The sequence below is a fragment of the Chenopodium quinoa genome, unplaced genomic scaffold (genome assembly GCF_001683475.1).
Source record: "Chenopodium quinoa cultivar QQ74 unplaced genomic scaffold, ASM168347v1, whole genome shotgun sequence".
In the NCBI taxonomy this organism is placed as follows: domain Eukaryota; kingdom Viridiplantae; phylum Streptophyta; class Magnoliopsida; order Caryophyllales; family Amaranthaceae; genus Chenopodium; species Chenopodium quinoa.
In genome coordinates, this window is record NW_018743122.1 from 1559997 (window position 1) to 1704175 (window position 144179).

Here is a 144179-nt window from a genome sequence, read left to right on the forward strand (position 1 = left end):
AAAGCACCTGAAAAGGAACAAGGATAAATTCCTGGTGTATGGTGGTGCAGAGGATTTAGTTGTTGAAGGTTATACCGACGCAAGCTTCAAGACAGACAGAGACAATTTCAAATCGCAATCTGGATATGTGTTCTGTCTAAATGGAGGGGTGTTTAGTTGGAAGAGCACAAAGCAGAGTACAACTGCAGATTCTACAACTGAAGCCGAATACTTAGCAACTGCTGAAGCAGCTAAGGAGGCTGTTTGGATTCGTAAGTTCATTGTACCCTCTATAAAGGGTCCAATAGCCCTCTATTGTGACAACAATGGAGCTATTGCTCAGGCTAAAGAGCCTAGGGAACATCAGAAGGTCAAAAATGTCAAGCAGCGATTTAACATGATTCGAGAATGGAATTCAGAGGGTGAAATCAGAATTTGCAAAGTTGGAACGGATGACAATGTAGCCGATCCACTTACTAAACCTTTGCCTCAAGTGAAGCACAACAAGCACGTTGAGGCAATGGGAATAAAGCATATAGGAGACTGGCTTTGATTTCCTTGTTTAGTGTTTTAGTTAATTTTGAGAAAAATTAATATAAGACGCTAAGGAAAAACATTCAAGTTTTGGAGTAATATAAAATTTCATGCAATATTTTATTACTCCGTTATGCTTAATTGTGGTTTAGGATTAAATAATGAGTCCATTCGATTTTGAGAATATTCAAAATAGGGTATCAAGACCAGTCCTGGTAAGGAAACACCTATTTAGTGAACATTGAATATTATAATCGAAAATTATCCCTAATCAAGGTCATTTAAACGATGGACGATTAATGACCAATTGAGATTAGTGTGTAGTCTGATTTATAGCACCGTTTCATGTGATACAAGGACATGATTGTCATAAATCATTTGCACAGGTATTGGTTTAGAACCATACTGGATCGATCTATAGGAATACTTTAATATTACTGATCGGAAGCGGCCTCCACCCAGGCATTCTGATCACTTGACCTCACTGAATATATTAGCTTTCTAATAATTCTGAACCCACTAACGAAATAGTACACTTGTTCGAAGGACACCATTCCTTACAATCTCCCACTTCTCCTTCCGGACAAGTGCGCATTTTGTGTACAGCCTTTTTCCTATGTCGCTTAATGTCTCTTCATGAACTATAAGGTAAGATTTATTTTGTCATCCTTATTACGTCCAGAAGTGTTTCCCGATTCCGAGTCCGACTATCAATAAACAGATGATTTCTAAAATCCATCCGAGCACGGCCATGCATTTTACAGTATCGCTTTACGAGAGGCCTTGTATACAACAAAGACATCTTCCCTATTTTAGTAGGGGGACATTCCTAGTCTTGTAATGTAGCTCCTCTTACTAAGAGGACCTAGTAGCCCGAGTGTTGCCGTTATAATCCCCTATTACGGCAGACGTTTGATAACATCAAAGCAAACTAGTACTCAAACAAGAGAACTCACAATACTCATGGTCGAGGAAATAGGTTCCGATAGCCATAATGAGAAGTATACTTATGACAAAAAAAAATTTAATTTCTTATAGTATTCTCATAGGTTGATCCAGTATGGTTCTAAACCAATACCTATGCAAATGATTTATGACAATCATGTCCTTGTAGCACATGAAACGGCGCTATAAATCAAACTACACAATAATCTCAATCGGTCATTAATCGTCCATTGTTTAAATGACCTTGATTAGGGTTAATTTTCGATTATAATATTCAATGTTCACTTAATAGGTGTTTCCTTACCAAGACTGGTCTTGATACCCTATTTTGAATATTCTCATAATCGAATGGACTCATTATTTAATCCTAAACCACAATTAAATAGCATAACGGAGTAATAAAATATTGCATGAAATTTTATATTACTCCAAAACTTGAATGGTTTTCCTTAGCGTCTTACATTAATTTTTCTCAAAATTAACTAAAACACTAAACAAGGAAATGAAAGCCAGTCTCCTACATGCTTGATTCCATTGCCTCAACGTGCTTGTTGTGCTTCACTTGAGGAAAAGGTTTAGTAAGTGGATCGGCTACATTGTCATCCGTTCCAACTTTGCAAATTCTAATTTCACCCTCTGATTTCCATTCTCGAATCATGTGAAATCGCCGCTTAACATGTTTGACCTTCTGATGTTCCCTAGGCTCTCTGGCTTGCACAATAGTTCCATTGTTTTCACAATAGAGGGCTATTGGCCCCTTTATAGAGGGTACAACATCAAGTTCACCAACGAACTTACGAATCCAAACAGCCTCCTTAGCTGCTTCAGCGGCTGCTAAGTATTCGGCTTCAGTTGTAGAATCTGCAGTTGTACTCTGCTTTGCGCTCTTCCAACTAAACGCCCCTCCATTTAGACGGAACACATATCCTGATTGCGATTTGAAATCGACTCTGTCTGTCTGGAAGCTTGCGTCGGTATAACTTTCCACAACTAAATCCTCTGCATCACCATACACCAGGAATTTATCCTTATTCCTTTTCAGGTACATTAGGATATTTTTGGCCGCAGTCCAATGCGCCTCTCCTAGGTCTGATTGGTAATGGCTCGTAGCACTCAAGGCATACGGTACATCTGGCCTAGTAAAATATCATGGCATACATGATCGATCCAATAAGCGAAGCATATGGAATCTGATTCATTCTTACCCGCTCATCAGTGGACACTGCTTCTTGCTTAGGGTTATGCCATGTGACATTGGCAGGTGACCTCTCTTGGCCTCCTCCATGCCAAATCGAGCAAGTACCTTATCAATATAAGTACTCTGACTCAATCTAATCATCCTTTTCGATCTATCCCTATAGATCTTGATGCCGAGTATGTACTGAGCCTCTCCCAAGTCTTTCATTCAGAAGCACTTTCCAAGCCAAGCCTTTACAGACTCTAACAACGGAATGATGTTTCCTATGAGCAATATGTCATCAACATATAAGACTAGGAAGGCGATGTCACTCCCACTAACCTTCTTGTAAACACAAGATTCATCTGGATTCTTGATAAAAACCAAACTTACTGATGCCTTCATTGAATCGCAGATTCCAACTTCTGCTTGCTTGCTTTAGTCAATAAATGGATTTCTTAAGCTTACAAACTTTCCTAGCATTGTTTTGGTCGACAAAACCTTCAGGCTGTGTCATATACACAGTTTCTTCTAAATAACCATTAAGGAAGGCGGTTTTGACGTCCATCTACCATATTTCATAATTGTAATATGCAGCAATCGCTAGGAGGATCCGAACGGATTTAAGCATTGCGACTGGTGAAAAGGTTTCATCGTAATCAATACCATGAACTTGTCTGTAACCTTTTGCCACCAATCTGGCTTTGTAAATGAATACATTTCCATCTTTGTCGGTTTTCAACTTGAAAATCCACTTACATCCAATAGGTTTATAACCTTCGGGTGAGTCAACCAAGTCCCAGACTTGATTTTCAAACATGGAATCCATTTCAGATTTCATGGCCTCTTGCCATTTAGAAGAGTTGGTGCTTGCCATCGTTTGCTTGTAGGTTGCCAGTTCATCTCCATCCATAATCAGGATGTCTTGATTCTCGGTTAATACTAAACCAAGATATCTATCAGGTTGAGATCTCGGCCTCTGAGACCTACGTAGGGTAATGGATTGAGCATTTGCATTGTCGGTTCGACTTTGCACATTTTGATCATTTTGACCTGCGTCAACAGATGCTATTTGAGCACTTTGACTGTCATCATAATTTTGTTGCTCATCCTCACGAACTTCGTCGAGTTCGATTTTCCTCCCACTTGTCATTTCGGAAAGGCACTCCTTCTCCAAAAAGACACCATCGCGAGCAACAAACACTTTGTTCTCCGATTTGTTGTAGAAGTAATACCCTTTGGTTTCTTTTGCGTAGCCCACAAAATAAACCTTGTCAGATTTGGGATGAAGTTTGTCAGAAATCAATTTCTTGACATATGCTTCACATCCCTATATCTTTAGAAAAGATAACCTAGGAGGTTTCTTCGTCCATAATTCATTAGGAGTCTTTTCTACAGCTTTTAATGGAGCACGGTTCAGTGTTAGTGTCGTAGTTAGAAGTGTGTGTCCCAGAAAGAGATAGGAAGATCACTAAGACCCATTGTTGATCGTACCATGTCTAACAAGGTTCGATTTCTCCTTTCGGATACTCCGTTCCATTGTGGAGTTCCTGGAGGTGTCAATTCTGAAAGTATACCCTTTTCTTTCAGATGGTCATCGAATTCTTGGCTCAAGTATTCACCACCTCGATCCGATCGAAGGGCTTTGATTTTCTTGCCAAGCTGATTTTCAACTTCACTTTAAAATTCGTTGAACTTTTCAAATGATTCAGATTTATGCGACATGAGGTAGACATAGTCATATCTACTATAGTCATCTGTGAAAGTGATGAAATATCGATGTCCATTTCTTGAGGTTGAGCTCATTGGTCCACATACATCGGTATGTATAAGACCTAATAAGTCACTTGCCCTTTCTCCCAACTTGGAGAATGGCTGTTTAATCATCTTGCCTAATAGACATCCCTCGCAATTTTCAAACGATTCTAAATCGAAAGAGTCAAGAACACCTTCTTGTAGAAGTTTCTTGATGCGTTTGATGTTGATGTGGCCAAGACGATAATGCCACAAGTAAGTTTGATTTGACTCTATGGTCTTAGCTCTTTTGGTATCATTATAAACAATTTGTCCAAAGACACAAACGTGTCAATCCATAAATATAAACAAGATGATATGTCTTGTGATCAAGTTCAAAATGACGTCCAACGCCACAAGATCAAAATATGGTACATAAAACTAAACAAGTTTTAAATCTAGACAAATTATGAGATTACAAGCTTTCTTTGAAATATTATCTTCTTCTTCCACTTGTGTACTCATATCCACTTGAAAAGCACCGCTCACTTTGTTCCTGAAACAGGAGCATATAGTGAGCCAATTTTCCGGTATCTAATACCTTATAAATGGCTTATGTTCAAGTGTAAAGATGATACCTGAGATTGAGGTTACTTTTCTTTTCGCCTCATCTTCTAGATACATGCTACATTCTCTTTTTTAGTGTCCGGGTCTACTACAATAGAAGCAGTGCATCTTAGCTTTGTTCTTGAACTCCTTCTTCTTTGGTCTCAGAGCAACCTTAGCCTTCTTGCAAGAATAGGTTTTCTGGAGCTCTTGAACAACTTCCATCAAGGACAGTTTGTTCCTCTTAGCCGTAAGTCGCATCTTTAATGCAACATACCCCGAATGGAGTGAGCTTAGTAGCATGAGAGCCGCTTGCTCATCGTCCACTGGTTTGCCAATTAGCTCCAGATGGGTGAATAGCCTTGTCATGTTGAGCACATGAGCTTAAAGTGGCATCCCGGGTCTAAGTCTTGCATTATAGACCTTAGCCCATACTTCTTGTCTCTCTTTCGTGAGACACCCATCTTGCGGTGGCTTGATCCTCATGTTCGAGAGTGACCTAGTCACATCTTCCACAAGTCCATCATAGTTGCCTCTGGTACTTTTGGTGACTCTCAAATTGACTACATCTTCTAGAGCTTTGAGCATCATGTCCGGAAAATAGTTGGAGAACTTCCCTTTCTATTGTACCGGGATGGAGTTTGCCATGAGTCTGGAAACTCTTTTACAATCCACACTCCATACCTCATGTGCCTTATCACTCATAATCCCCTTTGAGTAGAAACTCGGGATTTGAGTGTCCAGAATGTGCTCTAGGTAGCAATTTTGGAGGGTCTTTCGGAGTTCCTCTTCCCATTCCTTAAAGTTTACTAAGTTCAGAGAAATTGGGAACTTTTCAGGCAATTTCGGGAGCATAAGGTCGTTGACATTAGTTGAAGACATGATTCTACAATTGAAAGAATTTGAAATAAAAAAACCATTCATTATACTTAAATAAGATTGAATTCATGCATTTTAATCAAACTTATTTAAAACGTCTTATTCACACATTAAAGATTGTCCCCATTTTAGGTGAGAATAAGTCGATTCCAAGATCCAAAAAAAACAAAGAGTGGTTAAGCATGCTTTGGCTTGTCTTAACACTCAATCTCCTAAGGTAAGCAACGCTTTGCTAATGGCTCCAAGCCACTCTTGGTTGAACAAATCGTCGCATCCAATGCTCTCTAAACAATTTATTCACTTTGCCACGACATGTTAGGACTCCATCACTCATATCGTTGAGTATAACCAAAACCACCTTGCATACCCGGAATGCCTTACGTTCCTTGGAGAAGTAATGATGCCTCGCTTAGGCGTAGCCCACCACTACTCTCGTTCGGTTGGTAAGTGTGTTTTTGAATGGCAAGTTTTACTCAATATTTTAGGAGGATAGCTGTTCGGGCACACATTGCAGAGAATCAGTGAGGGGTACCAAGGATCTCTTAGGTACTTCTCTTTGACACTCTTGCAGGAAAAAAAGGATAGATTTGAATGGCACTAAGGCACTCTTGGTTTTAATCCACTTGATTCCTCAGCATGCCAGCCAAAAGAAGCTGAAGGATGACCATTGCATAAGCCTTTACATTGCATAAGGAGCACAAGCAAAAGGGCACAACCAAAACAAGCTGAAAGAAGACCATTGCATAAGCCCTTACATAAATTAAGTAAGGAGCATAAGCAATAAGTCACAACCAAAACAAAACTCCTCATAACGTTTTTCAACATGAAGCGGGGAGGGATCAAAATTCCTCGCTCAAGCTCAGCTCGTAATTTTTTAGCATGCAGCAGGGAGTGATCAAAATTCCTCGCCTAAGCTCAGCTCGTAATTTTTTCAGCATTCAGCGGGGAGTGATCAAAATTCCTCGCCTAATCTTAGCTCGTAATTTTTTCAACATTCAGCGGAGAATGATCAAAATTCCTCGCCAAAGCTCAGCTCGTAATTTTTCAGCATTCAACGGGAAGTGATCAAAATTCCTCGCCTAAGCTTAGCTTGTAATTTTTTCAGCATTCAGCGGGAATGATCAAAATTCCTCGCCTAATCTCAGCTTGTAATTTTTCAGCATTCAGTGGGGAATGATCAAAATTCCTCGCCTAAGCTCAGCTCGTAATTTTTTAGCATTCAGCGAGGAGTGATCAAAATTTCTCACTATAAATACCCCCACATATGCCACATAAAGGGGGTTGATGAATCTCTCTCTCTCTCTGTCTTTGTGTGTGTGTGTGTGTGTGTCTCTCTCTCTCTCTCTTTAAGCATATTAACCTTTATACTCTCCTAAAAGGAAAACACTTACTTAGCCATCGGAGGGGGGTTCCTCGAAACCACCCTCGAGGGAAGTTTATGTTCTCTCTCTTGTAGGTCCTCTAGTGGTGCTGACAGAGTTTCCCGAGGATCAGCCCGAGGTCCCAGCAGGGAGCCCGAGACCCCAGCAGGCAGCCCGAGAATCAAGCAGTGCAGTCAGTGGTTCAGATATTCCCATCGAAGTACACCCGAAACAACATTACTTGAGCAACACTCCACATGCAAGTGGGGCCAGCTTGTTTACTCTAACCAGCTAAACTGGCTACATAATGACTCTGGGGAAGGAGAATAAATGGAAAGACTAGAGGACTAAGTTTTATATTTTTTCCTCCCTAGACTTCCAAAGAAACAAGCGGTACAACCGCTGGACTAAGGAGCCGCCCTCCTTGCTGGGAAGAAAGCCCTAACCGCCTGTCCTAGGTAGTCGCAAGAGGAGATTTTGGATTGGGGCTTGTTTTCTATGGCCGTCTGAACCAATGAGGAGACGAGGGTTAAGGAGGTGACCCCTAGAGTTACATTCCTCGATTCGAGTGTCTCTCGGACGGAATATATTTGGCCGCCTGTGGCCATAGCTTTGAGAAGCCGAGAGGTAGTGGGCTGCATGCATTTTCATTGCTTAATCTGCTCATAGTGATTATTATCTATTTTTGAGTTTCTAACCCCTTTGCTTTATTTGTGCAGACTTAGCAATGTCGAAGCATCCTCCTCACAAGAAGCCGGCTATTAACTCTGCCGCCTTCTATCGTTCGAACCTCAAGCAAATGAACGAAGAACAGCCGCCAGGCGGCACTCCTCAGGTAAAGGTCTCTTTTGCTTGTTGAAATTTTGCATGAGATCACAACTAACATGCGAACTCTTTTGTAGGTGGGCTCAACAAGGTCTGCTCCCTCTCCACAACCGGATCCCAAACTACGAAAGCCGTCGGTTGGCAATGTCACCTTAAGCCGTAAAAAGCACATCGCCCATAAACCAAGGAAGGAAATTGGTGCCTCCACCCCCATCAAGACACAAACAAAGCCGGATACTCAGCAATGAGTTTCGAAGAGTGTCAAGCCACTCACTACTAATGTCGGCTCAATAGCAAGCGGCGACGATGTCGCCTCAAGGGAGGAGGAAGGTGATACATTCGGCTATTCTTCATATTTTAAATCACATAGCACTGATTACAAATGAAACTGCCCATTCTAAGTTCTTACTTAGCTTATTTTGTGTGTTTTGACAAAGACTCCAGCAAGGCCGACAGTGCTACAGATGGCAAAGCAGATGCTCAGTACGCTTGATCCTGAGGACAAGGAGTTTGTTGAGGGAGTCGGGACCCTTGACCTTGACGCCATACTAGCGCTTCTTTACGAGGTAAGATTTGTGTCTTTTGACTTGAGTGATGATTTTGCCGAATGTTTTCTAATTTCTTATTTTTGTTTTGGCCGACTGCATGTTATGCTGCGCCTAAGTGGTCTTAAAAAGCCACTCAACGACAAGACCAGAGAGTTTAAGGCAGCGAATGCAAGGACCGCCTCTTCCTTAGACAAGGCTTAGTTTAAGATTGCCCAAAATAAGATTCTGACATTTGATATGTTGTATTCCCAAGCGTCAGCCAATCTGCAAGTCCAGTAGAACTTGGACGCAGCAAAGAGGCAGGTCAAGGAGCTCTAAGATGAGGTCAAGGGCCTCAAGGAGAAGCTGGAGCCCCTCGAAGAGGCGCACAGCAAAGCTGTGAGCCTGAAGAGTATGGTCAAGAAACTCAAGGATTGGATGCAGAACTAGGAAACTCAGCTCAGGGCCAAGTATAGGTCCCTAATGGAGGAGGAGAAGACGGCCTTGGTGAAGAAAATGATGGATGACAATGAAGCCATCATGCGTGCGGATTAGGCATAATTGTAGCCGTCCATCGACTATCAGACTTGGAAAGACAATTTTGATAAAGCGTATGACGAGTATAATGCCCGACTCTTAAGGGAAGGAGAGGAGGCGGCTGCCAACGCTGGCAATGAGGGGTCCGACGCCTCAAATAACTCGTCCTTCGGGGACGAAGGGGATCAGGTGGAGGAGGAAGAGTAAAAGGAAGAGCTGACGCCGGAGGACAAGGCGGATGCCAATGCTGAGAACCTCCCCTAATCTTTTAAGCGTTTAGGTAATAATTCTGCTGTCAAATGGCTAAGTAGTTTGCTTTTCCGGCCTGCGTACTGAGTAATTGTGTATCTTTGCCGACCAAGGGATCGTGTAATTCAACAATTTTTGGCTTTGCCAGCTAACATTTGCAGTCGTCAATTTTGATGGTTGTTTATTTTATGAAGCATCTGGTTGTTTGACCGATTTTATTTATATTGGTGCTTATGCTTTTTTAAAGCTTTCAGTATTTTATGCATATAATTTTTGGCCAAGTATTTTTAACCTGTATACTATGCGAATGTCCTCGCCCCTGACCGGATGTCGGTTGGATTTAAAAAATGGATTGGTTGACTTAGAAATTATTGATGCTTTAAAGAGTATGCATGGTTTCTAAGTCAATCAATCACTATGGTGATTGCCCCAAACCAAGCGACAGATGGCCATGTGGAACAGGCGGTTTTAGTAACTTTAACGCATCAGGCCAAAGGCCTCATGAGATATAGATAAGCCGCTAAGTTTTTTTTTACTTAGTTTATTTTTTGAGAAAATAATTGTTCGCCTGCCTTGCCCCAAAGCAAGGACTGGCGGCTGAATAGCCTTTAAAATGAAACAATAGCCGCTTTTTTGCTTGTACTAGAACAGTCCGAAAAACTCAATGCTTTTTAGATTTCAAGTTAGATTAACAAACAACTGCGGGCGTTGGCTTAACGCATTCAGTAGGGCCACTTGTTTTTGTTCGTAGAGCAATGTGCCACCCAAATGAGAGATGCTTCTCTTCGACGAATTCGTCCGAATCGACGTCGCCGGTTGTTTGACTCATATTGGAGCAGAAAGTCGTACTCATGTTGGAGCACGAGGTTGTTTAAATAAAGTATATCCGGCCATTGGCCTCATTTGAAAAAGTAGATAGCCACTAAGTCTTTGACTTAGCTTGTAAATTTGAATAATGTAAGGGATAACTGCTTTGATGCAGTTGACACTTTTACTAAGGTTTTGGGCGTCTTCTGTTGCGGCAGACGATCCCTTTATAAAATAAATTAAAAAAAGTATAAAGCAAGTAAGGCCGTTTGCACAATGTGCAAGCGGTACTCTATAGAATCTGAACATTGTCCGCCTGCACATTGTGCTGGTGATGTTCAAACAAATAAAGAAGCTTAAGCTTTGTCCGCCTGCACATTGTGCAGTCGGCGCTATGAAATTTAAGATGATCCTTCTGCACATTGTGCAAGCGGCATCCTGCAAAATTATGAGCATGGTCTTTCCGCACATTGTGCAGTCGACACTCAAATAAAATAATTAAAAACAAGTATGGAAATGAAGGCAGATTTTCATTGACATGTAAAAAATTTACAAAATTTTAGAAGTAGTACTTTTTTTAAGTTATCTACATTCCAAATTTTAGGCAGCTTCCTACCGTCTAGTGTTTTGGGTATTTTATACCCGGCCAAGTAGCCCAACCAGAACTTGACATGTGTCACTGGAAGGGGCGCCACCTTGAACCTTCCAAATGGTGACACGTGTCAGGCAAATATAGCCCTGATCTGGGGTATTTGATGATCCCAAGTAGACCAATAAGAGAGAGACACGTGTCGCCCTGAGTGATGCCCAAATGGCCTGTTAGAATGAGTGACACGTGTCACTCAGATGTCGTCTTTGAAATGGCGGCCTTCAAGGCCCAAACTTTGAGGGCGTCGCAAAACGGCGTGCCCTTATTACTAGGTCATCAAACCCTATGGAGGGCACACTTTCAAAAAGCCCTATAAATAGGGACATTCCCCTCATTTATGGAACACATTACATTAATTATTGCAATTATTACTGAGCTATCGTTCTCAAGAAACAGGCATCACCTAAGCTTTGAATCCGAACAGACAGCACCCCGAAACATTAGGCGCCGGAGAGTACCTCTAAGATGGCTTCTCAAGTTAATTCTATGCCGCCTCCAGAGACCAACCGGCCTTTGGAAGAAGTACATGTCCAGACGGACCATGACTCCGGTGACGACGTTGATGTCGAAACCTATGTGGCCCCTAGTGGGTCACTCATCTCTAAGTGTCTCAATCAGTAAGATAGGCGGGAACGCAATGCAAACAAGGCGGTAACTAATAGGCCCCCTAGACCCAGTAAGCCCACAGGGCATGTGACTGATGCCTCCCAGGCGGCAAGATCAGCCCCAGTCACCCGTGACGAGCTCATAAAATTCATGGGTAGCCTCAGGGGTGAAATCAAAGGACTAATTAATAAGTGGACGACTGCCTCTAGAAGGGAGCAGTTGGCCACAAAGCCTGCCAAATCTAGGCAGCAGAAGTCAGTTCGAGACCGAAAGCCGACTCCTCACCTAGAGAAGGCTCGGCCTCCGTTCGACCAATCAAGGCTCCGCTTCCCTGAAACGATGAAAAAAAGCCATCCGTCATGTTCAACCGGATGGTAGAAAACAGATATTTCCTGATGCTCGTTAGTACATCGACCAGGTAAGAAATCAGCATCTGTTGAAGTCGGCTTCAACGTCGACTTATCTTGACAGTTTTCAGAACACCTCGGTGAGGAATTCTCCTTCTAGGCCGAGGACTCCCTCAAGCGGCCCCCTCATGCAGTCGGGGCCCCATCTAATCAATTTGGCGCTGTATGTGGCACCTCCACCATACAGACCGCCTGCTTTACCTTACATCCAGCCTTCCTTCTTCGGAGAACAGGAGACATATAACTATCAACCCTTGGACTGGAAGCTTCGGCTACAAAACCTTAGGGAGAAGCTCTCTGCGTTCTCCAGGGAAATAGCTGAGGCCGAACAACCGGCCAAGGTTAAAAATGTCATGATTGGAACCTATGATGGTACTTCTAACCCTAAAGACCACCTCTTAGCATACACCCACCTCATGTATTTACAGGGGTTGGATGATGTCGCTTGGTGTCGATGCTTCCCAGCCACCCTGAAGGGAATAGCCCAGCAGTGGTTTGGTAATCTTCTGGCTGGTTGCATAAAAAGCTTCAAGACGCTTGCGTTCTTGTTTTCTTCTAACACATCTACGAACATCCCTGCACACAAAACGAGCCTTGATCTAGGCCATGTACAGCAGGGAGATAGAGAAGGGTTGTGATCATACGTCAGGCGGTTTAATCTGGTGAGAATCCAGATACAAGGACTGTCTAACGAAGTGGCTTTCACATACTTCTTCAAAGGTCTGAAGGACGGGTCGACCTTCAAGTTTGAACTCGTCCGTAAGAAAATCTTTACCCTCCAAGGAGCCTTGATAGAGGCGGACGCTTATATAAAGGCGACCGAGCTCTGCTCCTCTAATAAGCAGTCAAACTCAAAGAAGTCTGGTCGGCAGAAGTAAAGTCGGGTTGCTCAGCTACCTCTAAAACCAGAAGAGAGAAATAAGAAAAAACAAATCTGGGCGGTTAATAACTCCGATCAGCCGGCCCAGAAGAAAAAGAAAGAGTGGAAATCGTACGTTCCAAGGTACGAGTTCAACAAGGATAGCTACTCCATCCTCATGAAGATTAAGTATCGGTTGACTCTTAAGAAGTCGACTCCTATGAAAGGTTCCGCTGAAAATCGGAACAAAAACAAACACTGTCACTACCATGAGGATGTCGGCCATGACACCAACGACTACTTCAGCCTCGAGCGGGAGCTTAACCGCCTGGCCGACAAAGGAGCGCTGAAACCCTATGTGAAGTCCAAAGTGGCTTCCAAATCAAATCTTGGGAAATCAAGCAAAAAGACTCCCCAACCTGCTATCAGCTCAGAAACGGATGAGGAACCGGTCTATACGATAGCAGGCGGATTCGCTTGTGGTGGTACAACCATCCGGGGAAATAAGGATCATCTGAGAAAGATGGTCCATTCTGTTGATGAAGGACAGACGGCTAGCACATCCATCTTCCCGAAGTCATCATCACGAAAAGGAAATAGGCAAAGTCTGTCGGCCGCATGATGACCCTATGGTCATAGAATGCAAAGTGGCCAACCAATTGGTTGGTCGCAACCTCCTCAGACATCATCAACTACAAATGTCTATCCAACCTGAAATACAGACCGGATAGTATGACGGATGTCTCCCATCCCTAGTGGGTTTTGGGGGAGGAGTAGTGCATCTAGTCGGACGCATTGATTTGCCCATCCGATTGGGAGAAAAAGGTTGCGGTCGGAGCTGGTGGTTAAGGAGCTGACCGCCTACATCCTCATCCTTGGTTGACCCACTCTTAATGAGTGCAAGACCGTCATCATTCCAGCTCTTATGCTTGTAGAGTATGAGAGGGATGATGGGACTGTTGTCTCCGTAAATAGGGACCAGAAGATGGCTCGAGAATGCAATCTCTCGGATGTCCTCCGTCTCCAGCCGGCTGGTGAGCACACTGATATTCCTCTGGATGACAGCCATCCAGAGCGAACTGTTAAGGTGGGGATGACTAATGTTGCTAAGTTGGGCACAAGTCTGCACCAACTCTTGAAAGAATTCAAAGACATTTTTGCCTTTGAAGTGGAAGAGATGCTAGGCATCGGCCCAGATCTTGCTGTCCAAAAACTCACTGTGGATCCCAAAAGGAAGCCCGTTCAGCAAAAGAAAAGAAACCATGGCGAGGAAAGAAGTCAGGCGGCAGCCGCCAAAGTTAAAAAGTTGTTAGAAGCTGGGTTCATTCGGCCATGTAGCTTCCCATATTGGGTTGCGAATGTTGTGCTTGTAAAGAAGCCGAATGACACCTGGAGCATGTGTGTAGATTACACTAACTTGAATAAAGCATGTCCGAAGGATAGTTATCCACTTTCAAAGATCGACAGTCTGGTCGACTCTACAGCCGGACATGCCCTGATGAGTTTTATGGACGCCTATTCAGGCTTTCATCATATTCCAATGTGGAAGAACGATCAAGAAAAGACGACATTCGTCACTGATCGGGGGTTATTCAGTTATAATGTGATGCCATTTAGTTTGAAGAATGCGCCTGCTACTTTCCAACGAATGATTAATACAGTCTTCATTAATCAAATTGGGAGGAATGTAAAAGCATACATTGATGATATGATAGTCAAATCCAAACAGCAGGCGGATCACCTGTCTGACCTCAGAGAAACATTCGCCACACTCAGGCGGCACAAGGTCATGCTTAATCCAAAAAAGTGTTTCTTTGGTGTTGAGTTCGGGAAGTTTCTCAGATTCCTGATTGACCAAAGGGGGATTAAGGCCAACCCTGAAAAAATACATGCAATAATCGACATGCAGTCGCCCCGTTCTATAAAGGAAGTTCAAAAACTAACCTGTTATCTGGCAGCTCTGGGAAGATTTCTCAGCCAGTCAGGTGACAAGTGCCTCTATTTCTTCCAGGCGATCAGGAAGAAGACTAGATTTGAATTTGGGGATGATATTGAAACCGCCTTCCAAAAGAAAAAAAACATATGCACTCTTTGCCAAGTTTGGTTAGTCCTTTTCTTAAAGAGGTGCTCTATATATATTTGGCAGTTTCAGATCATGCCCTCAGTGTTGTACTCTTAGCTGAAAGAGACGGTATCCAGCACCCGATCTACTTCATTAGCCACGTTCTTATAAACGCAGAGCTTTGGTACCCCATGGTTGAAAATTTTGGTCTCGCCCTTTTCCTGGTTGTCAAGAAGTTGAAACCGTACTTCTTGGCACATTCGGTCATGGTCTGTACTGACTAACTAAGCAAGCGGCCAATGACAACCTTGGAGTCTTTTGGTCGAATGCCAAAATGGGTTGTTGAACTTCAAGGATTGGAAATCACTTTCAAACCAAAGAAGGCAATAAAGGGACAAGCATTCGCCGACTTTATTGTTGAAATGACAAGGCCAGCTGAGCTGGATCATATTAATCAGGTTTGGAAAGTGTATATGGACGGAAGCTCCACGATGAACGACTGTGGTGCAGGCATAATTTGTCAATCTCCTGAGGGGGACAAATATGAATATGCACTACTGTTCAAGTTCCAGGCCTCAAATAATGAGGCCGAGTATGAAGCCCTGTTAGCTGGCATTCGGATGTGCAAGACGACAGGGGCAACAAGAATTGACGCCTACTTTGACTCTCAATTGGTCGTAAGCCAATACAATGGTGTTTCTGAAGCTACCCATTCGGTTATGATCAAGTACTTACACGCGGTCAAAGATGAAGCTGGGACACTTGAAGACTTCAAGTTAAGCCAATTTCCCAGATCAAAGAATAATCAGACAGATGCCCTGTCCAAACTAGCCTCATCCTCCTCATGTGAAATGCCTCGGTCAGTCTTCTGGGAAGTCATGGAAAAGAGAAGTATATATGATGAAGACCCCCATTGGAGTACTTAACTGAAGCTCCACTTGGATGGATAACATCTGGGCATATCTAACAGACGGCACCCTCCCGGATTCACCTTAGGAGGCGGCTGTGCTGAAAAAACGGGCTGCAAACTTTGAGATAAGCAAGGAGAGTTCTTCAAAGCAGGTTTCATGAAGCCTCTTTTGAAGTGTATGACCCTAAAAAAGAGGCAAGAAATCCTCAAAGAATTGCATGCCGGATACTGCGCCTCTCATGTAGGCGGCTGATCCTTAGGTGTCAGGGCCAGGCGGCATTACTTCTGGCTGACCCTAGAGTCGGATGCTATGGAGATGGTTAAAAAATATGACAAGTGTCAAAAGTTTTGAAAGCTGATCCACCGTCCGGCCACTGACCTGACGGCCATCCACAGTTCAGTGTCGTTTTCTAACTGGGGCATGGACATCCTTGGTCCATATACGAATGCTCCAGGCAGCAGGCGCTACATCTTAGTGGCTGTAGATTACTTTACCAAATGGGTAGAGGTAGAGGCGGTCAAAAACATTAAGACAAAGGACGTGATTTCCTTCATCTGGAAGAATATCATCACTCGTTTAGGGGTGCATATGTCAATGGTTTTTGACAATGGTCCTCAGTTTGAGACTCCTCACTTGAAGACATGGTTAGGAGAATAGGGGATCTCCAATTATTTTGCATCAGTCGGCCGACCCCAAGCAAATGGCCAAGTTGAAGCCTTCAACAAATTAATCTCAAACGACGTTAAAAAGAAAATTGAGTGAGTTGGCGGTCTATGGGCGGATGAATTACCACACGTCCTGTGGGCCATCAGAACAACCGCAAAAGGGGAAACTGGAGACATCCCATTCCTCATGGTGTACGGGGCAGAAGCTGTCTTGCCTATTGAACACTAAGAGCCGACTCTTCGGATTATGCTATATGATGAAGAGGGGAACTGGGAGGCTAGGCGCCTGACATTGGATTCACTCCCAGAGCGCAGAGTAAATGCTGCCTTGCGCCATGAAATCTAACGTCTGAGAATGACTTGAGCGTACAACAAAAGAGTACACAAGCGCCATTTAAAAGTGGGGGACTTTGTGTTACGAAAAATGGAGGCAGTCGGTAGGGCGAATGAACAAGGAAAGTTAACCCCAAATTGGGATGGCCCCTACCAAATCTATGAAGAAGTAAGAGGCGGAACCTACCGTCTAGAAACACCAGACGGCAGGAGGTTTCCCAGAACCTAGAATGTAGATAACCTAAAAAAGTATTACTTCTGAAATTTTGTAAAGATTTTTACTTGTTAATGAAATTTTGCTTCATTTTCATACTTGTCTTTATTTTCCTTTGTTTATTTTGAGCACCGGCTGCACACAGTGCAGAAGGACCGGCTCATGACAATAAAGGATGCCGCCTGCACTATGTGCTGGCGTATTCTACTTACCCCTTATGGTATCAACTGCACAATGTGTAGGCGGACCAAAATTTTAAATAGCGATGATGGAGTATCGCCTGCACAATGTGCAGACGGCCAACGCCGAGACTCTGCGAGCTACCGCCTGCCTAATAGGAACACGGCTAAGCACATCCTTAATCTAAATATAATTTCGGGATCGTCTGCCGCAACAGCAGATGCCCAAAAGATAACCTGACTGCACCAAAGCAATCGACCTTGAACTTATCTTTAAGCTAAGTTATTAACTTAGTAGCTATTCGAGTGACGAAGAGGCCAATGGCTAGATGAAAAACTAAATTAATAACTTGTTATCTTTTATTTTAAGCTAAGTAAATGACTTAGTGGCTATTCAATTCTTTAATCGAGGCCAATAGCCGAATGAATATTATTTAAACTACTGTCTGCTCCAACATTAGTACGACTGTCTGCTCCAACATGAGTCAGGCAATCGGCGACGTCCATTTGGGCGAATTCGTTGCGGAGAAGCATCTCCTATTTGGGTGGCTCATTGCTCTACAAAAACAACAAGCGACCCTACCGAATGCATTAAGGCAGCGCTCGCAGTCGTTTGATTTAATCTAACTTGAAATCTAAAAAGCACCAAGTCGTCTGCCTGTTCTAGTACAGACGGACGACGGCTACTATTTCAAGATTAGAGGCTATTTGACCGCTTGTCCTTGTTATAGGGAAAGGCAAGCGAAGGACAAGCGGACCAATATGTTCCTAATTAAAATGTTAAGTTAGAAGACTTAGCAGTTTTTCCATATTGCGTGAGGCCTTTGGCCGGATGCATTTATAGAACCTTTTGCTCTATATAGTCGTATGTCGCTTGGTTTGGGGCAATCATCATAGTGATTGATTGACTCAGAAACCCTTCATAGTCTTCAAAGTATAAAAATTTCTAAGTCAATTAATCCACTCAACCGAAACCAAGCGACATCCGGCCAGAGGCAAGAACATTCGCATACTATACAGCTTAATATACTTAGGAAAAATTCTATGCTAAAAAACAGGAAGCTTTGAAAAAAATTTTAAATCATGAACACCAATATAAATAAAACCTGTCGAACAACCAGATGCTTCATAAAAATACAGCCGTCAAAATTGACGACTAAAAATGTTAACTGGCAAAGCCAGAAATTGTCAAATCACTCGATCCCCTGGTCGGTAAAAAATACACTAATTACTCGACACGCATGCCTGAAAAGCAGAGTAACTGGCCATTCGGCCGCAGATTGAAATAACATAAAGCTTAAAGATCAGGGGAGCTTCTCAGCATTTGCATCCGCCTTGTCCTCCGGCACATGCTCCTTTGATTCCTCATCTCCCTCCTGATCTCCCTCCTCGTCCCCAAAAGATGAGCCTCAGACGAGCTGGACCCCTCGGAGGCATTCTGGGCAACCGCCTCTTTCTCGGTCGCCTCCTAAGCTTCCCATAGGAGTCGGGCATTGAACTCGTCATTTGCCTTATCAAACTAGACCTTCCAAGTTTGATAATCGGTAGACGGCTAAACAATTGCCCAGGCCGCACGCATTATGATTTCATTATCGTCCATCATTTGTTTGACTAAGGCTTGCCTCCTCCATCAAGGACCTATACTTGGTCCGGAGTTGGGTCTCCTAGTTGCTCAGCTGCCCTCGGAGTCTCTTGACCATCTCTCCTAGGTTAGATGCCTTGGATTTCGCCTCCTTGAGAGCCTCCAACTTCTCTTCAAGGCCCTTGACTTGGTCCAAGAGCTCCTTCACCCGCTGCTTGGCCGCGTCCAATTTCTCTTAAACTTGCAGATTTGCTTGCGCCTGGGAAAACAACATATCAAGTGTTAGAATCTAATTTTGAGCAATCTCAAACTGAGCTTTGTCCATAGTAGAGGCAGCCCGAGCATTTGCTGCCTTTACCTCCCTGGTCTTCTCATTGAGTGGCCCTTTAAGACCGCTCACGCGCAGCATAGCCTACAGTCGTCAAAAAAACGGAAATTCATCAGAAACCAGTCGACAAAAAATATCAACCAAGTTATAAGAAGAAGTTTTACTTCTCAAAGAAGCGCCAGAATGCCATCAAGGTCTAGGGTGTCAACCCCTCTAACGGCTGCCTTGTCTTAAGGATCAAGCGTCCTAAGCATCCGCCAGGCCATCTGGAGGATAGTTGGACTCACTAGGGCATCTATCAATACAAATACAGCTAAGTTAAGATTTTAAACAAGGTTGCATTTCATGAAACGCATGGTCGGATAGTCGGATGACTTACCTCCTTCTCCCCCTACGGTTTCGCTGCCGCCTGCTGTGCCGCCAGTAGTGGTGAGTGGTTGTTTGCCACTTTTCGACACTCTTTGTTGAGCGTCCGGCTTTGTTAGAGTCTGAGTAGGGGAGCAGTTGCCCGTTCCCTTCTTTGGAGGCTTGGTGGTTGATCCAAAGTGTTTTCTTAAAGAAAATCGAGTTTGAAGGCGTTTGGAGCAAAACGGCAGAATTCAATCAGTTTGGAGTTGCGGTTTGAGAAGGACATATCTCCTTCGTTTTCTGTCCAAATCGAGTTATTTCTTTTTTGAATCTGGATATTTTTTTGCGTAGATTACTCACAAAAATTTTCAGATATTTTGGAATCTTTCTGCTAATAAACTGGGCAAGTTTTTCGCAGCAGCGCAGAAAAGAGGCAAAACCGGGAAGGCAGAATTCAATTGAAGATTTCTCCCTCATCCGAAAAGCTTTTGAGGAATTTCTTTTTTGCAAATTGGTTGTTTTGATCTGAATATTCTGAATTTGTAAGCCTTTGAGAGTCTAGAGGCAATTTTCGTTTTTCATTTTGTCTCTAATTTCGGCAGTTTTCATTGTACTTGTAATATCCAAGCAAAAATAGTGGAAATCATGTCTAGTGAGGAGCTTGCTAGAATGTTGCAAGTAATCACTGCAAAATTGGAGAATTTGGAGAAAAAAACAGAAGAGAGTGAAGTCTCTAGGGCACAACAAGATACTAGGATGGATGCCATATCTGATATGCTCCTTAAAGCCACTAGGAAAATAAATGAATTAGAGGAGGAGGATGAAAATAGTGGTAACAATTTTAGACAATTTGATGAAGATAGGGGTCTAAAAATTGATATGCATGAATTTGATGGAGGGCATGATTGTGAGGCTTTCTTAGATTGGGTTAGGCAAATTGAAACCGTTTTTGATTACAAGGGGTATGATGATAGGAAACGGTTCAAGTTGGCTGTCCTTAAACTCACTAAACTAGCTGCATTGTGGTATGAAAACCTCAAGTCAAATAGAAGAAGAGAAGGGAAAGATAAGATAGACTCGTGGGAAAAATTAAAAAAGAAAATGAGGGAAAAATGGGTAAGTAAAGAGTATGAACAAGATCAATACTTAAAATTAACCCACCTATCACAAGAAAACATGAGTGTGGAGGATTACATAAAAGAATTTGAAAGGTTAGGCTTGACTTGCGACTTGCAAGAAAAGGAGGCTTACAAAATTGCTAGATTTGTCAAGGGGTTGACCAAAGAAATTAATAGGAAAGTGGAAGTTACTCATTATGCCACTTTTAGTGATGTATGCAAACTAGCTTTGAAGTATGAGTCTCAACTTAAAGAAGAAAGGGAGAAAGAGAAGCCCAAAACTTCTTCTTTCAAGAATACTTCGAAATTTACTCCTTTCAACTCTAAAGGGAGTACTTTTCAAAGTAAAACCTTTTCACCTAGCTCATCAAAAGGGAAAGAAAAACAAGTAGTTTCGCCTAGTGAGCTTTCAACTAGGAGAAAATGCTTCAAGTGTCATGGGAGAGGACATATTGCATCGGAATGTCCTAGTAAGAGTGTGTTAACAGCCTCTCAATGTGCTCTCATGGATGAGGAAGAAAAGGTCTATAACTTTGTGGCTCATGAGGAGGGTTGCGAGTTTGATGAAGAGTATGAGGAAGAGATTCAACCCGAAGATGAGTTCAACATGATGGTGGTTCGTAGAATCTTGTATAATGAACCCGAAATTGATCTTAAACAACGAAACAACTTGTTCCACACTAGATGCAAGATAGGAGAGAAGACTTGCAATGTGATTGTTGATAGTGGTGCCCAAACAGATGTTGTTTCATCCGAGGCTGTGAGTAAATTGAAGCTACCCACTAGAGACCATGGTGAACCTTACAAGCTCAATTGGTTGAATGATGGCACAAGCATTAGAGTCAAGAAGCAAGCATTGGTGTCTTATTCCATTGGAGGGTTCGAAGATGAGCGTTGGTGTGATATTCTTCCTATGGATGCGTGTCATTTGTTGCTTGGAAGACCGTGGCAGTTTGATCATGATTCGGAGCATAAAGGGAAAACTAATGTGTATATTGTAACTACCAAAAATGGTAGAAAAGTTAAGTTAGTGCCTTTACCTCCTAAAGTTTCTAAGAAAGAAAAAGAGAAAAGCAACTATCTTGTAACTTGTAATGAATATGAACGAATAATGAAAGAAATGGGGGGAGGGTATGCTTTGGTGGTAAGGACCAAAGATGATAATGGTACTACTTGTATTAACTCATCCATGCTAAATGAGTTATTAGAAGAGTACCAAGATGTGTTCCCCAATGACTTGCCCAAAGGCCTACCTCCAATTAGAGGCATTGAGCACGCCATTGACTTAATTCCAGGAGCACCTTTGCCCAACAAGGCTGCCTATAGGTGTAATCCGGAAGAGAGTAAGGAACTTGAAAAGCAAGTGAACGAATTACTTGAGAGAGGTTATGTGAAAGAAAGCCTTAGTCCTTGCGCGGTTCCAGCCCTCTTAGTACCAAAAAAAAATGGTACTTGGAGAATGTGTGTTGATAGTCGTTTCATTAACAATATAACGGTCAAATACCGTTTTCCTATGCCTCGATTGCAAGATATGTTAGATGAGTTGAGTGGTGCCTTAGTCTTTTCCAAAATAGATTTAAGGAGTGGGTACCATCAAATGAGAATTCGAGAGGGGGATGAGTGGAAGACGGCTTTCAAAACAAAACAAGGGTTGTATGAGTGGTTAGTGATGCCATTTGGGCTTTGCAACGCCCCAAGCTCCTTCATGAGATTGATGAATGAAGTTCTCCGGCCTTTTCTTAATGATTTTGTTGTTGTTTACTTAGATGACATTCTTGTGTATAGTAAAAACAATGATGATCATGTAATTCATTTGAGGAGATTGTTTGAAAAATTGAGGGAGGTGAAGTTGTATGGTAAGCTTGAAAAATGTGTATTCATGACTCCTAGTGTTGTATTCTCAGGATACATTGTAACAGGAGAGGGGGTTCATGTAGATCCGGAGAAGGTAAAAGCAGTCCAGTCTTGGTTGGCTCCAACCAATGTGCACGAAGTTAGAAGTTTTCATGGACTTGCCTCCTTCTATAGGCGGTTCATCAAAAACTTCTCTACCATCATGGCTCCAATCACCGAGTTGACCAAAAAGGGTGAGTTCGTATGGGAAGAAAATGCTCAACGAGCCTTTGAGAAGGTTAAACATATGCTTTGCAACGCTCCTATACTTGTGCTACCAGATTTCAACAAAGTGTTTGAGGTAGAGTGTGATGCAAGTGGGATTGGAATAGGTGCTGTTTTGATTCAAGAGAAGAAGCCCGTGAGTTACTTTAGTGAGAAGTTGAATGGGGCTAAGTTGAACTATTCCACTTATGACCGTGAGTTCTATGCCATAGTTAGAGCACTTGATCATTGGTCTCACTACCTTAGACCAAAACCATTTGTTCTTCATTCCGATCATGAGGCTCTGAAATTTATTCATGGGCAACAAAAACTCAACAAGAGACATGCTAAATGGGTGGAGTTTCTCCAATCATTTACCTTTAGCTCCAAGTACAAGGATGGAAAGAGTAATGTTGTGGCCGATGCATTGTCTCGTCGGAGCTACTTACTTTCCATGGTGGATGCTAAGATCTTGGGTTTTGAACAACTCAAGGAATGTTACATAAATGATCCCGACTTTGCTAGTGAGATAGAGAATCCTACCAAAGAGTTTGTGAGACAAGATGGCTACCTCTTTAAAGGTAACAAGCTATGTGTTCCGAAGAGTGGGGTTAGGGAGTTATTAGTGAGAGAAGTGCATGGTGGAGGTTTAGCCGGTCATTTTGGGATACAAAAGACTCTTGATATTCTAGGTGAACACTTCTATTGGCCTAGAATGATCAAGGATGTTACTCATGTTGTGGAGAGATGTGCTACTTGTCAAAAGGCTAAGGGACACTTCACAAAGGGTCTTTATACTTCGTTGCCAGTTCCGGATGCTCCATGGGAAAGTGTTAGCATGGATTTCATTGTTGGATTGCCTCGCACTCAAAGGGGAAGAGATAGCATCATGGTTGTTGTAGATAGATTCTCTAAAATGGCACACTTTGTAGCTTGTAATAAAACTGATGATGTCGTGAAAGTGGCCGAGTTGTACTTCAAGGAAATTTTCAAACTCCATGGCATTCCTCGAAGTATAGTATCTGATAGGGACTCCAAATTCCTTAGTCACTTTTGGAGAACCCTATGGAAACTTGTGGGTACCAAGTTACTATTTAGTACCTCGCATCATCCCCAAACCGATGGGCAAACCGAGGTCACTAATAGAACTTTGGGTACTTTGTTACGTGGTCTTGTGAGCAAAACGCAAAAAGATTGGGACATGAAATTAGCCCATGCGGAGTTTGCTTACAATAGAGCTCATTCCCTAACTACTTCCCGTTCTCCATTTGAAGTAGTTTATGGAGTGAACCCATTTGTGCCGATTGATCTTGTTCCTATGGTTAAGAGTGACATGGTAGAGAAAGATGCTAAAAAGAGGGTGGAAACCTTTCAAAAAACCTGTGAGCAAGTGAAGAAAATAATTGAGGAGATGAATAAAAAATACCAAGAGCGAGCCAATAAGAAACGCAAACAGCCTATTTTTCATCCCGGGGACTTGGTTTGGGTGCATTTGAGGAAGGAGAGGTTCCCTAAGCTTCGCAAAAACAAGCTTATGCCTCGTTCTGATGGTCCTTTTAAGGTTCTTGAGAGGGTGAACGATAGTGCTTACAAAATTGAGCTACCAGACAAATTGATGGGTGTTAGTGCGACTTTCAATGTAGGGGATTTATCCATACTTTGATGATTCAAGTTTGAGGGCAAACTCTTTTGAAGAAGGGGGAATGATCCAAAGTGGACATCTAATGAACCTGTTGCTTTAGTCTTAGAGACTCTTGGGTTTTTCCCATTCACAAAGAAGGGTGAAATTCTATGCTGCATTTCATGGGAAGATTGAAGATTGGTACACGGTTGGCTAGCATCACATTTTGGACGCATTTCATGACTATTTTGGGCGTGTGGATCCTAGGCCATTTACTATCTATTATTAACTTATGTGCTAGTTAATGTTGCTGAAATAATGCCAAGAATCTAGCTCTTGGCCGGTTGTAATGGGGGGTTATCAATAGGCTTTATTATGCTTTCATTACTTAGCTTAAATCAAGGCTTAAATCAAGGAGGAAACCATTGGCTGTTGGCCTTTCATTCTTGGACGGTTTTCCTTGGCTTTTGGTGTGCTTTTGCTGCTCCTTTCCTCTATAAAAGGGAGAGCAAAACAGAAATTAAAAGGCAGTTTTGAGATTTGATAAAAAACCTTGTGTTTATAGCATTTTAACTTAGAGTTTGTCTCAAGTTCAAGTGTTCCCTTATTGCTTTGAGTGAGTCTTGAGTGATAAGCTTAGGAGAGATTGAGTGAGTCTTATCTCTGGCCTAAAACCCCAAAACTTTGAGTGTGTCCTTGAGTTTTGGCCCTTTTATCTTGTTCCATGATATTTGAGTATTCTAACTATAAGTATTTTTAAATCCATCAACCCATATTCGGGAGGGGGTATTTAGATTTACATCAGTGGTGACGTGTTTCTTGTAATTTTGGGAAACATCGCCAGCCGACTGCTTGCACAGTTTGGGGTCCGGTTGAGAAGAGGTGGCAAACTTTGATGAGCCACCCTGAAAAAAGTTCTATGTATGAGTCTTAGAGACAAAATATATTAAGTATTTCATTGAAAGAAACTTTGCAAGAGTTGAACAGTTCGCTAACTTAAGAGTGCCGCCTGGCGGCTGCTCATCCAACTACTTGAGGTTCGAGCGGTAGAAGGCGGCTGGGATGGCTGGCTTTTTGTGAGAAGGGAGCTTAGCCACCAATTTGTGTCTCCCCAAAACCAAACCAAGTGATGAGTGCCTTTCACGTCGAATCATAATCGAATGAAACGAAAGTGTGGAAAGTTCTAGTGTTGCGGAAAGTTTTATTTCTTTTCTTTTCTTTTCTCTTCTCTCTGTTTTTGAAAACTTTATTTTAAGAAAACAACAAATCCAGTTTGATTGGTCCATGATATGGGTCCAATAGTGGTATAGTTGGATGGGGCTTGCAAAGACCTTTCCAACGATAAATTATAAGCCCAATTCTGATGAATATTGAGGAAGTTATGGCCAATTTACTAAACTGGGCCCGGTTTGAGTTTTAAGTACGGCCCAAAGATCTAGGGGAGGGCCTAATATGATTTATTATTCCTAATGTAATTAGGAATGGTTTTGGTCTTCTAGAACATTCTAGAAGGTTCTCATCATTCTTAATTCAATTAGGATTCTTTAGAGTTTTAATTAGATCAAATAGCATTTTCGACTGAAATTATAGTATTTTATCTTCCAGTACGGGAAAGTTATTAGATTTTCGAAAACGCGTTGAAATCCAATTTGGCGTCCAACCCCAGGCCTTGGCGCCTGGAATCAGGATTGGCGACTGGCGCTAGCCACTGGTCCTTGCGCCAATGAGCCAGGGCTGACGCCAAGGTGGTTTTGCGATCTTCAGACTCTGTTTTGATAAATTATCTTTTTTTGATGTTTTTCTCTATAAATATCGTATCAAAAACTCTGGTTTCATGGATCAACAATCACCAACATTCACCAATTCTCCTTATTCTTAAGTCTTCATCATTCACCAATTATCATTCATCTAATTCTTTGCAATTCATTCATTCATCGTCTTTCTTTCATCAATTCTCGATAACATTAATCTTTTAGCATTCTTTCTTTCTTGCTTTTTCATAAAAAATTCCGTATTCACAAGATCTTGATACACCTAGCCATATTCGAAGTTGCCTTCGCCCTAGACGTGAAAGGTTTTAATTTCTGAGGGTTTGGTCTCAAATCTCTATTATTTAATTTAATTGTTTTGATTTACTATTTTCCTTGAAGTTACTAACGTGTGTATTTTGTAATTAGAAAGAGGTACGAGGCATCCAAGTAAGTACTTTATTGATTAATTGATTTTATGATGTAGACATCATGTTTATATTGTTATTATGATATTCCTAGTATCATGTCTAGGGTATCTTTAATATTCAGCATGATTAAGAATATGATACTTCTTATGTTCTTTCTAATATTTCTAACATTTATGATTATGATTGATGATGATTATTCATTATGTTGCTTGATATATATATTATATATTGTTATTGCTTGATCACCTTTTATATAGGTTAAAGGGAATTTGTAGTTGCAATCACGCTTAATAAGATAATTAATAATCTTGTTAGGTTAATTGTGATTATAAATTCAAGTGATCGCCAATAATAGTTTATTTGTGCATTAATATTCAACCAACATAGATGAAACAGGTTTAGGGTTAATCCTATTGATTGCATGTTAATCAGAAAGCGCACATGAATACGAGCAGAATAAAGTAGAGGCCTATTATTAGGGCAGGTTCAATCTCTTTTAGGTTGGATTTGTACCATCATCCCCGGACCCTTATTTGGTTCATGACCTTATGGAGTTGACGATCTCTTGGATCGTTAAGGGGTGTAACCTTCACCTCGTGAACGGTTTACAAGTTCCTTACAAAATTGTTGGCGACTCTTTTGCTCTATCTTCTTCCCTTTTGGACGCCACCGTACTTTAGTGTATGATCACAGTGGGGTTCAAGCTAGTGGGATTTAAAGGCTTGAAACTATTCCCTACAATTTTTGGCGACTCCACTGGGGAGGATTTCTATTTTAATTCCTGAGTTTGTTTCGGAAATGATTTAGAATGAGTGGATGAGACTCGAAAAGTTCTAAGTATTTCATGTGCGTAATTTTGATTAACATTATTTTCATATGCATAAAAAGGTTCTCATTGGAAAGACCATCCGTAATGAGTCAAAAACATAGGATTTTACACGTAGGAAATTTGAGAAATGTCTTTCACAACTAGGATTGAAATAACACCGCGCGAAACTAGATGATTTTATTGAGCACAGAAAGCTGCTGAGGCATGTGGGAAGTAGCGTCAGGGGCCAGAGCTTGGCGCCATACTTTTAGCCGTAGCGCCAGACGCCACTATTGGCGCCAGGCGCTACGGCTAAATGTTGGCGCCAGTCTCTGTTTGCTGGCGCCAATTTCCCCAAATACCGAGCCAGAAATATGCGTTCTAATTTCGACCGGTTTTTCGTATTGTTTGCTCGATCCTACTTCCTGATTGAATTTTTTCTCATTTTTCTGAAACCCATATGTGTTCTACATATGGACATAACCCTCTGGGAATTCATACTCTATCTACCCGATTGAACGCTCCTAGCAACAAAGGGTACATCTGAGATGTTGAATTCACCAAACCATGGAAGTGAGTTTTTTCTAAAAAAAACTCGCGGTGTTCAATCCACACGCGTTAACCCTTCACGGTTAGGCTTCTACGCGGTGCATCTGAACAATTAACCATGGACCCTATTGGACAAAACCATATCCCGAACTTTAGGGAAGTAGAGCCATGGTTAGGTTGCGAACTCATTGCATCATATTGTGCTTACTTGCCTAATTGTGCATTATTTGTTGTGCATATATATTCTATGCTCCTCCTAACCGTTTGTTAATTTGTGTCGAGATTATAATTAATGACTTAAAGAACTTTGCCTAATTAATTAATTAATTAATTCGAGTCAATAAAGTTTTTCTTCTTTTAATCGAAATTGACCTAGTACGACTTTAGGCATACCCAAGTTGACTAATAATATCGAAAACAATCCCAGACCGAGGCTCCAATGTTGGTGCAAAAATCTGGGCTGTAGCGCCACCGTATGGTGTGTAGCGCCAGACATTTACTAAAAAGTCTGGCGCCGACCACCATATTGTGACGCCAGTCTTGTCGCTTGGACGACAGTTCGGATTATTGGTCGAGTCATCACTTAGGGTCTAATTAACAAGTTTGCTAATCAATTCGGTCAATTTCCGCTTTCAATAACACCGTGTCGAGTCATTAATCGAGTCTTAGTCACATAGTCTAGCCACATGGTCATGACACGAGTCTTAACATGTCACCTACACTCACTAGTCTTAGCACACACTTTGAGTACACACCACCATGGCCATGTCTTAGGTTCATGCATGAGTCGGTCTTTTCCGTCATTTGAGTTGGGGTACATTCTACTCCTAATCCTTCATATCCCTCCATCTAAATCTTTCTTCACATTCTTCCATTTTTTCTTCACTTCCTCCATCCATTGCATGTTGAATAAAGTTTGAGTCAAATAATTAACAATAAGTATCCCCAAACTCCTTTTCCACAGTACTTGGTCGAGGAGAGAAGGGCGATTAATCAAGGACAACCTCTTTATTCAAGTCTCGCTTTTTGATAAACCAATTCATCAAAAGAGGAAGGCTAAGAAGATAATGGCAACTCAAGAAGAAGTCAATGAGCTTAGGAACCAATTGGTTACCATGACTGAAACACTGAAGCTACTTACCCTTAAGGTCGATGATCCCATGAAGCAACAATGGATGGATCTCATGCAAGAGAGTCTAAGCAAGCTATCTAGTGACTATAAATTTCAGAGCATGAGTTCGCAAGGGGTCTCGCTGGACAAGGAACTTCTTCCGCATAAGTTCAATGCCACTGACATCCCTAAATTCAAGGCAACAGATAACCCTTACTTCCATCTAAGAGCTTTTGAAACTATAATGACCATTAAGGGTATCGATAAGAAGGTTTTTCCCTCTCTGTTCTCATTATCTCTTGAAACCGTTTGCCAACAATGGTTCTTCTCCCTTGACAAGGAGAAAACCTCTACCTGGGAATCGATAGCAAACGCTTTCGTTGATAGGTACAAGTGCAATATTCAAGTTGAAAGATCATAGACAACTTGAGATGCTAAGACAAAAAGAAAATGAAGGCTTTACTTCTTTCTTTAATAAGTGGAGGGAAACTTCCGCTAAGATGATTGAAGTCCCCACCGAAAAGGAATCTGTGAGGATGTTTATTGATGAGTGACATTTATGTCACTCTTAGGGGTAGCATTTAGGTCTTTTTCCTCTTATTTTTCTTAGTTTTTTCCACCTCATTTATCCTCTTATGGCTTCTTTATGTGTTGATGAAAAGTAATGCTTATTTGCGCTTATTTTGATAATCTTTATGCATTATTTTATCATCCCCATGCTCTCGTGAACTTTGGTATCTTCTGCAGGTTCCATGACGATCCTATGCACGGTGGGAGGCCCCTTGGCCAAGTATGGAAGCCATGGACAAAGGCAAGAGGAGCAAAAGGGAAGGAGAGGAAGCAAGAAAAGGGAGTGCAAGAGGAGGTGTGGCCAAACCTCTGAAAGGTCCGGTCGAACCTAGGTGTGGTCAAACTTTTGAAAAGTTTAACTGAACCTCCAGGGTGCAGTGAAGGCAGTGTCAAACCAGTTTTCAGCAATTTTGCAGGAGAGGTCGAACCTCAAAAGTTCGACCAAACAAGGATCAGGGAGGTTCGACCGAACCTACACAGAGTTCGACCGAACCTACCCTGAGTCCGACCGAACCTACCAAGATTTCGGTCGGACCTTTTCCCGATCTCAGCCAATTTTGTACGGACTATTTAAGGTCCTTTTGAGATCGTTTTTCGGGGGGAGAGAAGAAAAACAGTAGAATAGTTTTCAGTAAAAAAAATACTCTCTCTTAGTTAGCAACTTCATTAAATTAGTTGATTTAGTTTTAGAAACTCTCAAATCTAATCATTGTAGAAGCAAATTTCAAGATTTATCTCAAGAATTTCAGCAATTATCCAACATTTTTGAAGCTTCAATAGTAACTTCTTTCATTTGTCCTTCATTATTTTCTGATTTTATTTTTTTGTTTTGTAAGCCACATGATTTTCTCTCAATCTTGATATATTGTTGTTGCATGTTAGCTTTGTCCATAGATAATCACTTGTTTTTCCAAATCTTAGAATCGCTTATAATCCAAACTTGGAATTTGCATGTACTCACAATGAATTGTGAGTAGTCCTCTTGGCTAGGGGTTGGGTGAAACTCACCCTATTGGTGATTATGTGAGTTTGGGAGTGATTTTGATGATGGATTGCGACTAAACTTGATTATATGGGATTGCTTGTTAGTTCTTCATGATAGGAGTAATTAACCTAGATTATTGAACTTGATGGCATGAAATGTTTGGTTCGACATGGAAATGTGAGTTGAATGTTTCATTACCTATTGCAATATGATTATGTATCTTTTGTTGCTAAGTTAATGAGGGATCTAAGCTTAGTAATCTGAGTTGTTTTCATATCGTTTGATGTTGATCTTGCATGTGGTCTTTGCTATTCCATTACCCTCATTCCTCCCTATTTGCCTAATTGCTATTGGTTGAGTGAATCCCATTCCCCTAGTGTTTTAATCCCTTGAATTCAACCTTTAGTTGTAGTTTGTTAGTTAATCACCACTTATACCTTGATTTCGATTTAGCTTGAGCATTAAGATTATTTAGCATTTGATTCCCGTTCTCCGTGGACCGAACCCTTGCTTGCCATTGTACTTGTTTGAGTGAGGTGTTTGTTATAAATGTGTTTGAATGAGCCTAAATTGTGCGACCGATTTAGCGCTCGTCAAAAATGGCGCCGTTGCCGGGGAACGGTGTTGTTGATTGCTATTTGATTGCTTGAGTCTAATTCACCTTTAAAAAAAACACAAAAAGAGTTGTTTTCCTTTTTGGCTACGCTTGTAGCCTTGCTACTAATTGTGTTTGTTGAGTGCGTATGCGTAGGACTCAACATCGTGAGTTGGTGCCTTACGATCCCGAGATTGAGCAAACCCTTCGAAGAAGAAGGAGATCTCGTTTGCGGTCCTCCACTTCCCCAAGAAGAGAGTCCAACCCGGAACCACAAAGAAATCCAATGGGTGACAACCCACCACCACCACCTCCAAGACCTTTGAAGGAGATGGGAACTCCGGGAGCTTATAGAGCTTCAAGTGGGATTGCTCCCCCAAACACCCCGGCCAATGACTTCGAGATTAGGCCCGCAATGATAAATTTGATTGAGAGGAGACAATTTAGTAGAGCAAAACACGAGAGCCCTCTTGCACATTTGAACGAGTTTGAGAAATATTGCAACACGATCAAGGTGAATGGGGTCACTCAAGAGTTTGTGAGACTAAAACTATTTCCTTTCTCCTTAATAGGAAGGGCTCTCGAATGGCTTGAGAAGGAGGTGAGACCCAATTCTTTGAGGACTTGGGATGAGGTCACCACAGCTTTCTTAGGGAGATTCTACTCTCAAAAGAAGACGGCCAAGGCAAGAGCTCTAATTCAAGGCTTTCGGCAAAGGGGTAGTGAGACTATCTATGAAGCTTGGGAGAGGTACAAGGAGTACCAAAGAGAGTGCCCTCACCATGGAATCCCAACATACCAAGTTTTACAAATCTTCTATGGAGGCTTGAGTTCAAATTCAGGGACATCCTTGTAATTTCCCCGGAATATGAAAGGTTAAACCTAATTCACATTTAAAATGAATCTATAAGTAATAGAGTGACAAATGTCACAGATGTCACATCTGTGAGGAGCAAATGTTTTGGGTGAAAATACCCATGCCAATGCAGACAAGGGAGAATTTAGCCATTAGCGTGCTTCCGCTACTAACCCACGCACACAAACTCTCACCTGAAATCATATAACTAATATATAAAGCTAAACTTTTAGCTAGGTCACGAGGCAACGACACTTGGCGTTCTAACTTTTTGCCAAGTGTCGCGCCACGTTGGATAGATTAAATAAACTTCATAAGATAAAAATAGTCAAAGTGTTGCGCCACCTTGGATAGATTTAGATAGACTTTATAAGATAAAAACGTTAGTTAAAAATTCCATTTTCAATCAAATTAGGTTAGAATTTTAGATTAAGATTGTTGATTAGAGTTTTATTTTTGATAAAATACCAAATAATAAACTTATAATTAGGCCATTAGACAACATTATTTAGCGTTTTAATTTTTCGCCAAATGTTGTACCACGTTGGATAAATATAGATAGACTTTGTAGCAAAAAAAAGTTAATTTAGAATTCTATTTTCAATCAAAATTAAATATAAAATAATTTTATATTAAAAGTTCATAAACAAACCGGGCATAGCACTAGTACCCAAGAAGGTCCATTTATCGAGCAATTTGATGTAACACAGGCTGCCAACCATTCTCCCAAAAATGCGTTTGGCGCTCTAAACGTCTCCAAATCTCTGAAAAACCTCCTCCTTCACTTCCTACTTCCCGTTAACCAAAGTCTTTCACTTCCATCTCTAAATCTTCACTTTCTCTTCCCAAATTCCACCCCAAAATCCTCCAATGTCACAACCATCTCTTCCTCCTCCCATTCCCCCTCCTCTCCCATCTCCGCCTAATGGCGGATTACTCGGTGGAGGAGCCCCGTGTCAAGTCCGATGTGCCGGTTGCCGTTTGATCTTAACCGTTGCGGCCGGTGTTGCGGAATTTGTTTGTCCTACTTGCCGGTTACCTCAGATGCTTCCTCCTGAGCTTTTGAAGGATTTCCGGCCTCCTCCTCCGATGCTCCCTCCTCTACCACCGCCAAACCCTAACCCTAATTCGGTGGGACCATCAATTCCCACTCCTATTCAGGCTCAAGGTATCGATCCGAATAAGATGCAGCTCCCTTGTGCTAACTGTAAGGCTATACTCAATGTCCCTCATGGCCTCGCTCGGTTCAAATGTCCGCAATGCGATATCGATCTCGCCGTCGATGTCTCCAAAATTAAGCAGTTTCTTCTTCCTCCTCCTCCCGAAGAAGTCAATGAGGTTCTTTCCTTCACTTAATTGTGTGCATTTTGTTAACTTTTGATTCAGCTGATTTTTAAGTTGGCTTACCATTATTGATTTGGATAATTGCATATTTCGTTAGTCAATAATCATGGAAATTCATTATGCATGCTACAATGTTGGTGTTATTTTCTATTCAGCTGTTCAGGTCTTATGAGTGAATTTACAAAATTATAGCAGTAAGGTAAAATTATAGATGGAAGTTTTATTTTCATATCCAGAATACCTTTATTCGTGATGCGAGGTCCTGACACGATACAAAGACTATTTCTTTCCCACCAAAAACATGCTTGAAAGCTTTCGGGTATTCTGGCTTCATTTCTGTCAAAAGGATATGACATATCTTTTGAAATTCAATTTGTGTTTAGAACACTTTCGCGAGTGAATCAAGGAGCTAACACAGTACCAAGACTACTTCTTTCTCATCATATTGCAAAATTGCATATATCGTTAATTAACAATCATGGAGATATATTATGCATGCTACAATGTTGGTGGTAGTTACTGTTTAGCTGCTCAGATCTTATTAGAAGTAAATTTTAGCACTAGGGTAAAATGTATCTATGTAAGTTTTATTTCCATGTCTAGAATACCTGCATTTGTGACACAAGGTCAGACATGGTGCAAAGGGTATTTCTTTCCCACCAAAAAGCATCCTTGAAGACTTTTGGGTGTTCTGGCTGCATTTCTGTCAAAAGGATTTACATATTGTTTGAAATTCAATCCATGTTTAGAACACTTTCATGAATGAATCAATGAGCTAACTCAGTACTAAGACAACTTCTTTCTCATCATAGCAAATTACTTGAATAATTCCAGGTAAATGTAACACTCCCTCTTTTTGGAAATATATTGAATGAATGAATGAATGAGCTAACTCAATATTATTGAGGTAAAAGTAATGTTTGTATTCCTATAATTGAATCAATACACTAACACTCCCTCTTTTTGGAAATATATTTTCACATAGTATCATTAATGACGAATGTTAAAGTATTTAAATAACATCTATGTGTGAAGGCTTTCAGCCCCTAAGGCCATGTAGTGACGTCGAGGTGGCAAGGTCATGTAATTACAGGGTTATCTCAAGCTGCAACCCTATAGGCAGTGAACTTTGGCCAAGAGATCCTCTTATAAGCTTTGTCCAAGGTTGTATGGACCCGTAGCCCGTAGGGGTACTGCAGAGGTTGGGGGAAAGTGGCTTACATGCATAATTTACCAGCTACTGAAAGAATTCACCTTGTGTTCCACAGTTTTCAACTTAAGGCATCTGTGGGTACTTCTGTTTGCCATCTGGTGCCTACGGAAATAACAGCGGAGATGGTTTTGGAAGATGAGCCAGAAATAGTTCTGGAATTAAGGATATTTTGGACGTTTATTGCTATAATGGACCAACCTTCCAGTTTTAAAGTTACCTGGAAGGACCTCATTTCAGCTGCTTTATGTTTTCTTTCTTTGTACCTTAAGATTTCAGACTGGGCGAGGGGTAATGCAAAAAAAATTAACCCAGGTCCCTATCTATACATATGCTTAAAAAATATCAAGGGAAAAGAGGAGTGGGGTGGGGAGAATAATCTCTTGTGTTAGTTACAGTTGCGAATTTACGGTTTGTTTGGATAGCAAAGAAGGAAAGAAAAGAAGGGGAGGGAGAATGGAGGAAGGGAAGGGAAAAGAAAGGGAGGGGGAGGTGAGCTCCATTTTCCCTCCAAATCTCTCCAATTTTGGAGAGATTATGGTTATTATAGAGAGAGGGAAAATAGATCCCTCCCTCTCCTTCCCCTTCCTTCCTCCAATCTTTTACCCAAACAAGAGATTTTGTCCCCCTCCATTTCTCTTCTCTTCTTTTCCTTCCATTTCTTCATATCCAAACAAAGTGTTAATAAATAAGTAGTACTACTGATAGTACTGAGCAAGTTAGTCATATACTGAATGAGTAACGAATGGTGAGGAGGGGATCATTGTGAAAGTGATAACTAATTCATAGTGTGGGATAGTTCCATTCCTCTTGAATGATTGGCTAGGCTGTAATTGATGATTATCACCTGATTCATTTCTTTGACACTTGTTCTGCTAGTGTATGCTATTCCATCTATGGTGTTTTTGCGTGGGCTCCCATTCAATAATCATCTGATAGAGGCTCTGCATCTGACACCCTAATAAATGTATTTGCTGATTTTAAATTTGTGTTTTTCTAAATTATGTATTTATGAGTGGTGAGAAGGTGATTTTTGTAGTTGGTTGTTTTGGATAGCGAGTGTGCTTTTGCATGAACTTTGCAGGTTTAGTTTTGTGTGTGTGTGTGTGTGTGTGTGAGTGTGTGTGCGCGCGCGCGTGCGTGTGCGCGTGTTAGAAAAGCTTCACTGTGGAGATTAGCACTCTTGGTCAATCTTGGATTTTTTGGCTGGAAGAGTGTGTTTTCTTCCATTTATTTTTTTTAGTGATTTTACACCCTCTTTTGGTTTTTCTCCTTGTTCTAGAAGCATCATCAGTCCCAATCAATTTCTAATTTGAAATTTGCAAAATATTACCGAGTCACAAATTTCATGGTAGACATTTCAGGTCGGATAGGAGTAATATTGTATTATTTCTGATAGGGGGTAATAATATATGATATTGAGATGCCTTGTTGTTGTGCTCTTGTTCTCCTTTATTAGGTTGTAGTGAGGTGTGCTGATTGCTGTGGAAGAGGAGATTTTGAGCTTTCAAAAACCAGTAGAAAGGGGCGTGGAAAATTTATGTTATGGCTTTGGATCTATTACATTTCACTGTTTCACAAAACATAGTATTATTTTGACTTTTATTTCCCTACACATAACATTGACCACTTTATTTATTTATTTTTTAATACACCTATAAATAGAAAATTTATCTTTTTAAAATATGCATTGAAACTAATCACACAAAATTTCACATAGTAATATAAAATTTTAAAATATCAGTAAAACATAGTCAAAGCCTATGTTACTTGGACTTGGGTACCCATGTCCGACACGGATATGTGTCCAAGTGTCCAACTCATCTATTTTATGAACAAACTTCCATGATTTTGAACTAAAATGAAGTTTCTAAGTGTCCTACCCATGTTTTATTGTGTAGGTTGGATTGCGATGAACAGCTTGAATAACATAAGTCAAAGCTCATAAATGAAAAGTGTAAAAGGCCAAAATGATGAACAGCCTGAATAACATAAGTCAAAGCTCATAAATGAATAACATAAGTCAAAAAGCTCATAAATGAAAAGTGTAAAAGCTCATAAATGAAAAGTGTAACATAAGTCAAAGCTCATAAATGAACAGCCTGAATAACATAAGTCAAAGCTCATAGAGATGAACAGCCTGAATAACATAAGTCAAAGCTCATAAGTGAAAAGTGTAAAAGGCCAAAATAATGCATGCATTGTGAAACAAAGGAAGTATATTTACTTTGATCAGTTTGCTTCTTGGAGTTTATGTACACATCTTGACTGCTTATTGTTTCAGGTAGCTATTGAAGTTGAACAGGAGGAAGGTGATGGTGGAACAGTGGGAGAGACGTTTACAGACTATGTGAGTGCTTTGTGAATAATTAACCTTCATCTTTCGAGTTATATTTTCTCATTACAATTTATAGCATGCGGAATCTTCTTTGTTCAGGTGCTAAAACTTGAATAGTTCAAAAGTAATTTTCTTAACATGATCATGTTCAATCTGCAGCGACCCCCTAAATTGTCTATCGGCCCCCCTCATCCTGATCCAATCGTGGAGACATCATCCTTATCTGCTGTGCAACCACCTGAACCAACTTATGATTTGGAGATTAAGGAAGAAATTGTGCATTCGAAGGCGCTGTCTTGCTTACAGCTTGAGACATTGGTTTACGCTTCTCAGGTTGTTTTTGTTACCAATTATACATGTAATATGCTTATAACTTGCTCCTTTTCTGATCAGAAAAATTTAGTTCTTCAACAGAGACACTTGCAGCATCTTCCAAATGGTGAGAGGGCAGGATTCTTCATTGGAGATGGTGCTGGTGTGGGCAAAGGTCGTACCATTGCAGGGTTAATATGGGAAAATTGGCAACATAGAAGGAGGAAAGCATTGTAAGTTAAAGGTTGATGTGTAATGTGTGATGATTTTAGATTGGTTTTTAGGGCCGTGTATGGGGTGAGGCTTCTTTCTTTTTTATTTTTTATTTTCTTACTGTTTGGGGGAGGGGGGCTGAGCATCATACTTCTAGAAAGATGTACATTATCTACATGAAAGAAATCAAGTACTCCGGCCATATTTATAGAGTTTTTCCACTTTAACATGTTGGATTTTGTACATTACCTACCTTGACGTTTTAACTAATACATAAAAACTAATGTTATTAATTATGAAATTATGATGTTATATTTACCTGAAATTATAATATTGAAATATCATCTTTCTATAATTTTTATTAAAAGGCAGTAAAAAATATTAATGGTTAAAGTTGTCAGTGACAAATCTGCCAACTGTCTAGTCATATTGGAACAATTACTAAAATTGAAGGGAGTAGTTTTTAAGTTCACGAATTTTGTTTTGGCGACAATTGGCAAAAACTATACTCAAGCATGACATTTGAAATTCTTAATATGGGCACTTTTAATGCTCTTGCACTATTTTTAGGTATAGCATCCATGATTTGTGTTTCATTATCAATTCCTTGGAAGAATCAACATTTTTTGGTCTGACAATTATAAAAATAATGGAGCATATACTTCAGTATTGTAATCCTAACAGTAAAAGAAATTATTATTACTGGCAAGTAGAAAGCTGATGAAGAGGGGAAGTAGACTTCACACAAGGTGTGAAAACCATGTTGGATACTTCTAAAATCACATTATTAATATTATTACTTTTAAATTTTTTATTAAGTATTAAAACCCCGTGACAAGGAGCAATCTATAAGCAAAATAGTACAAGTCAATCTTAATTAAATGTTGATATTTTGGGAGAAGGGGAGAGAGAGACAGCAAGGAGGCTACAACTTCCCGTGTTTTCTGAAAAGATGTGATAGAATTGATTTATTTATTGTTTTCTGAAAATAGGGATAGATGAAAAGCAGCAAGCTCCGCAACTTTCTTTATGTGTGCTATTTGTTTTAACTTTAAGTGTTTGCTTCTTAGTTCATATATGCTTCTCAGAAGAAACAATCACATTCTGCTCATGTCCTGTATTTGTTTCCTCTGAATTTACCATACATAGGTGGATATCTGTTGGTTCTGATTTGAAGTTTGATTCGCGAAGAGACCTGGATGATGTAGGTGCAACATCTGTTGAAGGTATACCATTCATTTATTTCTGATGGAGTCTTCATTATCATAAACATTCAAAACAGAGTACACTTAATTATGATGATTAGTAGTTAGATGAAATATATGTATGTACATATAGGAGATTATAGGGTCCATTCACGGTTTTTTTTTTTAATGAAATTTGTTTCGAGATGTGGCTTGCCCACATTAAACCCTGGCATGACAGTAGTCCTGCCTTTTCATTATGCAATCTTTATTGCCTGAAAACAATACTAGTCAGTCTATACCAATTCATTATTTAAGGTCTAAGCCCAATTATAGGCCAAATGTTCTCCCTTCTATTTCAAGTTCTCATTCAGATATCCTCTGCCTCCAATAGAAATAAGGGAGTGGAAGTGATGACTGATGAATGATGATCAAAGTAAAGAGCAAATTGTGCGTCTTTCATTATCTTTACTTGTTGCTTCACCTTTTGATCCAGTAGGCATCATTCCCTACTCTCCCTATAGCTGTCTTACTATTTTTGCCCCCAGGAAGATTCAACTGTTTATGGGAAAAACCAGCAGATGTTTTCATAATTGGTAATTATTTTTTAGTTTCTAGATTTACCAATATCGATACATGAGATTTTATAAAATGCACTTGATTAGATACCCGTAATATATATTACATTTAAGCCCATTAAATAGTAATCAAGGGTAACTTTGGGAGTTAACTAAAAATAATTTTTATATTAAGAAAAGAGTAAATTATCTGATCATACCAAAACTAAAGAGGAAGGATTTTTATTAGTATGCAGAACCAGTAATATATTAGAAAAAAATGTTTTTTTTTTAAAAAAAAAGGGTATAATCGTACCAGTCAAAGGTTAAACAAAAAGTGGAAAGCTGCAACACCTCTAATTAATAAATGTGTGGTGATCTATTTATCCCTCTGTTACACCACAAATATGTAGATTGTTATATGTGGTGAGTTTTGAACAATTTCTTGATTTTTCAGGGCATTTACGTAAAATTAAATCATTGTCTGGTCTTAATATTTCGGTGTTATTTCTAATGTCTGAGAAAATTTTCGAGAACAAGTAATCTGTATTGCATCAGTATAGGGGAAGGGTACATTAGGATTTGTAATTATAATTAAGTTAGAGTTAAAAAGGGGAAAATCAATTAGTTTATAATTAGAGGAGGTTAAGGAAAGAGAGATCATAAAGAAAATTAATGAGTGTTCCTTGAGTTTTGGTTTGTATTTGAGATAGTATCAAGCCTCTTGAAACCTTGAATTTCCTTAAAATTTCTTTATCTCTCTCTCTCTTCATCCTCCTCATCCTTTAATTTCTGTTCAATATAGAAACTTAATTTTTTGTCCATATTAAAATTGTTAGATCCTTTAACATTTTCATATTTTGTCACATGTTTTTCTCCTTGTTTACCGAGACTTTTCACCTTTGCTCTTTGTTGAACCTCTCAACAACTCCACTTATATTGAACCCATAGATTCTAATAAATTATAATGTATTTTCTTAACATACCTCTTTCATTCTCTTACCACTTTCACGATTCCATACACTCTTACTTTTTTACCTTTTTGTTACACCCACCCACCTTTTTACTCTATCTCGTTTATTATATTCACCTTATTTTCTTACAACCATTTTAAAATATGGTCAAAGATAGTATATGAATAAGGTACAAGTCAAAGTGTTGCAACTAATATAAAACGGAGGACGTATCCGTTTTCATATGCTAGTAAAAAAAGGTGGTCAAGGTGTGCTATTTAAATCTTGCAAAAAGTCAGAATGGAACAAATAAAATAAATTATTGGTCTACTCGAGGAAGTAGAATGTATGTCAATTATCTAATAAAATATAGGGCATGGAATAGATGTGGTGACTCTAGTATGAATCTTACTACATGACTTCCAACATCTATACGCATGACATATTGGAAAAGCAAAGAATGAGTAGGAAGTCGTGGGTGGGTGAAATGTTTGTATGATACTACCTTCATTAACAATTATTTGCAACATTTACTAAAAATGGGTGCTAACTATTATTTGCAACATTCCCAAATCTTTCCATTTTTAGAAACTTTTTTTTTAAATGAAATGACAAAAACACCCTTACTTAAAACTTTATAACATCAGTTACCTACATAAAACAAAATTGATTAAAAACTAATCCAATCTAATTAAGCTTATTTTATCTTTCAATAATCATCAATCCATATTCATCTATTCATGTTCTCCATTATCTTTCTCTCTCCTCCTCCATCATCTTCTTCCTCTTCCTCCTCTCCATAATCTAATATCTCCATCTTTATTTTCTTCAACATTAACTTTCTCTCTCCTCCTTCAACCACTTTTCATGAATGGAAGAAGAAACACACTCAATTTGGGAAAATAGTCTTGGTTTTGCGGGTTTGTGACTGAATTTGTGGGTTAGTTCGCCTTAGTGCAAGGGTGTTGGTGATTTTGGTGGTTCGTGGGGGTGATTTTTGTGGTTGGGTTTGTTGAGTTCGTGGGGTTGGTTTTGGTGGTAGTCGAAGGGTCTCGGTGGTCCTTCGTTTATTTTGGTGGTTCGTGGGGGTGGTTTTAATTTGGTGATTCGTCAAAGGGAACCAGTGAGGGGTGGTTTTTGGTGGGTCGTTAAAGGGTTTCGATGGGGGTAGTTTTGATGGATCTTCAAAGAGTTTAAGGGGTTCGTTGGTGGTTTTTTTGGGTTTGTGGTTGGATTCCGGTGGTTTTGGTGGTGGTTTTGGGTTGTGGGTTTCGATGGCTTTGGTGGTTCCGGCGGTTGGTGGTCGGTGGTTTTGGGTAATTGTGTTTAAATTTATTTATTTATTTATTTTTTTTGGTAGTCGTAGGATTGATACTTAAGGCCTTAAGCACATACCCTTATTTTTCAATAATCATACTTAAAAACTTTTTCCTAGGAGTCCGCGCAGACCCTAGGGGTGAAAGTTCGGTATTCGGTTTGGATTTTACACCAAACCGAATTAATTCGGTTTCGGATTTTTGAAACCGAATCCAAACCGAATTTGGATTCAATTCAATCCAATCCAAACCGAAATAATTCGGTTTTGGAAATTAAATCCAAACCGAACCGAATTTTTGTTGGGCCTGTTATTTTGGGCCTAAATATTGGGCCTGATAATTGGACCTATTGTTTTGGCCTTTATGTCCTAAATTTTCTACCTTGAAATTTAAAAGAAATAGCTTAATAATTGTCATGAATTACAAACTTTTATAGTTCAGTCCATAATAAGTTTCTTTTTAAAAAAATTCAGTCCATAATAATATAATATGTCTTAGAGGCTTGATATTGGCCAAATTTAAGAAATAACATAATAAAAAAAAATTGTTCAGCCATTAAAATTAAGTTACAAACATAAGAAAGGACTTAAAATTTAATAACAGTAAACATGGAAACTTCAAGCCTTCAATCAACTTGGCAGCTCCAAGCTCCTCAACTTCCTGTACAACAACAAAAAAACCAAGAAAAATAGTGGTCGGAGTGAGTGAGGTGATGAGGGAGGATTAGGGTTTTGGTGAGGAAGGTGGTGGCCGCATTGGGAAAAGATGAGGGAGGATTAGGGTTTTGCTATATATATATGTAAGGGAATTGGGCCGAGATTCTTTGGGCTTTAAAATTTCGGTTTGGATTTCGGTTTTTGGTTTTTTTGGAACCCAAACCGAATCCAAACTGAAATATTTCGGTTTCAGTTTTTTAGAACTGATCACCGAAAACCGAAAAAAACTGAACCAAATTTCTAATTCGGTTCAATTTGGATCGGTTTTCGGTTTTTGTCCAAATTACTTTCACCCCTACCAGATCCCCTTTCTTGCAAATACTGTTAACGTAGGTAGTATTTATACATTTATGTTTGCGCATCCTTATGAGATTGATGATAAGATTCATTTCTTTGATTGTACATATAGTTGCATCTTTATGTAATTGTTATTTATTGTATCGACATACTAAATGCGATTTGATACATAAAGTTGTACATCCTCGCCAACGCACAAATTTAACATTAATATCTCTTATTATCGATAAGCAAAAATTATAAAAAGTTGATATTATGAAAATATATATCGTGACGAATCTAACAAGATCCCACATGACTATGTTTTTCAGTAAGTAAAAATCACAAAATACGGTAAAAGAGAATTGTGTGAGTAGTGCTTGAGTCAAGACGTGTTAACTAATAAACACTGGATATGCGGGTTCTATTTTCTTCTCTTTCTCTCTCTCTTATTTAATTACCAAAAATATATAATTCACTCAAATTAACCCTCTAAACATCATATTGAAGAAGAATGAGTAGGAAGACATCAAATGTGAGTAGGTAAAGGTTACAAGGAGTGCAAACCAGTGTTTGAAAAAGCGTGTTGCTGAGGCGCAAGGCAACCCGAGGCATACCAAAAGCACCCGAGGCGCACATGAGGTGCACTTGATGCAAATTTCAGCCAAAATTTTTTAACCGCCCATACAATGTGCCTCACTTCAAAGAGGCGCACTCACCTAGGCCCAGCAGAACCCCTCTCGCTTCAGTGCGCCTTAGAGCTTTTTAATACATTGAATGCAGTATGAAGCCACTTATCTCGAACTTAGCTGTTCGTACTGGAATGCGATGACTTGGATTGCTGGCTGCCGCGATCATGGTTCTTACGGGTGAGCAAACACGGTTCATGCTCTGTAACTTTAAATGGCTTGCTTCCCGACAGTTTCAATTCTTTTTTCTCCCTCTCATCTTTCACGTGCATTCATTCATTTATTATTATATATTTTTCTCTCTCTCCTCTCTTCTGTGTCTCACGTGGCAGTTCAATGATGTTAAATTGTTATTTTAATTCTTATTTATGCTACCCTATGAAGCGTGGCAAATAGGTTTTCAGCTGGTGAGTGGCTTTAAACTCTAACATCAACGTGGGGTTTTTACATACTCTATTTTCTTAAGCAACCCACTTGCATGCCCATATTGAAAATATTCTAATAAAAATATACTATTTATTTCATGGAAAATTTGTAAATTACCACCCAAATAGTAGACTTGTTTTGATATTACCACTCATTAATTATTTTATTTTATTTTACCCCCTCTTAAATTTAAAAATCACCCAGATTCCAACCTTTTTCAAAATTCTGGTGGGTAACCGTCTGCGGGACCCACCTAACTAAACTCTCTCCTTTTATTTTATTTTATTTTCTTCTCTCGACTTAATCCTCTCACTAATATATTTCACTCAATCTATCATCAATCTTCTCCCTTTTTCTCAACACTCATTTCTTCAATCTCCTTCAACACCCAATTTTCTCATCCTTTCCCCTCTAAATCATTGCCATTACATATTTCAGCAAAACTTAAAACCCTAAACCCTTTCTCTTTCCTCAAAACCCCTCTTTCAATTGTCGTTGCTGCAAAAACAATCTTTTTCTATGGGTTGGGATACAGCAGGTCCTTAACTCCAGCTGTACACCGCCCACCGCCTATGGTTGAGACGTCGGAGAAGGGAGAAGATGTAAGTTTCAGCGACGAGAGAGAAAAAAAGTTGGAGGAAGCTGTTGCGGCGAACCCGAATGATGTTGAAGCATTGAAATTGTTAATGGAAGCGAGAATCAAGAACAAGAAGCTTCCATGGAGGTATTAAACAGGTTCATTAGCAATAGGAACCCTTATTGTTGAAAACGCCCAATTGAATTGTCCTAAGAATCCTAATTCCCAAAACTACCTATTTACCCCAATTATAGTGGAATTTGGTGAAGGAAATGCGAATTGAAGTTGGGAGAGTTGCTTTAAAGAGAAAAATCGGGGAAAAATCCGTCAAAAGGGTCAAAATAGTGGTTAATAGCTGTTAGGTGGGGCCCATAGACAGAAAACCCACCAGAATTTTGAAAAAGGTAGGAATCTAAGTAATTTTTTAATTGAAGGGATGGTAAAAAATTAAAAAAAAAATAACAGTTGGTAATTTCAAAACAGGTCTATGGTGGTAATTTACAAATTTTCCTTATTTTATTTTCCAAAAAAAAAAAAATTTGTCAATGAAAAATCATCTACTTATTTTATTAATTTAATTATTTTGTGCCCAATTATACTGGATTCACCACTAGTAGCGTTCTGTGTATCCGTTTTTGTACCACGTTTCAAATCGTACCGCTTCCCATCTAATGTTGGGTGAGATGTTTGTATAGTATCTACACATTTAGGTTTGCTTATCCTTGTGAGATTGATGATAAGATTCATTTATGTAATTGTACATATAGCTGTATCTTTATATAATTGTTAGTAATATAACGATATACTACAGACAATTTGATAGTATTGTACATCTTCGTATGTGGGTTTTTCTTCTCTCTCTCTTTATTTTTTGCATTTTTTAATTTACGTTTCCCTTTATTTTGGCTAATAATGCTTTGTGAATTACCAAAGAAATATATAATTCACTCAACTTAACCCTCTAAACATCATAATTGAAGTTTTCTAAGCCTGCATTAGTCTTACTTATCTTCTAGGAAGAATGTTTATATATTCTATTTTTGTATGCTTTTGTAGTACATGCTCTGAATAAGTTGCCTTATGGAAAGCTTGATTCAAAGTCCGTGGGAATCAAAGAGGGTGTTTTGTTTTCGACATATAGTAGTCTTATTGCATCTTCTGAAAAGGGGAAGTCTCGCTTGAGCCAACTTGTTCAGTGGTGTGGTGGAAGAGATTTTGATGGTCTTGTCATATTTGACGAGGTATCAGTTGTCATCCTTGCCAATATATGGAATGCAGGAAATTGATATGTGTCTTTTTACTTATAAGTGTGTTTGCTTTCTATAACAGTGCCACAAGGCTAAAAATTTGGTTCCTGAAGCTGGAGGGCAGCCTACGCGTACAGGTGAAGCAGTTCTAGAGCTTCAGGTATGTTCTTGAATTGGCAGTCAGATCACAGTATTTAATCATCATTCACCTCTTCGCCTTGTTGGCAATTTTCTATCAATAGTATTATCTTGTTTTATTTATTCCTCATGAAGTGCTTTGAGTTCAAGGTAGGTGTTATGTGATTGTGTACTACTCGAGTTATATAGCTGTTGCATTTTGCTGTCTTTGCAATATTTTTCAGGACAGAGGATTATTTTGACTTGAATTTTTTTGGACTTGTGACATCTATTAATTTATTTTTTAAGAGCACTTTTCTTTTTCATTCAGCCGTTTTTAGCTTGTTGTTCACATTAGTATCACACTATCACTTTGAGGACAGAAAGTTGAATGGTTGGAGGCCTTGGAGCAATATTCTTCATTATGAGAGTGAAGATGCTATTTTTATTGCTATGTAGAAAAGTTTAACTTTATTATTGCTTTGTGGTCTGATTAGCTTCTCAATTTCTCATGCAGTCATACTTTTTTTTTTTTTATTTTATTTTTTATTTTTTTATTAGTTTTTATTTATTTAATTTTTTTTTTTAAAAAAGAAAAAAATTTAAGATTGGTTTACACATTTTCAGGCCTAGAGAATCCTCAATTGTGAATATATCGTATATCAATGATATTCTCTTATGTTGTAGAACTGCATAAAGTTTTCCAACGTGTTTATTGAATATGGTTTATTGGTGAGCTTTCGATTGTTTAATTCTTTTGTAATGTAGGTGGATATATAACTATGAGTTGTTATTTTTCAAACACAACAGGATAAGCTTCCTGAAGCTCGTGTAGTTTATTGTTCTGCCACTGGTGCGTCTGAACCACGCAATATGGGTTACATGGTTCGTCTTGGTCTGTGGGGTGCTGGTACATCTTTTTTAAATTTCAAGGATTTTTTAGGTTGGTATCCTCCAACTCTAAATTGATTCCTGTTTTTTCCTGATTTTTTTTTTTGTAGTTACAGTCTTTGTGCTCCATAGTATATGCTGTATGCAATTCAATGCTCTAAGGAGCTTAACAATGGTCAAAATCGTTTTTTCTGATAAGAATTACATCACTCAAATTTGTTTATTTGGTTTCTGAATTTTGTTTTGTCATTGATGATACTGTCTTTCCTTTTTTGTTGATTTTGTCTATGTGTCAATTATCACATTTGTTATTGTGGCTGAGCTTAATGGTATCATTTAACTTTTTATGTTGTACATGTGCAGGTGCTCTAGAGAAAGGTGGAGTTGGGGCTTTAGAACTGGTTGCCATGGACATGAAAGCAAGGTAGTGTATTTGCAACTTTGTAGTGTAGTTGTGATGTAAGTGATATTGACATTCCCTCTCTTTACCCATCAGGGGCATGTTTGTTTGTCGAACACTTAGCTATAAAGGGGCTGAGTTTGAAGTTATTGAGGCACCATTGGAACCTAAGATGATGGTATGCAAAGCTGTTATTTTATTTTAATTAACAATGTTGGTTCTAGACTGATTTGTCTCTAGTGTTCTTGAATAGTACATATATTTTTTCGTTCCACCCCCTCCCCTTTCTTTTCTTTAGTTTCTGGGAGTTGTATGCTAACAAATGTTTGCATGGAAAGGTGAAAATAATCATGTTCCTAGCCATTTTCTGGCTTGTTCAGTACTTTTTTAAGTTCTGTAGTGTTTATTGAGTCGCACGGATGTCTTACTGTAGCTAATACAATTTTAAATTATCCACGTTAGTGCTGTTATAACTTCTAGCAGATGCCTTTGCTATGAAGCATCTCATAACCTGGGGTTTGCTTCCCTAATCTTCTGCATCTCTGTTACTTCTGAATTATTGACCTCTGGCAATTTGTTTATCAAGTGTAAAATAATCTATAAAGGCATATCCTTGGCCACCCAAATTGATTTCTTGCTCTCTTTTTTCAAAGAGTGCAAGTCATACATATGCATTATAAATGTCAGTCCTTTGCTGCAAATAATTCTGCAAATAAGTTTAATGTACAGAACATGTGACTTAGTATATCTGATTTAACAAAGCAAATAAATAAAGATGATAGCGGGATGCTTTGATTGATAATGGCGGAAAGCTTACAAAGGTAGTAGATCTAGCCTACAAAATCTCGTGTTAGCAACTTGTGGCTACTACTCTCCATTTTCAATAATCCTGTAATAGACTAACATTAACAAGGGTAGTTTGGGAATTTTAGTACTTTTAGGTTAGTAGCCCTTATTCCTAACTAAGCCTTAGTATAAATAAGGGATAGTGTATGCATTAGCTATCATGTGAATTGTGAGGAAAAATGTTGAGAGTAGTAACCTCAAGTTACTAGGAGAGTGATAACCTAAAGTTATCAAGAGAGTGATAGCCTTAAGCTATTAATCTATCCTTTTGTATCCAAATTCTGCCATTATTAATCTAAATTATCAAGCTTTTATATCTTAATTAGTCCTTAAATTAGAAAATCCTTAGTCAGTCTATAACAAATTGGTATCAGAGCAGGCGGTCTTGTGGGCTGCCGTTGACTGGAACCACCAGTCCGTACCACCGCATTTAAAAAAAAAAAATTAAAAAAAAAATGCAGTTTGCGGGAACAGATGGCGAACGACTCATGAAGAAATGGATTCATGAGGAATTTAAATACATTTCCCTTAAAAGGGAGCAAGGAATTTCAGATCCCGAGGAGGAGAAGAGAATCCGGCAGGAGCTTCAAATTCACGAATTTAATGGAAGAAACTCAGATGACTGGATCTTCCAAATGGAGGATTACTTTCATTTTTTCCAGTTGAATGAAAAGGAGAAGCTCAAGGTTGCCATCATCGGGCTTTGCGGCGAAGCGTTACAGTGGTTCGAATGTGAACACTGGTGGCTACCATTCAATGGGTGGCAGATATTGAAGGTTCAGTTGGTCCGCCAGTTCCGTTCAAAGACGACACAATCTGATTACTGTTGTGGTCCCTGGTCCAGCTGCGAGGTAGTACACCTGAAGAGTCAAGAAGTGCAAGACCCAGTGGCGTGTAGATCTGGCAGTGGGGTGAGCACTTTACCAGAGGGTTTCACATTCAACCCAACTGGAGTTGTATGCGCGAGGCAGGCCGGGATGGGAGACATGGTTTTTCAGGAAACTTTGACGGCGAATTGGGTTGCGGATTTGAGAGCTTTGCGGGAAAACATATATCTGGTGGAAGGATTGGTGATTTCGGTGATGGGTTTTCCGGTGGAGGTACGGTTGGAGTCAACAGCGAATTTGGCGGCGAAGCTCATGCAGTTTGGGTGGATTTTAGTACCGTGCAAAGGGCTGAAGTTGAGGTGTTTGTAGGCAATGGAATAGGAGGATTTTTTGAGAAGGGTGGCGCCAATAGTAGTGGATCTGGCGGTGGTTCAGGAGCGTTAACCGGAAAAGTTGAGAGTGATGGTGAGACCGCCGCTAGTGGTGGCCTGAACAGAGACGGAGCTGACTTCGTGAAAGGCGGGTCAGCCGCAAGTGGGTCAGGTGGTGGCCCGGGATGTTTGTGTCGGGCGTGTGAACAAGGGATTGCTGGTGGCCATACGAATTTGAACAATGAGCCGCAAGGTAAAGAAAGGGTAAAGAGTGGCGATTTTTCCGATGGGTTTACTGGTGGTGGTCTCTTGGTCGGAGGTGGCTTGTTCGAAAGTGGACTGGGGTACTTTGCAGGTGGTGGGATGAATGAGTGGTGGATATTTGGAGGGTTCCGTGGTCTTGCTGGTGGTGTTTGCAACGAATTTAGGGGGGGTCACAGTGGAGGCGAAAAATCTGGTGGAGGTCTGTGTGGCTGGTGTGGTGGTGGACATGGGTGGCTCGCCGGAGAAAAAGGTGGGGAATGGCGCAGGAACTTCCATGGCAGATGCGGTGTTGGTCATGGTGGCTACACACAGCAAAAACGTGGAGATTTCGCGGGTGGTTTTACCGGCGGTGGGGGTTTGACTGGAAGTGGAGCAAGAGAAAGGATTCAAGAGGAATGGGTGATTGGTGGCTTCTTGAAGTATGCAAAAAGAGCAGCTTTTGGCAGAAATGCTTTTGGCAAGAGGGTTGACTGAAATTTTCATTGCCTTGGGGAGGAAGCCAATTATACAAGATGGGGTTAGTAAGGGCAAATTGGTCAATGGGCAGCTAGTGCTACGTGCATATATGGAAAGAAAAGAGCTACAGGCTAACCCAATTCAATTTGATGAAGCAATGCAAATTATTGGGCCCACTTACCCTTCATGTTTTGGGCTTGTTAACTCTAGGCCTATCCATCCAACATCAGCTATGAAACCCAACTCTTATAACCTTATACATTCAAGCCAAATTTCACATCCTTCATCAACCTTGACAGATCATTGCTGTCGCCGAGAATTGAGTGCCGATTATTATCCACCTTGAGGACAAGGTGGAAGTTTAGGGGGCCGGTAATGTAATAGACTAACATTAACAAGGGTAGTTTGGGAATTTTAGTACTTTTAGGTTAGTAGCCCTTATTCCTAACTAAGCCTTAGTATAAATAAGGGATAGTGTATGCATTAGCTATCATGTGAATTGTGAGGAAAAATGTTGAGAGTAGTAACCTCAAGTTACTAGGAGAGTGATAACCTAAAGTTATCAAGAGAGTGATAGCCTTAAGCTATTAATCTATCCTTTTGTATCCAAATTCTGCCATTAATCTAAATTATCAAGCTTTTATATCTTAATTAGTCCTTAAATTAGAAAATCCTAAGTCAGTCTATAACAAATCCAATTCATGCCTACCTCTTCCTTTCCCCCTCTCTATTTATACTAAGCTTAAGACTACTAACCTGATAATACTAGACAACCAATAATGCCCCTCCTTATGCTAGTCTATTACATAAGTATGCTATAAACTTTATGCTTAGCGCTTGTCTTCCAGCAAGCTTTATTAGCGAACTTTTCTCCCTGTCAAATCCCTGGACTGGTGTATCACATTGGAGCAACTGCAGAATTCTGTGCCAAATAGCAGCACTAAAAAAGCAACTGAAAAATAGGTGCTGTACAGGTTTTGCTCGCACACCACATAAGAACATACACTAAAGCACTTATCTTTTCTGCTTATGCTTTTAGTAATTACTCCCTACATACTTTTTTTTTAAATTTCTCCAGTCTGACTATTGTCCTATTCACGTACAATACTTTGACTAATGTTTATGCTATATACATAAGATCAAACATTCATATAGATACTTGTTGAATTTTCTCAATATTTTGAAATATCAACTTTATATAACTTATGCTTACTGCTAATTAAAGATATTATTGGTCAAAGTTCCGTGTAGACAAATACGGTCAGACTGGGGCATTTTGAAAAATAGAGGGGGAGTATATTGTTATTTGTTTGCTAAATAATAATGCCGACATGACACTACATATGATTAAGCTATGAATCAGAAAAAAAAAGTGCTACATTTTAATGATTTTAAGAGGAATAGACTACAAGAGATTAAATGGCCATTGAAAATACTATTGCCAGTGTCGAAATATTATCCAAGATATTTAATGGTCGTGACAGCACTAATGACTCGTTGATTGTGGATCTTGTCGCGGTTTTTGCGTAATGAATTTGATTTCAAAATATGTTTTTTTTTTTTTTAAATTTTAGTCGGATTTACTCTGTAAAGTGGTAAATTATTTTATTAGTTTAACTAAAGTATTATAGATATGGTCAACATCTAGTTAATGTTAACATGTGGGGTGATGGGTGATTTGTAGTTGGAACATGTGATTTGATGAGATCATGGGTTTTTAAAAAAAATCGTCAATTGAAAATTCTGTTTGTTATGGCCCAACCGAAACAATGCAGCCATATTGTTGTACCATGACTTTGGTAAGAGAATAGATAGTTTGGTGATCCAGGTAATTCTTGTGGATGAGAAAACAAGAAATAGAGGCAGCATTCTTTGATTGATAATAATTGGTAGGTAGTGGGGGCAGTTTGGATTTTTCTTTTATCAAGTAAATTCGTAGGATTATGTTTTCTACAATTGGAAATCTCTACCTTATGACAATTTTGAATATCTGGGTGTAAATAGGAAATAGCTTAGAAACTATCTGATCAAATTAGTATAACACTTCCGTTAATAAATGATTTAAATCCTTTTTTGTTTGTTTATTGAAGCATGTTTATGGTTTAGAGTAGATCACACTTGTATCGTCCAACATTAATTTTATTGTTGAAAATTAATAATTTATCCAAGCCTTGTAGCTTTGTTGAGCTACGGTTTCTTACTAGCAGATCAATTATTTTGATTTCCGATAGTTAAACTACAGCGATATTCTTAATATAACTGCAATCAAGTCCTTAAAAATCAACCATTGGAGATGCTCTTAGGAGTTCATGCAATCAAGAGAGGGATAAAATAGAGGAATTCATGTGATGAGGAGTGCATAAGTTATTGAATAATGGATTTATTCGTATATATCATATTAATATATTTCTAGTCTGAGTCGATGACTGTGCTTGTCTGTGTCTGTGTCTGTGTGTGTGTGTGTATTTCTTGGGTCAGTTACTCCATAACAATTGTACAGTAGCAATCATTAGCCCTATCCATAAGGCTCCGTTATTTCTTGGGATATAGATTGCCTTAATCTGCATTTGCTTTTTAATTTTGCAGGAAATGTATATGAAGGCAGCTGAATTTTGGGCTGAATTGCGTGTTGAGCTACTTACAGCTAGTGCATTTCATGCTGAAGAGAAGCCTAATTCTAGTCAACTGTGGCGATTATATTGGGCCAGCCATCAGGTCTTGGAAGCTATCTATGCTTTTGTGGTTTGATTGCTGTTCCAAAATCATCATATTTATATTGTGCTTATCTATGTATGATTGTCAACTTTAGCGATTCTTCAGACACCTGTGCATGTCAGCTAAAGTTCCTACAGTTGTAAAACTTGCTAAGAAAGCATTGAAGGAGAATAAATGCGTGGTCGTTGGCCTTCAAAGCACAGGAGAGGCACGCACTGAGGAAGCTATTTCGAAATATGTCAGTGATCGTTTATGGCATTTATTTACCTTGCTATTGATTATAATTAATCTAATTTTTCTATTTGTACTATTTCTTAAATAGGGCCTTGAACTTGATGACTTTGTTTCTGGGCCACGTGAGCTGCTACTCAAATTTGTTGAAGAAAATTATCCTTTGCCTGAAAAGCCTGAACCATTTCCAGGTCTTTTGATGTACATTGCTTTTTTTTTTTTTTTTTTTTTTTTTTTGGTCTTTCTGTGTTTAGTAATCTTTATGTGGGGCAGTAATTTGATTCGTAAATGAATCATTTTCAGTAGATGATGAAGGTGTGAAGGAACTTCCACGAAAGAGACACTCAGCAGATCCTGATGTTTCATTCAAAGGGCGAGTGAGAAAAGCTGCCAAATGGAAGGCTGAAAGTGACGAAGATAGTTTTGGTGAATCTGAATGTGAGCTTTTAAAACCTAAACCTTAAACTGTAATGTTTTATACTCCGTCCTTTTTTTTTTTTTCACTTTGTCAAGACTTGGGCCAAAAAAAAAATTAATTGAGTTGGGCTTTTATCTTTTTTCTTCAATAATTAATTTTGTATGGAGGAGAAACATGTGAGGATCACAGGCCAAAAAGGTTTGGGGCAAGCTCAAAGGGATGAATCGAAAAAGAAATTGGTCGCATACTACGAGGGATGGAGGGAAATGGAGATGGTTACCTTGTTACTCATCAGCCCTTTTTCATGCTTTGATCTGCTCATCATTATTCATTTCTTCTAAAAGGGAAATTTAAATGAATGACAGTATTATGAGAAACTGTTGAGTGATTACTTTATTACCCCGTTTGATTTTGTTGACTTTTTTATTTGGGAGGTGAGGATATTTGTCTGAGCTAGTAGATTACATGACGGTCAAGGTCTATGCGGTAGAGTGTGCATATTTTTACTTTTCTATTTGTTTACAGCAGCTAGATTTTTATTTTATTGTTTGTTGTGAGCTTGTGCCACCTGAATATTATATGGTGTTATTCAAAAGATCTCTACTAATTCACAGTGGAGAAAAAGTTGGGTTTTGGGAAGGATTGGGTGGCAGAGGTTGAAGAAAGAAGAGAATGAAAAAGGATTGGGGCATAGCAGGAGCTCATAGCCTAGCCACATGCCGTACTTTCCCCAGTATGGCGCTGCAGTGTACAACAGCCCGCAACGGAGAGAAAAGGAAAAATAGTGAGAGGAAGAGGGCAGCAGGACATTTAAGTAATTTACGTAGGTTAACCATGGTTAGCATTTTGATGAAAACAAATCAATTAGGTCTCATGAATGCCATAAACTATGGTAATCGGACATGGCTAATATCGCGAAGTGTCCGTGTCAACACGACACTTCACGGACACATGACACGTGTCCGATCCTTAACTGTGCTCTCGGACACTTCCATTTAGAGAGTAGAGGAAAAAAGAGAAGAAACATGAAAGAAAAATATATCTTGTTCGAAAATGACCATTGATATAGAGAAGATGGAGATAAGCAGATTGCCATTTATTAGGAAAATTTTCCGAGGAATGAATTAAAAAAAAATAAATAGGGGTAGACATAATGAATATTTAAAGCTTTTGTAATAAATAATATATTTATATAGATTTAATTAACGTATTGACGTGTCCCTGTATCCGTGTCCAAATATTGGACAGATTCCCCGTGTCCTAAAATTTTGAAACTTGCCGGATTGGACACTTGGACATGTGTCTGTGTCCGACACCTGTTCCCAAGTCCATGTAACATAGGCCACAAGTCAGATCAACTTTTGTTTTTGGGCTGTATTTCATAAAAAATGTGAATTAAATCAGGGTAGCAAAAATAGTAGATCATTGCTCAAAGAATTTTATTTTCATCTGTCCATACTATAATAATTACCCTACTTTGTACTAGTTCCAAGCAGATTCATCTTTACTTGTATTAATATTCTGTATGAACTGGGGTGATGGAAGGAATATCTGTTTAAATACCAGTACTATCTTATATGGTTGGCAAACAACTATTTGTATAGTCCTTTTGTTATTATTTTTGTATTTCATTCCTAGTTTAATTGAGTCTTGAGTGGACACTTTTTCAGTTAGATCTTACTCCAATTACATTTTTATCTCTTCTCTAGTATTAGTGATTCATGGGAGGAGACACTTTCAGTTAGTTCTTAATTTGTCTGCTTTGTTACATGCAGCTGATAATGATAATGAATCTACTGAATCTGATGATGAGTTTCAGATCTGTGACATTTGTAATGGTGAAGAGGTGAATCACATTAAATTCTTATATATTATGCAATTTTGTGAATATTGTTTACTCATTTGGATTATTTGAAACAGGATAGAAAGAAATTACTTAAATGTGCCTGCTGTGGCAAGTTAGTACATCCTTCTTGTTTAGACCCACCTGTACCAGATGTATCTGAGGAGTGGACATGCAATTCATGCCATCAAAAAACAGAAGAATTTTTGCAAGCAAAACGTGCTTACATAGAAGAGCTCACAAAGAGGTATTTAAATTCATCTGTCTTTCCTGCTGCTGTTTTTTTTCCTTCTGCTTCAATGGTCCTTGCATATATGTCTTCTATTTTGACAGCCCCTCCTTATTGTAGTGTAATTTCTGTACTTTGGATATGCATTTAGGTACGACGAAGCTGTTGAACGGAAGATAAAAATTATGGAAATTATTCGCTCTTTGGATCTTCCAAACAATCCACTAGATGACATTATTGATCAGGTAACCTCAACGAATTTCCCTTATTGTTCTTTGAGCATTTTCTTATCTCTGTTATTTTCATAATTTTATTTCCCCTTTTAGCTTTTTGTTAGTGCAACTTCCATTTTTTCCTTGGCCTAATGGCTCATAGCTTGCTATCTACTAATATATTTTGTTAAATTTTACTCTGTAGATGTTAATGTCTGTTGAAACTTAATGTATTACTATCATCATATTCTTGTTTGAAAATGAAAAAAAAAGTGGTGAAAGAGCTAATATGCTTGTGCAAGGGTTACCAGATTTATTTTTAACTTAATGTGAATGTGCAGCTTGGTGGACCTGATAATGTTGCAGAAATAACTGGTAGGCGGGGAATGCTTGTTCGGGCCTCATGTGGTAAAGGTGTAACCTACCAGGCACGGAATACGTAAGTTCGCATAACTCTTAGTTTCATGGTAAATGTTATCCCCTTAGACACACTTATCACAGGATATGAAATGAATTGATTAAGCACAAAATGTATCTTTGAAGGTGCCTTTGGATTCCTAGTTTTTATTATATTTAAAATAGTCAATAAAAGACAAAATCCTATCTTTGAAAGGGTGTGTTACTCCCTATATTAATTACAAGCGTGTTAACCAATACTTTTATAGTCCCTCTGTCCTAAAATAAAAGCCTTGTTTTCTTTATCAAAGTTGTTAGGGGTATTGTTGAGTAAAGTTGAGAATAAAGAAGGAAGATATTGGGAATAGTTTAGGGGGTTTTGTAAAAGTGAGAAAATGGACCCCACCAAATTGAATAATGGGCATTTTATCTACTCACAAAGGGAATATGTCTGTCTTAGTAGATCTGGCTGGGTGTTTGATACGGGTTTAGATCTTGGTTGATTAATTATTGATATATCTGTTATGCTTCCATTTTTGAGGAGTGTTTGGGTTGTTTGTCTTCCTCTTTGTATTGTCTTAAAATTCTGATTTTTTCCTAAATCTTTTCTTTTGTTTTATTTATTAATTTATTTGTTTGTTTATTTATTTATTTGTTTGTTGTTGTTGTTGTTATTATTATTATTATTATTATTATTATTATTATTATTATTATTATTATTATTATTATTATTATTATTATTATTATTATTATTGTTATTAATATTATTGTTATTATTATTATTATTATTATTATTTTTTTTTTTATTTTTTTTTTTTATTTTTTTTTAGGTATGCATTTTGGTGCTGAAATGCTGAAATCTATGTGCAAATGGAATTCTGCATAAAAAACTTCTGTTATTACTTTTAGGTTTGATTTAATTATTTATTTATTTTTTATCTAGGAAAGAGGTGACTATGGAAATGGTTAATATGCATGAAAAACAGCTTTTCATGGATGGTAAAAAGTTTATTGCTATTATATCTGAAGCTGGGTCAGCAGGAGTTTCTCTGCAAGCTGATAGAAGGGCTTTAAATCAGGTAAAATAATGCAAATACATTAACTCTTTCATAAGCATCTGGGAATGACAATAGTAGTATTGCCTTCCCTGTGAAGCTCATTTTAAAATCTGCAGGACTACATGATTAACTGTGTCATCTGATTTTGACTTTCATCATTTCAAAAGTAAATTTGTGGATATCTTTAACACATCCTATTCAATTTCTTTTTTCTATCAGAGGAGGAGGGTTCACTTAACTTTAGAACTCCCATGGAGTGCTGACCGAGCAATTCAGCAGTTCGGCAGAACTCATCGATCAAATCAAGCCTCTGCTCCTGAATACAGGTTTTTTTTTTTTTTCCTTAAATTGTCTCCTTTTGTTATGCTCCCAGTTTTTTTATAAACGTTCTATTGTTTTTGAAATGAAGAACATGATTCAATATGGCTTTGGTGTTCAAGTTGTTGCATATGCTTAGAAGAAAAGGTCAGTCGTAAAAGACAGTAAGATTTTATTAATTATCAGGAAAATAGGACATGGAAACTGACAAGTTTAAGTATTGCAATGTGCACTATTGCGGTTTTGCTTGATTAATTTATCATTTGTTTCATTATCTCCCCTAAAAAATTAAGGATTCTTTGTCATCTCTATCGCTGATTTTCCACCTGTAATTAGTGCGTAAACTGATTCTAGTATTGGGTTTTATAACCTCCCTGTGCTCTTAGACAGATTCAAATTTATCAAATGTATACAAAAAAGAGTTTGTCTATGGATAAACGCCCAAGCATGGTATAAAAATGCAGTTTCGGTCGCGATCGTAGAAATGGTTGCGGTGTCACGGTAACGATATTGATGGGTTGATAGTGGACCGGGTTGCGGTAGAATTTTATTTAAAAGTTATTAATCCAAGATTTATAATTAAAGTATTTTGAATAAATTTTTATTTGGGTTTTAAGTTGAATTATTTTCAAACCAAAACCTTACATAGTTACGTACTCTGTATTACACTATTACTCCAAAGCTTGTTTGTGTTTTATTTACCCATTGACAACAGTAAAGATAAAACCAAATAATAAAAAACAAAAAAGGCCACCTGTCATTACAAGTGACCGCTGGCCCTCTACTGTCCCACCAACTTATTACTTGAATATAATAAAATAAGATAAATTAATAAAAATTCCCTACCAAACCTATTACTTCAAATCTACTTGACTATCTCGTTTCAGCTGTCCCACAATTTACTTTCACTCTTCTTTTGGTTTAGATTTAAGAACTCATCGGTTTCAATAGAGTCTCTCCATTTCTTTTCTCTTTGTCTAAAAGTAACTCTTCTGAAAATTAAACTGAATTTTAGTCAATAGTGTTCGATGCGGATGAGATTCAGTTCATACCGGTTGTATTGGCCAGAATGTCGTCCTTTTGTAACATGTGCTAAATCGGGAAATATCGGTTTGGTAAGTTTGAAATCCATTACAAACCGGCCGGTTTGCGACGTAATGGGCGTATTTTTATACCATGCACCCAAGTGCACGCAGACCATAAGTAGCTGGTGAATGGCCAGATAGGTATCCATCTGGGTTATGTTTTGGGGAAGAGTTCTAATCATACAATGCTTTATTCTACTTATCTTCATATGGCCACACCCTTACTATCTAACATGAACTAATGCTCTCCTCACAGCCTGTCAGTACAGCAGTCTCTAAATCCCATGCACCCTGATTGTTACGTGTCGCCTTTGTTACTAGTTAACAAATGCTCTCCTCTCACCCTGTCAGTGCAGCAGTCTCTAAATCCTACGTACCCTGATTATTATGTGCCACCTTGCACCCTGTTTATAGTTTCTGGATCAAATTCAGAACCCTTTGTATCCTCTCTCTTGGCCCTGCATCTATTTTATGTCAGCCAGGAAAGTAGTACAATCAAGTGATTTAGGAAAGATCAAAACTAATCTTGAATGTACATGGTATGAGAGTGAGGGTATGTCTTTAGATTAAGAAAAATACCTAAGGATTTTAGGCTTACGGATAGGGAATTGTTTTTTTATTGTTTGATTTAAAGAATATGATTTATTCTTTTACTTTTAAATTGAATTTTGGCACTACTTTTGAAAGAGGTTTTCAGTGCATTACTCACTAGGATTGCCATAATATTATTAGAGTGATGTTCCAATGTGTCTAGAAGGTTTATGCTTCGTGTGAAGTGTGGTAGATAAGGATGTTAACTTAATATGTTGTTTGTCTATCTAATCTCTTTTATGTAATGTTAAGCAAAATAATTTTATGATTTATTTGTGCAAAATGAATTTTAATACTTGTATGGTGTGGAATTTAATATTAAGCTATGGACTCTCCATATTGTTATTGTTTGTTTTAATGTATCCTTATAATTCTTGGAGAGTTTTTTCATGATAAAGCTAAATTTTGTTGGTTTATTCTTGCAACTTGGTGTAGTCTACAAATCATGTAGTGTCGAGATTAGAATTTTGATTTACTCTTTAAATAATAAGTTTGTTATTCAACTTAATTTTCAACTTACTTTTTTGCAACTACTATTGGTTTGAAGCTGAAACTTCTATGTCCAACTATTGGTATGAGGGATGCTGTGGGGAGAAAAAGGATAACTAGTTTGTATCTTATCTATTTATTTTATGGAATTGTTTGTCAGCTGCATTGTAATTTTGTTTGGACAATTGGTTTCAAACATGTTAACTCTTGTAAGCTAAAACCATTTTTACTTCTAAGGCTATTTTCCTATTTAAGTAATTTCCTTTATTTTATGTGATGATTATAATTTTAAGCTAACTTTAACACCCCCCCCCCCCTCCCACACACACACACACTTTTTCCAAAACTTCTTTATTGTTAGCATCAATGAACTGATGTCTCTAGTGCTTTACTATTGGATTTTTTTGTACTGTTGATGGTCAACTTTTATACTTGTCACTGTGCCTTTGTATAATGGAAAATAATGATAAACATAGCCCTAAAGGCTATGTATAAGAAGCTAAGAAAGGAAATATTGATAATAAATTAACATTAATTACACCGATTTACACATGATTTTTTCATGAATTCCTAACTTAATTCCGTTTTGGGAAGTATATTTAATGCTTATATATAGCCATAAGGGCTACATATATCATTACCCTTGTATAGTATCTCTGTTATTGGCATATGATCTCTATGGGAAAATATGTTCAGCAATTGATAATTATGGAGTGTTATATTATTCATGAATTTATCTATTTTCTTTTGCTTACAGACTCCTCTTTACTAATCTTGGTGGTGAACGGCGATTTGCGTCTATTGTTGCAAAGAGGCTAGAATCTCTTGGAGCATTGACACAGGGGGACCGGAGGTATATAAAATTTCTTTTCTGCCGTCTCAATGAACCGAACATTCTCTTATACACTTGCTTTGTCTTGCAGGGCAGGGCCATCATTAAGTGAATACAACTATGACAGTGCTTATGGGAAAAGGGCTCTTATGGTGATGTATAAAGGAATTTTGGAGCAGGTTTCTGTTGTTTCAGTTATCTATGTAGCTATACTTTAGGTTGACCTTGATCCTTGTTACCTTAATACTTTGTGATGTTTTTTTTTGGAATAACAGGATTCATTGCCAGTTGTACCCCCTGGATGTTCAAGTGAAAGGTCCGAATCAATTCAAGATTTTATAACCAAGGCAAAAGCTGCTCTGGTCTCTGTTGGCATTGTTAGAGACACAGGTAACTTTTTCCTGTTTTTGGTCTTTGGTAACTGATGATTTATTCCATTTCACCTGTTGATGTATGCAGATCTAGATTAATAGGAAAAAAAGGGCTTATGGCATAGTTGTGTATGATACTTCACTCAGGAGATCTTTAATTGTTGTAGCTGCATATAATAAAGTGTTACGCTGCTGTAGTGCTGAATGGGGTTAAGGAGTTTGATCATTTGATGGAACTCAGCCTTTGCACTGAGGCAACTTTGAGACAATATAGTATGAGCCTTTAAGACTTGTTTTACTGTTGCTAAGTTGCATAGTTCTTGAATAGATTTCCTTAATATTGGCATTTCATGCGAAATGGACCTCACATTAGATGAGTTAGTATTGAAATTAGATGTCTAACTACGACTAGGTGTCTCCGGGACTCTGGGTGAGAAATAGATTCTGTTATGTGGCTAAATTTTTTTTTGTCTTGGTGGAGCAATTGGCAACCAAGTTTTCGGAGAAAAAACTGGAAAGCAGTTGTTTTTAAGTTGTAGTGATCTTTAATATTTGCTCTCCTTCATGATTAGCCTACTTCGTTCTGATATTTTATAAACAAATTTATTCGTATGTAAAAATGACAATCTCAAACATTAAGAACTGTATTTGTCTCATAAGTAGATGGTTCAAAACTGAAAGCATATAGGATAATTTAACAACTGTGATTAGTTTCCATAAGCTGTTCATTCTTTAAGTTGTGTCAAAAAAATGTGAACAAGTTTCTTTGTTTGCAATTAACCCTTTATAACTAGCACACATACTAGCTTTAATGCATGAGAAATCATATGCCAAGGCTGGTCCTTACAAATTATCGATATTGTGTACTTAGCTGAAAACGGCTAAGGAACAAATTTTGTAGCGATTTTCTATCAGCTGTACAATCATTTGAACATGTGATTGTGCTATCATTTGGAAATATTTTCATATTCTAATCTAGACTCATCTATAAAGCATTTATTGTGGTCTTAGTTATTCTCATCTGGCAATTTGTATCATATATGAGGAGTTCATGCTCACCTGATTATGTCTTATATCACACATGAGCTCTGACAACTTGCACCCATGACACTCTTGCCTAGGCAGGATCAATGTTTTGTGAGCTTATAGAAGCTAACAATTGCAGACAGTTGGACACCTTTTGCAGTGGCACCAATATTGCTAATTATTGTATATGTCCACTTTCCTGATAATTTTAATTTTACAAGATACATAGTGAATTCAGGATTGTTTTGTTTTCACTGTATTATGGACTTTATCTGTGACTCTCAATGTATCTAGGATGTTCAGGAAATGTGGATCCACTTATCTGTATTTGATGAAGCATTTAAAGGTAAATGTTGTGCTGTATGAGAGATACGGACCAAAATTTTCGCAGGAATGCATTCTTGGCTAATTTATGCAGCATGTTGGAAAGCGATTGATATTCAATAGTCTTATGGTTAGAGTTGTATGTAAATTCAGATATCTCTTGTATAAAGCCATTTGTTCTTACTTCATTAACTTGCAATTTTCCGCCGTAGATCTTTTCTTGTGCTAGTGTTTCATGACTTTCCTTGGCAATGACTTTATAACCTAACAATATACTCAATTTTTGCGAACTGAATTTGCAAGTCTATTAATGGAGCTAACTATGTCAAATAGATGAGGGGAAAAGAGAAGAGGGGATTGGTGGAATGTTGTCTTAAATTTTAAATTTTCATTGACTTTGACTATTTACTTCTGAAGTTAATGGAAAAGAATCTGGAAAGATATCCGCACGTATAGTTGACTCGGACATGCATGATGTTGGTCGTTTTCTTAATCGACTTCTTGGACTGCCTCCTGAGATCCAGAACAGGTCATATATTTATCCATAAGTACTTGTTTGAGTTGTACTTTTTATATCTGACTATATTTGTAAATGATGAGTAATTGTTTTAATTGCAGGATATTTGAGTTATTTATCAGTGTTCTTGATGTAATAATTCAAAATGCCCGAACAGAAGGGAATCTTGACTCTGGGATTGTTGACATTAAAGCTAACATTATTGAATTACTAGGAAAACCAAAGGTTTCTATCTTATACATTTGTTATGGCCACCTGTTCCTTTGATTTGTATATCTAGTTATTGACCATTATTTCTTTCAGACTGTGCATGTGGATCAAATGTCTGGCGCATCAACAGTGCTATTTACCTTCACTCTTGATCGTGGATCCACTTGGGAGGTAACCTCGAGCATTTGTATGATATGCGTTGTGTTTGTTGACAACTGTTGATGTCTCACATAACATTGTTGTGTGCAGTTTGCTTCTAATTTGCTCAATGAGAAGCAAAAGGGAAGTCTTGGCTCAACGCATGATGGATTCTATGAGTCCAAGAGGGAATGGCTTGGAAGACGTCACTTCCTTTTAGCTTTTGAAGGGTATTCATGCGAATCTGATTGAATGATTTTGAATTACGTCCTACTTTGTCCGTCTTTTTCTTACTTTTTTCTTTTTTTGTCTTTGTTTTCTAATTTGTTATTTGTCTGGCTTAATGGTTGAAGTTGAATTCCTGGTATAACTTGCACGATAAAACTCCTTAAATTAATTCTTTTTGTTTGTTATTTTGCTGTTTATTCAGCTCTACCTCTGGCTTCTTTAAGATAGTCCGTCCTGCTGTTGGGGAGGTGATAAGGTAATTATGAATCAGAACATTGCTTGTACCTCTTACTTTAAGAACTATGCATCAATGACACTTGTTTTGTTTGTCCAGAGAAATGCCTTTAAGTGAGCTTAAAAATAAGTATAGAAAGATTTCATCTCTGGAGAAGGCTCGTAGTGGTTGGGAAGACGAATATGAAGTTTCATCAAGACAGGTGAAGTGCAACTGGTCCATATTCGTTCTGACTTTTATGGCATTGATGTAGTAGAAATTGTTATGTTTTTGGTGTAGAGAGAGTCGGAAGGGTTATGATGTAGACGGGATTGACTTTAACCAACTAAGCAAGTTGGCATCCAAATATGGTAGAAATTGTAATGTCCATCTGCTTCAGATTTTTTATGGTCAAGATATTTCATTATGTTTAATTAATCTTAATAACATAAATTTCTCAATTTAATTAATCTCAATATAAGTAGTTAGGAATGGAGCACAAGTGAATCGTAAACCATTTTACCGATTTAGTCAAAGAAATTAACATGAATAGAATAATAAAACTACTCCCACTTACCCGACTAAACATGTTTGCCCATGCATAACCATTAGTACCTTTAACTCTCTATTAGTAAAAATATTGGAATTATAATATTGTGAAAGGACACATTATGGTAAACCCATCACCGTACGAACTAACATTTGTTTCATATATTAGCAATAGGGTAAAAAGTCAAAATGATGCAAGTAATCAAGGATCGAGGGAGTTTATAATATTATTATTAATTCCTGTTGGATTAGTGAAAAAAAGAACAGGAGATTTAGTCATATATTGTATAAATATTTAGCAAATTAAGAACTTGTTCTCTTTACCTAAAACAAGGAGATGTGGTCTAATTTTAATAAGGTCTGTTGTGATTTGATTTTTTATTATCCTGATATAATTTACCATAGTGGATTGTCCATGTTTCAGCTTCTAAATATTCAGGAATTGCCTTTCCATATCTAGCTAATTCAGGATTTGCTTTTCCTTAGATAAGTTAGGAATTGCTTTTTATATCTACTTATAATAGGATTTGTTCAGTGGTCAAAATTTGACTAAGTCAACTTATGACTCTAACTAATTTTAGCATTATATTATTTTCACAGTTTATGTGTGATTAGGACATTGAAATCTGATTTGTTAGGAGTTAATAACCCTAAACCTATTAGGACCTTTGTAGGGTCCTGTGTTAAGCCTATAAAAAACATGCTTAGTATTCGTTTAATGAAAGTGAGCTTTGGCATTTTTAGTTCCGTACTTGTTTCTTTGCACAACTTATGATTTGTGTGAGAACCCTCCCACATTGAGATTTGAGAGCTTCTCTCTTTTTGTTTCTTCGCTTATTTTTGTCCTAATTCTCATTCTTGTTTATGAGATTAATAAAAAAATTACAAAACTGAAACTCTTGTTTGTTTATGCAACTTCTTATGGGAGTCTGTTTACTGATAAAAATCTGATTACTGATAAAATAGTAAATAGTTTTTTATTTTTTTATTTTTTTTATTTTATTGTTAATTTTGTGTGGAATGCTACAATAATAGTAAATTAAGTACCAAATACAACTCAGTGAAGTATGAACCAAACCCTCCTCCCCTAAAAAAAAAAAAAAAAGAAAAAAAAGTGACCCCAACCCTCCTAAAAAAGCCCATTAGGTGAATTCTATCTACAAAAGAAGGGAATATAAAAGCCTTTCAAAATGGCCGCACAACTGAACCATCTTCTTCCTCTTTTAATTTTTTAATTTTTTTTTTCTTTGAAGGATTTTCCTTCGTATGTTAATTTGCCCATCTAAATTCCCAACCTCTGTACTCTATGTTAAAACTTCCTATCATTCCTATTCTTGTTTCTACAATTCATGGGTATTTCCTTTCAAATTTGATCGTTTAATTGTGGATTTTACAATGGAAACTTAACATGCAATAGAAGTAAGAGGTAAGAGAAGAAACTAACTATTTGATGATATTTTTTGTTTTTTTCAATTAACACGTGTTTAGGGTAAAAATACCCCATGTACGTGGGCCAATCCCGTAGCGACACGTGGCCTAGTTAAAGGGAGACACGTGTCACTATGGGAAGATGACGCGTGTCTAAGGCTCAAAAGAGCACCTGAAATCAGCATTAAAAAGGGACTTCTTACATCATGGCCCAAATCTCAAGAGATATTCATGAAAGACGCTGTACAAGAGATACTCATGAAAGCCGCAAAACGGCGCCCCCGTATTACACGTGGCACCTCCTGATTGCACAGCCAATCATGTCACAGAAATTTAGGGTACAAACCCTAGAGAGGCACAAACTCCCACCCCTATAAATACCCCAATCATTTATTATGGGAGGGGTGGATTACGACATTACAGAAAAAGAGCATTAAATAGCTCCAACTTCTCTCTACTTTCTCTCTCTAGCCTTTTCCGTTCAGATCTCTAACTTGATCGTCAGAGGCGAATATTTCGGTAAAGGAATATTCGTTTATTTTGCTGGTGTTCGAGTCTCATTACCTGGAGAGCGCGACTAGTATCCTAGGAAATCCAAAAAATACCCGAAATATTTGGTGTCGTATGTGGGGATACTTGTCCGTTATGGCAATAGATTGTAGGACGGTCCGGGAGAAGGCTGACTGACCTTCTTAGCCTCTTCCCTGAGGCAGACGAAGTTGAGACGCTTAGTGAAGCGCTCCTGATAATAGGCGGCCTCCCCTTCCTCCACCATGAGCTCGAACGCCTCAAAGAAGTGGCTCTTCAACCTCTCTTCGATGTTGTGCTCGATGCAGACGACCTCCTTTGGCGGCCGAGGCGCTTTTAGTTGTTTTGTTAGGTCCGCAATGGACTTCTTTAAAGTCTTCATCTCGGCCCTGGAGCATCCGCCTCATCTAAGGCCACTTTGAGGTTCTGTTGGGCAAGGGCCACGTCCCCCTTCAGCTTCACAGAGGCCTTGAACCCCTCCTTGCAGCGTTGGCCGTCCAGGATGGCCGCATCCCTCTCCTACCTCATAGTATCCCTAGCCAAAGACTCTTATTCAAGAGCCTAACCCAGTTTGACTACTTCCTCGGCCTGCCGCGCTGCCTTATCGGACAGCGCGGTGATCTGGATTTCGAAATAGGTGAGTTGGAGTGCGGCCGTCCCAATAACAACATCTTGGGCCTTCAGGACTTCATTCCAAGCCCTCTTCAGCCTCTCATTTTCTTTCTCCTTCCATTCAAGGAAAGCGTTCAGGCGAAGGAAGAGCTGCGTACAAGACAAAGTGAGTTAGCAAAACAATAAAGGAAATACTCTAAGTATGAAAGAGTAAAGGGTTGTAAAACGTTACCTCGGCGTTGCAGTTAATCATAGGGCCGAGGAAGCCCCCATGAATCCTCCGCAACTTGTCTCGTTACTCGGCGGGGACAGGTCTGGTCATGGTTTCCCGCATAGCCTTCCTGCTGTAAGGGACTGGCCGGGTAGCTTCATGTTAACCTCCTCCGCAATATCTACACACGATCGCAAAAGGGTTTTAGTTTGAGCAATAAGACTTCTATTAAAAACGAGATTGTATAAGGTTATTTTAACTAATCGTCCGAGAAGCTCGGAGGAGAAAGAGTGTTGAAGGTGAATGGAGGAGGCGGCATAGGTTCATCGCTCTCCTCACCTGTGCGGCCGGGTTGATCACTAAACGACTTGAGAATACTCAAGCCAATCAGATTTTCAAACTCTCTCGACATGCGAAGTCGAGATGAGGCCGGTCGGTTTAGCCGGCGTCGACTTACCCCCGTCGTCCGTTTTCACGGACTCATTATGGACCGGCTTAGCGGCCGAATCCACGGACTTGGAGACCTCGCTATCACACAGCCGGGGTGGCTCTCATCTAGACTGCTTAGAAGCAGTTTGCAACTTTATCTTCGCCGCCGTTGCGAAAGGGGTCTTGGATGTGACCGTCTTCCTTTGTTTGGACGCTTTTCTGCCCTTCCCCTCCTTTGCAGCCAAGGACGATTGTTTCCGCTTAGCTCTAGGGGTGGAAAAAAGCAAGTAAAAGTTGGTGAAACAAAAATAAAGAAATTTACCAGCGTCCGTGTAGACTCAGTTAGGAGGCTTTTCCCATATTGTCCGTGCGAAAAAGGGAAGGAGCCTCCTCCCAGCCTATCAACACGGACGAAAGACGAACGAAAGACCCATATAAAGAAATTTATACCTCTTTGGTCTGCTTGTACATCTTTTGACGAGCCTTGTATCTGGCAAGTCAATCTCCGCCTTGTCTATCTCCCCTTTTTGCTCATTGTTCAGCATGGCGTATGCTTTCGCTGCAAAATAGAAAAAGAAAAATAGTTAGAAAATTTTCAGAAGAAATAACAATGTGCGTACAAGAAAAATCTAAGCATCCCACCTCGGGGCAAATTCTTGTACAGGCCGTAGGCTGACATGAATGTTGGGTCCCTAAGCCAAGTGGACAAAGGAACCCAGTTCTTAGGCACGACCACCATTTTGTCGTCCCTCTCCACCCTATTGACTCTAAAGTAGTCAAGTTGGGGTGAACGGGCGGCTTGTACGGCTTGTGGTCCCCTCGTCCAAGCTGGATCGGCTTGGCTTTGAATCGGTTCATCCGCAAGTTAAATTCAACATATTTAGTTTTGATGCGGTAGAAACGATTCTTTCAATCTCGCCAGTTGGAGACGCGGTCAAGCACCACCATATAATCCTTAGTGGTGCTAAGGATGAACCAGCCGTCCATGTGCTTCTCCAGCTTGGTCATAAAGTGCATCTCACAGAAGATCGGAAAGTCCGGCTTAAAGCCCTTGTGGATGCACGTCACTAAGTACCAAAAATGTTCAAAAAGAGCAATATTGTATTCATCCAGGACGGTGCGGACGAAGGGGTGAAGGGGGAAGCGGAGTCCAACGTCTAAGGCGGCCCTATAGAAGCAGAAGGCTTTGCGGCGCGACCGCTCATCCTCCCATGCAGTCATGGAGTGAGATATCCTTGGCGCCACCGGCTTAAAACCCTTTCCTAGCTCCTTGTACTCATCGAACCCGTCATTAAGGTAGCCCAAGGCTGTGCCACCCACTTCATCTTTCCCACCTACGTAATTCAAACAGTTATAATTTGAAAATTTAACCTAGAATTCAAAACAGAGAAATAGACGGTCGAATAACGGCGCGTCTAAATAGACGGTCTAAGTAAACAAGATTAAGGTCTCCATCCTAAAATCCAGGCGTCCGATCTCTTTCCCGAAAAATCAGGCGGCATGCTTCGTCCGCCTAACTCTCAAAGAGGAGTTTCAGGCGGACAAAGACAGTTAGCCAGCCAAGACGACCAACTTAAAAGGGGGGAACAAATCTGTGCACCTCCTCAGCAGCGTGCCCAATCTCCATATACCCGTACGCCTCAAGACAAGCGAAAGTTCAGAGGACGTGGCCGTTAGCGTACGAGCCACCCCCTATGAGGGGCAAATATTTAGGGTAAAAATACCCCATGTACGTGGGCCAATCCCGTAGCGACACGTGGACCAATTAAAGGGCGACACGTGTCACTATGGGAAGAAGAGAAGGCTCAAAAGAGCACCTAAAATCAGCATTTAAAAAGTCCTTCTTACATCATGGCCCAAATCCCGAGAGATATTCATGAAAGCCGCAAAACGGCGACCCCGTATTACACATGGCACCTTCTTATTGCGCAGCAAATCATGTCACAGAAATTTAGGGTACAAACCCTAGAGAGGCACAAACTCCCACCCCTATAAATACCCCAATCATTTATGATGGGAGGGGTGGATTACGACATTATAAAAAAAGAGCATTAAATAGCTCCAACTTCTCCTTAGTTTCTCTCTCTAGCCTTTTCCGTTCAGATCTCTAACTTTTGGAGGCGAATATTCCGGTAAAAGAATATTCGTTTATTTTGCAGGTGTCCGAGTCTCATTGCCTGGAGAGCGCGACCAGTAACCGAGGAAATCAAAAAAATACCCGAAACAACATGCATATTTATAGATGGAAAAAATTCCATGAAAAAAAAAATTACTTCCTCCGTTTCTAACATATGCAACACTTTCCTAAAAAGGAAATGTCACAATATTTGCAACACACAATAAAAGGAATTTTTTTTAATTTTTTTTTAAATTATACCCCTTATTTACTTCATTAACTGCTAAACACCCACCCACTACCTAACATCAATTAGGAAGGATTACTATTACTAATCCTTTCCTCCCTTTTATTAACAAACAAACTGTATTTTCAACTAATCTTTTATTTTTGTGGATTGTTCACCTACTTTCTTCCAACTTCACATGAACATTGAAGAACCCTAGTATCATTATCACACTTTCTCTCTCATCTAAAATTTCAGATGTGGCTCGATTTTCCCTCGTCAACTCTCCCTGAATTCCCGTCATTTGGCCCTTTGGCTTCATCGCGAACCAAGGCAAGTTGTGCTTGCGAGCGTAGGAAACCGCAGGGCAAATTCTTGTCTACACGCTGACTGCAACACTCACCTTGTTTTGCACTGTAATCTTTCAATTTCTCTTTGTGTTCTTCAAAATCAGATTACCATAAGATATAGAAGGAGTTGGCGAAGAAGAACAACGGCGTGGAGACCATGCTTAAAGGTTTTCCTAATTTAAACTACTGGGCATGTTTTAGCTCAAATTAGGATGCAACAAGTTGAATTTTTTTTTTTCTTTTTACTTCGATTTGTATGCATTTGACTTGGGAATAGAAATTTCCTCAAAATTATATTATGCACTAATTTGTGGGTAATATTTTTATGCGGTTGATTTTAATCTACAATTTGAAAGAATCAAAAAATTAATTTGGGGATAATATTTTTATGCGATTGATTAACCTGACGTGGGAAGCACTCACTTATCAATTAATCTTTGATTAGACTCATTAACATTACTTGGGGGACCATGTGCATATGCTGTTAGCTTACTTTCTTAATTACCGTGCTAAAGGGTGTGTTACATGTATAAAAAAACGGAGGAAGTATGTGTTTTTGAATACTTATGGTAAATACTGATTATTTTTCTTTTTTGTTTCAAAGTTTATTATGGATTTATTAATTGTTATTCTTCATGTTTTTTTGTTTCTTCTGTAAATCATTAGTTCATCGGTTAATTAATTTGTTCAATTATACGTAGTATAAAATATGGACAAGAATGTAATTTTAGCAATTGAACAAATCCTCTCTTTTGAAAATGCTGATATGAGGAGCTTTTTTTAAATCAGCGGATTGAGTCAAATCTGCTCTTCCCAACCGCCAATCCTAACACCTCAAATTAGCGGATTGAATGGTTAAACTTTTAATTTGCCGCCAATCTGCTTAACACAGCCTGTCCGAGGTTCAAGCAGCCAATTCTCACACTCTTCTATTTTGTCTTTTCCCTTTTCTAAACCTTTTTCTTGTCAGTATAGTTGTTTTAGACTATAGATTGGAAAATTTTGTAGCTCATTTGATAAGTTTTGATTTCCTTATAAATCATAATCCTAAATTTTGTTGAGAGGTGTTTTTGGCATCACTGCTGTATTTTCATTTGAAGCGTGTCTTTGTCTAGTATTTATTCATCTTCCAGCATGATTGAGACACATTTACAATGTTTACTTGCAAATGGTTGCTACATTGTTTCTTCGCCTCACTCTCTTCCTTTTATGTTTGCTGTTTGGTTTCATTTTCTTGATCACTTCTTTATATGCTTAAGATCATAGCCTCATAACAGGGGGTCAGATGTACTCATGTACACATTCTTAGGGGAAAAAGTGTTTATGAATCATGAAGCTATTACAAGTGCCTATTTTGATTAATTAATTTGTTTTATTATATTATTTTTTGCAGTGTATGCATGGCCCCAATTGCAAGGTTGGTAGCTATTGTACTGTGGGAAGAAGACTGCAAGAAGTTAATGTTTTGGGTGGCCTGATCCTTCCAATTTGGAATGCAATTGAGAAAGCCTTATCAAAACAGGTACTGATTTTCCTGAAAGTCATAGACATATCAACAATGCAAAATAGAGAAATAACTAATGAGTTGCAATGACCTATCACACATTATTTACTTTAATACCTGTGTATGCACATACACTCTTTGAAATTTGACCTGAACATATTTGAGCTTCAACAAACTTCATGGTAGTTTGTAAATCATTCCCTTTTCTAGGTTTCACATATCCAAATTTTCTTACGCAGTGATGACTTGTTTTTGTTGTTGAATTGTCACCTACAGTGTGTTTGGATAGAGAAAGGAAAAAGAAAAGAAGGGGAGGGAGGGAGGGGAAGGGAGGGAAGAATGATGAGTTTTCCTTCTAAATCTCTTCATTGTCGGAGAGATCAATTTCTTACAATTTAATCCATCAATTTCTCTCCCCTCCTATCCCCTTCCTCATTTATTATCCAAATGAAAGATAATTCATCCCTCCATTTCCCCTTCCTTTCCTTTTCTTCCATTTTCCTTCAATCCAACAAAGTGCAACCTGAGGTCCTAGATTTAACTGCCCCTCTTGAGCAATTAAAGATAATTTTGAGAATTATAAACACTCATATGTATTGTTGATATGTTCCATGGAAGTAATAGTGGTTTGATGAGAGAAATTTTATTGATTTAATAACATATGCCCCATCGACCCTTTGAAAAGAAGAAAATACTGGGATTTTATATGGTTTTGTGTTTCTAAACCAAGTTGCACATTCCTTTTAATCATTGCTGATTGAGAATAGACTCAGTTATTGGGTGGGTCGGGTGAGGTCGGGTAAAAAAGGATCGCATTATATGGTCAATAGCGGGTCGGGGCAACGTGGGTCGCGGGTCAGTAGTGTATCAATATTAGGCAGGCCAACAAAATATCAATTAAAATAAATATTGGAGAAAGCCATTGTTAAGAACATATGAATACAAATTTATCTATGTAACTATTTTTGCATTATTTATACTCCCTACGGTTTCAATTATCTGCAACAAAGACAACTTTTACGGACTCCTAGGCAAAACTTTTAGGAAAGTTTAATGACAAGTTAGGGTGTTTAATTTAGTTGGGAAAAAGGAGGGAAATAAGAGAGAGAAAGTAGTGCATGTGACATAATTTTGCATGTGGTAGTGGGAAAAAGGAGAGAAAAGGTGGTCCCCTTTTTTTTTGTTGGAAATCTGTCACCAAAAGAAGAGGAAAAGTACTTCTCCCTCTCTTTTTTTTGTGTGAAAATTTCAAATTTTCACATTTCCACCCAAAATTTCAAATGTTTCAAAATTTGGTCCAAATTTAAATATCATTCAAATTTAAAGCTAACCATTAAACCTAGAAGTGCCTCATATAAAAAGGCAGCAAGCATTCAATGTGCATTCATTACAAACCAAGAGCCACCATGCCCTTCAAATTCTAAAATTCATTTTGTTCCCAAACTAAGGGCAGCATTAGGGTTCCGCTTCCAGCACTAAGTCCAAAATATTTACTGTCTACACTAAGATTAGTCCTAAACTAAGGGCAGCATTAGGGTTCCGTTTCCAGCAGCACTTCACAGAAACATCAGCAGCCACAAAAAAACTTAACCTTTCTTCACATCTGCAGAAACAGAAAAAAAAAAAAAAAGAAAGAAAAAGGAATCCAACCACATGGAATAGAACAACTACTAAATGAGGGACCATTTAAGTACATAAGTGAGGATGAGAACATGGAATATGATGTTGATTCTAACAGCAGTGAAGCAGAAGAAAACAACAGTGAAGGGGATGTACCACAACTACAACAACCAACAAGCAGAAAACAACTACAAAAAGGAAAATGGATGATGACATTTCACTCAACATGTAGGAGGGGGAACTCAGAAGGGGATTCTGTCAGGGTAGAAAATATGGGATTCACAGAAGTACAACACTTAGGGTCTGGAAATTTGTAAAGCAAAGTATAGCATAAGGGTATGTTATTGATGTCAGAAGCAAAAAATTTGGAAAAACAGGTCCAAAACCAAAGGACATGAGTTCTTGCAGTGTGTGCCATTATATTAAAGGCCAACAGAAAGGAGTTATGTAGCAGCTCTCAAAATTTCACATTCATTTCTCCATAAGTTGAAAAAAAGGCAGGTTAAGAACACATACAACAACAAACTATCCAACACTAACATCTAACCATAAAGTGGTAAGGCTAAAGTGGGCACTACAACATCTTCACCCAATTCCAGCAGTTAGTAACCTAACTTTCATGGATATGTAACAATACATACACATTGATGAGAAGTGGTACTATATGAACCTTGAGACAAGGAGGGGTTTTACCTGTTACCAAAGGAAAAAAATCCCTACAGATGCCAACAATCAAAGAGATACTAAGTGAAAGCCATGTTCATGGGGGTCATTTGGAAACCCTTGTATGATTGCAATGAACAGATGTTGCATGATGGGAAGTTTGATATCTTCCCATTCACTTACCAACAGAGGGCTAAAAAGAAAAGCAAAAGCAGAAATGCAGGGGTTATGGAAACTAAGGCTGTTGTGAGTATGAACAAGGATGAAAACAAGAAAATGCTACTGTACAAAATCATTCCAACAATAAAAAGACAATTGCATCCTAGTTTTCCTAAAAACATATTCATCTAGTGGGACAATGCTAGGCCACATCAAATTTCTAGGGATGAGGAATTCATTGCAGCCAGCACATCTGATGGTTCAACATTCAAATGGTGTTTGCACAATCCCCGGTCTTTTCAAGGTCATACAATCTCTACAATATCAGTTATTCCTTACTACATTAGATGAACTCATAGACAAACTGTATGAGGCTTATGAGTGGTTTGATCCTATACTAAACAAGTATACATGGATCACTTTGTAAGGGGGTCATGATGAAGATTCTTGAAAAGGAGGGGGGCAACAACTTCACCCACCACATATGGGCAAGTACAGAAATTTTGGAATGTGAAAGGGGACTCATCCAAGAAGCAGTTGACCACCTAAACACACTTTTCATTCCAGTAAACCAAGATATCCCACAAAACACTCAGTATGAGGTGGATGTAGACTAAGGACATACAAGACAATCATTCAAGGCAGGCATGACTTCCACACATAACCAAACAAGTACTCAAACCATTGTTTCCGTCAAAGTAAGCTATTGTTTTTTGTTCATGCTTATTATGGTTTGGTTATGTGTATTTTGGTAGATTACCTGTTTTTATTCTGAGGCAGTCATGTATTGAATGATTAGGATAAGGGACTTGTAGCCTTTAAATCTTTTGTGTTCAAATCAATTTAGTATGAAAATGCAGGTTTAAAATTAATTCCATCAGATAGGTAAGTTTATTTTCAGTGAGATGTATGTTGTAGGTTGTTACCTCAACAACATCCGTACAAGACAATTGTTTGAGCTAAACCACCCTAAATATCCCAATCAAACTGAGTCCCTTCATCATTTGGAATTTCGCAAATCACATAGCATTGAATGAGGGACTCAATCATACAACACTGAATGAGGGACTCAATCACACATCCAAAGGCATAGACTAACAAGAACTCTTAGGCAAATATACATGGGGACCAACACCTGCCTCATCATACATCAACAAACATACATTCCCTTGGCCAGCATGGGACTCAAACAATCATAAAGACAGAAAGATGCATACACCAATAATCAACAATGGTAAAAAAAGCCCAATCCAACATGAAAATCAACATACACAAGGTACAAGCATGTAGTATACAAGCAGGTATGCACATGTAAAACCAGCATATTAATCACCAACCAGTACCAGAGGGTACACAACCCAAGCAGAGGGAATACAAGGAGTGTATGCAGAAGCACACACAAATCATCAAGAACCATAAATTACATGCCAATAGCATTCAAAAACCATCAAACAGCAAAGTGTACACAAGGGTAATAAAACCCATTTCAACATAAACCCCCACAACATTAACCATCCAAAAAATAACCAACTGGGTAATTAAACCCATTTTAACATCAACCACCAACATCAACATAAGAAAGCAATAAGTTAGGGTTAAGGAATGGTTACGCTGTGCTCATCGGCTGTTGGGAGGGAAGTCATTAGGGTACTTGTCCCTAAGGTAAGCCATCTAGCAAGGGTCCTAGTCGTTGTAGTCCAGAGTAAAGATAAAGACACATCTGACCGTAGAGTTCCTCCCACCCCAGGCATGGGGGAGTCAGGAATCACCACCACCTCAATAGGGGGTTGAGGAACTTCAACCTCCACCACATCAGAGCCACGAGAGGACTCCACCACAGCAACAACGTTTAAAGGCCTGTCAACACCCACCGCAGTTACAACGGGACCCATTTCTTGTTTTTCGGCCATATCTGGATCTCCTTGACCCTCATTAGCACCCGTCTTCTCCTCGTCCTCATCGCTCGAAAAATATTCACTTAATTTTGCTCCGATCTTTTTGAGTGTAACGACAAGAAAAATCAGTGCAACGGCGAACAGGCTTCAGAATACCAGTGTCTCGTTGCAACTTGTAGAGGGTAACCCTCAGATCTAACGCTTAGGGGTGGTGTTTTTAGGGGACTCATTGTTATTTGGGTTCGTAGTTGCAGAGAGGGTAAAAAAAAACCGAATTAGGGTTTCATAGGAGAGAGAGAAAGAGTGAGAGGAGAGATAACATGAGGGAGAGTGAAGGAAATGAAAGAGGGGGGATGGGTTTTGAATAATTTCCGGAGAATTCTCCAGAAATGATGAAAGGCAGCAAAATCGAGACATCTTCAATGAAGATCAATGAATGAGGTAGTTGGGAGATTAAAGGGTTTGGAAGTAAGAGGGTATAAATGGATTAAATTTTGGTGGGAATCATTAGAGTGTTTTAGATATAATTATGTAAAATTAAGATATGTTAAACAAATTTAAAACAAAAAAGTAAGGGTAAGGATGTCTTTTTAAATTTTACTAAAAATAGAAAAAAAAAATTTGTTGCAGATAATAGGTAGCACCCAATTATGGCAAATGTTGCAGATAATTGAATGCGGAAGGAGTATATTAAATTGGAAAAACATTTTGGCACTTAATTGACTCTACCCATTAAGGATCCTGTCCATTAAAGGCTTTGTCCATTAAAAGCCCTTTAAGCTGATCTAAGTGAGAAGAGGTATAACTTCTTCGTGATACACATGACTCAAATTCAGCTTTTTCACCATAATAAAAGCCATAACTAAATAAGAACCTCAATTAAGCTTAAAATAACAAACTTTTTCGATTTTCCTAGAGCTGTGCACATTGGCTGGAAAAAACTTGGTCACAACCATACCTTGTATGAAATGGAGGAGCTTGTAAGTGTTAAAATAAGTGGAATAAGGTTATCAAGATTAAGCTTTTAATCAAATATAGACATTTAGGATCATTTGTAGTGAAATAAATGTGGGCTGCAAGGATACACATAAGCTGTAGGCTGTAGTGGGGAATGGGAGAGGGCATATTCAGTAAAATTAAGTCTTGGTGCTGCTTCAGTGTCAGCTACACTGTAACATTGCCATGTGATGATATTCAAGGTGTGTTGCTAGCATTTTGCTGCAATGTAGATATTCTACTACACTTTTGATATGTATTTCCTGAATTTAATCAAGCTTCCAAAACACTTAAAAGAAGTATTGTAGCCATAGACACCAAGACCAATGCAACTTAAAGCACATTACTGAGAATTTGAGAGTATTCCAACCATTATTTGATGATGCTAAATGCTAATGAAAATTCATCAAGTAATTTGAAGGGCCTTGCTATTATTTTGAGCCCATTTTAGGAATCTTATTTGTTTTTCACTTTTATTTAATAATGATTTTAATATGGTTATAGTTGAATATTAACCCCTGAGACAAGATTTTTATGGTGCCTCCCCTCCACTCATCTGCTGTTTGTTGGTGCAAAACAAATAAGCACATTGGGATGCGCAGGTGAAGGGAATTGATGGAAACCAGCTCAAATGATTTTTATTCCTTGCGAAAGTGGAATCCTCAATGCTTCAATTGGACTGAACACTGCAGTGTATGTGTAATCTATAATTGTAAATGAGGGTTCTTATAAGGCTCTAAGATGGAAGGCGCACAACTTAACACCATCTCTTGGCCATGTTGAGGGGCTATGGTGTAAGAACTGCTCCCTGGGGACCTACCTCAACTTGTAAACCAAAGCTTTCATTTATTTATATTTTTAAATAACAAGAAAATATGATGCCTGATATGAAAATCAAAATCCTATTTTATTCTTAGAATATATAATTAAAACCCTAATCTATTATGCAATCAAACCCATAACAAACTTTAGCAAGGGGTGTGCCCCCACCTCTCGTATACTGCCTTGGGTTGTATCCCTTGCCGAATACATTTAGTGGCTTTTGCTTTGTAACAAGCTACACATTTCCAATATATTGTTGTATATTATATAAACAGACTGATAAAATTTGTTAAAATTGTCTCAAGTCACTCCACTGCTGAACTTTAATTACAAAGGCACTTTTAACTGTGGCATTATAATCAACAGGCCCGCCAGAGTCATAGACGGGTTCGTGTTGTGCGTATAGAGACAACAACAGATAGCCAACGAATTGTGGGGCTCCTTATTCCTAATGCGGCTGTTGACGATGTACTTGATGGTGATTTTTCTTCTCTTAATACTTGCTAAATCCTTTCTTTTCCATCTTTTAGCTAATTATACTAGGTGTCATCACGTCCACTGATTGGGCTCTGTTTCCTATGCTGTCCTTTTGTGTGCATTCCCTTAGGGTATAGTGTGTGAATTTTTTTAGTCTACATATAATTTATAGTACTTAAATCATTGGAACCATAAGTAGCTAGGAATGACTTGAGAAGTTGATTTGTCATAAAAGTCGATAAAATAATTACCCAACCATTGGAGTTCTAAAATATATTTATGGTAAAGCTCTTGAACAAACTTCAAATTAGTTAGTCAAAGTGGAGGATTGACGGATAAATTTTTTTAATATTTTACTAAGGAGGCTTGGAAAGTATAATACTACCTCCGTTACAGGTTATGTGCAACGATTAGACATTTTCCCTCTCTGCTTTATGTCAAATCGTTGCACATAACCTGTAACGGAGGTAGTACTTTGTTTTGCTAAGCTTGACTTGTTTTGTGGCCTTACCTTTTTCTTAGATGGCTAAATGGGTTATGTAGGCTTGGACAACATAAGACATGGGTTCATGTCTACATGTCAAACTTGACTATTACATCAAAATGTTCCATATGTTTGGCATAAATTAAGTTTTGTAGTGTCCATGCCAATGTCATTGTGTTTTAGAAATTTTACTAAAGAGGCTTAAGAAGTATAACGTAGAGTCCAAGTAGCATAGCAGCGTGTTTTAGGAAATCGAAACTAGTTGTTTTGAGCATAATCTTTATTTTTTTCAATGTTGCTTATGAGTGATTGAATCTAATTTTAAGCTAGTCTTGTAATTAAAATATTACTCTATCCTTAGTTGGCCTAATTCATTTACAATCCTTTCATTATTCTGTGTTTTGTTCAGTGACTTGCGCAAAACCTTCAACTGTTGTATGGAGACCTTCCCTATAATATAAAGCAAGTGTATTGGATATAGGATTTAAAACCTGAAATTTTTTGGGCTCTACTCTATTCACCTAATTTCATATGAGATAAGTTTTGAAAAAGGTTGATAAGGATTACCTAAGTTTAAGTTACAACTAAAAGTTATAAATGGTTTGATATAAGTTCGAATTAGATAGGATAGGTTTTATCTTGTGAAAATCAAGTGAATAGAACGTAGACACACCCTTAAGTCTCCCTTTGGCTAAGTAATTGTGAAGAAAAAAATGAACAAGGTTAACGTGTACCTCTACTCAGCGGGGCTTTTGTCAGGGGCAAGGAGTACAAGGTTATGCTCCACTTGGTGTCTCTAATTAGAGTTTAACCTGTGTAGAGCTTGAACTGAATTTCTTTCTCCATTCTTTCCTGGTGTTCAAGCATGTTATACAGATTGGCAATTTTGGGGAATTTCATGTCTGCTCAAAATTTTTGGTTAGGTTTGTTCTTTTCTCTTTAGTTGTGGATTCATATATGACAATTTAACCGATGTATTTGCAGATTTGGCTTGGAATCGAGGTATTGATGACTAATTCATATTCATCGAGCCATTTTCTACCAAATTTCATGATTGATTTAAGTGTCGCGTCGTCAACTCAAGCCGTTGGTAGCAAGAAATGGATCCCGTGCTAAATACCCAGGAGTTGTACATACAAGAGCAAATTTTTTGAATCAAAGCTATATCATTGTTTATCAACCCATGATGGGCGATCTCATCCTTGTAAAGCTTCAGTGTAATAATAGAGCACAGAATTATAGCGTCACTGATGAACTAGACTCGGTGATTTTAGCTGCTAACTATAAATATGTAAACCTTCTTCAAATAGTTAATATCCCTCGGTTCATTTTATTGGTTACATTTTGATTCTTGACCCTATTTATTAAATGAGATAATCTTTTAATTTATTCCTAATATATGAGATATGTTGTAAAATAGTGTATGTTCATCATCACTTGGTAGTTACTTTTGTATATATAAATTACTTCTTTGGATGATTAAGGAGTAGACAGTTTTTATGATATTCTACATTCTCTCTATATCCTCTCTCTGCCCTCTATTCTTTCATTCTTCTTTGTACTTTTCATAATATGTTATCAACCCCATTGCCTATAATTATCATTATCATCGAACTGAAAATAAGCGTATGGAAATTGTAATCAGAAGAAAGAAAAAAAAAATAACAAGGGGAATTAAATTCAGCGAAGATTATCATGTCAGTTAAATCTGTGGTTTTGTTTTACTAGCTGTTTAACTTTATGATATATACTTAGATTTTGATTGGTTGTTATCCTATCTTGTAACATCATGCTCATTTTATCCACCAACATTATTATTAGTCATTAAATGCATGCTTACTAGATAGCAAATTGCCACAAAAGAACATCAATTCCTAACTAATTTTGTATCAATGATATATTTTAAAACTTGACAAATAGATTAAAATTTTATCTTAAAATTCGAAAAACAACCCGGGCATCGCACGGGGCACAAAACTAGTATAATTTATATTTGTTCGAACTGCAATTCAACGTGTGATTGTTACATCAAAGTGCTTGCTATGCAAGTTATTTTCCAGTTATTATATTAATCTATGAATAGGATATATATTGGCCTTTTACTGTTCAATATCACTCCACCAATTAGTATTATGTGCACCATGGTGCACCTAGAAATAGGTGCACCACGAATATACTTTTGAACATTTATTAAAAAAAATTGAACATTTTGCAAAAAATGAATATTTAGTAAAAAAATATGAACTCGTCACAATAATTGAACATAAACATGCAATTTTTATGTTCATATTTTATTAAGAAATGTTCATTTTGTATACATTAAATGTTCAATTTATATTACAAAACTATTGAATTATTACGAGTTATTTCAAAATTTGTCTGACTCGTAATAATTCAAAATTTGCAATTGTTCAGATTTTTTTATTATATGTTCAAAATTTGTTATTGTTCATATTTTTTTACTAAAAGTTCAAAATTATAGGCGTGCTGCATTGCGATTGTTCAGATTTTTTTACTAAATGTTCAAAAATGGCGTTGTTCAGATTTTTTAACTAAATGTTCAAAATTCTCGATTGTTCAGTTTTTTTACTAAATGTTCAAAAGTATAAGCATGATGCATTGCAATTGTTTAGATTTTTTAACTAAATGTTCAAAATTTGCGATGTTCAGATGTTTCTACTACATGTTCAAAATTTGCAATTGTTCAGATTTTTTAAGAATTGTTCAAAAGTATAGACGTGGTGCACCTATTTCTAGGTGCACCATGGTGCATCTTAAAATTTGCCTTGTGTATTTGTAATTTTGTATGAATGTATGATTTATAGTTTTACTCTATCACTGTTGCATGATGATTTTATTTGTTTGAACTTTAAAGTTGTGTTTAGATATATATTATTATTACTATTACTATTATTCTTATTAGTATTTATGCCAAATTGGTTGTAAATTTTAATTTATTGTATGTATTTTTGCCGGTTTTATGATCACTAGTTTATTTATTTTCACCACAATATATGCTACTTTATTTAATTTTATCAGTATATTATAATGTGAGTGGTGTAGCAATTACATATATTTTGTTTATTTTGCCATTGCATGTTTGATGAGTTGAGCACCAATAATCATGTTTTTATAATCTCTGATTTGAATATTATCTTGTATAATAGGAAAAGGTCAAATCTTGCCAAGTTTGAATTTGTGGCCCTTGATATTACCGGAAAGAATTATTTATCATGGGTGTTAGATGTTGAAATATACCTAGATGCTAAAGGGCTTGGTGAAACAATCAAAGAGGGTAATAAAGCTACATTACAAGACAAAGCTAAAGCCATTATATTTCTTTGCCATCACATCCATGAAGGGCTAAGGTTGAGACAAATCTTGTATTTGAAGTTGGCGAAGGTGACTTTGATTTTGGCGAGGCAACTCATCTTGAAGTTGCTTATTTTCTTACTACCATCGAAATAAATAACTAATGATGTATTGGTTATGTTGTTAGATTTTAGTTATAGGACTCTAATTTTAAAATAGGTTGGTTATGTATATATTTTATGGTTTTATGATTGTAATATTTTATATATATATATATATATTTTTTGATATAAGTTTAAGCAAATTACATATAAATATTAAAGGACGAAAGACTATTGTTGGCTATAGTAGCTAAGTCATGAGCTTTCTGGACCATGTCTCGTTGAACCTTATGGATGCAGCACCAATCAAAACATGTGCTCAACCGTCGAATCGATTTGACGTTGTAGACACCCATTTGTGTCTACTCAAAACCAAACCCGGTGATGAGTACCTTTCGCGTCGATTCATAATCGAATGAAGTGAAAGTGTGGAAGGTCTAGTGTTGCGGTTAGTTTTTATTTCTTTTCTTTCTCTCTGTTTTTGAAAACCTATTTTAAGAAAATAGCCAATCCAGTTTGGTTTGGTCCATGGCAAGGGTCCAATAATGATGTAGTTGGGTCGGATTCGAAAAGAGCTTTCCAACGATATATTATAAGCTCAATTCCGATGAATAATGAGGAAGTTATGACCAAATTACTAAACTGGGCCCGGTTTAATAATGTTTATATGCGGCCCAATGATCTAGAGGATGGCCTAATATTGATTTATAATTCCTAATGCAATTAGAATTGATTATATTCTTCTAGATTCTTCTAGAAGGTTCTTTTCATTCCTAATTTAATTAGCATTGATAAAATTGACTTTAGTTGACTTTTTAGAGTTTTAATCAGAATAAAAGAAGTGTTTTTAAGGAAAATACGATTTTTCCATTCTGTACGGCTAAATTTTATCAACTTAAGAAAACGTGTGAAAACTGTTGTCTAGCATTTGACGATAGGTACAGCGCCTGGAGCTAGGATTGGCGTCTGGCTAGCCCTGGCGTCTGGCGCTAATGTCTGGCGTCTGGCGCCAAGTCGTTTTATTCTCTTCGAAACTCTGATTCGTTTTTTTATCCATCCGGCTGATTTTCTCTATAAATAGCCTCCTAAAACCTCCGTTTTCAATCATCAATTCTCATCAAAAATCATCAACTCTCTAGTTTTCTAATATTCTCTTCAAGATTCTCTTGATCTCTCTTCTCTCTAAACTAGCTTTTGCATAAAAAATTCCGCATTCACAAGATCTAGAAACACCTAGCCAAATTCGAAGTTGCATTCGCCCTTGACGTGAAAGGTTTTAACTTCTGAGGGTTTGGTCCCGAATCTCTCTTTCAATTATTTAATTTAAATGTTGATTTTATTATTTTCCTTGAAGTTACTAACGTGTGTATTTTGTTATTAGAAAGAGGTACGAAGCATCCAAGTAAGTGCTTTAATTGATTTATTGATATTATGATATAGAAATCATGCTTATATTGTTATTTTGATTCCTAGTATCATGTTAGGACGTTTTATTGCTTCTAGTATCATGTTTAGGGTAACAACTAAAAATTCCTAATATCAAGTATGATTAAAAGAATGCTTCCTATTTTATTTCCTAATATTCATGTTAGTATCATGTTAGGGTTAAAGCTTTGATTTTTATTGCTTAGTGACATGCTAGAGTTTGTTATTAATCTTGTTAGTACCATGCCTAGGATCTTGCTATTATTATGCTTTAACATGATTATTATAATTGTCATTGTAGACACCTAAAAATGTCTCCCCAAAACCAAACCCGATGATGAACAACCTTCCACCGCCATTATTGGTCAGGTTGAGTATTTAATTTTTAGAGTGCTTAAATCCATATTTCCATTTCATAAACCCACCCGTGCTAGCGCCAGCAATACCTGACTTTCCTCTTCGACTCTACCTTACGGCCACAAGAGAAACGATGGGGGCAATGCTAGCACAAGAGATTGAAAGCAAGGAGAATGCAATCTACTACTTGAGTAAGAAGCTTTAAGGATATGAGACACGATACACATCACTTGAAAAATTGTGTCTCGCACTTGTATGGGCCGCACAAAAACTAAGACATTACATGCTCACTCATACAGTGCATGTCGTGTCCAAGATGGATCCTCTCAAATACTTGTTCGAAAAAGCAACACTCAATGGCAGATTATCAAGGTGGACAGTCAATCTTGCTCAGTTTGACTTGAAATTTGTACCACAAAAAGCCATCAAAGGTTCTGCGGTTTCTGACTTCTTAGCAGACTTTCCGCTAGAAGAAGTTGAGAAATAAGAAGATGAGTAGGATTTCCCTGACGAAGATTTACTCATGACCGAAGATGATAGCTGGACGCTCTATTTCGATGGAGCTTCAAACCAAAAAGGATGTGGTGTAGGAGTCTTGCTTGTATCACCCAATGAAGAGCACATCTCAATTTCCATGAAGCTCGACTTTGATGTCACCAACAATGCCGCAGAATATGAAGCATGTATTTTAGGATTAGAAACAGCTGTCGCCTTGGGAATTAAGAAACTCAGAATCTATGGTGATTCTTCACTAATCATTAACCAAATCTCCAAGAGATGGAAAGTGAGAAGTGAAAGTCTCGCTATGTATCAAGCTCATTTAGAAACTCTCACAGAGCAACTAGATGAAGTGGAATATACGTATTTGCCGAGAGAAGAAAACCAATTCGCCGACGCACTAGCTAAATTAGCATCAATGGTGCGAATTCCAACGGATACAATCAGAATGTCGTTGACCATAGAAAGAAGATATGAGTCGATCTTATGTTCACACACTCGACGATGAACAAGAACCACAAGAAGAAGATGAAGAGCCATGGTAGATATCCTTAACTATGTGACAAGAGGACAATACCCTCCCAATACTGATAAAAGGGCACGCCGTGCTTTGAGGCTCCTAACCTCACAGTATGTGCTCATCAGGGGAGAACTCCACAAGAGGACTGCAATGGGGAGAAATCTCTTATGCATAGCCAAGAAAGAAGCACACAGAACCATGGAAAACCTCCATGCCGGTATATGTGGAACGCACATGAATGCAAAGATGTTAGTCCAAAAGATTCAACGACAAGGTTATTATTGGACTACTATGGAGAGAGATTGTCACGAATACGTCAAGAAATGTATGAAGTGTCAAGTCTACGCAAATTTACAGCATGTTCCACCTTCGCTTCTCTACACATATACTTCTCCATGGCCTTTCTCCACGTGGGGCATCGACATCATTGGAAAAATAACACCACCAGGACAAGGGGGGCACGAATTCATCCTCGTAGCGATCGACTATTTCACCAAATGGGTCGAAGCTGCCTCATATGCTAAGCTGACGGCGAAACACGTAGCTCAATTCATTGAGAAAAATATCATATGCCGCTATGGGGTACCACATGAGATGATCAGCAATAATGGAACGCATTTCCAAGCCGAATACGCAGAATTATTACAGAAATATCATATCAAGCATCACAGATCATCACCTTACAGACCACAAACAAATGGTGCGGTCGAATCGGCCAACAAAAATGTGAAAACTATCATCGAAAAGATGACAGAAAATTACAAGGATTGACCAAGTAAGCTACATTTCGCCCTTTGGGGATATCGAACCTCTGTTCGTGCATCAACGGGGGCTACCCCTTTCTCTTTGGTCTATGGAGTTGAAGCTGTACAACCAATTGAACTCGAAATCCCTTCTCTTCGAATCGCATTGGAAAGCCAACTAGATGAAGTCGACTGGATTAGAGCAAGATATGATGAACTAGTCTTACTTGATGAAAAACGCTTGGCAGCTTTGCATCATGTCCAAACCAACAGCGTATGGCGCGACATTTTAATAAAAAAGTCAAGACTAGGAACATCAAAGAGGGTGACCTGGTGCTTAAGGCACTTCGCGAAAATGTGTTAGATGCAAGAGGAAAATTCAGACCAAATTGGTCAGGCCCGTACATTGTTAAAGCCATCTTGTCTGGCGGAGCGGCGCAATTGGTAGACATGGACGGTAACGGTTTCCACAATTTAACCAACTTGGATCAACTCAAGAAATTTTATGCCTAGTCGCATGGTTTCATGAGCCAATAGAGCTACGTTTGGCCTGATTCCTTTTTAAGGATACGTAGGCAACCCCTCAAGGGGGCCCGACCACTTCAAAAAAATAAAATCCTCCCTCAGTCGATCAAGTATACGCATCAGTTCAGCATTGCATCACGACTAAAAAAAAAAGGGGGATCTCTGCCGCGACACGGGACATTCCACCGTGGCACGGTGGACCTGAAAAAAGAAAAAAAGGGGATCTCTGCTACGACACGGCACATTCCACCGTGTCACGGTAAAGTCCACCGTGGCACGGTGGACCTGAAAAAAAAAATTGTCGTGACGCGGGAATTTGCAACGTGTCACGGGATTTTTCACCGTGACACGGTGGAATTTCAGGTTTTCCGATTTTTTTTAGTGACGCATTCTTTGCGAATTCATTATTTATTCGAGGTTTTTATTTTCATTCTTCCATTGCGTCCGACTCCTTGACTCGGATAAATAAATAAAAAAAAGTCATTGTAATTTTTTATTTAAGGCTAAAATAAATATGCTATTGAAATAAATGTGACTACAATTATTGGCATCATACCCTTATTTTAAATAAAAAATTATAAATCATAAAAGCAAAGAAATACTGATCTAATCCCTCTTCACTTTAGGACCCTCATTCTCTTTTTCAATTAGGTCGGCCTTCACCATTAATGTGTCTTTTGTAGCCCGAACCGTCACACCCCTAGTCGAACTTTCACCCCTTTCACCTTTCTTAAATTTCTTCGGTTGTTTCTCTCTATAGACCATCTTCTCTTTACCCTTCCCTTTCACATAATTTTTCCTTTTCGACATTATAGGAGTCTTAAACTCAATCTCTTGTGTTCTTGGACCTAGACGATCTTTAGGAGGTGCTCTCTTATTTCCAAGACGACTCTTCACGTCATACTTGCGTGATCCGAATCGTTCCCTCCTACTTATAGGGTTCAACCATGCCTTGTATGCACTAGATAAAGGAGGAGGAGCTTGGTCACTTGCAGAAACGGTCCACAAAGGTCTTCCAATCCAGTAAGTCTCGTACTTGTGAACGTTACTTTCATGCAACGATACTTCACGAGGACTATCGTTATAGCATGGAACTACTTGTTCAAGTCCATACTGCCGCATCAGTCGAGAAGGACAATAAAAAGTCAGTTTTGAGATACTAGGAACACGACAATATGGAATATCATTCGTACCAACCATCCTAGTAAGCCTCCACCAAGGAACTACCCAACGAATGGAAAATTCCCTCTTTGCAAAGAAATTTTTCCAGCCTTCATACAACATGTTCACGGAGTAATTCTTTTTCCTGCGGACTAGGTCGTTATGGCCATATTTTTCAAAATTGTCGGGGGCTTCAAATAATTCTAAACGCTCCATCAACCAAATCTGCAAAAAAAAAAAAAAAAACAAAAAAAAAAAATAAATGTAGATTTCCCGTGAGATGGCAGACTTCACCGTGTCACGGCAGATAGCCACTGTGACACGGTGCCTGTTTTGTGTTACGGGGGCTACTCGGAGCGTATTTTTACTTGCAGCAATAGCAGAGAGCCCTTCCTGATGGCTTTCCGGTCAGCTTTTGCTTCGTCAAGGCCACGAAACGTTTCTCCAAGGCACGTAGGCATAGGGGATCTCCCAGATTCAACATGTTCAAGTACAGACGCTAGGCAAGCATGTCCTACCCTACCGTTTGCAAATAATAGCTTGCTAAACATGCAAAAAATATATGCCCTTTTACGATATACATGATAAGACTCAGAGATAGGGCGATTAAAATATAAATTTTCAAGGTTTTATAAGTCTACCTCATTACCACACACAATTCTATTTAAATCTAGTTCTGTTAGATTCAGATGGCGTTCAAAATCTTGGTAATAATATTCACGTAGGGTAGGCATGGAAATAAGATTTCTAGCAGGAAATCCAAAGATTGCACCAAATTCCTCCGGCAGGGGACAAATTTCATCGTAATCAAATTTAAAACAATGTGTTTCTGGACTCCAATAGTCTAATGCTGCCCTAAGAAAATCATGTTCAATCGCCACATGCCTCAGGGCTAGTAAACCCCTGACATGAAACAATTCTAACTCTCTTTTGTCAGCATTAGTCAAAGAGTAAGACCAGTCGCGCAATGTATTATCAAAATTCTGAGACATTATTATTGAAATATGAAATTCCAATTATTTTGTGTTTCGTAATTATTTTGGTCCTATTTTATAGAAAAAGCGCTCGAAACTACTCAGAAATTATCTTTTAGTACGCGTAAACCACACCGTTGTAGAATACGCGCACCGCGACACGGGGAATCCCACCGTGTCACGGGAATTTTTGCCGCGACACGGCAGTTCTTGCCGTGACACGGTGTACAATGTCGTGTCGCGACACCCCATGCGTTTTCTTTTTTTTTCTTTTCCCTTATCTATCCGGATTTTTTTAGTATTTTAACTTCACCGTTTATTTTTCAGTTTTCTGGGAGTTTTATTCCTAATAAAATTCTCAACTTTTTTTTATTTTTATTTATTTTTATTTATTTTTATCATTTCTTTTTTTTTTTATTATTTATTTTTATTTATTTATTTATTTATTCATTACTTTAGTATTTCATCCTTTTTATTTCTATTTTCTCTTTATCATTTATATATTTACTTATTTATTCTCTTTATTTTTTCTTGTCTTTTTATTTCTCTTTCTTTTGGGGAAGGTCGATACCCTCCACTTACTCCACTTACGTTTTTTGTCGCGTCATTAATAAATACACGATCACACACAATGAGTCTCAAGCACACACTAACACACACTAATAAACGCATAAACTGTGAATAATATACAAAATGAGTCATAGTAAATAAATAGCGTCAAGTGTCATCACAGTATGTACAAATAAAGACCCTCGGTCAAAAGTCTGCAGAACTAGAAGAGTTAGGGTCAGTATCATCTCCACCTTGTGAATACGGGAACGGTGAGCCAAAGAGTCCCGCCATCATTCGAGTACGGGGAGTAGTGTCCCTACTAGTCCCTGTGACTCCAGCTGCAGTCAAACTCAAGGCAGGACTCGTTCAACTGGTAAACGGTGTAGACTGACTCAAAGACACGGGAATCGTCGGTGGAGGCATCGTCCCATACATCGGAACTGAGAATAAGCCCGACACCGGTGGAGGAATCCCAGACGATGGAGATGAAAATAAACCAGGATCCACGGGAGTCAAAACAGGCCTAAACTCAGGCTGTGAAGGCTGTGAAAACGATTGCCGCTGCCCCTGACTCTGATCCTGAAAGCGCTGGGAAGACAAGGGATGCTGCCACTGAGCCTCCTGAAACGGCTGAGTAATCTGAGGCTCTCGCTGAGACTGAGAATGCCGATGAACCGCAGGAGATTGTCTACCACGACCAAGCTTCTCCTCGTCCGAGCCTCTATGCCTCGAGCGCGAGCGGGACCTCTGTTGCTCCTGAAAGATACAAAATCAAAGGGCGTCAACAAATGAAAAATAAAACAAATGGTAGAAGTGGAAAAAATGAGCATACCTCAAGAACATCGCTAGAACTTGTTTGGGGGTAAAAATACCCCCTATATATGTGGACCAATGCCACCTCGACACGTGTCCGCAAGCTCAACGCTCAATGAGCCAATTAGAGCATGACACGTGTCACTCAATGATAGAAGGATGAAAATGGGCTCTAAGCCCACAACCCTAGAAACCGTAAAAACAGTGAGAAGCCAATCTAATTATGTAAAATAACCTAAGAGGCACATATCCCAATGCTCTATAAATACTGATCATTACATCAGTTTTAAGGGATCCAATTCTCTCTCTAAGGGCAATGCCCCCCACAATTACTCTCCCTTCTCTCTACTTTCTCTCTCTAAAATACATTATTTCGATCACTGACTTGATCGTCGGAGGCGGACCTTCGGCCCCCCGGGGTTCGTTGTTTTGCAGGTGACCGGGCCGTTCGAGTGTTGCATTGCGGATCTGTCTCCCGAGGGACGTACACACCCTCCATTCGGTACGTACAAAAAACCCCAAAACATTTGGCGCCGTCTGTGGGGAGACACATCTGTAATGGCACAACGGTAGTGGATCACCGACTCAAGAGGGGAGCCTCCTTTGGGAGGCAGCAGGCATCATGAGGCCGGATGTCAAGTACATCAGGCGTCGTGAGGTTGAATGTTGAGAGTCAGGCAGCCAAAAAGGCCTGTCAGACTAAGTCATGCATATTTGAAGGTTAAAGGGCAATGCCGTTTAATCTAAATTTTATTAGGGGAGAGACGGCTAAATTGGCCAACTCCACTATTTCAAACCAACTCATTCAATGAGTCGGCCGCATGCTATTCATGATTGATAGTTTGATACTATCAACATCATATATATTAACAAATATATATGTATATGAATGTTACTAATTGTATTATACATAATATAATACAATAAATTTTTAAGAGTAAACTCTTGTAATTAGTGGAAGTACATGCGGCAAGTGACATTCACTTCCATACTTCCAAGTTTTTGACAGCTAGCCTGATCATTAATTTTATTCACTAAAGTTCACTAGCTCATTAACTAGTGGAGTGAGAGATTCATCATTTTTTCATTTTTAAAATTGAGCGGCTTGCTTTTTACTATGGTGGCCGACACTGTGCAAGTAACAGTTGGTTTTGCTTGCAATAGGACAACCGACACTATATACCAAGCTACTCCGCTATTTCATTAATAAGCTTCTCCCTATTAACATATGCGGCTTTTCTTCATTTGAGGTAATTTGTGAGCTCCATGATTCGCAATAACTCAGGCAACATTTAAGTGGATGCCTGATTGATACAACCGGCCTTGCAACTAATATAGCAGCCGCACGAACCCCATAATGCAGTCATCATGTAATGCAGGCGGCATAAGGTTAGCTTTGCTCCAATGGTGTCAGCCGGTGATCACTATCAATGGTGGCAGCAGGGGCATCTCTGCTCACCAATTATTTGGGCAGCTTTGCTCGTCAAATAAGCCGGTTGCAGGGCTGTTTTCTTTATCAAAAGCCGGCTCAAGTTAATTTTATTAAACTTGATATTTTACATTTCAGTTATCATGTGTGGGAAAAATAGCCCAAGCGGCATATTAGAGTCAATTATAATGGTAATTGATGATGAAAAAACATTATGAGAAGTATAGCTTGAATTCTACACTTTGGTGAAATTGAATTATAAGCTTTGGTGGAGTGTAGTGTGGACCAACTACTCCACTACGCAAGGCTCTTGATCAACTCCATTAATTTCAGCTCCCATACCCGTCTGACATTGGAATTTTCATCAAGAAGGAGCTCAATCGGCATTCGAGAGTAGTTGCATTTCTTCATGTGACACTTCAAGGCCAAACTATTTTCTTGTGGCAACATACACAAGCGGCCAAGCTGTTTTCTTGTGTTAACATACACAAGCGGCCAAGTCTTTTTCTTGCGTTAGCATACACAAACGGGGAGTATGCCAACTCTTATTATAGCAGCCGGTCAGAGCTAGCAACGGTGGCAGCCGGTCAGATCAGAGCTATGAACGGTGCCTCAATTAAGCGGCTGCCATGGCTCAACTTCTCATCAATTTATCCCGGCTGTATGGGTAGCTTTTCTCGTCAGTTAGGCCGGCTGCAAGGGCAGCTTTGCTCACCAATTAAGTCCGCCTGCAGGGCTGCCTTGTGCCTCAATTGTACCCGGCTGTGTGATGCTTTGTTAATTCTCAAAGACCAGCCATAGGGGCTTCTTGGTTCTTCATTTAGACTGGCTGTGTCATTGGCTCTTTGAGCTCGATGACAGGGGCTGCTTTGTTCATCGACACACCCGGCTGTGTTGATTCATCATTATCATTTTGGTGGAAAAAAAAAGGGGTGAAAAAGACGCCTAATTGATGTTCTACCAGTTTGTATGTATATAAAACTTTGGTGTAAAAAAGGGAGAGCTACTCCATTGTTTATTCTTGCCTTAACAAGTCACTCGGCAATTATAGCCAACCAGCGTTGGTGGTTATCAAGGATGGCAGCCGGTCACCGTTATTAATGGTGCCAGCCGGTTACCATCATCAAGCATTTCCGCCGGTCAGCATTATCAATGGTGTCAGCCCGCCTGCGTTCGATTTTAATCTTGAACAAGCATTAAGAAGCGTTTGGTGTGTGCTTGGCCTCAAACGGCTGTGAGTATCAATAGGGTCAGCCGGTTACAATCATCAAGTTATTATTCCGGCTGCAGCATTGGCTCATTGAGCTCGAACTTACTCCAAGCCGTCGGGGTCGTAATCAATCAATTTATTATATTTGCACTCCATACCGCCTGGGTTGTAGACAACTAAATCCGGCTGTAGGAGTTGCTTTGTTCAACCTCAAAAACGGCTGTGATGTGAGCTTGCAATGGCAGATAAATTGCAATCATTATTATGATTACAAAAAAAAAAAAATAAAAATAAATTATGAGCTTAGTCAAAGGGCAACTAAGCCAAATAAAGCTACAAACTGCTGCTTTGTTTCTTCATTAAAACCGGCTGCATGGCTGCTATGTTCATCATTGCTCAAGCCTATTGGGTTGTCATCAAAATTATCAATAAAATGCTTTGCATAATTGATAATACCAAGCGGTTGCTTTTGACAGCTAGCTTGTTCATTAATTCACAAAGCTTAATCTACTATATTTCATTAACTAGTGGAACAAGCTTGTCTATTATTTTATTCATCTTCCTTTTGCAACAGAGGAGCTGGTATGGATGATGGAAAAGCCGCATGTACAAGCTAGCATTATTTTTTCATCTCCCATCTACAAGCGGCATTCTCAATAATTTACGAGATCCGTCTGAATGTGTTGAAGCCGCATGTATAAATAATTATCAAATCGGCAGACGGCACTTGATCATTGTTCATCAATGAAGCCCGGATGAGGGGCTGCTGCCTGCCTTGATTAAGCCCGGTTGTGGGGCTTTTTCTTGCCTCGATAAAGCCGGCTGCCATGGCTGTTTTGTTCAAGCTTAAAGGCGGCTGCCATGGCTGTTTTGTTCTTCAATCAAGGCCGGCTGTATGTGCTGTAGGGGCTGCTTTGTTTATCATTATTATGCAAAATAACCGCCTGTGTAATCAGTGATTAAAATCATTCTTCAAGCTCAGTTGCTTGACATCCCAAAGCCGACCAACCTTCGAGAACTTGTGTTCAACCATCTATAAGCTAGCACAGGCGGCAAATTAAGTTCAAGGCAAGCGACATGAAATGACAAATGCCGCACGGTATTACAATAAGGAGCTTGCGATATCTCTGGCTCCGATTCTTAAGCTTTCAAAGCAAATCAAAGCCGCACCAAGCGTTTGAATATTGGAGGTAACCATATGATACGATTTTATAATAAACTAAGTTTGAAACTTAGTAGCTAAATTAACGTCCAAGTGACGTGAGGCCAATGGCCAGATAATAAACTAATTTTGAAACTTAGTAGCTAAATTAACGTCCAAGTGGCGTAAGGCCAATGGCTAGATAATAAACTAAGTTTGAAACTTAGTAACAAATTCAACATCCAAGTGACATGCGGCCAATGGCCAGACAACTAAACTAGGCACAAAACCGCTTAGTGGCTATACAGCCGGTCTCAACCTAGACCAGAGGCCAATGGCCGGATGGTTGCTTTTTTCATAAATTCTTCTGTCCCAACATGGACAAAGGCATCCAGCGACACCCCTCCGGGTGCGATCGTCGCAGAGAGAAGCCAACTTGCTTGCTCTACGTACCTATGCAGACTGTTTCGGGGTTTTTTGATGTGTCCTGCGGGAGAGTTACAATTCCAAGAATGCCCTTCGACGCCTGTGCCTGCAAAATCACGAAGACTCCTGGGGGTAGGAGCTCCGCCTCCGACGATCAAGTTAGTAAAGATACGGGAGGTAGAATGCACGTAATGTAGAAGTTACTTCTCGCGTAATGGGAGAATTCTGCAATTAATATTGCTCGGGGTAAGTGTTTTTCTTTTTGAGAAGTATTCAATGTGAACAACAAATGTTCCAGCCCCCCATTAATGAGGGTCCTTCCACTATTTATAGTGGGGAAGGGATGGTTTCCCTTTTAGGGTTTAGAGGACACGTGTCAGCAGAGGATTGGAGCCCTGCTGACCAACGGCTGGATGCCACGTGTCACTAGGCCATTGGGCCACGTGTTTAGGGTATTTTTACCCCAAACATTTGCCCCTCACTGGTGCTGACGTGGCAGGGTGCCACGTGGCGCCGGTGAAAGGTTTTTTTTTTTTTTTTTTTTTTTTTTTTTTTTTTTTTTTTTACAACTCTTCAGATTCTTTTTGAAGGATGGAAAAGCAGAAGGCGAAGAGTCACGACTTTTCACCTTCTGGGACAAATTCTATAAATAGGAGAAGATGTCCCTCGAGCTCTCATTTACAAACTTTGCCAAATTTCTGAAAATTTGAGAGCAGCCGGCAATTTGAGAGTTGAGAGCATTCGGAGTTGAGATTCGTTGAGAGCAACCGGTCTACAGACCGTCTGGGTCGTTGCAAGCTAGCCAAAGGTTTTCGAGAGGGTAATCAGAGAAACCCAGCCGGATTTTGAACCGCCTGCGTCTTCGCAAGCATCCCAAAGAATTTCCAGATTTTCTTCTAGGTACCGTCTCTATTCTTTCTAGCTTTTTCATGTATTTCCGTTTGAGTCTTTTACTCGCATTTTTGTTCATTGGTCCCATAAGTAGATGGACCCCTTATACCCATACCCGGAACCTAGCTGTGAACTCAGCCGGTTTATTAGTACGGCTGAGTCTAGAACTGGGTCTGCCACCTCTGTTCTTTGGGACAACCCTTTTTCAACACCCATATCGACCGACTCTGTGTCTGTGCAGGACACAATGGCCAGAATCCGGTCTACTGCCAGAGATCCCAACTACAGAAGTGGGAGCTCAGATGAGCAGCCGCCTGAGGTCCCAGCTTCAGGCGGTGAAGTAGAGCAAGGAGAGGTAGAGCAGAGAGGCTCACCCGGGGGCGCTCCTAGCACCCCGGGTGATAGCATTTTAAACGAAGAGACTGCTCCCCTCCAGGAGACCAGAGAGCAGGTAGGCTCTGATAAGGAGGTCTCCAACTCCCCAGCCGGCTCTGATGCCGGTCACGTTCAAAGTAGCAGTAGCAGCTACTTAACCGAATCTGAGGATAGCGAGGAGGCGGAGAGGCCTTCTTGGGATAATAGGAACGATCCTCTCATGATCGCCGTCTCCTCTAAGGACCGCGAGCTCATGCGGGCTGCGCTGCCAGATTTTATCAAACAGCGGCCGCTGGGGGGTGACTATACAATGCCGATCCCGGCTGCTCTGGGAACAATATGGTGGGAGGATGGACAACCGAACGCGAACGCTTGGTTCGGGTGCTACGAGGCGGCCTTCGTGGCCGGAGTCCGCTTCCCTCTCCACGACACAATAAAAGCCATACTTAGGGGGTATGGCCTAGGTCTCTGGCAATTACCCCCAACTCATGGGTAAATATTTTAGGGTATATCGCCGCCTGCGAGATGCAGGGCCTCAACCCCGGCTGGGAGGCGTTTGCCCACATGCATTACTTGAGTAGGAGCCCAGGCGGCTGGAGAGCCTGGTATACCTTGACCACCCAGCCCAAATACCTTATGACCTTGGACAAGCCATCCAAATGGTCGGACTGGAAGCACCGGTTCTACTTGGTTAAGGCCCCAACTACGGCAGAGAACAGAGAATTCCGGATCTACAACCGGAAACCAGAACTCTTGGGGACCAAGTGCTGCCTGCCCCCTGTCCCGGAGGATGATAGAGAGACCATCCTTGACTCCGGGTTTTTTGAGTTAGTTCCTGACACCCTCTCATCCGGATAGATAGTAAGGGTACCTAGAAACTGGGTGCCCAAACATGAATTTTTTAGGGACGAATGCTTCTTGTCCGCTTGTGGTCTAAGCAGCATGTTTAAAAAACGTATGTATTCGGAACTCAGCCGGTTTCTTTCGAACCGGATGCTTTATTTCCTTGCTTATTTATTATTCTAACCGTGTGCCTTCCTCTGCAGAAGAAGCCAAGAAAATGCTGCCCACCGAGAAGACACCGGCTAGGTCGGCTGCCGACATCCGGAAAGCCAATCTCGAGAAAAAACTTGCTGCCCAGGCGGCGAGGAAGGTATAACCGTCTGATCCTTCTCGTTTATTTCAATCCTTTTATCCCATAACTTATATTTTTCTCGTTTACAGGACGGGAAGCAGATGCCCGGTCCCTTCAAAAACAGGTCAGGCCTCCGCCGACCCAACAAGAGTCTGCATCCAAGGTGCAGAAGACAGCCGACCGGCAAACTACCGGCGGCAAATCAATAAAGGTCCCAGGCGGGCCTGGATCTGCGGATGTGCTTTCTGCCATCCCATTGAGGACCGCAACCGGTCCCTCTGAAGGCCGTTCGGGCCGCCAAGGTAACTTCGACCTTACACTGCTTGACCTGCCCATGCGGGTCAAGTCTTATTCACAGTCTCGATCGCAGCCGGGGGATTCTCCAATCAGCCGGCAATCTATAGGCAGAGCATATGCGAGTTTCTCACCGTCTGTTTCTGGTGCAGATAATTCTCCCCGCTGGCCGGACGGGGCACAATATGCCCGGGCCATGCTGAAAGCCGTCCCCAGGGACGAGAAGGAGGCGATCCCTGGGATCAACTCCTTTAATGCCGACCGGGTGCTGGTCGACCTGGCCGACGTATGCTCCAACAACCATGCAGTAATTTTCTTGACGTGCATTTTTAAATATGCAGTATTAACCGGCTGTATTTTTGCAGGCTATGCTGCGCGTAGAGGGGCTCAAACGAGCTTATACCCGCAAGTCTGAAGAGGTAAGGAGAAGCAAACGGGCTGTTGATGACGCCCATAATGTTGCTGACTACTCTTTGTACATGCATGGCTTAGAATCTAAATCTATACGCATGGAACAGGCGGAGAAGACCAAGGCCCTCCAACTGCAGATTGATCAGCTGAAAAACCAAGTTGACCAACTGCAGGCGTCCCTGGATGATGCCAATAAAAAGTTGGAGGAACAAAAAGAGCCCCTCCAACGGCTGAGCAAGGCGGAGACTGAAAATGGCCGCCTTGCCAAAGAGAATGAGCGCCTGCGCAAAGAGGCGGCTGCTGCCAATGAGAACTTCAAGGCCACCTTAGAGTCGGAGCAGAAGAGGCTCATTGAAGAGAATGAGCATGACTGTGCAAACCGGATGCAACGGGCGTTTTCCCTCATCCACCCGGAGGCGGACTTCACCGTCTGGGAACTCGCCTTCAAATATTCTGATCTTGCCATTCTGGCCGAGGAGGCGAATGAGCCGGGGCCCGGACCCTATGACGCTTGGGTTAGGGAGGAGATTGCGCGACGGCAGGCGGAGGCTGCTGAAGAGGAAGAAGTTGTTCCTGAAGCCGACGCAGCCGCTCACCCTGATCCAACCCAGAACCAACCGGAAGAGGACCGGTTCACTGTTCGCCTGGAGTAGCAACTACTTCCCGGCCTGCGCGCCTTGCATTATCTTGTAATAGCACCGGATGAGATGGGGTAAGCTGTAATAATTTTTATTTTGAATATTAACAGTTTCACCGGCTGAGCCGGCTTTTGAATGCTTTTTATGTTTCTGCACTTCAATACTAGAATTCTTGTTATTTTTTTATACATATTTCTGCGAGGATAACCAAAAGAACCCCGCCGGTAACACTACCGCTTGGGTCTTCGCAAACAACAAAGAAATTTGCAAAGGTTGCCAAGAGGACCCCACCGGTAACACTGCCGTCTGGGTCTTCGCAAACTAGGCGAAGAAATTTACTAGGGTTGCCAAGAAGACCCCACCGGTAACACTGCCGTCTGGGTCTTCGCAAACTAGGCGAAGAAATTTACTAGGGTTGCCAAGAAGACCCCACCGGTAACACTGCCGTCTGGGTCTTCGCAAACTAGGCGAAGAAATTTCGACCCAAAACCAAACCGGATGGCGTCTGGGTAATTGCCCCTGGATAGCGGTCTGGGTCTTTGCAAGCCAGGCGACTATCCATATGATATAGCTCGAATATACACTAAGTGCCAACATTAGATTCGGGAGCCAGTCGGTTTATACTGAATTACCGGTCGGGACTTCGCAAAAGAATCACGCCAGATTAGGATGTCCATTCACCGGTTGGGCTTTTGCAAGCATACCCCTGAATGAATTATGGCCTAGACCAAATGTTTTTAGGCCTGCTCTTAGAGAGTCAGGCGGCGGTATTGAGTACTGGCTGTCCTTCCAAAAAGTGAGCCGGCTGCAAGTTTGGGGTTGCTAGCCTGCCCTTTTTTGGTGCGAAGGATCGTCAGGCGGATTTGTCCGCCTGTGTGATCGCTTAGAACAATTTACCACCCAAATGGGAGATGTTCTCTTCGATGAATTCACCCGTATGGGTGTCACCGGATGAAAAATTTAGTTACTGGTGCCGCTTGTGGTAGGCACAAGACATGGCGGCTGTATACAAAATTGAATGTAATTCTCATTAATCATTTGAAAATTTTCAAAAGATGTACAATACTTAGAAGTAATTTTTGAGGTTATCTACATTCCAAGTTCTAGGCAACTTTCTTCCGTCTGGAGTTCCCAGGCGGTAAGTGCCGTCTCGTACTTCTTCAAAGATCCGGTAGGGTCCCTCCCAATTTGGGGTTAATTTGCCTTGTTCATTGGCCCTACCGGTTGCCTCCATTTTGCGAAGCACAAAATCTCCTTCTTTCAAAGGTCTTTTACGAACCCACTTGTTGTAGGCTCTAGTTATACGCAGACGGTAGATCTCATGACGTAAGGCAGCATTCCCCCTTCGCTCTGGAAGAGCATCTAATGCCAACCGCATGGCTTCCCAGTTAGCCTCCTCATCATATAACATAATGCGTAGAGTAGGCTCATAATGTTCAATGGGAAGAACTGCTTCAGTGCCGTATGTCATGAGAAATGGGGTCTCACCGGTTGCCCCCTTTTTGGTTGTCCGGATAGCCCAAAGGACATGAGGTAATTCCTCTGCCCATAGTCCACCGGCTCTTTCTACTTTCTTCTTTATCCCGTTTGAGATCAACTTGTTAAAAGCCTCAACTTGACCGTTTTCCTGAGGACGGCCAACGGATGCAAAACAATGGGAAATTCCTTGGTCTCCCAACCACGTCTTCAGGACAGGCGTTTCGAACTGCGGTCCGTTGTCGAAAACCATGGACATTGGAACCCCGAACAGGGTGATGACGTTTCTCCAGATGAAAGAAATCACGTCTTTCGTTTTAATCCCTTTTACCGCCTCTGCCTCAACCCATTTGGTGAAGTAGTCTACTGCTACAAGAATGTAGCGGCGGCCGCATGATGCAGGCGTATAAGATCCCAAAATGTCCATGCCCCATTTAGCAAACGGAACCGAACTATGGATAGCCGTGACTTCTGTTGCCGGTTGATGTATCTCTTTACTAGATCCATGGCATCCGCTTCAAGAGTGGGCCAGAAGTACCCTTGCCGTCTGGTTCTTCTGGCCAGGGACCTGCCGCCAATATGCGAGGCACAAAACCCCGCGTGCAGATCTTCCAAAACTTCTCTCCCCCTATCCGGGGTTACACATTTCAAAAACGGCTGCAGGTATCCCTTCCGGAGGAGTTCCCCTTGATGCATAACAAAACTTGAAGCACGGTTCTTGAGCGCTGATGCTTCTGAAGGGTCATCCGGCAAGGTACCATCCGTCAAAAAGGACCGGATGGGATCCATCCAGGTAGCAGTTCTGTCCAAGACTCCAATGGGATCATTCTGAATACTTCGTTTTTCAATGACTTCCCAAAAGACCGTCCTAGGAGCATCACCGGAGGCAGGATGCCAACTTTGAGAGGGCATCCGCCTGATTGTTTTCAGACCGGGGCACCTGTCGCAGATGAAATTCATCGAAGGACCCAGCCTCCTCTTTGACCGCCTGCAAATATTTGATCATAGCCGGATGGGTGGCTTCGTATTCACCAAGGTATTGGCTAACGATCAGCTGTGAATCTGAGCAGGCGTCGACCTTTCTTGCACCGGCTGCCTTACACATGCGCAATCCGGCTAGCAGGGCTTCATACTCTGCCTCATTGTTGGAGGCTTGGAACTTAAACCGTAGTGCATATTCAAACTTATCCCCTTCCGGGGAATGACAGATAACACCTGCACCACAACCGTTCACCGTAGAGCTGCCGTCTACAAATAACTTCCAGACTTGATCAGGGTTTTCCGGGTGCACCGGCCTAGTCATCTCGACAATAAAGTCGGCAAACGCCTGACCTTTCACTGCCCGCCTGGGTTCAAAAGTTATCTCAAGGCCTTGTATTTCAACAGCCCACTTGATCATTCTACCGGATGACTCTATAACAGTCATCGTACGCTTGAGCGGCTGATCTGTGTATACCACAACCGGATGTGCCAAAAAATAAGGCTTCAACCGCTTGACTGCTACGAATAAGGCCAACCCAAAATTTTCGATCATGGGGTACCGGAGCTCAGCATTTTTAAAGACATGGCTGATGAAGTACACCGGCAGCTGAATGTCGTCTCTCTCAGCGAGGAGAACGACACTAAGGGCGTGATCAGAGACGGCTAGGTACATGTACAGAACCTCCCGGGGTAGGGGGCTCACTAGCCTTGGCAAAGAATGCAAGTGCTGCTTAAGCCTCTGGAATGCCGCCTTTGCTTCTTCACCCCATTCAAACCTTGACCTCTTCCTGATTGTCTGGAAGAAATAGAGGCACTTGTCACCTGATCGGCTGAGGAACCTCCCCAATGCCGCCAGACAACCGGTCAACTTCTAGACCTCTTTTACAGTGCGGGGAAACTTCATGTCAATTACCGCCTGTATTTTTTCCGGATTAGCTTCGATGCCTCTTTGGTCAATCAAGAATCCGAGAAACTTCCCAGACTCAACACCAAATACGCATTTCTTTGGGTTAAGCATGACCCGGTGCCGCCTGAGTGTGGTGAAGGTTTCTCACAGGTCTGCTAGGTGATCCGTCTGTAGCTTGGATTTGACTATCATGTCATCGATATACGCCTCTACATTCCTGCCAATCTGGTTGATAAAAACGGTGTTTATCATGCGCTGGAATGTAGCCGGTGCATTCTTCAACCCAAACGGCATCACCGTATAGCAGAATAACCCCTGATCAGTGACAAAAGCCGTCTTCTCCTGATCTTTCTTCCAGAGAGGTATTTGATGGAAGCCGGAATAAGCATCCATAAAGCTCATTAACGCATGGCCGGCTGTTGAGTCGACTAGGCTGTCAATCTTTGGAAGCGGGTAGCTATCTTTTGGGCATGCTTTGTTCAGATCTGTGTAATCCACACACATCCGCCAAGTACCGTTCGGCTTCTTTACTAGAACGACATTTGCCACCCAATCCGGGTAGTAGCATTGCCTAATGAACCCAGCATCCAACAGCTTTTTGACCTCAGCCGCTGCCGCTTGAGATCTTTCTCCACCATGATCCCTCTTTTTCTGCCTAACAGGCTGCTTTTTGGGATCTACGGCTAGCTTGTGGACAGCAAGATTTGGGCTGACGCCTGGCATCTCTTCCACTTCAAAGGCAAAGATGTCTTTGAATTCCTTCAGCAGTTGGAGCAAGCCTTCTCCCAACCGTTCGAAGGCTACCGTCCCGACCTTGACTGTTCTTTCAGGACGGCTGTCATCTAGGATGACATCAAGGCAGTCACCAGCCGGCTGAGGTCGTTGGTCATCTGACCTTTCCTCGGCTAGTGATTGCTATTTCTCCTTTTTGACGGGTGCCAGTTGGTCCGCCTTTATTTTCATACCGGCTGCCCTTGGAGCCGGGACTGCTGGGTCGCAGTTATCAATATCTATGGGCTCGCCCTGGCCGGCTGCACCCATAGTTGTCTTGACGTAAGAGAGATAGCACTCTCTTGCCGTCTTCTGGTCCCTGCTTAGGGCACCGACTGTACCATCATCCTTTTGAAATTTGACCAACATGAGGGACGGGATGATGACAGCCTTAGATGCGTTGAGGGTAGGACGGCCAAATATCATGTTGTAGGCGGACAGCTCCTCCACAACTAAAAACTTGACTATCATGTGGCGTCCTTGCCCCTTTTCACCCAGCCGGATCGGAAGATCTATGCTTCCGACCGGATGCACTACTCCACCCCCAAAACCGACTAGTGGGTGAGGAGCCTGGTGCATGTTACCGGATGTGTACTTGAGCTTGGTCAAGCACTGATAACTGATTAGGTCAGATGAGCTCCCGGTGTCTATTAGGATTCGGCCAACCTTCTGGTTGGCAACCTTGCATTCGATGACGATGGGGTCATCATGAGGCCGCCTGACCTTGCCCCGGTCCTTTTCAGAAATAAGGACCTCAGGAAAGATGTCTTTCGACGCCTGGCCCTCATCCACTGAGTTGACCAGCTTCCTGATGTTGTCTTTGGTGCCCCGGATGGTAGGACCCCCTCCGGCAAAACCGCCTGCTATTGTGAAGATGGTCTCTTCATCCGTCTCAGAGTTTGCTGGGCCGGTTTTTGCCGCCTACCCTTTCTTGGCCTGGGTATTAACCTTAGCCTTGGGTAGGTAGGATTTTAGGGCCCCCTCATCTGCCAGACGGTCCAATAGCCGCCTGAGGCTATAGCAGCCATCGGTGTCGTGGCCGACATCCTCGTGGTATTGGCAATACTTGCTCTTCTCCCGTTTATTCACGGGGCTTTTCATTTCAGCCGGTTTGTCGAGAGACATCCGGTCTTTGATTTCTAGGAGGATGGTGGAGCAATCTTTTGCGAACTCATATTTGGGAGCATACGATTCTGACTTCCGCCTGATCTTCTGGGCCGGCTGTCCTGATCGGTCAGCTGCCCAGACCCCTTTTCTCTTTTCTTCCTTTCTTGCCGGCTGATGCTGTTGCCGGCTCTCTTTTTTGTCAGACTTTTTATAATCTGACGGCTGCTTGACAGCACAAAGCTCCGTCGCCTGTATATAGGCTTCAGCTTCAATTAACGCCTCTTGGAGGGTAGCAACCCTCTTCCGGACGAGGTCAAACTTAAAGGTCGACCCATCCTTCAGACCTCGAAAGAAGTCTGTATAGGCCACTTCGTCTGATAGTCCTGGAATCTGAATTCTCATCAGATTGAACCGTCTGACGTATGACCGGAGGCCCTCCCGGTCGCCCTGCTGTATTGCCCCTAGGTCGAGGCTAGTCTTTTTGGCAGGAATATTCATTGAGAAATTTGACGTAAACAAGTACGCCAAAGTTCGAAAGCTGTTGATGCAACCGGCTGGTAGGTTACCAAACCACCGCTGGGCTATGCCCTTGAGGGTAGCCGGGAAGCATCGACACCAGACGACATCATCTAACCCCTGGAGGTACATGAGGTTAGAGTAGGCCATTAGATGGTCTTCTGGGTTGGTGGTGCCGTCATAGGCCCCCACCAAAACATTCTTGATCTTAGGCGGCTGTGCCGCCTGGGTTATCTCTGGTGAGAACGCCGTTGGCTGTTCCCCCAAATTTAGCAGGCGCAGCTGCCAGTCCGTGGGTTGGAATGGCTGCTGCGCTTGCCCACCGAAAAGACCCGGTGACATAAAAGGGGATCCACCCAACCCATTCGGTGTGCCGAATAGGCCAGGCTGGATCACTTTGGGTCCAGACCGGGCAGAAGCTTCGCCCGTCTGGCTCCCAAGGTTCGTTCCCGTACGCCTGTGTGAGACGTCATGGAAACTGTCCGGGAAGGTCGACGTTGAGGCCGACGCAGACGCCTGACCTCGCTTCTCTTGGAGAAATGTGCGGGCGTCTGAGAATGTTTTCTTGGAGCCATCCGGCTGTACGTGCCGGATGGCCTTTCGCAGCTCCCCTTGAGGAAAACGGAGTCTGCTTGGATCAAACCTTAAGCCCTCCCCCTCCTTTGGCTTGGGATGAGGGGTAGGAACTCGTTCTTTGACCGCCTTCTTTCCAGAAGGCTTCTTGGCCGGCTGACCCTTCTTTGGAGTAGCTGACCGGATGAGGCTCTTGATCTCACCCTTGAAACTATTCATGAAAGACATGAGTTCGTTTCTTGTAACAAGGGCTGAGCCCTCCACCGTTTGGGCAATTCCAGCCGGTTGCCCGGCTGGGTTGCTGGGAGCAGCTTGGCTGATTTCCCGTTCTCTTCTATCTTTAGCACGAGGGTGCTTCGTTCTGAAAGACCCATCCGGGGCCACATATGTTTCAATTTCGTCTCCACTTTCATGGTCCGTCTGGACCTCAGGCTTGACCACAGGCCGTTTGCCCTGATTCGGTGACACAGTATCAGAAGTCATCTTAGAAGTACTCTCCCCACAGACGGCGCCAAATGTTTCGGGGTTTTTTGATGTGTCCTACAGGAGAGTTACAATTCCAAGAATGCCCTTCGACGCCTGTGCCTGCAAAATCACGAAGACTCCTGGGGGTAGGAGCTCCGCCTCCGACGATCAAGCTAGTAAAGATACGGGAGGTAGAATGCAGAGGACATGTGTCAGCAGAGGATTGGAGCCCTGCTGACCAACGGCTGGATGCCACGTGTCAGTAGGCCATTGGGCCACGTGTTTAGGGTATTTTTACCCCAAACACAGACGACCACAATTAAACGACCAAATTGGTCAACTCATAACCGTCTGACCAGAACAGTCTAAAAGAACGACCAAGTTTTCGGAACACTGGATGTCCTAAGACATCAGTCGGTGACCGACCGAAGTTCTTACTTAGGCTTTTCATTCCGAATTGCACGAACTCTCCCGGTTGGGGCAAAAAGAGTTGTACAATGGCTATACAACCGTCTTGAAAAAGACGTGAGGCCAATGGCCGGATGGTTGTACATTTTTGTAAATTTTCCTGCTCCAATGTTAAATATGGCATCCGACGACACCCCTTCGGGTGCAATCGTCGCAGAAAGCACTCTATCGCTTGCTTTACGTACGCATGCAGGCGGAAAAAATTGAACGATCTCATTGGTTAATTCATAGCCGCCTGACCTGGGTAATCTAAAGAACGACCAAGTCTTCGGGAACCGGATGTCCAAAAGACATCATCCGGTGACCGACCGAAGTTCTAACCTAGTTTACCTTCTGAAATTATACAAGTCCTCCCAATGGGGTAAAAGGACATTGAAAGTATAATTGGATTACAAACACCCTAGGCGGCCATTTGCCTCCTGCCCTGTAAAGAGTCAGGCGGCCATTTGCCTCCTACCCTATGAAGAGTCAGGCGGCCATTTGCCTCCTGCCCCTAGGCGGCCATTTGCCTCCTGCCTTGTGAAGAGTCAGGCGACCATTTGCCTCCTTCCCCCAGGCGGCCATTTGCCTCCTGGCCTGTGAAAAGTCAGGCGGCCATTTCCCTCCTACCACCAGGCGGCCATTTGCCTCCTGCCCTATGAAGAGTCAGGTGGCCATTTGCCTCGTGCCCCCAGGCGGCCATTTCCCTCTTGCCCTATGAAGAGTCAGGCGGCCATTTGCCTCCTGCCCCCAGGCGGTCATTTACCTCCTGCCCTGTGAAGAGTCAGGCGACCATTTGCATCCTGCCCCCAAGCGGCCATTTGCCTCCTGCCCTATGAAGAGTCAGGCGACCATTTGCCTCCTGCCCCCAGGCGGCCATTTGCCTCCAGCCCTATGAAGAGTCAGGCGGCCATTTGCCTCCTGCCCTGTGAAGAGTTAGGCGACCATTTTCCTCCTGCCCCCAGGCGGCCATTTGCCTCCTGCCCTATGAAGAGTCAGGCGGCCATTTGCCTCCTGCCCCCAGGCGGCCATTTGCCTCCTGCCCTGTGAAGAGTCAGGCGGCCATTTTCCTCCTGCCCCCAGGCGGCCATTTGCCTCCTGCCCCCAAGCGGCCATTTGCCTTATGCTCCCAGGCGGCCATTTGCCTCCTGCCCTATGAAGAGTCAGGCGGCCATTTGCCTCCTTCCCCCCAGGCCATTTGCCTCCTGCCGTGTGAAGAGTCAGGCGGCCATTTGCCTCCTGCCATCAGGCGGCCATTTGCCTCCTGCCCCGTGAAGAGTTAAGCGGCCATTTTCCTCCTGCCCCCAAGCGGCCATTTGCCTCCTACCCTATGAAGAGTTAGGCAGCCATTTGCCTCCTGCCCCCAGGCTGCCTATTGCCTCCTGCCCTATGAAGCGTCAAGTGGCCATTTGTCTCCTGCCCCCAGGCGGCCATTTGCCTCCTGCCCCCAGGCGTCCATTTGCCTCTTGCCCCCAGGCGGCCATTTGCCTCCTGCCTTGTAAAGAGTCAGGCGGCCATTTTCCTCCTGCCCTGTGAAGAGTCAGGCGGCCATTTGCCTCCTACCACCAGGCGGCCATTTGCGTCCTGCCTTGTGAAGAGTCAGGCGGCCATTTTCCTCTTGCCCCTAGGCGGCCATTTGCCTCCTGCCCTATGAAGAGTCAGGCGGCAATTTGCCTCCTGCCCCCAGGCGACTATTTGCCTCCTGCCCTGTGAAGAGTCAGGCGACCATTTGCCTCCTGCCCCCAGGCGGCCATTTGTCTCCTGCCCTATGAAGAGTTAGGCGGCCATTTGCCTCCTGCCCTATAAAGAGTCAGGCGGCCATTCGCTTCCTGCCCCCAGGCGGCCATTTGCCTCCTACCCCCAGGCAGCCATTCGCCTCCTGCCTTATGGGATGTCAAACGTCTCAAAAATATTCTCTTCCAAAGGTCATATGGCCACCATAGTGGGGCTAAAAGAAATAAAAGTCGTCATCTGTCTAGTTTAGGCGGCAATCATTATTATGATTGATTAACTTAGAGAATATCATACCATTTAAGGTATCAGATTTTCCAAGTTCATCAAATCCCTCTTTTATTGAACTATACATATGCCGCCCAAAGAGCTTTTGAACAAGCGGAAAATAAAGCCTTGATTTCGAAAGGAGTAATTCCTCTTGATAGAGAAATTACCCCTTCCAAGGGGCTAATGTTTGGGGGTAAAAATACCCCCTATATATGTGGACCAATGCCACCTCGACACGTGTCCGCAAGCTCAGCGCTCAATGAGCCAATTAGAGCATGACACGTGTCACTCAATGATAGAAGGGTGAAAATGGGCTCTAAGCCCACAACCCTAGAAACCGTAAAACAGTAGGATGCCAATCTACTTAGGTAAAATAACCTAAGAGGCACATATCCCAATGCTCTATAAATACTGATCATTACATCAGTTTTAAGGGATTCAATTCTCTCTCTAAGGGCAATGCCCCCACAATTACTCTCCCTTCTCCCTACTTTCTTTCTCTAAAATACATTATTTCGATCACTGACTTGATTGTCGGAGGCGGACCTTCGGCCCCCCGGGGTCCGTTGTTTTGCAGGTGACCGGGCCGTTCGAGTGTTGCATTGCGGATCTGTCTCCCGAGGGACGTACACACCCTCTGATTAGGGGATTTTGCTCCCACCAATCGGAATGCGCCACGTGAGCCAATCAGGTCCTGCCAAGTGTCCCCCAGTTGGACCTCTCAGGGCTTGCCACGTGGCACACGCTTATTCGTCCACCTTGGACCTATTATGTCATGACACGTGGCATACTCCATGCCTAATGGAGAAGCCGGCCACCTACGCCCAACTTCCGAGGGAAGCCCAATCAGCCCAAGGTTAACCTAAACCTAGGATTGGCACGTTTCCCGAGGTTATAAATACCTCCCTTAATCCTCATTAAGGGAGATTACGCACATTAAACACTCTCACCTAGAGAGACCCAATCACTTTAATTTCCGCATTAATTACTCCTTAAGCAAGTACTAACTTGACCGTCGGAGGCGGATCTCCAATCATCCGGAGCATCCGTTTGTTTTGCAGGTACAGGCGTCCGGTTCCAGTCTCGGAATTGTAACTCTCCCGCAGGACATCAGAAAACCCCGAAACATTTTGGCGCCGTACTTCTGAGATGGAATCCATGTCTGTACCGACTCCTGAAGAGAGGCGTCCCCTAGACGACCCTCAAGTTCAGTCGGACCATGATACTGAGAATGAATTTGAAGTTGAAGCTCACACAGCTTCAAACGGGACCCTAAGGGCCCGACGCACCCGTCATACCGAAAGGAGGGAACAGGAACATCTTCAAACTGGAAGTGAGCCAGCAGGCGCACCGCCTGTTCGGCAGCAGCCGACTGATGGGTCTGCTCCCATCACAAGGAACGAACTCATGACCTTCATGAGGAACTTCAAGGGAGAGATTCAAGAGTTGCTCAGCAAGAAGCCTGCTTTGGCCAAGGAACAGTCGGCTAAGAAACTCTCCACTTCAGGGAAGAGGAAGCCAGTTCAAGGGCGAGAGGCGACCCCTCATCCTAAATCTAGGAAATGGGAGCCGCCTGCCCTTGATTTCATAAAATACCGTTTTCCTACTCCAGGAAAGAGGAAACCTGTTCGTCATATTCAGGCGGACGGGTCGAAGAAAACATACACAGATGCTCGGTTATTGCTAGAACAGAAGAAGGGTGACCGATTGTCAGAGTCGGCCTCTACTTCAAACTTCCAAGACAGTCTGCGCAATACCTCGATGAGACATACTCAGTCGCATCATGAGAGTCAGTCAGGCGGTACCTCCCGTCAGTCCGGCTTTCACAGTGACCAGGCGGTACCAAACTTACCATTTGTACCGCAACAACAATATTTTTTGCAGCCACCTCTGTTTGGGGGGCATGCAGCAAAGAATGTCCAACCTATGGACTGGCAGCTACGGTTGCTTAAACTTGGGGAACAGCCGTCGGCCTTCTCCAAGGAAATTGCTGAAGCCGCTCAGCCGGCCAAAGTGAAAAACGTATTAGTAGGCGCCTATGACGGCACTACTAACCCAGAAGACCATTTGATGGCATTCACCAACCTGATGTACCTTCAAGGGTTGGATGATCCCACTTGGTGCAAATGTTTCCCAGCGACTCTCAAAGGAATCGCACAACAATGGTTCGGCAACCTGCCGACTGGTTGCGTGAATAACTTCAGGACGCTTGCTTACTTATTCACCTTCAACTTTGCCATGAACATCCCTGCGAAGAAGACGACCCTTGATTTAGGAACGATTCAGCAGGGCGAGAAGGAGGGGCTTCGTTCTTACATCAGGCGGTTTAACCTGATGAGAATACAGATTCAAGGGTTACCGGATAAGGTAGCCTATACTGACTTTTTCAGAGGCCTCAAAGATGGATCGACATTCAAATTTGATTTGGTCCGAAAGAGGGTGGCGACTCTTCAAGAGGCCTTAATTGAAGCGGAAGCCTATATACAGGCGACTGATCTTTGCAGTACAAAACAATCGGACAGGAAAAGGTTCAACAAAAAAGAAGGGCGATAGAAACAGTTGTCGAACAAAGATGAGAAGAAAAGGAAAGAGGTCTGGGCGCCTGATTCCTCTAAACAGCCGGCCCAGAAGAAGAAAAAAGAATTCAAACCCTACTCCCCAAAGTATGCGTTTAGCAAGGACAGCCAAGCTATCCTAAAGGAAATCAAGGGACGGATCTCAATTGAGAAGCCGGTCCCCATGAAGGGTTCTGCAAGCAACAGGAACCAAGAAAAATTCTGTGATTATCATGAAGATGTTGGACATCACACCAACGAATGCATCAGTCTTGTGCGGTATCTGGAGCGCTTGGCTGAGCAAGGCGATCTTGACTCTTATGTCAAGAAATCCACGGGGAACACTTCCTCGAAAAAGCTGTCGTCCAAAAGGAGTCAACAAGCCGACAGCTCTGATACAGATGATGCAGTCGTCTACACCATTGCAGGCGGCTTCGCAGGAGGCGGTCCCACTATTAGGGGTAACAAAGACAATATCAGGCGGTTAGATGTAAATTCCGTTCACCAAGAGCGGTCCTCCAAATATTTATTTCCTGAGATTGTCATCACCGAAAAAGATCTAGAAGGGGTAAGGGGGCCGCATGACGACCCTATCGTTATTGAGTGTAAAGTGGCCAACCAAAGAGTTGGCCGAATCCTTATAGATACTGGAAGCTCCTCAGATCTTATCAGTAGCAAATGTCTGTCAAAGTTAAAATATCAGACTGATTGCATACATCCGGCATCCCACCCTTTAGTATGGTTTGGAGGAGGAGTCGTCCACCCAGTGGGACGAGTGGATTTACCCATCCGCCTGGGTGAAAAAGGGGAAGGACGACACATGGTAGTCCGGTTCCTGGTAGTAGAAGAACTCTCGACCTACAACATGATTCTGGGACGACCAACCCTGAATAATTCCAAGGCTGTTATAATCCCATCACTTATGTTGCTCAAGTTTGAGAGGGATAATGGAACAGTCGGGTCCCTAAGGGGAGATCAGAGGATGGCCCGAGAGTGCTATCTCTTGGATATCAAACCCACTGTTATGACCGCTGGATCAAGTGGTGGAAAAACAGACCTTGACAATGTTAAGGAGAGTGCGCCTGTTCAAGAAGCAGGCGGCAAAAAGAGAAAGGCAGCCCAGACGGGGGCCGCAAGAAAAGACAGAAAATAGCAATCATTGGCAGAGGAGCGGTCGGACGAATTCCGCCCTCAGCCGGCTGGTGAGCATACAGATCTGATCTTAGACGACTCACGTCCTGACCGAACAGTCAAAGTTGGGACAACTGCTTTGCGGATCCTGGGCGACAATTTGCACAAACTTTTGAAAGAATACAAGGATATCTTTGCATTCGAAGTCCACGAAATTCCAGACATAAACTGGCTGTGGATCCGAAAAAGAAGCCGGTAAGGCAGAAAAAGCGGAACCATGGCAAAGAAAGAAGTCAGGCGGCAGCCGCCGAAGTCAAAAAACTACTTGATGCAGGGTTCATTCGGCAATGTTACTTCCCAGACTGGGTTGCAAATGTGGTTGCTTGTTAAAAAGCCGAATGGCACCTGGCAAATGTGTGTAGACTACACAGACTTAAACAAGGCATGCCCAAAAGACAGTTACCCTCTGCCTAAAATTGATAACCTGGTCGACTCAATAGCCGGCCATGCTTTGATGAGCTTTATGGACGCTTACTCTGGTTTCCATCAAATTCCTTTATGGAAGAAAGATCAGGAAAAGACGGCCTTCGTCACTGATCAAGAGCTATACTGTTACACGGTTATGCCGTTCGGTCTTAAGAATGCCCCGGCCACCTTCCAGCGAATGATAAACACTGTGTTCTTTGATCAAATAGGGAGAAACGTCGAGGCATACATTGATGATATGATTGTCAAGTCTAAGCTTCAGACAGATCATCTGTCGGACCTCCGAGAAACTTTCGCCACACTCAGGCGGCACCGTGTCATGCTCAATCCCAAGAAATGTGTATTTGGAGTTGAGTCTGGGAAATTTCTCGGATTCCTTATCAATCAGAGAGGAATATAGGCGAACCCTGAGAAGGTACAGGCGGTCATCGATATGCAGTAGCCTCGTACCGTCCGAGAGGTTCAGAAGTTAACAGGTTGTCTGGCGGCCTTGGGAAGATTTCTAAGTCGATCAGGCGACAAATGCTTATACTTCTTCCAGGCCATTAAGAAGAAGGCAAGGTTTGAATGGGGCCGGATGCTGAGGCGGCCTTCCAGAAATTGAAAGTTCACTTGCATTACTTGCCAAGGCTGGTCAGCCCTTTGCCCAAAGAAGTACTCTACATGTACCTGGCCGTCTCTGATCATGCGTTAAGCGGTGTTCTTCTTGCTGAAAGAGACGGCTGTCAGCTCCCGGTCTACTTTGTCAGTCATGTATTGAAAAATGCCGAGTTGAGGTATCCCTTAGTGGAAAAATTTGGTCTTGCACTCTTCATGGCTGTTAAAAAATTCAAGCCCTACTTTTTGGCACATGCAGTTGTCGTGTATACAGATCAACCTATCAAGCGGCCACTGACCACCATGGAGTCGTCAGGCCGGATGATCAAATGGGCCATAGAAATTCAGAGCCTCGAAGTTACTTTCGAGCCTAGAAAAGCAGTGAAAGGGCAAGCCTTTGCTGATTTTATTGTTGAGATGACTCGCCCCCCTGATTCTCGAGATCCAGACCAAGTCTGGAAGGTATATGTGGATGGAAGCTCTACTTCAAATGGTTGTGGGGCAGGCATCATATGTCAGTCGCCAGAGGGCGACAGGTACGAGTATGCTCTACGCTTCAGTTTTCAGGCCTCAAACAATGAGGCAGAATATGAAGCTTTACTAGCCGGAATCCGCATGTGTAAGGCTGCAGGGGCACGAAAAATAGACGCCTGTTCCGATTCACAATTGATAGTGAGTCAGTATAATGGTGAATACGAAGCAACCCATCCGACCATGATCAAGTATTTACAGGCAGTACGACAGGCAGTCGGATCCCTTGAAGATTTTCATCTGACTCAAGTGCCGAGATCCGAAAACAACCAGGCGGATGCACTTTCAAAATTAGCATCATCCGCCTCTTGTGATACTCCTCGAACTGTTTTTTGGGAAGTGATGGAGAAGAGAAGCATCGAGGAAGACCCTATTGGAATCCTAGACAGAAGCTCAACCTGGATGGATCCAATCAGGGCATATCTGACAAATGGTATCCTGCCGGATGATCATCACCAGGCGGCAGCGCTGAAAAAACGAGCAGCCAGTTTTGAAATGATAAAGGGAGAACTTCACAAAAGGGGGTACCTTCAACCCTTCTTAAAGTGTGTTACTCCAGAAAAGGGGCGAGAGATAGTAGACGATCTTCACTCTGGTTACTGTGTTTCCCATATAGGCGATAGGACGCTTGCTCAACGGGCAAGGCGGCAGGGCTACTTTTGGCCTACTTTAGAAGCAGATGCAATGGAGATGGTGAAAAAATGTAACAAGTGCCAAAGGTTTGGCAAACTAATTCACCGTCCGGCTACTGACCTCACTACCATTCATAGCCCACTACCGTTTGCTAAGTGGGGCATGGATATTATGGGTCCCTATACGCCTGCTACAGGCGGAATGAGGTATATACTTGTTGCAGTCGACTACTTCACTAAATGGGTGGAGGCGGAGGCTGTAAAGGGAATCAAGGCGAAGGATGTAATTTCATTCATCTGGAAAAATGTCATCACTCGGTTCGGGGTTCCCATGTCTATGGTCTTTGATAATGGTCCCCAATTTGAGACGCCTGTTCTCAAAAGATGGTTGGGTGACCAAGGAATTGCACACCACTTTGCATCGGTCGGCCGTCCACAAGCAAACGGCCAGGTAGAAGCCTTTAATAAAATCATCTCAAACGGTCTCAAGAAAAAGATTGAACGAGCAGGCGGCCTATGGGCGGATGAATTACCACATGTTCTCTGGGCCATTAGGACGACTGAAAAAGGGGCGACTGGAGAAACTCCATTCCTCCTAACTTATGGTGCGGAAGCTGTTCTTCCAATTGAACACCACGAGCCGACTCTTCGAGTAATGCTATATGACGAAGAGGCAAACTGGGAAGCCATGCGCCTGGCATTAGACTCACTCCCTGAAAGGAGGGGCAATGCTGTCTTGTGCCATGAAATTTACCGCCTGAGAATGACTCGATCATACAACAAAAAAGTACACAGGCGTCCACTCAAAGTGGGGACTTTGTACTTAGAAAAATGGAAGCAGTTGGTAGGGCTAATGAGTCTGGCAAACTAACTCCCAACTGGGAAGGACCCTACCGAATCTATGAAGAGGTCAGGGACGGTACCTACCGTCTGAAAACACCAGACGGCCAACCGTTGCCTCGAACTTGGAATGTAGATAATCTTAAGAAATATTTCTTTTGAATGATGTAAATAGTCGAGGACTGCTTAATAAAAGTTTGATGTTTTATTCAATTCTGTACTAAGAGGGGCATGCCTACTGACAAACAGTCGGCTACTCTCCATGTTTAGTTTTCATTCTTACTTAAGAGGGGCACGCCGCTTGTTCCACACAACCGGTTACTCTCCCAGAACACAGTTCACCAAGAACTATCAAAGGCTCATGGCTAAAATGATCAGACCAGGCGCCAAGCCAACTGATCAAAATATAAAAATTCAATTCGACTTGTCCCAACGTTATAGCAGGCGTCCGATGGCATCCATCCGGATGAAATTCGTCGCAGAGAGTAGCTCCCTTTTGGGTGGAAAATTGTTCTATAAAATCATTACACGACACCTATACGACTGTCTAACCAAGACATCCACGTAGCCGTTTCACGGAGAAGGATACCTCTCACTTAACTCACTAATCAGGTCAAACAAGTGTTCGCAGTAACCATCCGTGTCAACCGACCGACTGAACTACTTGGGATAAAAACAGTTGGTATCTTATGAGTTAATAGCCAACAAACATTGGTGAATAAAGGGGAACAACCGGTACCCACCGCTTGATACCTCCACTACTCAGTCACTTGGCGACTAGGTAACAATTATGTTTCCATGGTCACTCTTTAAAAAAAAAAAATTAGTATGAAACTAAAAAGGTGCTCATACGGTGCCTGTTCACACTAGATTAAAAATGGCGGGGAACAGTCGGCCTTGACCGGCTAGAGTCTCCAGCTTAAAAAACAAACAAGGCAGGTAGGAAACCACCTTCCTACTTGGTTGAAAAAAAATCCATTCTTTAAAGTGGCCGACTGATCGCTTAGCCTGGAGACAAACAACAAGTCGTCCAGGGGCATAGGTAGTGTGACTAATTATTTTGTACCTGTCCGCAACTATCGGCCATGCAAAACAGTCGGTATAGTGTGCAATTGGATATTAGAATATTCAATACTTAAACAAATTTGAAACAAAACAAAAATGAAATATTTCAGCATAAAAAGAAGCCGGTCATTAAAGACCGGCCAAATATTCAGAACCCCGGCCCCCTGGCCGGGTAAATACAAACAAACGGCACGCAGGCCGTGGAAAGAAGACATAAAGCTTAAGAAGGGGGCAAATCTTCAATATTAGCAGCTGCCGCCTGGTCAGCACTCTTCTTGCTTGACTCGGCTTCAGCTGCATCCTTCTTCGATGCATTACCCCCAAGCGGCACAAGCGCCACTACCGGCTCCTCCTCCTCCAACGCCTCGTCCTTAGCAGCCGCCAGGATCTCTTGATTATATCTATTAGAACACTGGCGGTACGTTTTTTCCCAGGAGGAATAGTCGGCATTGGGGAAGAGGCGGCCCCAGGTCATGCGCTGTATTTGAGCAGAGTCTTCCATCATCTCCCGGACCAACTCTTTCTTTTCTTGCTCGGCCTTTTCCGAGAGCTCCTGAGTAAGACTCTTCTCCTGGGTCACCAGGCGTTCCTTTACGTTCGCCAAGGATTTCTCCAAGGTTTCGTATGAGGACATCTTTTGGCGAAGAGGTCTCAGCTCGGCCTTGAGATTGTTGATGGTCGCCTCCAGCTCGCTATTTCTCTTCTGGGCCGCCTCTAACTGAGCCCGGATGGCAGAAGTAGCCTGCGCCTGATAATAAAGAATGTCAATTGTCAAAACCTCATTTTGGGCAATTTGAAACATTGGCTTATCACAGTTAGAGGCGGCCATAGCTTTTGCGGCTTACGGAGGCCGTTCACTCGGAGCAGGGCCTAAGTAAAAAGGGAACAGGCGTCAGTTTCCAAACAAAAAAAAAAAACAGGCGTCCTGGAATTCAAATACTCAAAAATATGCTAAGTATACCTCAGCAAGGACCCCTGCAATCCCGTCTAGGTCAAGGGTGCCGACACCCCTGACCGCCTCCCTTTCAGCTGGAGGAACGGCCTTGATCATAGACTTGGCCACCTCGACCAAGTCAGGCTCCTGAGGGCCGGCTGCATCAAGCATAGGCAAACGGATTAGACTTAGTAAAGAAGGGAGCAAGTCTAAAATTTACAAGGACAATTTCATACTTCTAGGTGGCCCAGCTGGAGTTTTAGAAGGAGTGGCTGGCTGCTTCTCAGCCGCCGCATGTTTCCTGGCAGAACTAGGAGAGCTCGCAACAGTCGTCCTCCGGGGTCTTGGAGTCCGGCTGTTGGGAAGAAGAAGCTCTTGGAGCTCCCGTCTAAAAAAAAAAAAAAAAAAAAAAAACGAGAGTGAAGGGTTCGAAGCTCACCAAGGGTGCCCCCTTGTTGGGGGAGTCAATTGAAGACTGTTGCATGATGGAGGCCCGCAACATGGCCGCCGCAGTCTTGGAGGCAGTAATTTTGCTCATGGCGTCCGCTGCAAAAACAAATAGCAAAGTTAATAAAAAGTCATCACAGAAATGCATGGAAAAACAGAGTATTCGACAGGCCGGCTACCTCTTGAGCACCGACTGCTGAGGCCACAGGCGGCCAAAAAGTACTCGTCGTAGAGCCATTTGAAGCTCGGGACGCAGTGCAGGGGTACTTGCTCTTGTACCCCTGAGGTAGAGTTCACCCTCGACTCTACTTTGAAGAGTCCTTTATCTAGGATCTCTTTCTTAGCCTTGGGGGGAACAGGCGGAATGTTGCGGCCACCTGCAAGAAGGGGCGGATTGTTGTTCCACCTGTTGAAGCGCTTGTTCAGTTCTGTGTCTGAACTCTCAATGATAAGGAAGGTGCTCCGCCAGTCCTTCCATTTGTTTGCTTTACCTCTTGTCATGAGGTAGCCCCTATGGCTCGTCAATTGATACCAGCCGGTACCCGCCAGCCTTAGGGGTCCGGCTGAGGTAGTTCATGTGGGCGAAAGCCTCGAAGTTCGGCTCCACCCTGTGTAGTTCGCACCCGGCCACATAGCCGAGTACGTTGACCCAGGAGTTCGGGGCTAACTGCCATAACCCCAACTCATACCCATCCAGGATCCGCTGAACAGCCGGATGCAGTGGGAACCGCAGCCCAGCCTTGATTGCCGCCTCGTAGCAGCCAAAGCAGGCGCCATCATAGCTAGTGCAAGCCGGCCAGACGACTGTGTCCTCTGGATCCGGCACGAACACTAAAAAGCCGGGGCCAATTGTGTGGTTCGCAATAAAGCTCCCCGCTTTCTCTTGCATGGACGTTATCCGGCCCTGTGGGACAGTGCAGTAGTAGGGGCTATTTTGCTCTCGGTGAGAGGCGGATGGCTCCGCCCAATTGTCCCCCTTCTCAACTGCATGAGAAAGCCTCGCCTCTTGTAGGCGACTGTTTTTCTCTTCTGTGTCCAGAGAAGCATGGCCAGAAGAGCTAGACTCGGATTCGTCCTCTGACGAGTCCGAAGAGGACGACTCCTCCCCTCTCCTAGAGGGGCCCACCTCCTCTCCTTTAAAAGGAGCAGGAGAAAATGTAGACTTGTCAACTGTAAAATTGGAAGGGGTCACTTTGACTCCTCCCTCAGAACTACCGGATTTCAAGCCGCTTTGGTTCACTTCCACATCTGGCGCCTGGTCAGATGTTTCACTAATCGGCACCCTGTGGGAGGAGCCGTCTGAGTTCGAAATCCTAGCAGTTTCTGAAAAGAATAAAATAAAGAGAAAATTAAGAGTAAGAGAACCGACGGTTACCTGAACGAGTGACGTTGATGAAGTTCTGAAAATCCTTTGCAGTCGGCTTGTCAGAGCAGGCGGTAGGCAGAAAGGGTCCAAAATGTCAGAGCAAGTTCAGGGGTCCGAATGTTCTCTCACAAAGTTCTCAAGTGTGAAAATGACCGAAGTCAACACTCCTTTATATAGGCGAAGTGAGAAGGCGAAGGGTCACTTCCAGAATTCAAAATTTTGGCGGGAGAATCTCTCGGCCTTTCGCCGAGTGACACCTGTAGCAGGCCGTCGCCTGTTACAGGGCGACACCTGTCACAGGTAACACGTGACCAGTCACGTGCCACCTGTGAGGGGCAAATGATTAGGGGATTTTGCTCCCACCAATCGGAATGCGCCACGTGGGCCAATCAGGTCCTGCCAAGTGTCCCCCAATTGGACCTCTCAGGCTTGCCACGTGGCACACGCTTATTCGTCCACCTTGGACCTATTATGTCATGACACGTGGCATACTCCATGCCTAATGGAGAAGCCGTCCATCTAGGCCCAACTTCCGAGGGAAGCCCAATCATCCCAAGGTTAACCTAAACCTAGGATTGGCACGTTTCCCGAGGTTATAAATACCTCCCTTAATCCTCATTAAGGGAGATTACGCACATTAAACACTCTCACCTAGAGAGACCCAATCACTTTAATTTCCGCATTAATTACTCCTTAAGCAAGTACTAACTTAACCGTCGGAGGCGGATCTCCAATCATCCGGAGCATCCGTTTGTTTTGCAGGTACAGGCGTCCGGTTCCAGTCTTGGAATTGTAACTCTCCCGCAGGAAATCAGAAAACCCCGAATGAGCTGGCCAAGGAGAAAACCCGGCTGACCGAGGAGAATGAGCAGGACAACTTGGCCCGGCTGAAGATCACCTAGGGCCTCCTCTACCCAGAAATAGACTTTGAGGTCTATAAGTTGAGGTATGATTATGCCACTGAGGTGTATGATGCCCAACAATTGGGTGATGCTCCTCTACCTCGCTTCCAAGACTGGGCTGCTGAGCAGGGATATGAAGTCTCGGATGATGAGGAGCCGGCGGATGATCATCAAGAGGGCCAAGACTCCGCCTCAGCCTTAGGCGAGCCTCCCACCTTTTTGCGGCAATATTCCAATCAATGTTGTTTACCGCTTGCATGCCGTGTTTTTTTTTTATCTTTTTTACCAACCATGGGGTTGGATTAACATTTCCACTTTCTTTCTTCACCGGATGTGTCCGGTTAACAATTATTCTGGCCTTTGTGCCATTTTATATGAATGAAGTATTCCGACTCAGTCAGATTTTATATATGTCTTGAGTTTTTTTTTTTTTGATTTGAATTTTTATTCCTCTGTTTGCAATTCTATAGTATTTTGCCTAACTTAAAAAAGCATGCGGCAATTTGCAATCCGGGTGCTCTTGCCCCTGGGCGGCAGTGTGGTTGGTTTTATGTCAGGCTGATTGATTGGCTTGAAAACACTTGATACTTGGGGAAGTATGGTGTGTTTTTAGGTCAATCAATCACAATGGTGATTTCCCCAAACCAAGTGCACAGCCGGCCATAAAAGCGGGTGCTTTGAGCTTCTTACCCAGAAGGTTATATTCCGTCTGGGGTTAACGCGTAGCCATTACACATTCCTTTGCCCCAATAGAGGAAGTGATTGCAACTTTGGAATAAATAACCCAAGAATCTCTATCAATGACTGACTGATGCCTATGGGCATCCGGTATCTGGAAACTAATTCGTTCTTCCTAGGTTATTTTGGTCAGACGGCTATGAGTTGACCAATTTGGTCATTCAATTTTTTCCGTCTGCATGGGTAGAACCGACAAATAGTCCGTTCTCTGCGACGATTGCACCCGGAGGGGTGTCGCCGGACGCCTTTGTCCATGTTGGGACATGCGATTTTATAAAATGAGCAACAATCCGGCCATTTTGGCCTGTGGCCTTGTTTGAGACCGGTTGTATAGCCACTAAACGTTTTTGCGCTTAGTTTTTAGTCAGAGTATTGAATTTACACTAAATATTGAACTTAGTTTTTAAAGCAAACGAGTCTGTCTGGGTATTACCCAGACGGACTGGGAAATATTTGATCATACTAAGTATCAAACTTAGTTAGATGAATAGAGAATCCGCCTGAGTATTTCCCAGGCGGATAGTCAGGCAGTTGAATAAACAAAGTATTAAACTTAAATAAACAAGAGATCCGAGTATTACCCAGGCGGATAAACAAATGTAACCTTCACTAAGTGTCTAACTTAGTTAGGTAAATGGGGAATCCGCCTGGATATTACCCGGATGGATAATCAAACGATAACTCAATTTTGCAAACAAAGTCTGAATCTTCATTAATTGACTTACTGTTTACAAAAAGTTTACATTCTTAGAAGTAGTACTTTTTTAGATAGTCTACATTCCAAGTTCTAGGCAGACGCCTGCCTTCTGGAGTTTCCAGGCGGTAGGTGCCATCCCTTACTTCTTCATAGATCTGGTAGGGGCCTTCCCAATTTGGAGTTAGCTTTCCCTGCTCATTGGCCCTACCAGTTGCCTCCATCTTCCGTAACACTAAGTCGTCAAATTTCAAAGGACGCTTGTGCACTCTCTTGTTATAGGCTCTGGTCATCCTCAGACGGTATATCTCATGGCGCAGGACAGCATTGCCCCTACGCTCCGGGAGGGAGTCCAATGTCAGCCGCATGGCCTCCCAATTTGCCTCTTCATCATAGAGTAAAACTCTGAGAGTAGGCTCATAATGCTCAATAGGCAAAACGGCTTCAGCACCGTATACCATGAGAAATGGGGTTTCGCCGGTTGCCCCCTTCGCTGTTGTCCGGATGGCCCATAGGACATGGATTAATTCTTCCGCCCATAAGCCACCGGCTCTTTCTATTTTCTTTTTAATGTCGTCTGAGATGAATTTGTTGAAGGCTTCAACTTGGCCGTTTACTTGGGGCCGGCCAACAGATGCAAAATAGCTTGAGATCCCCTGATCTCCCAACCACGTTTTTAGCTGAGGCGTCTCAAACTGAGGACCATTATCAAACACCATAGACATAGGTACCCCGTACCGGGTGATAATGTTCTTCCAAATGAAGGAAATTACGTCTGAGGTCTTTATGTTTTTGACAAGCCTCCACCCACTTGGTGAAGTAATCCACAACCACCAAGATGTAGCGCTTTCCGCCTAGAGCAGGCGTGTAAGGGCCTAGAATGTCCATTCCCCATTTTGCAAACGGGATTGGGCTGTGGATGGCCGTCAGATCAGTAGCCAATCGGTGAATAAGTTTGCCAAATTTTTGGCACTTGTCACATTTCTTCACCAACTCTTTGGCGTCTGCCTCAAGAGTGGGCCAAAAGTAATGTCGTCTAGCTCTGACGGCTAGGGACCTGCCGCCTATATGAGAGGCGTAGAATCCCGAGTGTAAGTCTTCGAGAACTTCCTTCCCCTTTTCTGGGGTGACACACTTCAACAGGGGTTTAAGAAATCCCACTTTAAAGAGTTCTCCATTTTTCAACTCGAAGCTTGCGGCTCGCTTTTTCAGGACGGCTGCTTCCTGTGGTGAATCAGGGAGCGTGCCGTCCGAAAGGTAAGCCCGGATGGCTTTCATCCAAGTGGAGCCTCGGTCTAAGGTTCCAATGGGCTCTTCATGTATGATTCTTTTTTCAAGAACTTCCCAAAAAACCGACCGAGGAGTATCATAGCAGGCGGATGAAGCTAATTTGGACAAGGCATCTGTCTGGTTGTTATCTGACCTGGGCACTTGATTCAGACGAAATTCCTCAAGTGCCTCGGTCTCTTCGTTGACTGCCTGAAGATATTTGATTATAGCCAGATGAGTTGCCTCATATGTTCCCTCATACTGGCTAACGACCAACTGTGAATCAGAATAGGCGTCAATCTTCATTAACCCTGCCGCCTTACACATGCGGATTCCAGCTAGTAGGGCTTCATATTCTGCCTCATTATTTGAGGCTTGAAACTTAAACTGCAGTGCATATTCAAATTTGTCCCCCTCTGGGGACTCATATATAATTCCTGCACCACAGCCGTTCTTTGTTGAGCTTCCGTCTACATACACTTTCCAAACCTGGTCAAGATTTTCCGGTTGCACCGGTCGGGTCATTTCAACAGTGAAGTCGGCAAACGCCTGACCTTTTACTGCTTTCCTAGGTTCAAAAGCGATTTCAAGACTTTGCATTTCAATAGCCCATTTCAACATTCTTCCGGATGACTCCAGGGTAGACATTGGCCGCTTGAGGGGCTGGTCAGTGTAGATTACCACCGGATGGGCCTGGAAGTATGGCTTCAATTTCTTGAAAGCCATATACAGGGCAAGGAAAATTTTTTCTACCATGGGATACCGGAGCTCATCATTTTTTAAGACATGGCTAATGAAATAGACCGGAAGCTGAACACCGTCTCTCTCAGCAAGGAGAACGACACTAAGGGCATGATCTAAGACAGCTAAGTACATGTATAACACCTCCCTAGGCAATAGACTAAAAAGTATTAGCAAAGAGTGGAGGTGTTCTTTCATCCGTTGAAAGGCCGCCTCAGCCTCATCCCCCCATTCAAATTTGGTTTTCTTCCTGATTGCCTGGAAGAAGTGAAGGCATTTGTCACCTGACCGGCTGAGGAATCTCCCCAGAGCGGCCAGGAAACCGGTTAGTCTCTGTGCTTCCTTGACAGTGCGAGGTGACTTCATGTCAATCACCGCCTGTATCTTCTCAGGGTTAGCCTCTATCCCCCTTTGATCAATCAGGAATCCGAGAAACTTCCCAGACAAAACACCAAAGATGCATTTCTTAGGATTTAACATGACCTTATGCCGCCTGAGTGTGCTGAAGGTTTCTCGGAGATCAGCAAGGTGTTCCGTCTGCTGTTTGGATTTGACTATCATGTCATCAATGTATGCCTCTACATTCCTCCCAATTTGATTAACAAAGACAGTGTTAATCATCCGTTGGAATATAGCCGACACATTTTTCAAGCCAAACGGCATCACCGTGTAACAGAATAGCCCCTGATCAGTGATGATGGCCGTCTTTTCTTGATCTTTCTTCCACAGGGGTATCTGATGGAAGCCGGAGTAGGCGTCCATGAAACTCATTAAGGCGTGACCGGCTGTAGAGTCGACTAGACTGTCGATCTTTGGAAGCGGATAACTGTCCTTTGGACACGCCTTGTTGAGGTCTGTGTAATCAACACACATGCGCCAGGTCCCATTCGGTGTCTTAACAAGGACCACATTGGCCACCCAGTCAGGAAAATTACAAGGCCGAATGAACCTGGCGTCTAGCAGCTTTTTGCCTTTGGCAGCTGCCGCCTGACTTCTTTCCTCGCCGTGGTTTCTTTTCTTTTGCCGGATGGGCTTCTTTTTGGGGTCCACGACGAGTTTGTGGACAGCGAGATCCGGGCTGACGCTTGGCATCTCTTCCAATTCAAAGGCAAAGATGTCTTTGAATTCCTTCAGCAGAAGGTGCAATTTTGCACCCAAAGTAGCATGAGCAACCGTCCCAACCTTAACAGTACGTTCTGGACGACTGTTATCCAGAACGAGATCAATGCTTTCTCCAGCCGGTTGGGGACGGAGCTCATCTGACCGATCACCGGTCAGTGATTGCTATTTTTTCTCCTTCTTCACCTCCACCAGCAGAGGTGCCTTTCTTTTCTTACCGGCTGCTGGTGGGGCGGGTGCTGGATCGGCATCCTTGACATTGTCAAGGTCTATTGGTTCCTGGACACTTGGGGTTACAGTGTCCCTGACGGCTGAGAGGTAGCACTCCCGAGCCGTCTTCTGATCCCCATTCAGGGAACCAACAGTGCCATCATCCTTCTCATACTTGATGAGCATGAGAGATGGGATGATTACTGCCTTGGCTACGTTGAGGGTTGGCCGGCCTAAAATAATGTTGTAGGCGGTCAGCTCCTCAACGACCAAGAATCTGACGACAATATGTCGTCCCTGGCCTTTCTCCCCCAGCCGGATGGGTAAATCAATTCTTCCAGCTGGGTAGACCATCCCACCCCCAAAACCAACCAAGGGGTGGGCGACCGGATGCATGCTGATGATATTGTATTTCAGCTTCTGCAAGCACCGGAGGCTGATGATGTATGATGAGCTGCCGGTGTCAATAAGGATTCATCCAACCAGCTGGTTGGCAACCTTACATTCAATGACCACCAGGTCATCATGCGGGCGGCGGACGCTGCCCCTGTCCTTCTTAGTGATTAAGACGTCTGGGAAGGAGGAGCTGGCTTCCGCCTACTCATCATCATCTTCGTCCATCTTTTGAAGATGGCTCTTAGTGCCCCTGATGGTAGGGCCACCACATGAAAACCCGCCTGCTATAGTGTAGACCGGCTCCTTGTCGGTATCCGAACTACTAGCAGGCTGGGGGGTAGTCTTGGAGGATTGACCCTTGTTTTTCTTTTTTTCCCCGGCTGGGGACTTGGAAATATAGGACTTCAACATCCCCTTGTCAGCCAGACGGTCCAACGTCCGCTGTACTTGTTATGATATTGGAAAAATTTATTTTTGTTCCTGGATTAAGCGGAACTTTTCATTGGATTCGGCTTCTCAAGGGACAGCCGGTCCTTTATCTCCATGAGGATGGAGTTGCAGTCCTTGTTAAACTCGTACTTTTGGACGTAGGGTTTAAATTCTTTCTTCTCCTTCTGGGACGGCTGGTCAGAGTCACTAACCGCCCAAACCTCTTTTCTATTCTTTCTCTCTTCTTTCTTTTTTGCCGGCTGAGCAGGCCGGTTACTCTCTGTTTGTCAAACTTCTTAGAGTCCGACTGGCTACCAGGCGAGTAGAGGTCGGTTGCTTGAATGTAGCTTTCCGCCTCCCTCAGGGCCGCATGTAGGGTGAAAGCCCCTATTCTGACTAGGTCGAACTTAAAGGTCGACCCGTCTCTCAGACCTTTAAAAAAGTCTGTAAAAGCTACCTCATCAGACAGTCCCTGAATCTGAATTCTGATCAGGTTGAACCGCCTGACATATGAGCGCAGCCCTTCTCTCTCTCCCTGCTTAACAGTGCTCAAATCAAGGTTTGTTTTCTTAGCAGGGATGTTCATTGAGAAGTTGGAAGCAAACAGGAAGGCAAGCTTCCTGAAGCTGTCTATGGACCCGGCTGGCAGGTTGCCAAACCATTGTTGGGAAATGCCCTTCAATGTAGCCGAGAAGCATCGACACTAGGTGGCATCATCCAAGCCCTGCAGATACATGAGGTTGGTGTAAGCCATGAGGTGGTCTTCCGGATTGGTGGTACCATCATAGGTACCAACCAACACATTCTTAACCTTGGCCGGCTGAGCTGCCTCGGTTATCTCCCGAGTGAACGCAGAAGGTTGTTCACCCAGGCGCAGCAGGCGAAGCTACCAGTCCAATGGCTGGACATTTGGATACGCCGCCTGACCCCCAAAGAAGGTCGGCTGCATGAAGTGAGGATGATACTGCCCGTAAGCCTGAGTAGGCACATACGGGACGACTCCAATCATATAAGGGCCAGAAGGGACGGTATTACCGCCTGTCTGGCTCTCATGCAAGGAGGGTGCACTCCCTGCAGAGATTTTGTTGAAGCTGTCTGGAAAGTTCGACGTTGAGGCCGACTCAGACAGCGATTGGTTTCTCTTCCGGTTAATAATCTCTCGGGCATCAAGAGTTGATTTTTTACTTCTCACCGGCTGTCTGGAAGGAGAATTTTTTACCAATCAATGGTCCCGGCTGCCTTCTCCTTTGGATGGGGAGTTGGTTGCCGGTTTCTGACTGACTTCCCCTTTTCTGGAGGAGTCTTCTTCGCCGACTGACCTTTACTTGGGCCAGCCCTTCTTTTGGTGATCAGCTCTGTAATTTCACCCTTGAAACTCGTCATGAACCTCATGAGTTCGTCTCGGGTGACAGGGGCTGATCTAGCTGCCGTTTGGGTTACCCCGTCCGGCTGCCCAGGGGGTCTGCTTGGACTCGCCTGGGAAGCACCCCGCTCCAGAGTGTCTCTGGGCCGGATGCGTTTAATTATGAGAGAGTCGTCCCCGACTGTAAAAGTTTCGACCTGAGGATCTTCATCCTTATGGTCTGTAAAAACTTCTAGGTCTTCACCTAGACGGTTAGGGGGTGGTACAGACTCTTGAACCATCTTTGAGGTACTCTCCCCACAGACGGCGCCAAATGTTTTGGGTGTTTTTGTCCCTTGGGAGAGTTACAACACGAAGACTGATCCGAAGTGAGCTGTACCTACAAAACAAACGGAGACACCAGTTGGGTGGTGCTCCGCCTCCGATGCACAAGTCAGTAACTTGAAACGAAATAGAGAGAACGAAAATTTAGGTGGGTATCTGCTCGGATTCCAAGCTCAGGTCTTTCTCTGATGTAAGAGAATAAGGGTGTAATTAATGATTCAATGTGTCCCCCAAGGTGGGGAAATATCTCCCTATTTATAGGGTCGTTGGAAAATGCGCCCCTATCTAAGGCACTCGACCTAGATTTTAGTGGGCTGCGCCGTTTTATGGCGCTCCTAGGAGTTTGGGCCTTTTGAAAGCTGCCAATTCAGAAACGTGTCTGAGGGCGCCAAGTGTCAAGAGGATGTTGAGCCACATGGGCCATCCTGACCTTGACACGTGGCGACCTCTCATTGGTACACGTGTCTAGGGTAAAAATACCCTAAATAGTAAGCATAGGGGACGCCGGAGCTCCGGTTAACAGCAAACAGCAACGTTGCAGTGAGCAGCAAGCAGCAAGCAGTAGCGGAAAATTTTGAAAAAAAAGGGGGAGGCAGAACCGCCGTGACACGGGTGGTGATTCCGGCGGATGGGAGAAAACTCCGAGCGTCGGTGAGAAGCCGCCGAGACATGGGAATCCGAGCAGAAAGAAATTTTTTTTTTGGGTGAATACCGGACAAGAAAGAGAAATGGTGGATGAGCAAAATGGGAGAAATGGCTGATATTTAAAGCCAAAAAAAAAACATCCCGTGCAACGGATCCCGTTCCCATGTAACGGTAATATATTGGCGTGCCCCACGTGGTTTGACTGGTCAAAGATGCCAATTGACTGATTTTCAGCCAACGGATTTCCCGCGTCACGGGAATCTGCTCCGCGACACGGGAATTGGTCCCGTTTGACGGCAAAACGCTACCGTGTCGCGGGATGCTTCCACGTGGCACGGGGTTCAGAATATTCTTTTGCACATTTTTCGAAGCTAGCAGCGAATATTTCTGGTGTTTTTGACCAAAGCTGCACGATTTTCCGCGCAAACTGGACATTTATTTTTTTGGTAAAATTACGCGGAAAATTCTTATTGACGGTTGGGGGGTACCAAAATTACTATTTTGCCCCTAGAAGCATTAAAGTCATGTTGTCAATATTTTAAGCACCTAATATGGTCGGATAATCGACTTGAAAGGTGTGAATCAACTGTGGCCCACGTTCGGGGATAATCGAACCATCATACACTTGCAAATTTCAGCAATTACAGTAGTTGTCGGCTTTCCTCAGGCTTGGAAAGCGTTATCGGTGGATTTTTCTTCAAGTATAGAAAACCGCCAAGTCGGCTTTCCTCAGGCTTGGAAAGCGTTATCGGTGGATTTTTCTTCAAGTATAGAAAACCGCCAAGTCGGCTTTCCTCAAGCTTGGAAAGCGTTATCGGTGGATTTTTTTTCAAGTATAGAAAACCGCCAAGTCGGCTTTCCTCAAGTATAGAAATCGTTATCGGTGGATTTTTCTTCAAGTATAGAAAACCGCCAAATTCCTTTGTCGGCTTTCCTCAAGCATGGAAGGCATTATCGGTGGATTTCTTCAAGCATAGAATGACACCAAATTCATACGTCGACTTTCCTCAAGCATGGAAAGTATTATCCGGTAGGTTTCTTCAGGCTTAGAAAACTACCAAACTCTTCAGTCGGCTTTCCTCAAGCATGGAAAGCGTTTCAACAAATGTCACCCGGTGGATTCCTTCAAGCATAGGAAGCTGCCAAATTCATTTGTCACCGATTCACTGGTGCCAGATACGTATTATATCCTTCTACTCTTTTATCTGTGGAATTAACATTTTTCTGTAGGTATCGGCGTATACAGAGTGATTTAGGATCGCAGAACGTCTTAAATCATTCTCCGTCCCTATCGACTACTTTGACTATCGTTTTCGAAACTAACGTTTCTACAAACTCAGTCAAAGTGGGGGCTTCTGTAGACACCTAAAACTGTCTCCCCAAAACCAAACTCGATGATGAACACCTTTCACCGCCACTATTGGTCGGGTTCAGTATTTTATCCCGAGAGTGCTTAAAAAATTGTATTTGATTAAATTCATATTTTTGAACAGTCCATGGATTAGTCTTGATGTTTGGTAAAAGCATAGTTTTAATTTCAGCCCAAATTTATTATTTAATTTTAGCCCAAACCTTTTATTTATTTTATTTAATTATTTTCTTATTTTAGCCCAAATAATAATAAGTCAAAAAAGGCCCGAAATTATCAATCGGCACTTAAAATGCCGAATGAAATTAGGGTTCAAAATGTATTTAGACGGAAAGCGGGCTGGGAATTCCCGCGCCACGGCAGGTACCCACCATGTCACGGGAATCATTCCCGTCTGACAGTGGGATTTCCCATGACACGGGAAATCTGCCGTGACACGGGAAATTCCGTGTCTTTTCCGCGTAAACCCTTAATGCGTTTTCTTCCCCGTTTACTGTAAATTTCCCGCGTCACACTAAAAATGCACCGTGTCACAAGAATGTTTCCCGTCTGACGGGAGGACTTCCCGTGTCACGGTACAGATTTTCGTGTCGCGGGATACTTTTTTAGGGTTTTTATCATTTTAGGGTTCCGTGTGCTCCCTCAGCACATTTTCTCTATAAATACCCCCTCATTTCTGATGTACGGGGCAGGAATTAATTCTCTAGTTTATTTTTCTCTCTTCTATGCTTTAGCCTAAACACTAGCCTACCCTTCTTATTTCAAAATTCCTTCTTCAAGTACTCCAAGGAGTCCATACTTTACTCGTGGTTCTGTCCTTAAGCCAAGGCGTGAAAGTTGCAAACAAACATAATTAAAGTAAAAATTATGTTCCTCTTATTTCTATTACTTTTCTAACGATTTTATATTGTTGGAATTATTGCTAAATTGCTTTCAATATTAATGTTTATTCTATTGTTATTTATTGATCACCATATTGCATGTTAAAGGGAATATGTAATTGAAAATCACGCCTAATAAGATAATTTGGATAACCGATTTAGGATCCTTTTTGATCTTGTTGTTTAATCAAGTGATCACGATATTTTAGAATTATGTGTTGCATTAATATTCAACCAATTTAGCATAATAATAGTTTGGAGCAAATTGAATATTTTGTTTGTATGCCTTTAAGATCGCAGGAATAACTTTTCACTATGAGAATCGAGTAGAGGTCAATACGGGCGAATGTGACTCCATGACTCACTTCGTACCATCATTCCCGATCCTCCTTTCGTGGTTCCGAACCATATGGAGTTAGTAATCTCATGGATTATGAATGGGTTGTAACCTTCACAGGTCAATCGTTGTTGCCTATCGTTGTCCCTTATTCGTGGTTGCCTTTTATGATCCGTGAACGGTTTACAAGTTCCTTAAAAACTTGTTGGCAGCTCCCTACTTTCCTTATCCCTAATCGTTATGTCAATTCCCACTTCCTATGAGTGCCAAGCATATTCACACATGCTTTTAACGTAGGCGCACTTCAAATGACGCCTACAATTATTATTGATGATTATTGTGTTGCTTGATTATGTTTATTGTTATTGCTTTATCACGCCTTTTATGCATGTTTAAAGGGAATTGGTACTTGTAATCACGCTTAATAAGATAATTAATAATCTTGTTTAGGGTTAATATTATTATAATTCAAGTGATCGCCAATTATAGTTTTATTTGTGCATTAGTGTTCAACTAACATAGATTAAACAGGTTTAGGGTTAATCCTATTGATTGCATGTTAGTCAGAAAGCGCACATGAATACGATCAGAATAAAGTAGAGGCCTATTATTAGGGCAAGTTCAATCTCTTTTAGGTTGGATTTGTACCTTCATCCCCAAACTACCAATCATGGTTCCATACCTATTGGAGTTGGCGACCTAGATCGTTAAGGGGTGTAACCTTCACCTCGTGAACGGTTTACAAGTTCCTAAAACTTGTTGGCGACTCTTTTGCTCTATCTTCTTTCCCTTTGGACACCACCGTACTTAAGTGTATGATCACAGTGGGGTTCAAGTTTAGGATAATGCTTGAAATATTCCCTACAGTTTTTGGCCACTCCATTGGGGAGGATTTATTTTTTAATTCCTAAATTTCCTTTTTGGCAATGATTTAGAATGAGTGGATGAGATTCGAATAGTTCTAAGATTTCATGTGCGTAATTTTGATTAACATTATTGTCATATGCATAAAAAAAAGATCTCATTGGAAAGACCATCCGTAATGAGTTAAAACATAGGATTTTTACACGTAGGAAATTTGAGAAATAGCTTTCACAACTAAGATCGAAATAATGCTGCGTGAAATTGGAAAATTTTATCGAGCACAGAAAGATGCTGAGGCATGTAGGAACTAGCGTCAGAAAACAGAGTTTAGCGCCGAGGATTGGACTTTGGCGCCAGGCGCATCTCCTGTCGCCAGGCGCTATAGCCAAATTGCGGCGCCGACAGATGTCGCCTGGCGCCAGAGCCAAATCTTGGCGCGGGCCTCTGTTTGCATTAAGTTCTTCCAATACCGAGCCAGAAATATGCGTTCTAATTTTGACCAGTTTTTAGCACTGTTTGCTCGATCCTACTTCCTGATTGAATTTTTCTTACTTTTTCTGAAACCTATATGTGTTTTACATATGGACATAACCCTCTAAGAATTCATGCTCCATCTACCCGATTGAACGCTTTGTGCAACAAAGGGTACATCCGAGAATGTTGAATTCACCAAACCATGGAAGCGAGTTTTTTACTCGCGGTGTCCCATCTGTTTTGGGTGTTTTAGTCCCTCGGGAGAGTTACAACATGAAGACTGATCCGGCGTGAGCTGTACCTGCAAAATAAATGGAGACACCGGTAGGGTGGTGCTCCGCCTCCGACGCATAAGTTAGTAACTTGTAGGGAGAGAAAAAGATGCGGAAAATTAGGTGGGTATCTGCTCTGATTCCAAGCTCAGGTCTTTCTCTGATGTGAGAGAATACAGGTGTAATAAATGATTGAATGTGTCCCCCAAGTGGGGAAATATCTCCCTATTTATAGGGTCCTTGGAGAGCGTGCCCCTAGTTAGGTCACTTGACCTAACTTTCAGTGGGATGTGCCGTAAATCGACGCTTCTAGGGATTTGGGCCTTTGAAGGCCGCCATTTTAGAAATGTATCTGAGGACGCCAAGTGTCAAGAGGATGTTTAGCCGCGTGGGTCATCCCGAGCTCGATACGTGGCTTCCTCTCATTGGTCCACGTGTCTAGGGTATTTTACCCTAAACATTTGCCACTCATAGGTCGCGCGTGCATATCACGTGGGGCCTGTGACACGTGTCCAGCTTTCATAGGTGAACAGTAACGGGTAAAATTTTTGAATTTCAAATCGAAGGTTTCCCCCCGTTTTCACTTTCTATAAATAGAAAGTTACCTCCCCTTTTTTCTCACCTTACGTCCACATTTGACTTTTTAGAGAGAGAAAGAGAGATTCTAGAGAAAAGTTCTCTGCTTCCGTCTGCGTCACAGCAAGTTTGAACTTCCGGGAGCTAGCAGTTCAACACCCGGTTTACCGGCTGTAGCGGTTTTTAGATTTTTCAGAGAAAAAGCGAGGTAATCGCCTGTACCATTTTAGCTTTCCTCCCTTTCAATTTTTATACCATTTTTTCTCCGCCTGTATACATAGCGTTTAGAGAATATAAATAAGTTCCCAATCCACTTACTCGGCACTGCCTAGGACACTCAGCCGATCCCCCGGAACGGCTGAGTCTAGAACAGGGGGTGCCTCTTCTAGACTGTCGGAACCAAATGCTCATCTTTAAATTTCTCCCTCTCTGTGTCTGTGCAGGACATAATGGCCAGGACAAAACAAACGGCTAGGCAGTCTAAGAGCCGGCGCACTATGAGAGTGCCAGCCGATGAGGTTTTCCTAGACGGGGAACAGAGGGATTGGGAGGAGAGCAGATCTGACAAAGAGGCTCCCTCTACTTCCGGGAGCTCCGGGGTACGAGAGGTAGGCAGCGAGGGTACCGCCTCCTCTGATGAAGCCGGCAACGCTGAGGTCGGCGGGGAGTCAAGGGTCGAGTCTTCCGGCTCTGACCAAGACGATTTTGCGGCTGACTATCAGCAGCCGCCTAAGGTCGCCGACAATCCCAACCCTAAAAGGACCCGGATGGTGCCGGGTAACATCGCCCTCCTCAATAGCGGATTCAGGGCATTCAAGGAAAAGCACCCCTTTGGAAGGGGTTGGGAGATTATCGTTCCCCCGGCTGACGCTGTAATGGCCTGGGGCGATGATATTGACCATGCAGACGACTACTTCATCTGCTACGAGGCGGTTATCGAAGCCGGCCTCCGGTTCCCCCTCCACCCGGGATTAGGAAAATCCTTAAGGGGTACGATCTAGGGGTTTGGCAGCTCACCCCCAACTCGTGGGTGAATATTCTTAGTTACATTGCCGCCTTCGAGCTTCAAAATATAAACCCCAGTTTTTCCGCCTTCGCTCATATGCACTACTTGAGCAAGGCTCCAGGCGGCCATGGGGCATGGTATACTCTGACTACCTTGCCCCAATACTTGATGACTTTGGACAAAGTGTCCAAATGGTCCGGGTGGAAGGACAAGTTTTATTTGATTTCTTCCCCCACCCTAAGACACAACCGGACACTGCGCCGGTACAATACTGAGCCGGCCCTTCTTAGACGTAAATGCCCTCTCCCGTCGCTTTCTACTAAGGCCCGGGAGCAAATAATGGAGCCGGGATTTTTTGAAACAACAACTGAGCCCATGGGGGATGGGACTCACATCATAGTACCCAAAAACTGGATTCCCCATCTGGACTTCATCAAGGACTAGTGCTTCTTGTCCTCCTGCGGGCTAAGTACCATGTTTCCCAGGGGTAGAATACTTCTCATCCGGAATTATTGTTATTTTACTTTAGTTGCAAACTTGTCATAATTTCTTCTAACCATAAATTCTTGTTCTTGCAGACGAAGCCTTGAGAATGGTAGACCAGGCGAAGACACAGGCTAAGTCTGCGGCGCTACTGCGCAAGGAGGCTGCGCTTGCCAAGAAGGTAGCCGTTGAAGCCAAAGACTCCAAAAAAGGCGGGGTAAGACCGCCTGACTTGATGTGTTTGCATTTTTTATTTTTTTTTTATTTTTTTTTTATTTTTGTCGGTTGGGTATACTTACACTTTGTTTATTTCTCAGGAGTCCGTTAAGAAGATTCCACGATCTTTCTCCAAACTGCTCAAAAGGCAGGGAGACGATCTGGAGAAAACTCCGGCTGCTAAAGCCGCCAGGAAAGGCCCACCTCATCCCCAGAAACACTCCTCTGCCCAATCCAATCGTCCAATGACCGGGGGCAAATCACGTGCTGCAATGAGAATTCTGAGCGAAAGCTTGGAACGTGCAGCAGAAAGCGCCAGATGTCTCTACGGCATCGAAGGGTGGCAAGCCACCTAATGTTGCAGGCGGTGCGGCAACGCCTGGGGAGGAGCAAAAGCCGGATAGTCATCCGGAAGCCCAAGGTAAGGGACGGATTGAAATACCTTGGCCACTTGATTTTATGAGAGTCAAGACCAAGGTTGATCCCTCTAAAGAGTCGTTCAGCAGCCGACAACGGATGAATGTCGACTACGCTGCCTCTATCTCACAGAGTATTACTTTTGATGCAGATCTGACTTCTGACAAGCCGGATCTTGCGGGTTTCGCAGAACAGATGGTGAGGACCCTCACCTGGTCTGAGAAGAACTCCATACCTGATCTGCAGGTCGTGGACTTTGACCGAATAATGGGTCAACTGGCTGAGGTAGTGAATCCCACCACCTTGACATCTTTTAACTTTGATTTTGCTAATTCATAAGCTGGTTGTTCTTGTCCCAGACAATGCTGAGAGTGGACAGCCTCCGGGGCCCCTTTAGGCGGAAACATGAAAAGGTAAATGACGCCAAACAGAGAGCCCTTGAAAACCTCAACTCTGCTGAATATACTGATTATATGTGTAATTTAAAGATTAAAGCAGTAGAGTTGAAACAGGAGGAGCTGATCCGATGTTTGACGGCTGCAAACGACGAAGCTAACAGCCGTGCTGATGACCTTGATCAGCAGCTGCAGGATGCCAAATCAGATCTCAAGGCATTAGAAGATGCTAACAAGGAGAATGCCTAACTCCGAACAGACGTTAGCCGCCTGAAGGTTGAACTTATCAACCTGCGTAATAAGTAGTCAGACGAGCTTGCCCAAGTGCAAAAACGGCTGACAGAGGAGAATGAGCGGGACAACTTGGCCCGGCTGAAGATCACTTGGAGCCTCATGTACCCAGAGATAGACTTTGAGGTCTATAAGCTGAGGTTTGATTACGCCACAGAGGTGTTTGATGCCCAGCTACTGGGTAATGCTCCCCCGCCTCGCTTCAAGGATTGGGCTGCGGAGCAAGGATATGATGTCTCTGATACTGAACAGCCGGCGGATGAGCATATCGAGGGCCAAACCAGCCAAACTCAGCCGGAGCAGCATCAACCACCTCAGCCTTAGGCGGGCCTCCACACTTTCTGCGGCAGTATGCCATTGTTGTTTCTCTACTGGCTTGTATGCCGTGTTATGTTGTATTTTTACCAACCGTGGGGTTTGATTAACAATTTATTTTTTCTCCTCACCGGATGTAACTCCGGTTAACACAAATTATGGCTTTTGAGCCATTTTAAATATTAATGTATTCCGACTCAGTCAGTTGTTTATACCTGTTTGTGTTTCGAGTTTTCAATTTGAATTTTGCGTATGTTTGCAATTCTTTTATATTTTTCCCAACTTAAAAAAGCATGTGGTAGTTTGCAATCCGGGTGCTCTTACCCCTGGGCGGCTGTGTGGTTGGTTTTATTTCAAATTGATTGATTGGCTTGAAAACACTTGATATTAGGAGAAGTATGGAATGTTTTTTTAGGCCAATCAATCACAATGGTGATTGCCCCAAACCAAGTGCACAGCCGACCATTAGAACGGGTGCTTTGAGCTTCTTGCCCAGGCGGTTGTATTCAGTCTGGGGTTGACGCGTAGCCATTACACAATCTTTTGCCCCAATAGGGGGAGTTGGTGCAACTTTGGAATAAATAACCTAAGAACTTCAGCCGATGACCGACTGATGCGTCTGGGCATCCGGTTTTCGGTAACTTGATCGTTCCTTATATTATTATGGTCAGACAGCTATGAGTTGACCAATTTAGTCTTTCAATTTTCACCGTCTGCGTTGGTACATAGAACCGATGAATAGTCTGTTCTCTGCGATGATTGCACCCGGAGAGGTGTCACTGGACGCCTTTGTCCATGTTGGGATAGGCGATTTTGTAAAATAAGCAACCATCCGGCCATATTGACCTTCGGTCTTGTTTGAGACCGGTTATATAGCCACTAGGCGTATTTGTGCTAAGTTTTAGTTGGTTGAACGAATAATCCGTCTGAGAATTACCCAGACGGATAAGCAATTGATAATTTACACCAAGTATCAAACTTAGTGATTCAAACAGAGAGTCCATTTGGGTTTTACCCAGGCGGACTAGCAATTATAAAGTTCAACTAAACTAAGTATCAAACTTAGTTAGTTACACTCCGGGTCCGTCTGAGCATTTCCCAGGCAGACGAACAATAATAATGGCAAAATAAATCTGCAAACAAAGCCTGAATTTTCATTAATTGACTACTGTTTACAAAAAATATACATTTTCAGAAGTAGTACTTTTTTAGATTGTCTACATTCCAAGTTCTAGGCAGACGGCGACCGTCTGGGGTTTCCAGACGGTAGGTGTCGTTCCTGACTTCTTCATAAATCCGATAGGGGCCTTCCCAGTTAGGGGTTAGCTTCCCAGCCTCATTGGCCCTACCGGTTGCCTCCATTTTTCGTAACACAAAGTCATCCACTTTCAGAGGACGCTTGTGCACTTTCTTGTTATATGCTCTGGTCATTCTCAGACGGTATATTTCATGGCGTAGGGCAGCGTTGCCCCTGCGTTCCGGGAGGGAGTCCAATGCCAGCCGCATGGCCTCCTGTAAGGAATAATTTCAAGCCTTAAATCCCACTAACTTGAACCCCACTGTGATCATACACTAAAGTACAGTGGCGTCCAAAAGGGAAGAAGATAGAGCAAAAGAGTCGCCAACCAGTTTTTTAGGAACTTGTAAACCGTTCATAGGATGAAGGTTACACCCCTTAACGATCCAAGAGATCGTCAACTCTATAAGGTCTAGAACCAAATAAGGGTTCGGGGATAAAGGTACAAATCCAACCTAAAAGAGATTGAACCTGCCCTAATAATAGGCCTCTACTTTATTCTGATCGTATTCATGTACGCTTTTTAATTAACATGCAATCAATAAGATTACCCCTAAACCTGTTTAACTATGTTGGTTGAATATTAATGAACAAACAAATCTATTATTGGCGATCACTTGAAATTATAATCACAATTAACCCTAAACAAGATTATTATTTATCTTATTAAGCGTGATTACAAGTACCAAATTCCCTTTAACATGCATAAAAGGTGTGATCAAGCAAAAATAATAAATATCAAGCAACATAATAAATAAAGTATAAATATAATCATGATCATAAAATTATAACAATGAAATAATCATCATAATAACAATCATATCAACCATAATAATAATCATGTTAATATTAAAACATAACAATAGCAAGATCCTAGGCATGATACTAACAAGATTAATAACAAACCCTAGCATGTCACTAAGCAATAAAAATCAAATCTTTAGCCCTAACATGATACTAGCAATCATAAATATTAGGAAGAACATAGGAAGCATCGTAACAATCATATTTAATATTAAAATTACCCTAGACATGATACTAGGAATATCATAATAACAACATAAACATGATTTCTACATCATAAATCAATTAAAACCATTAAAGTACTTACTTTGATGCCTCGTACCTCTTTCTAATAACAAAATACACACGTTAGTAACTTCAAGGAAAATAATAAACAACAATTAAATTAAATAATTGAAATAGAGATTTGGGACCAAACCCTCAGAAATTAAACCTTTCACGTCTAGGGCGAAGGCAACTTCGAATATGGCTAGTAGTATCTAAGTCTTGCGAATGCGGAATTTTGTATGTAAAAGAAAAGTAAGAAGAAAGAATTGAATAATTAAGAGAATGCTAATTAAAACTGATTGTAGATGAGAACTCGTGAATGATGAGAATTGGTGATGAATGAATGTAGATGAAAATTGATGATGAATGGTGAATGAAAACGGAGTTTTTAACTTCCTTAATATTCATCGGAATTGGGCTTATAATATATCGTTGGAAAGGTCTTTGCAAGCCCCATCTAACTACAGTATTATTGGACCCATATCATGGACCAAAAAAACTGGATTGGCTATTTTCTTAAAATAAGTTTTCAAAAACAGAGAGAAGAGAAAAGAATTAAAACTATCCGCAACACTAGATTTTCCACACTTTCGCTTCATTTGATTATGATTCGACGTGAAAGGTACTCATCACTGGGTTTTGTTTTGGGGAGACACATTTGGGTGTCTACACCTCCCAATTTGCCTCTTCATCATAGAGCATAACTCTAAGAGTCGGCTCATAGTGTTCAATGGGCAAGACGGCTTCAGCACCGTATACCATAAGAAATGGGGTTTCTCCGGTTGCCCTTTTAGCAGTAGTCCGGATGGCCCATAGGACATGAATTAACTCTTCTGCCCATAAACCACCGGCCCTTTCAATTTTCTTTTTTAAGCCGTCTAAGATAAGTTTGTTGAAGGCTTCAACCTGGCCGTTTTCTTGGGGTCGGCCGACTGATGCAAAACAGTGTGAGATACCCTGATCTCCCAACCAAGTCTTGAGCTGCGGGGTCTCAAACTGGGGGCCATTATCAAACACCATAGACGTAGGTACCCCAAACCGGGTGATGATGTTCTTCCAGAAGAAAGAGATGACATCCTTTGTCTTGATGTTCTTAACCGGCTCAGCTTCTACCCATTTGGTAAAATAATCCACAGCTACCAAAATGTAGCGCTTTCCGCCTAGAGCAGGCGTATAAGGTTATAAGATATCCATGCCCCATTTGGCGAATGGGACTGGGCTGTGGATTGCCGTCAGATCAGTAGCCGGGTGGTGAATAAGAGGGCCAAACCTTTGGCATTTTTCACATCTTTTGACTAACTCTTTAGCGTCTGCTTCAAGAGTAGGCCAGAAGTTATGTCGCCTGGCTCTGACGGCTAGGGACCTGCCGCCTATATGTGAGGCGCAGTACCCATCATGCAATTCTTCGAGAACTTCTTTCCCTTTTTCTGGGGTAACACACTTTAGTATAGGTTTGAGGAAACCCGCCTTGAAGAGTTCTCCGTTTCTCAACTCAAAGTTTGCTGCTCGCTTTTTCATGACGGCTGCCTCTTGTGGTGAATCAGGAATCTTGCCGTCTGCTAAATATTCCCGGATGCCATCCATCCAGGTAGAGCTTCGGTCTAAGATTCCAATGGGCTCTTCAAGAACTTCCCAAAAGACCGACCGAGGAGTATCACAGCAGGCGGATGAAGCCAATTTGGACAACGCATCCGCCTGGTTGTTATCTGACCTAGGCACTTGATTCAGACGGAATTCCTCAAGTGCCCCAGCCTCTTCTTTGACTGCCTGAAGATATTTGATCATAGCCGGATGAGTTGCCTCGTATGTTCCCTCATACTGGCTGACAACCAATTGAGAATCAGAATAGGCATCAATTTTCGTTGCCCTTGCTGCCTTACACATGCGGAATCCGGCTAACAGGGCTTCGTACTCCGCCTCGTTGTTTGAGGCTTGAAACTTAAACCGCAGTGCATATTCAAATTTGTCCCCCTCAAGGGACTCATATATAATTCCTGCACCGCAGCCGTTCTTCGTTGAGCTTCCGTCTACATAAACTTTCCAAACCTGTACAACGTTATCCGGTTGCACCAGTCGAGTCATTTCAACAATGAAGTCGGCAAACGCCTGACCTTTCACTGCCTTTCTAGGTTCAAAAGTGATTTCAAGACTTTGCATTTCAATAGCCCATTTCAATATTCTACCGGATGAATCCAAAGTAGACATTGGCCGCTTGAGGGGCTGGTCGGTGTAGATTACAACCAGATGAGCCAGAAAATAAGGTTTTAATTTCTTGAAAGCCATATACTGGGCAAGGCCAAATTTTTCTACCATGGGGTACCAGAGCTCAGCATTTTTTAGAACATGGCTAATGAAATAGACCGGAAGCTGAACACCGTCTCTCTCAGCAAGGAGAACGACACTAAGGGCATGATCTGAAATGGCTAGGTACATGTATAAAACCTCTCTAGGTAGTGGGCTAACAAGGCTTGGCAAAGAGTGCAAGTGCTCTTTCAGCCGTTGAAAGGCCGCCTCAGCATCATCCCCCCATTCAAATTTGGTCTTCTTCCTGATTGCTTGGAAGAAGTAAGGGCATTTGTCACCTGACCGGCTGAGGAATCTCCCCAGGGCGGCTAGGCAACCGGTTAGTCTCTGTGCTTCCTTGACAGTGCGGGGTGACTTCATGTCAATCACCGCCTCTATCTTCTTAGGGTTAGCCTCTATCCCCCTTTGATCAATCAGGAATCCGAGAAACTTCCCAGACTCAACACTAAAGATGCATTTCTTAGGATTTAACATAACCTTATGCCGCCTGAGTGTGGTGAAGGTTTCTCGGAGATCAGCAAGGTGATCCGCCTGCTGCTTGGATTTGACTATCATGTCATCAATGTACGCCTCTACATTCCTCCCAATTTGATTAATAAAGACCGTATTAATCATCCGTTGGAACGTAACCGATGCATTTTTCAAGCCAAATGGCATCACAGTGTAACAGAATAGCCCCTGATCAGTGACGAAGGCCGTCTTTTCTTGATCTTTCTTCCACAGTGTTTCCTGATGGAAGTCGGAGTAGGCATCCATAAAGCTCATCAAGGCATGCCCGGCTGTCGAATCGACAAGAATGTCGATCTTAGGAAGTGGATAACTGTCCTTGGGACATGCCTTGTTGAGATCTGTGTAATCAACACACATACGCCAGGTACTATTTGGCTTCTTTACAAGCACAACATTCGCCACCCAGTCGGGGAAATTACATGGCCAAATGAACCCAGCATCTGATGAGTGTCATTTATGGCACTCATAGGGTAGTCTTTTAGGGATATTTCTTTCCCTTTTTCATGCTTTCTTCTCTTATTTTTGGTCCTTTTCCCTTTAGTTTCTCTTTCTCCTCTTTTCTTTATGGTTCTCGTGTTTTTCTCGTGTTTTCCTTTTATTTGGCTCTTTTTCCCTTTTATTTCCTTTCTTTGTTTGCTTGTGTAGGTACTTGGAGAATCACCTTTGCAAAGGAATCAAGTTGGGACCTTAATGACCAAGCAAGGAAGAAGCATTTGGCTAGAGAGGGCTTAGAGAGGCCTTGGAGAGGCCTCGGAGAGGTCTCCAAGGTATTGTCAGCAGGCCGCGGGCGCGGGCTCAAGAAGCACAAATGGCAGATTTTGGCAGGAACTTCCCGCAGTTGCCCCGCGGGCTCTCCGCGGGTGCGGGAAACTTGGAGAGGGCGCTCCGTCTCAGAGAAACCGCGGCCCCCTGATTGAGCTTTGGGAGCAGGGGATTAGCCACGGGCGCGGGCCTTGGACCCCCGGGCGCGGGTTTATACTGTCGCGGGCACGGGTGTTGCTCAGATAGCCCGCGGAGGGTTCCATACCCATTTTTCCACGGCCGCGGTTTCATCGGGAGAGGGCGCGGGATTTGCCGGTTTCTTCTTTGCTTATAAATAGAATTGTAATTCCTTTTTGAAACCAACTTTTTGACCATATTCATGTAATTCTTTAGTTTTAGAATAGTTTTCTCTCTCTTAGGTTGAGAGCTTCTCTCTCTAGATTAGGCTAGATTAGGAGTAGTTTTAGAGAGAGAAAGTGAGGAATTTCAATGGTAATTGAGAGATTGAAGATGCAAGTGTGACAATTGTGTTGGAGATCTTCTTAATTATCAATGAGCATTTCTAAACTCTATCTCATTCAATTGCTTTGTTTAATTTGATGTTTGTTTGGTTTGATTTTGATATTTGATGTTTTATTAGAGTAATTGTTCTTGATATTTTGTTGATTCTTGTTTTCCATAGTTGATAGTTGATAGATGATGATTCTTGAATAGTTGTTTGGCTAGGAATTGGGTGAAACTTGTATGATTGATTAATTATGATTAATTTGGGAATTGTGTTGATTGATTGTTGAGATTAAAGTGATTAGTGAAGGTTTGCAAGTGTGTAATTAAATTTGGCCTTGAGAATTATGCTAGATTGCATTGTAATTGCTAATGACATGAACAATTGATTTAGGAATTGCAATTATCAATTGGTTTTGATTGTGATTCTCATAGTTTGTTATTCATAGTGAACCCTAGCTTAACAATTAGGAGATAGCTCTTTGATTCCTATTGATTGCTCTTATCATTTAGTCTTCACAACCTTTGATTGGCATGCTCTTCCAAAGTTGTTGCAATTGACATGATTACTTGTTGATCCCCGTTCCTAGTGTTTTATTTCCTTGGTTACTTGTTTTGTTAGTTGTTAGTATTCTCTCTTACCTTCGTCTTTGACCTAGCTTAGGCGCATAATTGAAAGTGCTTGAACATTACCGTTCCTTTGGGTTCGACCCTTGACTTCCCTCTATACTCGTATTAAGGTTTGTTAAGTGTTTATAAATTTAGTTTGACCGAGGGAAGATTAGATAACGACCTAGTTTTCCCCTCGTCAAAATAGCGCCGTTGTTGGGGAATGGTGTCAATGTTTGAGTATTTTTGATTGCTTGAGTCTAGGTCTTTGTGTATACTTTTCTTTTATTTGATTTTTTTGTTTATTTTGTATAAAATGGAAAATACCTCATTTCCTCAATTAGAGGATGAACCATTATGGTGTACTTTAATAGACTAGAGAACTTCATTAGTTACCGTGGTTGTCATATTTGAGAGGCTTGCGAGATTTGTTATCATAATTTGAATGAGTATTATCGCCGCGTGATTACGGAAGGCTGCTCAATATACTTAACTCAACAACAACACTTGCAGTGGAAACTCAACTTTCTTTTATTAATACTTATAAAAAAAATAGTAGCATTGCTATGAGTACTCAAAAATAAGGACAAGACCAACATTCCTAAACTAGGTGAAGCAAATCTCGGGACTCCCATATGCTCATTCATGACTCCACTTGAAAATAATCAACACTGCTTACCATTATGGTAAACAGGGCGAATCAAAACAAATAGGAAATACGGATTAGCAAAATATGCTAAGTACGATAAGTGCAAGACAATGTAAACTCAATTTATTTTTAAACATGCTTTTAAAATCAATTCCAATAATTAATACAATAAATTCTAAACTCATTATTCCAAAGCCAACTCCAATGATTCAATATTCAAAATAATAGTTAATATCTCTACGGTATAATTATATGTATTATACTAGTATTTCCGTAGAGGGAGATTTTGGGGGTGTTACAAATTAATTAATTAAAGTTCTTTTAAACAAGAAAATAAAAATGATTTATATAAGTGTTCGGGAATTTACCACATCTCTTTGCTAGATCTCCATTTAGAACACTTATGGACTCCTTGTTGGGGAACCTCAACCGTAGTAGCAAAGTATCAAAGGGGTGAGTGTTTAGGACAAGACAGGTAAGGTAGCACAAGTTCACAAATTTTCGCCAGAGTTTAGGGTTAATTTCTGCCTGTTTAAGCCTTGGATTAAGTCTCTATTTATAGGGAATGGGTAGGATTAGGGTTTTAAACAATCTGCCGCAACAGGTGTCGCGCGCAATTAGATAAGTTGTATGCGGGCACCCAGCGCCAGTGATTGAACTGCGCTGCTATAGGCAACGTAACTAATTATCTTGCGCGCGGCTTTATGGCAAGATTCTATTTTCCAATCTTCTAATATTCTAAATCTTTCGCGAGCAAAACTCTGGTCGTTGCGCTGAGTGTCACGCGCAACTGATTTAGTTGCGCGCGTCAACCCAGCGTGACCCTTGAGATGCGCGCGTTATTTTCTGCGGTAACCCTTATTTTGACCTAGGCGCTCTTAAATCCGTTATTATTGGTTTTTAAGTACGGGCCAAAGCCTAATTATAATCGGATTTAATTAATTGGATTCTATTTGGCTTTATTTCTTGGTTTAGGCTAATCTTTTGTGTTTTGTGGTTTAACTAGTTATCCATAAGCATTCTTCACTTCGATCCAACATGAAGATGGTTTATTTATTGTCATTGCACTTCCTGTCGGGACAAGAGGCCAAAAGTAGGTGTCTACACATCTTTATTAAGTGTTAGTCCGATTTTAACTTCTCTTTTAATGGTTGGATCTTTTGAGATATCAACCGTTTTTGTATCCTCAATTACCGCCGTTTTATTTTCAAGTGTTTCCATTGCTTTAATTATTACTTTGTCATTTTCAATTTTAGTTAAGCAATGCTCATCATCTTAGGTTAAAGAATGACATGAGGAGTAAGCAAAAGAAGACATGTTATTGAATTTAGAATCCATTACATCGAATAAAGTTACGTCTGTTGGGACTTGATTATTGACTATTCTAGGGAAAGGTGCTAAAATAGAAGAACTAGGAGAAGGTGCTATAACTACGGACTTAGAAGACTCGATAGGGGAAGGCTCTGACTCGGACTCTGACTCAGATGACTCTTCAAACAATGGTCCTTGTCATGTTGTTATGGAGATCTTTCTTCCACTTGGAGTAGTCACCTTCACGGTCTTTTGCCATCCTTGTACTAGACCCTTTGCTGGAGTGATAAGTTTGGAAGGATCAAAGGTATCACTTTGTAGTACCGTTTGAATGAGCAAGGAATTGTATTCAATATATGTTGGCTCATTCTTTTCAAACCCAAAGAGAAGTCCCATGACATTAAAGTCAAAGCATGGGGGTGCTTTCTCCTTATGGATGGGAGTTGGGACATCATCTAGAAAGTTAATCCAAAAATACTTCAATCCCAGGTTGTCTTATCCCATTCTTGACAAAGGGTTTATCAAATTCATAGCATGGATAGCCCTCTCCTTTTTTTATGAATTGTCCATTTAAGGTAAGGGGGTAATGATCCATTTGGATTGTTTTCTTTTAGGTACGAGCGTTCCTACGCACATTTGCTTTTTCCCGGGCTTATTCAAAACCAAGTCCAAAAGTGTCCAATTTAGGGAGGCCAGGTAGTCCCATTTGTTTTTTTATCCCTTTCTTCTTTCCGAGGGTCATTCTAGGAAAGTGTCTTTGTTTTTGGAGGATAGCGTTTACCAGTCATGTTAAAGTGGAGGTCGTAGTGAAGATGGATCCTTTCATCCTCCTCAATTAAGGAGACCTCTTTGTTTAAGCCCCATAAGTATTCGTCATCTTCATTGTGCTCCACATTTATGATGGGATTCTCGATAGCCTTGATTCTCATTGGTGAAGCACCAATTGTGATAGGGATTCGTTCTAATATAGCCTTCACTTGCTGATGAAGGGATGAAGGGACGTCCTTTAGGCTGTGAAGCCAAGGGCATCCCAACAATAGGTTGAAAGATTCTTTAATGTCTACCACTTGAAAAGTAGTAGCATGTTCTATGACTCTTGCCATTACATTCATGGTGATAGTTCGAAGAGCATAGCGGCGAGTGTTTTCATAGGCTCTTATTCCTTGTGTAGACGGAGACAAGTCTTCATCTTTTATCCCAAATATTCTCGCAGTTTGGAGTGGACATACGTTAATTGCTGATCCATTATTTATAAGAGTCATTGGGACATTCATCCTCTTGCATATTTCTGTGAGGTTTAATGCTTTGTTATGTTTATCACCCTCTATATGTATGTCGTTGTTAGAAAAGGTGATCAAATTGATGGGACTAGGAAGATCACTCGTGAGAAAGTTAGCAAAACCCTCAAGAGTGGTTTCGGAATTTATCCCTATTTTGTCTAAACCATTCATCACTGCCAACCTATGTTGATGGGATGTTGCTAAGATTTTACATACGTTCATATCAACTTTAGTGTTCTTTAATTGCTTGACAAAATCGTTATCTTCTATGATTGGTATGGGAACTTGTTGAGTAGTAGGGATAGATTGTTGCACAGTAATGAGAGGTTGCATTCTCCCGGATCTTGTGAGGACATCTATGGGAAAATCTTCTTCATCCCAAATGTCATCTATTGGATATATTGTGGAGAGTGGGGTCTCTACCATATCCTTAAGGTAGACGTCCTCATCGTCATTGTCCCAAACTCCACTAATAGTAGCATCTTTCTCTTGTGGAATTTAGACTATCTTTTTATCATCAATAAATTTCTGAATTAAATCCTTAAATTTAAAAAAGTGTTC

The 144179-nt window shown here is 41.5% G+C and overlaps 1 protein-coding gene across 3 annotated transcripts; it reads left to right on the forward strand.

Moving 5' to 3' along the window:
* The first annotated feature begins 32517 nt into the window (after positions 1 to 32517).
* On the forward strand, positions 32518 to 79339 carry LOC110731975 (protein FORGETTER 1-like). 3 transcript variants are annotated; one of them, XM_021911880.1, is made up of 32 exons: positions 32518 to 33130; positions 36631 to 36696; positions 36844 to 37017; positions 37099 to 37229; positions 38359 to 38435; positions 44960 to 45144; positions 45233 to 45310; positions 46078 to 46210; positions 46522 to 46582; positions 46655 to 46736; positions 51909 to 52037; positions 52132 to 52275; positions 52360 to 52459; positions 52572 to 52706; positions 54462 to 54532; positions 54607 to 54776; positions 54910 to 55003; positions 55312 to 55409; positions 56310 to 56445; positions 56644 to 56750; positions 59665 to 59760; positions 59831 to 59918; positions 60015 to 60129; positions 61878 to 61989; positions 62079 to 62202; positions 62281 to 62358; positions 62437 to 62555; positions 62756 to 62809; positions 62888 to 62990; positions 70610 to 70738; positions 77242 to 77353; positions 78821 to 79339. In XM_021911880.1, the coding sequence occupies exons 1-32, from the start codon at positions 32663 to 32665 to the stop codon at positions 78850 to 78852; spliced, it is 3801 nt and encodes a 1266-aa protein (XP_021767572.1). In that variant the 5' UTR covers positions 32518 to 32662; the 3' UTR covers positions 78853 to 79339. The 3 variants fall into 3 exon arrangements, with proteins under 3 accessions (XP_021767572.1, XP_021767573.1, XP_021767574.1); XM_021911881.1 differs by having other exon boundaries at positions 52575 to 52706; XM_021911882.1 differs by lacking the exon at positions 77242 to 77353.
* The last annotated feature ends 64840 nt before the right edge of the window (positions 79340 to 144179 follow it).

Bases quoted from the DNA above. Each gene is read 5' to 3' on its own strand.
- LOC110731975 (XM_021911880.1), top strand. From the start codon at position 32,663: ATGTCACAACCATCTCTTCCTCCTCCCATTCCCCCTCCTCTCCCATCT. The intron at 37,230-38,358 runs GTAAGTTAAAGG...TACCATACATAG, and splicing joins CATAGAAGGAGGAAAGCATT to GTGGATATCTGTTGGTTCTG. The intron at 55,410-56,309 runs GTAAGTTCGCAT...TTTTTTATCTAG, and splicing joins ACCTACCAGGCACGGAATAC to GAAAGAGGTGACTATGGAAA.